At 49.6% G+C, this 119,920-nt stretch overlaps 1 protein-coding gene and 2 long non-coding RNA genes across 7 annotated transcripts; 2 read left to right on the top strand and 1 right to left on the bottom strand.

Annotated features, from left to right (window-relative positions):
- Window positions 1-9,036: 9,036 nt before the first annotated feature.
- Window positions 9,037-53,501, bottom strand: ANXA11 (annexin A11). Of its 3 annotated transcripts, XM_043596708.1 has the most exons (16): window positions 53,257-53,449; window positions 29,511-29,544; window positions 27,280-27,342; window positions 25,220-25,332; window positions 23,905-24,297; window positions 22,521-22,608; window positions 22,217-22,311; window positions 21,393-21,506; window positions 19,541-19,631; window positions 19,088-19,167; window positions 18,895-18,951; window positions 16,509-16,602; window positions 13,203-13,298; window positions 12,182-12,240; window positions 11,894-12,016; window positions 9,037-9,881 (listed from the first exon to the last, which is right to left on the bottom strand). In XM_043596708.1, the coding sequence occupies exons 3-16, from the start codon at window positions 27,332-27,334 to the stop codon at window positions 9,822-9,824; spliced, it is 1,518 nt and encodes a 505-aa protein (XP_043452643.1). In that variant the 5' UTR covers window positions 27,335-27,342; window positions 29,511-29,544; window positions 53,257-53,449; the 3' UTR covers window positions 9,037-9,821. The 3 variants fall into 3 exon arrangements, with proteins under 3 accessions (XP_043452643.1, XP_043452642.1, XP_043452644.1); XM_043596707.1 differs by lacking the exon at window positions 29,511-29,544 and having other exon boundaries at window positions 53,257-53,501; XM_043596709.1 differs by lacking the exons at window positions 29,511-29,544; window positions 53,257-53,449 and adding an exon at window positions 52,877-52,992.
- On the top strand, window positions 51,329-70,484 carry LOC122492909. Of its 3 annotated transcripts, XR_006299789.1 has the most exons (6): window positions 51,329-51,442; window positions 55,879-55,957; window positions 58,475-58,556; window positions 61,166-61,347; window positions 66,349-66,530; window positions 68,962-70,484. It is a non-coding gene; the product is annotated as an uncharacterized LOC122492909 (long non-coding RNA). The 3 variants fall into 3 exon arrangements; XR_006299787.1 differs by lacking the exons at window positions 51,329-51,442; window positions 55,879-55,957 and having other exon boundaries at window positions 58,386-58,556; XR_006299788.1 differs by lacking the exons at window positions 51,329-51,442; window positions 55,879-55,957 and having other exon boundaries at window positions 58,386-58,578.
- A 12,030-nt stretch (window positions 70,485-82,514) lies between these two features.
- LOC122492906 lies at window positions 82,515-87,332 on the top strand. The gene is made up of 2 exons (XR_006299786.1): window positions 82,515-83,048; window positions 87,161-87,332. It is a non-coding gene; the product is annotated as an uncharacterized LOC122492906 (long non-coding RNA).
- The last annotated feature ends 32,588 nt before the right edge of the window (window positions 87,333-119,920 follow it).

Raw genomic sequence — 119,920 nt, 5'->3', positions numbered from 1 at the left:
TTCCTGCCATCCTTCAGAAACCACTAATATTTCTGTCTCCATGGACATTTTATATAAACGGAATCATACAATATGTGGCCTTTGTGTCAAACCTTTTTACCATTGACCATAATGCTTTCAAGTTTCATCCGTGTTGTAGCATGTATCAGTACTTTATTCTCGTATAGCTGAATGATACTATACCATTTTACATTCTCCCCAACAATGTGTATAGAAGGGTTTCGATTTTTCCACATCTTCACTGTGTATCTTTCTAATTATAGCCATCGTATTAGGTATGAAGTGGTAACTCATTGTGGTTTTAGGTTGCATTTGCCTAATGGTGATGACCATCTTTTTTGTGTGTGTTTCTTGGCCATTTGTCTTTCTGCGGAAATATCTATTCACGTCCTTTGCTCATTTAAAAATTTTTGTCTTTTTGTTATTGAGTGGTAAGAGTTCTTTATGTATTGTGGATACTAGGCTTTTTCAGATATATGACTTACAAATATTTTCTCCCGTTCTGTGGGTTTTTACCTTCTTGGGTGCCCCTTGAAATACAAAAGTTTTAATTTTGATGAAGTCCAATTTATCTATTTTTTTGTTGTTTTTGCTTTTGGTATCAGCAAGAATCCATTGCCAAATCCAAGGTCATGGATATTTATTCCTGTTTTCTTCTAAGATTTTTATAGTGTTTGCCGTTACATTTAGTTCTTTGATCTGTTTTGAATTACTTTTTGAATATGGTGTGAGGTTGGGATCCGACTTAATTCTTTTGCTTGTGGATATTCAGTTGCCCCTGCATTATTTGTTAAAGAGAATATTCCTTCCCTATCAAATGGTTCTGGCACCCTTGCCAAAAATCAATTAAACGTAGATGTTTAGGTTTCTGAATTCTATCCCATCTATAGGTCTATCTTTATGCTGGTATCTGACTGTTTGAATTACTGTAGTTTTGAAGTAAGTTTTGAAATTAAGAAGTGTGAGATCCCTGACTTTGTTGTTCTTTTCCAAGACTGTTTTGGTTATTTGGGGACTGGTCCTTTGCAATTTCACATACATTTTAGGATCAGCTTGTCCATGTCTGCAAAAAGGCTGCTGGAATTTTTATAGGGATTAGATTGAATCTGTAGATCAGTTTGCAGAGTATTTGCCTTGTCAATACTGAGTCTTCCAATCTGTGAGCACAGGATGTTTTGTATTTTTGTGTTTTCAGTGTACAAGTCTTACACCAACAAATTTACCCTTATGTATTTTTTGTTATTATTGTAAATGGAATCTTATTTTCAGATGGCTCACTGCTAGTATATAGAAACACAACTGATTTTTGTATTTTGATCATGTATCCTATATCCTGCAGCTTTGCTGAATTCGTTTATTAGCTCTAATAGTTTTTGTGTGGGTAGGATTTATAATTTCCTATATAAGATCATGTCATCTGTGAACAGAAACTTTTACTTCTTACTTCCAATTTGGATGCTTTTTCTTGCCTAATTGCCCCGACTAGAGCTTCCGGTACAATGTGGACTAGTGGTGGCAAGAGCAAACATCTTTGTCTCGTTTCTGATCTTAGGGGAAAGATTTTCTTCTTTCACCATTAAGTATGTCAGCTGTGGGGGCGCCTGGGTGGCGCAGTCGGTTAAGCGTCCGACTTCAGCCAGGTCATGATCTCGCGGTCCGTGAGTTCGAGCCCCGCGTCGGGCTCTGGGCTGACGGCTCAGAGCCTGGAGCCTGTTTCCGATTCTGTGTCTCCCTCTCTCTCTGCCCCTCCCCCGTTCACGCTTTGTCTCTCTCTGTCTCAAAAATAAATAAACGTTAGGGGCGCCTGGGTGGCGCAGTCGGTTAAGCGTCCGACTTCAGCCAGGTCATGATCTCGCGGTCCGTGAGTTCGAGCCCCGCGTCGGGCTCTGGGCTGACAGCTCAGAGCCTGGAGCCTGTTTCCGATTCTGTGTCTCCCTCTCTCTCTGCCCCTCTCCCGTTCATGCTCTGTCTCTCTCTGTCCCAAAAATAAATAAACGTTGAAAAAAAAATTAAAAAAAAAAAAAAGTATGTCAGCTGTGGCTTTTCATAGATACTCTCTATCTCAGGTTGATAAAAACTCCTTTTCTTACAATTTCGTTTTTAACCATCCAAAAGCGTTGGGTTTTTTCAAATGCTTTTTCTGCATCAGTTGGGGTGATGGTGCGGTTTTCATCCCCCTTTATCCTACTAACAATGTGTATTACATGGACTGATTTTTGTATATTGAATGGTTCTTGTATTCCTTTGATAAATCTCACCTGGCCATGGTGGCTAATCCTTTAACTACCCTGCTGGATTCAGCTTGCTGCTATTTCATTGAGGATTTTTGCACTTCCCTTGTGATCTCTTTGTCTGGCTTTGGTATCAGGGTAACATTGGTCTCATATGAGTCAGGAAATGTTCTGTGTTTTGAAGAGTTTGAGCAGGATTGGTGTTGCTTCTTTAAATGTTTGATTGAATTCACCAATAAAGCCTCCTGGTCCTGGCTTTTTCTTTGAGAGGTTTTTATTATCGATTTAATCTCTTCTTATAGGTCTATTCAGATTTTCTATTCTTGAGTCTCATTTGGGAATTTGTATATTTCTAGGAATTATCCCATTTTATGTAGGTTATCTCATATGTTGACCTGAAATTATTAACAGTATTTTTGTATAACTTTATAATCCATTAAAAATAAATAACATTTTATTTCTATAAGTTATCAGTAATGTCCCACTTTCATTTCTGATTTCAGTAACTGAGTCTCCTCTGTCAGTCTAAAAGTTTGTCAATTTTGTTGGTCTTTCCAAAGAATTATTTTTTTGTTTCATTGATCCTATTGTTTATCTATTCTGTTTATCTGTGTTCTAATCTTTATTTCCTTCCTTCTGGTTGCTTTGCATTTAGCTTGTTCTTCTTTTACTAATTCCTTAAAGTGAAAAGTTATTGACTGGAGATCCCTTTTTTCTTTTTTAACGTAGGCATTTGCGACTATATATTTCCTCTGAGCACTTTTTTTTTTTAAGGATGTTTAATTTCCACACATTTTGTAAATTTTCCAGATTCCTTCCTGTTATTTATTTCTAATTTCATTCCACTGTGGTCATAGAAGATATTCTGTGTAGTTTCAATCTTTTAAAATTTGTTTAGGGGCACCTGGGGGGCTGTTGGTTGAGCATCTGACTTCGGCTCAGGTCCTGATCTCATGGCTTGTGGGTTCGAGTCCAGTGTCCCACTCTGTGCTGACAGCTGAGAGCCTGGAGCCTGCTTTAGATTCTGTGTCTCTCCCTCTTTCTACCCCCTCCCGCTCATGCTTTGTCTCTCGCTCTCTCAAAAATAAACAAAAAAAATTTTTTTTATTTCGTTTAGATTGTTTTGTGGTCTATGTGGAGAGTTTTCCATTTGCACTTAAGAATGTGTATTCTGTTGTTGGGTCTACTGTTCTATATGTCTGTTATGTCTAGTTGGTCTACAGTGTCATTCAAGTTTTCTGTTTCCTTGCTATCTCTTGTCTACCTGTTCTATCCACGAGGAAAGTGGGGTGTCGAAGTTTCCGACTATTATTAACTATTTCTCCCTTCAATTCTGTCGGGTGTTGTTTCAAATTTTCTGGGACTGTACAGTTAGGTGCGTACATGTTTATAATTGTTCTCTCTTGATGGATTTAACCCGTTTATCAGGATAAAATGTCCTTTGTCTGCCAATCTGCTTTTTTGAGAGTTTATGCCATTTAAAGCAATTACTAGTAAGTAAAGGCTTATACCATTTTGCTATTTGTTTCCTATGTTATGTATATTTTGGCTCCTTAATTCCTCGATTATTGCCATATTTTGTCTGAGACAGTTTCAAGTGTACCATTTTGATTCCCTTCTCAGTTCTTTTACTATGTTTTAGTTATTTTCAGGGATTAAGTTAACATCTTAATTTGTAATAACCATTTTGAATTAACACCAAGTTTCAACAGTATATAAAAACTGCTCCTACATAGCTTCACCACCTTCCTTTGTGTTGTTATTGTCACAAATTACATCTTTATGCATTTTGTGCCCATCAACAGAGTTGTATTTCTTGATTGGTGTCACTGTCTTTAAATCATGTAGAAAAAAAAAGAGCTACAAACCAAAAAACATATTAATAGTAATGTTTATGTTTACCTAAGTAGTCGCCTTTGCCAAGGTCTTTTGTTGTTCCTCAAGTGGATTTGGGTTACTGCCTGCTGTCTTTCACCTCAGCTTGAAGGACTTTTAGTGTTTCTTATAGGGCAGGTCTACTAGCAGCAAACCATCTCCGTTTTTCTTTATCCAGGAACGTCTTAACGTCTCCTTCATCTTTAAAGAATATTTTGCCAGATATAGGATTCTGGGTTGACATTATTTTTTCTTTCAGCACACTGAATAGGTCATCCCACAACCTTCTGTCCTGCACAGCTTCTGACAAGAAGTCAGATGTTAATCGTACTGGTGATCTCTTGTATGTGACAAGTTGGGTTCTCTGTTGCTCTCAGGATTCCTTGTCTCTTGTGTCTAGTTACGTGTCTCAATGTGGATCATTTTGTGTATCTTGCTTATAGTACGTCGAGCTTCCGAGATGTGTAGACTAACTTGTTCCATCAAATTTGGTCAGTTTTCAGCCACTGTTTCTGCAGATATTTCTGCTTTCTCTCTCCGCTGACTCCCATTACATGCATGTTGCTACACTTGGTGTCTCACAGGTCTCTTAGGTTCTGTTAACTTTTCTTCATTCTCTTTTCATTTTGCTCCTCAGACTGGGAAAGCTCAACTGGCTTATCTTGAAGTTTGTTGATGCTTTCTGCCTTCTCAAATTTCTTCTTAAACCCCTCTAAGTGAGTTTTTCACTTTTACTGTAGTTTTCAACTCTAGACTTTCTACTTGGTTCTTTTTTTGTAGTAACAAATTTTCTCTCTCTTCTATTCTAATATAGATTTTATTTCTATTAGGAAATTACAAAAGGGAGCCCAACAGAAGTTGGCATTTTTAAAGACAGTCGATTTAAAGTCTTTGTTTGGGAAGTCCAATTTCTGGGTTTTCCTCAGTTTCTATTCACAGATTTTCTGGGTTTCCTGCGTACGGCTCATGCTTTCTTGTTTTGCATGCCTCATAATTTTTGTTGAAAATTAGGCATTTTGAACATTATAATGTAACAACTCTGGAAATCAGAGTCTTCCCCTTCCCCAAGATTTATCATTGCCGCCTGCTGTATTAGTTGTTTAGTGAGTTTTCTGAACTGATTTTTTGACGTTTGTATTCTTTGTTAGGTGTCACTATTGAAGTCTCTGAATTCAGTGAGCTTGGTGGTCACTCGTGATTCGACACATTTTCTTAAACTCCTGGAACCAACTCCCCAACCTCCATCCCCAAATCTCCCAGTCTTTGCAGATGTGTTCTGTGTGTGTTGGGGCTTCTGACACTCGGCCAAGTGGTCTAGGACTCGACCTAAGCCTTTATTTCCTGCTTGTGCAGAGACTTAAGATCAGCCAGAGGTGAGCGCTGAGAGCCTTCTCGAGTCTTTCCTAGGCATGCATTCAGCTCTGGGCATATGCGTGCCCTTCCAGATTGCCAGGGACTCATGGTGCTCTTGGAAACCGTTATCCCCCAAAGTATTTCATGCCCAGCCTTTCTTCCCCAAACTCTTCAATTTGTCTCCTATTTGCCCCTACTGTTATCCCTTCCTCCAGGCATCAATGGCTAATACATTTGCCTTCAAATGTCCCCCAGAGTTGCCGCCTCCCCCCCTCCCACCCACCTCCACCAAATTAGGTGAAATAAAAGCAAGTCATTTGAGCCGGTTGCTTTCAGGGAGCAACCAGACGGATCAAAATATCCATAGTTCTTGAGGACAACAAGATCCATTCTGTTCCCCCCAGTGCTAAGAACTTACAAGGACTGTGGGATATTGTTTCTGAGGCTGCTGCTGAGCTAGGGGGGTGTGGGGGATAGGGGCGGGGTAAGTGAACACGCAACAAAACCCTCTAACGGAGCCTTTTTTTCTCAAGCATTTGGTTGCTGCAGACTTTCATTTAGTTTCCAGAGTTTGAATAAAGTTGATTCTGACTGTTCTCATCACCTTATTTGTTGCTTTTGTGGGGGAGGAACACTTCTAGAGGCCCCTACTCTACCATTTTTGCTGACTACATTGAAGTTTAAGAAACTCTGATCTAGTCTTTCATTTTACAAAGGCACAACAAAGGCCCAAAGCAGGGACACATGACTTTTCTAGGATCACAGAGCAAATCAGCAGCTGATCTGAGATCGGGACAAGATACTTGACTCTCAGAGTGGTACTCTTTCTGCTTCAGGATGTCCAACTCTTACTGTTAGAAGGAACGAGGTTCAGAGTGGACACCCGTGTTGGGCCAAGGCTAGCTTTCCAGGGAATGGGGGCTGAGGGTAAGAGCCCCTTGTAAAGCTGAGGGCTTCAGTGATTGAATCTTTTATGGCGAGGGTCCCTGTAAGGGGCCAGGCAGAAGACTGAGCAACATGGCCAGAGAGAGCTTTCAGGTTTGATGGGGTGAAAATTTAAGCTGTTATCTGCCCGGCGAAGACATTGGTGATGATTTAGCTTGGTTTCTTGTTTCCAGGTCTGACTCCACTTCCATCAGCCAGGGCAGGGAGGAACTGGCAGCAGAAATAAGGGGCCAAGTCCTAAGCTAGAGCTGTAGCCCTTTGCCAAAGCAAGAGGAAGGACACAGCACGGTCACCCAGCGGTCACTGCTCGTGGGCATCTGTAGAGGGCCAGCCTGCAGATCCCTCTTGCCCCATCTTCCATCACCTGACTGAACTCCAAACACAGCCTTCCTCGAGCTCACCTGCCCTGTGTGTGACCCAGCACCTCCAGGCTCAGAAGTTCTGTCTCAGCTCAGGAGCGTTTAGATCAGCATCAGAATGACAAGGCAAGCAGGAGGCAGGAGCGGTTTCCTGGCCCCCAGGCCTGCTCAGATCTGTGAGGTTGGGGCCCAGGGACCTGCATTTTGACAAGCGCCTCAGATAATCCTCATATGCGCTGGGGTTTGAGAACCACCACTTTAGGACCATTTCTCCACCCGCAAAGTAAGCTCCTTTATTCAGCCTAATATACAGCAGGGAGGATTTCTTCAATTGTGCACCTAAAACAAGTGACCCCCTTGCCTCACCCTCGCCGTGCTCCTGCCCCCAACCGTGTTCCTTCCGATGCCCCACAGCTGCAGAGAATTCACTCAGGGCTGAAATTCACCGGGTATCTCACCCTCTGGTAGCTCTTCTGGAAGTGACATTAGATGCGTGGCAATGAACTGGCCTCGACCACCATTTCCAGGGGGCAGAAAAAGACCCAGGGTAGCCCTCTCCCAGAAAGATGGCCTGTAAGGTTGAATGTCTCCCTCCCCATCTTCTTTGTCCTGGGCGTAATCAACGCAGTTAATAACCTCCTGTCGACCTTGGAAGGCAGTAAATGCCTTTGCCCCTGAAGCGAGCTCACCGAGGAGGTCATGCAGCCCTCCAGCCCATACTTATTATGGGTTGGGTTCCACGGGCGTGACCAAGAGGGCAGCCTGAGGGACAGGAAGGTAGAGAGAAACCAAGACCAGGATGAAGGCAGGTGGTCCCCAAGTGTGTGGACCAGGGAGGGGTCTCAAACTCCGACACCTACAGGGCCAAACAGGTAACATGCAGTGGGGTGTGGTGGGGCTGGTGGCAAAACAGAGAGCGCTGTGCTCCAAGGGGGCAGCTGCAGCCTGGCTCCAGCAGCTCCTGGTCTGCAGGGTTGCCAGAGCTGGGTTTTTCCAGGGAAGCCAGCATTGTGTATTTTTACAAAACGTAAAACCTCTCGATACCTCAATGTTGGCAATAAATTCGAATGTCTGAAAAGACGCTTTGGGGACCAAAGTAAATGCGTGTACAGTCAGGTACTGCCTGCTGGGCACCAGGCTACAACCTTTGGTGCAGACAACAGGGCAAAGTAATGTCACCGGGACACTTACCGTCACCTTGGAGGGGGCTGGATGCAGGCCCTGGCAGGGCTCAGGAGGCCGCCGGGGTCAGCCTGAGTTCACAGTCATGTCGGGCCAATCAGTCCATCCCACCAGGCAGGGCCCCCCTGGCACCCGAGGGCAAGGGGCCTTCCCTAGGGGGGCAGCACCTGCACCGGGCATGCTGGGCCTTGTTCAAGAGGCCACGGGCATGGAAACAGGGGGAAAGGAGTGAAGAGCAGGACCTAAAATCGATATTCCAGGGCCCACAGGGACTTCTCTGGCTGGGGAGTGGGTCTAGGGGGAACAGGCTGGGATCTAGCTCATGGCTGCCCCATGCCCCTTGGGCCGTCCTCTCCTCTCTTCTATGTCCAGGGGAGACTGAGGGGTCGGGTGGTATTCCCAGGCAGACGTCTACTCCAGGGACAAGGCCTCCCTGGACCCTGCCAGGGCCCAGCTGGCTTGATCTCCCACCTCAGTCCCTGAATTCTCTCCTTTCTAAATTCCAACAGAGGTCAGAAAGGGAGTGAGTGGAGACCCCTGGCAAGGCAAGCTCCAGGCTTCTGGAGAGAACAATGATGTCTAGAAACTGTGACCCTTCTAGACTCACCCTCTAACACTACTGACCAAGGGGCCAAAGGCCCACCAGGACCACAGCCACAAGCACCTCTCAGACCGAAGGGTCCCCGAAGGGAGGCGCCAGTCTTGTGCCTCTCTGGGTTGTCCCTACCCTCCTCTCCGGCGCCTGGCCGTGAGGACTGCCCCAGGAGTCCCACACACACCCTCTTGCCCGTGCTTCTTCCTCAGGACCCGGATGAAGGACCACACTCTTCTACCTTGTCCTCAGTGCACTACACCACACCCGTATTTGACCAAACTCCACACATCACTTCAGCAGCTGGGTCCTGAGCACGGATGTCGGGAACCTCCCTTCTCGTTCCTTACAAGCCGGGGCTCCATAAATTACCCACGCTCAGGATTTCCTGAGCATGTTTCTACTTAAAGTCATATACACTTGCACTGGCTATTAAGGCCGAAACCCAGAGCTGCAGGCAGAATCGGGAGGCAGGAGAAAACAAGCTGGCACCAGGGAAAACATTTCCAAAATGTTCCAGAGCTGGCTGACTTTAATTTAGAAAGTTTTTGGCTATTGACATCCAGGTTTAAGGCACATTCACGTAATTTACACGAAGCCCTGTCACTGGCAGGGAGCTGGCCGTGTCCTCATGGCTTCGCACAGAAGAAGGAACAGATTGAGTTTCTGGCCTTTTTCTTCTTCTTCTTCTTCTTCTTTTTTTTTTTTTTTTCCTTTTCTAAGAAAACTCTAAGGAGTGGGTTTGGCAATGACAAAGCTGATGACACATTCTCACCAGATGCAAAGATTACTGTCAAAGGTCTTCCCTTTTACTCCTTACCGAGGACACGGTGCTCCCCAGCCAGCCTCTCTGACCCGAAACGTGCACGCAGCACAGACCTGTATGCATCTGTCTGGCAGGGACTATTATAAAAAAAGATGCCTCCAAATAAAAATGAAAAATTACAGGACTAATATGAAGCCAAGAGTCTCAGCCACAAGCAAAAGGGGATGACTGCATGAGTCGAGAAATAAAACACGTACTTCAGCAGCAAGCGGCCGTGAGGGCTGGGGAGGGGAAGGCACCCTGAGGGAGGGAGGGACCCAGGTCCTTCAGCTCGAGCATGATATACGGAGCAGGAGAGGTGGCGGAGGATGGGCCAAGGCTCTACGGACGGACGGGCGGCACTGGGGCACCTGGGGGGCTACTCTGTGGATTTGTTAGAAACAGATGGACATTCTCTTGACCTTTTCCTGGCATCGCTGTTGCCCGCAGGCGGACAGAAGGGAGCCACCAGTCACAGCTCAATCGTTGCCGCCACAGATCTTCAGCAGAATCTTCTGGTAATCCCCTGAAGTGTCTCCCTGATCACAGAAACAAGGAAAACATCAGCTGAGGGAGCTGTGGCCCAGTTTCGGCCTCCTATCTTCTGATTTTCTTCTGCCCTGAGCGCTTTTACAGAGAGGCAGGCCCCACGGGGGAAATTCCCCATCACGTGGGTCCCGCGGCGGGAGCGGCTCACTCGTACTCTGCGTCACTGGCGACCCAAACCCAGTGTGGTGCGGTTCGGCTTCCCCAAACCCCCACTGAAAAAAAACCGAGCTGCACTCACCCCAGTGATCAAAGTCGTAATTTGAAAAATAAATACACAAAAATTATAAAAAGCTCCCCCCAAGCCCCTAACTCTGAGCTAACTCGTGGTGGTCTCTCCCCAGTGCAGTGTCATCGTGCTAAATTGAGACTGCCCCTGATGCGGCACTAACTGTGCTCTGGAAGAGTAATCTCCTGTGGCAGGAGCGTCCGCTGCTATTATTCGGGCATCCCAGCTCGGGGGCGCCTGGGTGGCTTAGTCGGTTAAGCGTCCAACAACTCAGGTTATGATCTCACGGTTATAAGCTCAGGTTATGATCTCACGGTTCGTGAGCTCGAGCCCCACATCAGGTTCTCTGCTGTCAGCTCAGAACCCACTCTGGATCCTCTGTCCCCCGTTCTATCTACCCTCCCTCACTCGCATGTGTGCACTCTCTCTCTCTCTCTCTCAAAAATAAATATTAAAGAAAGAAATTAAGAAAATATGCAGAACACAGTTAGCTAACTTCCTTTTTTTTTTTAAAAAGAGTTTTATTGATTTATTTTAAATAATTTTATTTATTTTAAACTAATTTATTTTTTAAGTAAGTTCTATGCCCCAGATGGGGCTTGAACTCACGACCCTAAGATCAAGAGTCGCATGCTCTACTGACTGAGCCAGCCAGGTGCCCTTCACTTAGCTAACTTCTCATCATTTCCTTCTACCGTTTCTTTCCTCAGGGGTGAGGCCTATGGCATCTTCCAGTAGCCCACGGGCACACAAGACCCACTCTGTGAATAATTACTAATCCTCTGCTATCAACATCATCATTTTTATAGCCAGGAAATGGAGATTAGCTGTTCTCCGCGACAGGCCCAACATCAAATTTGAGGGAGTGTGAAATCAGAACCTGGTTGTGGTGACTTTGCTTTCAAGGCTCATGTGAGTTCAGAATTTAATGATCAGACCGCCCCCCCCCAACCCCCGCCCCACCCCCTGCCACCAACAGGAATGCATTTTGTCAGACCAGCCCTGGAACACCGTGACAAGAGTAGCTAGCGTTTCTTAGACATGTCACATGTCATGACGTGCTTTATAGGGGCTGTCTCAATCAAGGCTCCCCGAACTCCTGGGGGGAACTGTAATTATCCCCATCCTGGGGATGATGGAAGTGGGGTTCAAGGAGGGTGAGGAACCTGCTTGAGGTCACACAGTTAGCAAGTGGAAGAGCTGGGCTAGACTCCAGTCTGACGAGGCACCGCGTTCCTGCCCCAGGGCAAGGGGCACCCTCGGGACCGGGACCCTCATGGATGAAGGACGGCTGAGTGGAACGACTGTGACCCCGGGGCCCTGTTCTCAAGTGCCTTCTTATGCTGCCCCTGCCATGAGGCTGGGTGAAGGAAGTACTTGTCAGTGGGCTGAGCTCCAGGGAGCCTCGGGATGGGAGTCCTCACTGACGGGTCAGGGTCACAGGGTCACCAAGCACCCAGGTGGGGAGGCCCTGCGTTTTCTCACACACCGGTGTTTGCGCTCCCCCTCTTTCCACTTACTGAGCAGCCGGTGTGCTGGAGGCTGGGGAGATAGGGACGGGGCGCCACGCAAGGTCAAGGCCCAGCCTGCCCTCGGGAGCTTACAACAGTCTGGGGGCAACCGGACAAAGAAGCAAAAGCTGAAGAGGGCCAAGTACGCAGCCCACAGGCCAGATGCCCGTGCACGGCGGAGGCCAGAGTTCTGAGCGGGGAGGTATAGGAACGATGCGGGTGACCAGGGAGGTCCACAAGCATCCATCCCCCAGAGGGCCCTTACCGCAATGTCGTGGTACAGCGACTTGCCGTACAGCCGTTTATACTCCATTCTGATGTCCAGGAGGTCAATCTCACTGCGAGACACCATGATGCGAATCAGGGTCCGGTCCTTCGTCCCCGCTCCCTGGAAAGAGTCCACCAAAGGCGTGAGCAGTGGGCATCCTTACTGTCCCACGCTCCCGCTGTGGGCCCTCTGTCCTCTTAGCTGAGGGGTGGCTCTCCTCGGGCCCCAGTCATGGGAGGGGCTGAAACTCCCCCACCCAGACCCCTGCATGTGGGAGGCACATACCCTCATGGCCTTGTTGAGCCTTTCAGCAAAGAAGGCTGGGGTATTCTTGAGACATTTCACTAGAAGAGAGAAACAGCATAACTCAATCTGCAGAAAACTCTCAGTCCGAGGGGCCTCAGAGAGAGCGAGTGTCCTTCCAGGAGGCCGCACGTGATGCCCGTCACTGCATCCACCTTCCTCTCCCCATTTCTCCTCCAGGCTCAATTATCTGTGATCTTGGCTCCGGCTCTTTGGGATAGAATCACGCAGGGCCTAGAAACCAACCTCAGCCTCCCTCCTGGCAACCCATGTGGTGAAAGGAGCCATGTAGGGAAGAAACATGGCTGGTGACGGGGAACCGCGTTCCTGCTCCAGTGCGAGGGGCAGCCTTGGGACTGGGACCCTCACGGAGAAAGGACGGCTGAGTGGAATGTCTGTCTCCTTAGAGACCTCAGGCCACGATCCTTACATCAGAGAGGACGTGCCAGGAAACGAGGAGCCAAAGATGGGCAGACTGCTACGTCCCCACAGGGTACAGGGAGGTCACAAGGGCTATGCAGCTGGGGCCCAAGCCCTGACGGTGGGCAGAAGTGAGCCCACCGGGCCCTGCCCTGAGGGGCACGGCCCCGCACTGTTCCGGGAGCTAAGCCAGCTTTCCTTAGCAAGGGCCTGTTTTGCTGTTGCAAGTAAAAATCTTTCCACGTGTTTCCATCACCGACATCTGACAACTGCCTGCAGGGATGTATTTTTAGAGGGAACTTGGCAGGATGTGAGTCATCTTCCTCCGGGAGAGGAGCTGGCTGCCCTCCCGCGAGTGCCCGCGCACCGCGGCTCCCTTCCCCGGAGCTGCGCCCGAGACACAAACAAGGCACCTCGGGGGCAGCGGGAGGGGCGGTGCGGCAGTGAGCGGGGAGCGGTCTCGTTTCCCACCAAGGAGGCCCAGGATTCAGCATCTTGGATCACGTGGTTCGCTAGCTACCCCTCAAGCAGAGAGCGGTGAGCACCCTGAAACCGACAGCGCCGGCGACCCCAAGACACCGACCCACGGCCAGCATGCCCTGCTCCAGGTCCCCGGACATCTCCCGGCAGATGCTCTTCTCAATGTCTCGACCCGTCATCCGCTGATACTCGTTGAAAACTAGCGGAAAGAGAGGGAACAAGTTACGGACTGAATTCTGTCCCCCGAAATCCACATGGTGGAGTCCTAACCGCCGGTGCGCCTCAGAACGTAACTGTATTTGCAATGCAGACTTTAGAGAGGTGGTTGAGTTAAATGAGGCCCTTACCGGGGCGCCTGGGTGGCTCAGTCGGTTAAGCGTCCGACTTTGGCTCAGGTCATGATCTCTCAGTTCAAGGGTTCAAGCCCCGCGTCAGGCTCCGTGCTGACAGCTCGGAGCCTGGAGCCTGCTTCGGATTCTGTGTCTCCCTCTCTTTCTGCCCCTCCCCAGCTTGCACTCTGTCAAGAGTGCACTCTCTCTCTCTCTCAAAAATAAATAACATTAAAACAGAATTAAAAAAAAATTGAGGCCCTTAGTGTGGGCCCTAATCCGATCTGACTGGTGTCCTTATAAGAAGAGATTTGGACACACGAGGAAACACCAGGGACGTCCACACAGAGAAAAGGTCGTTTCAGAACACTCCAAGAAGCTGGCCATCTGCAAGCCAAGGAGAGGCCTCCGAGGCTGACACCTTGATCTTGGACTTCCAGCCTCCAGAACGGTGGGAAAGTAACTACCTGTTGCTTAAGTCACTCGGTCTGTGGTAGTTTGTTGTGGCATCTGGATCAAACTGACACAGGACACACGGTAAGGAGGCCACCCCGCCTCGCCAGAGCCCGCCTTCTCCCCTCTGCCTGCAGCACCCCACGTGGCCCCACTGACCGTGCCCACCCAGCTCTCGAGTTGGGCAGGGTCTTCACCCCACGAGACGTGTGCCCCCAACTCCCGCCTGCTCATGTGATCCCCTCACCAGACTGCTTTCCCAATCACACCTTACTCCCCCACCCAGGACCCCTCCACACACACCAGCAGAATATTTGCTCTCTTCCCAAATCCTTTCCCGTCTCCAGGCGGACTACATGTGCTAACTCCTATCCGGCCCACACAGCCTGCGCTAGGACAGGCCCAGAACCCACGGGAACAGGACCCTAGGTTCCTAGAGAGGCAGATGGCACAGTAGCGACTTAAGTCCTAACTCTGGCTCTGACCCCGGAGATTAATCCTCGCTTCCCCTGCCCGGGTCTCCCTTTCTATCCCTGCTCCCTAACCTTTGGGCATTTGCCCCTCTGTGTCGTGAATTCTGCTGTACCTGTATTGGTCTTCGTTACTTCCTATTTTCTTCAGATCAGCTCCTCTTTTTCCCCTAAGTAATAATATTTTTGAAACCACGGGTTTGATGTACTACTTATGTATTCTATACGCATTGAAATAAATAAAGACCAAGATGGAAATCTGTTCCCTCATGCGCCGTGACAGCGCAGTGGAGGGATTAAGAAGTGCTCTGGAGCCAGGGCCCAAGTTCGGACCTGAGCTCTGCCACGTGACCGGCTGGGTGGCCTAACTTCCCACCGGCCCCGCACCGCCCCGTGGCTTCTCCCCCATCTGTACCAAGGGGAGAACACCAGCACCTGCTGAATGCAGTACAGCCTAGGGCACGTACGGAACGGGTGCCTGCGTTTTCACTCGGGCTCCCACCGTGCCGCTGAGCGTGGCTGTCATTCCCAGTCCTCACCGCCTCACATACTAGCCTTTCCGACACAGCTGGCCTCTGGGACTCCCCTCCCCTGGGTGTTCCTTCATAGCCAGCTGTGATGGCCATGGCCCTGTCCTCCGCTGGTTTCTCTCCAGATCCCCTCCAGAGGGAACCTCTTGCGGTCCCAAAGCCTCAAGCACCGATGACCCACTCAGAGCTCCCAAGCTTCCATCTGGAGTGTAGGCGTCTCCTGACCTCCAGAATCCTAAACCCAGTGGTCCACCTGGAATCTCTGGACAGAGGCTCCTGACTTCTTTCCCTCCTAAAGCCTGTTCCGCCCACAGCTTCCCGATCTCGGGGGAGAGGCAGGCACTCTGCTCCTCCTCCAGCCACCCTCCATGCTTTGCTTCTCTCACACCCCACGTCCAAGCGTCAGCAAACAGGGCCAGAATCTGCCCCTCCCCGCCCCGCCCCTGCCACCCGGTCCGGGCCACCAGCCTCCTGGCTGCTCTGCCACTGAACCCTCCACCCTTGACGACACAACAGCCAGTGAACACGCAAAATCTAAGTTAAATCACCTCCCTCCTCCACTCTGAGCCCTCCAGGCCCTCTGGCTTTACTCAGAATGAAAACCCAAGTCCGTGCAGTTGTCCCCAGGCCTGTCCACCACTCTGATCTCGTCTCCTCTGGCTCTCACTCATGCCACCCGCCCCAGCCTCAATGACCCCCTTTGCTGGGAGCCCCCCTGCTCAGGGCCTTTGCACCTGCAACTCTGTCATGTTTTCATTTTTTAAACAAGCTTTATTTATTTTGAGAGAGAGAGAGAGAGAGAGACGGCAAAAGTGGGGAAGAGGCAGAGAGACAGAAAGAATTTCAAGTAGGCTTCGCAATGTCAGCACATAGCCTGATGTGGGGCTTGAACCCATCAACTGAACTGTGAGATCATGACCTGAGCCGAAACCAAAGTCATTCGCTCAACTGACTGAGCCACCCAGGCGCCCTTGCTCTGTCATGCTTTTAACTCAAATGTCATTACCTCAGCAAGGACCACCCCAAGCACCATCCCTGACCCCTGTACCATTTTCTATCCCCGTTTCCAACTTTATTGTTCATTTCTAAAGGATTTGCCATCTGGCACAGACTTTATTTCATTTTTGTTTACTGCCAGAATGCGAGCCTCAGGACAGCAGAGATTTCATGGTGCTGTTCCCTACCGCTTCCCCACACCTCCTCCTTGGCCTGGTACATGGCAGGAGCTTGGCTTATAAGTGCTGAGTGAAGGAGTAAATAAATGCTACTTTTGTACAATGTACGATTGTTCTGCTTATGTTTTTATGCAGGCGCCGGATAACTTGGAACAGGTGCTCTTGAGGGCTGTCTGAATTCTAATTTCCATGTTCTGGTGTAGAAAGACACCAGCCCACAGGAGGCTGCCATTCCTCTCACCTCTTCCTTTGCTTTCCTCCAGAACCAGATGCACGCAGAAACTCGGGAAACCCACCAATAAGATCTTTTAAATCACCACCAGGGGGCTCCTTTAAGGTGGAGTAAAGCTCCAGGCAGAGTAGGATTGCCCAGTGTTCCTGCAAGCTGTCTCCCTATCACATCTTGTCTGCTCTTATCTATCTGGCCCCAGGGAGGCCTGGGACTGCCTTACCTGCCACCAGGTGGGCCCGGCTCCGGGAGCACAGAATTGCGTTGAACTTGGATTCATCTGTCCCCAGGCGGTTCTCCCCAGCTGCATACAGCTCCTAGACAGATGGGAAAATGGCCAGGCAACGCAGGCCTCACCCCAGAGACCAGGCCCAGGCCACCTAGGACAGCCCTGCAGGCCCAGAGGGGAAAGAAATGGGAGCACACCCTGGCCGTGCTCCCTTCACCGTGTGGAACTAGACACCATTCACACATCCTCTCGCTGGCAACACAGAGGATTCTGAGGCAGGGTAGTGGGAGGGGCGGGGCACAGGAATGGGACACCCTGGACCAGGAGAACCGGGGCCGACTGGGGCCAGGACAGGCAAGGAACAGCTTTAACCCAAGCAAGGGAGTAGCAGCACAGGGGCAAAACAGAATGAGGGCCGGGCTACCAACTTGCGGCGGGACTCTAGGCAGGCCACCGGCCCGCTCAGAGCCTCACTTCCTCATCTTTAAAGTGTGAAGGTCAGATTAGATCCAGGGTCACAAACTTGAAAGCCCAAAGGGGTCAGCTGGGTAATTGAAATGAGAGAAACGGGCCAGTTGTCAGGCTAGGGGGTGGCGGGGACTGAGGCCAACCACGGGGAGGGGCGATCGCTTCTCAGCACCTGCTGTGCACTTTAATAGAGAAGCTAGGCTCAGAGCCGCCAGAAATCCAGATTTCTATGTAAAATTTCCCAGCCTTTATAAGCAGTTTCCCTATCTATAAGGGGGAACACACGAAACAATAAATATTATGACAACTGATAGACTCCAACCGTGGATGTGGGATTTCATGTGATAGGTGTAGGTGCTTTCCCTGCGTTTCACTGTGGGTACCATGATGTTTGCAAACGGGCAGAATTTGCACTTGCCTGTTAAATCCTTGAAAGTTTGAGCCCAAAATATTTGCCAACTTGCAACCCAGTACCAGGTGCCCCCTAGGCCCCAGGTAGTGGCTCTTGGACCTAAAGGCACCGAGAGCCAGGAGAGGAGGGCAGCCACCAGGGGCCTGGAGATCCCATGGGTCAAGGTGAGGCAGGAGCAGGTCTACAACTACGAAGACAGAAAAGCAGGCACAGAACCAAGAAACGGAGGCAACTTCTGCCTCAGCTAGGGAATGGACTATCTAGGAAACAAGAAAACAGGAATAGGAAAATTCCCACTGGGATAAGAGCCAGAGCCTGGGAGCTTGGGGGTGCCCAGCCCTATGTCCAGAAATGGGAACGGATGTCGCAAGCCAAGGAAATGTTAGGGTAGGCCCTGCAGGAGGGCATCTGGGATGCTGTCTGGGCACAGGGAACAAGCCAGGAGTTTGGGCCCTTATCCGGTCTCTGCCTCCGGGTTTCTCTGGGCACAAGGCTCAACCTTTTTGAGGTTCAGTTTCCCTATGTGGAAGGAAATGGGCCAGAGCAGACGAGCAGCTGCCGTCTAGCCCTAAAAAGCGGGCCCTCCACAGAGGTCGCCTTCAATCTGGCAGACAGCAGAGGTGAGGTGACCACTGGCAGCTTCTGGTGGGCGCCGGGCTGGGGGTGGCAGGAGTGATGAAAGGGGAGAGGCGAAGCCAGCTCTGTCTCTCCAGCCAGCACTGCTGTGGTCTGAGCTCATTAGGGGGAAACCCAAACTCCCCTAGAGAGGCACTCAACGCCTGGACAAAGAGGCGCAGCGAGAGACCTTCGCCTTTTGGCCGCAATCATACCAGGCTGGGGAAAAGGGCAGAATTCTCAGGCTGCACAACGAATGTGACAGCTGGCTCCTAGGCTCAGACCTTCAAAAGCATTATGAGGCAAGTGTAAAGTCTGCCCATTTGCAAACATAATGATATATGCAACCAAACACAGGAAGAGGACCAGGTCACATGACATCCTGCACCCATAACTAACCTACCAAGTCTTGCAATACTTACTATCTCTCGGGTTGGCTCTGAGAAGGGATCAGAAAGGGGGGGCGGGTAGAGGGGGAAGGATAAAGATAGAGAGGCGGCTGGAGCCCAAGCCCGGAGTCGCTCAAGGTCACACGGCTGATAAGCAGCAGAGCCCATCTGCCCATCCCAGAGCTCCTCCCTCCAGCAGCAAAAAAGTGGGGGGAAGGGGAGGGCGCCTGTGTGGCTCAGTCGGTTAAGCACCTGGCTCTTGGTTTCTGCTCAGTCATGATCTCACGGTTCGTGAGTACAAGCCCCGCTTCGGGCTCTGTGCTGAGTGCGGAGCCTGCTTGGGATTCCCTATCTCCCCCGCCCCCCTCCCCGCCTGCCCCTCCTGTGTGTTCTCTCTCTCTCAAAATAAATAAACTCAAAAACAAAAAGAAATAAAGTGGGGGGGGGCACACCCCGACGCAGGAAGCCCAGGAGGGGCCCTGGCCAGCACACCCACCTGGGCGTCTCTCTGGACGAGCGACATGTCCACACTGGTGCTTTCATCCCGGTTTCCCTGAAAGGAAGCAGGACGTGTGGTCAAGTCTCCACCCTGCGGTTGTGTACCTGCTCCATCCCCAAGCCCTCTCCTTGCTGCTCACAGGTCCACCCCGCTCCGCTCTGAGCCCCGAGCTCTGTCGCGGGAAAGGTACCTGAGACAGAGAGATGAGGAGCCGCTGGAAGTGCCCTGACGTGTCGCTTCGGATGGCCTCCTCCAGGGTCTTTTTGAATTCTGAAAGGGAGACACAGAGAAGGCCCCCCCCCTGCAGCCGCAGTCGCCAGCCGGCACTGGCAGGAGAAGGGCGCGGGTGCGAGGAGAGAGGTGTCTACACGGCCCTTCAGGGACACAAGGGGCTGTGACCTCCAGGCCCGCCTGGCCTGGCCCAGACCACACCCAAGAAGTTCTCCCCCTCATCCCTCCCCTACCTCAGTCACCTGCCCCGTGAACAGCAGGCAGGGGCGGGTCTTGGATCAAAGCCCCATGTGTTGGGGGAGGCAGAAGATGAGGTGGTAAGAAGGCCAGGAAAGTTTAAGAGGCCACGGGAAAGGGTGTGGCCGGGGCCCAGAGAGCACAGGAGTGTGCGGAGGGCGGGTGCCAGCCTAACCTGTTTTGTAGGCTCTGCTTAATTCCCGGATGTGCTCGTTGTTGCGGGAAGCAAAGATCTCGATCAGACAGGCTTCGTCGGTGCCAGCCCCCTGAGGTGGCAGACAACACAAACCACAGGCTTGTCACCGCTCCCTCACCAGCATCCAGGGAAGGAGCCAGTGCCCTATGCCCCACGGCATGAATCCCAGAAGCAGCGGCCGCCAACACAGCCACACGCCCCTGCTTGGCTGCTGAGGCCCCAGGCCCAGAAAAGTACCACATAGTGACAGCGACATGGTGATGGAGCACAGATCACATGAAGGGCCACCCCACTGCACCACCAGGAAACTGAGCAGAGAGGTGTAGTGACTTCTCCAAGGCCACACGGTGAATGGGTGGGGGGGGGGTTGAGATGCAGACCTAGATCTGTTTTTATTCCAAGTTCAGCCAATGAACGAGACGAGAAAACAACTGAAAAACGGGTATAAAGCAAGAGCAGACATGTGGACAAATGTGAGTCCCAGACTGGACTGTGGAGAATCTAAAGACATCTAGAAGAGGCAGCAACGAGGGCGAGAGAGATGACCAACCACGCCAGGGACAGGGAGAGAGCCGAGGACACGGTCAGCATCCTGGCTCCTAGGCTGGCTTGAATCTTGGTCTGCTGCTTATTAGCTGTGTGACCATGGGCACCTTCCTTAACCTCTCTGGGCCTCAGGTTCCTCACGCATCAAATGGGAACAACGCTAACACCTAACTCCTGGGAAGTCATGGGGATTAAATGAGCTACGCGTGTAAAGCACTTAGAAGGTGCCAGTCACGGGAAGTACACCACAGGGTTAGCTATTTTCATGATTACCACTGCTGTTAGATTACTTGGAGCTTACAAAGAGCTTCGGTTAGCTACCATGCCCGGCCCTCACCACACGCCACAAGAAAGAACATCCACATTCCCGTTTTACAGATGCTCAAAGACACATAGCTTGTCAAGGCCAGACGACCCCAAATCTGTGTTGTTTCCTATACTCAACAATTGCCTCCACCTCACGCAGCTGGCTGGGGGGGCAGGGGCTGGGCTGAGGTCTGGGCTGCCATCCCCAACTGCCTCCCGACACGTCTCTAGAAGCGGGCATGTCTGAGGATTTCGGCAGGGTCCTCTCTCCCTCCGGGCTCCGTCCTGAATTCTCTGCCTCTCCTCTTGGGGGCAGGAAAAGTCTTTCTGCCTATCAGGCCCTCTGAAAAATGATGGATTCCTTCTGGAGCCCCTGTTCAATTCACAAGGGTGTCCTCCTTCTGTGGGAGCCGCCTCCTCCCCATCCACTGGACTGGGGGCAGATATTAACCCTAACTAGGTCAGTCAGAATCTGACTCTATGTGAAATTTGGACCGAGGGACAGCTTGTCTCTTCTGTGGCTGAATCTCATAGGTAAATGGAGTGGGGTCAACAGGGGTCCTCTGCCCCAGCAGATGAAGAAAGAAGAGGACACTCAGGAAGCAGCAAAGACCAGAGAAATCCTGCCTGGGTCCCTGCCCTCTGCTAATAACAGAGTCCTAAATGAATAAGGATGGCACCACCCAGGGCCTCACATCCCTCTTCCTATCACGGTGTCACCAGCTTCCTCTACAACCCAGCTGCCACCATGCTTTTCAGATGGAGAGACCCGGATGCTCCCCGATGATGAATGATACCTGTGCTGCCTCCCGGAGAAGTCACGAGAACTTGGGCTCCAACCTGAGAGGGTCCAGGAGCCACACTCACAACAGCGGCTAATGAACGGGTTAAGCCACACCATGCAGGCCAGGGAAAGGCCTGGCCTTTGCACGTCCATGCGTGCAAGTGGACACACACGTGAACATGCACACGTACATACCTTGATGGCATCCTTGATCTCATAAACGTCAAAGAGGACCGGGGTCTTCATTAGAGCCAAGATTGTCCTCTCGAAGTTTCCTGACAGTTCAGATTTCAGATCTTTGATCAAATCCTGGTCGAATATTCAAACAAACAAACAGACCGATCTTGAGAATCCACAGGTCTGGGGACCAGCGGCATCTGCGTCAGAGAAGCCAAATCTCAGCCAGCCCAGACCTGCGGAGCCGGGGCCTCCACGTGAGCCAGCTTCCCAGGGGACCCAGGCACAGTCAAGCTGCAGAAGCACAGGGCTAGGACACCAGCCTGTTCAATTCAGCCAGTGTTTACCTAAGATTCGAAAGCCCAGAAGTTCAAAGCACGTCCCACTGCATTTGTTCAGAGCTGAAAGCCTTTTCCTTCAAAGCTCGTCTGTCAGCTACACCTCCTGGGGCGGTCGTGATGAGGGCAGGGACTAGCAGCCTGGGTCTCCAGGAGGGAAAACAGGCCAGGTGGGAGCGGAAGGGCAATGACTTGTCCGCAGTCTCTGTGAGTCATGGCAGAGCCAGGGCTAGAACCCGGATCTCCAGGCGCCTCTCATCAAGCCTCACCCTCTGGCCTTTGAGATTTCCCCCTCAGAGTATCCTTCCGCTCTAGAAAATGCCATGAGCCGAGAGGCCACCACTGGGCGGGCAGCAGGAAGCGCCCTAATGGGCCTTACTGCCCATCCAGGAGATCGAGACTCGCTTGGCACCAAGGAAAAGCAAGGGTGAGTAGGGCTGTGCTGGAGGGCACGCCTCAGTCCGGCGGGGAGCAGGCCTCCCTCTGCCCCGAAGTCCCCCTCACCTTCCCGTAAGCGGTCTTGAAGGACAGGAGGATCTGCTGCCGCTGCTTGTTGGAGCGACTCCCCAGGCAGTCGATGATGGCCTGCTCGTCAGTCCCTGGGGGAAGAAGAGGTAGGTGTGGGCAGGGCTGCAGTCGTGGGGCCACCTGGCCTGGGCCCTCCAATTCTCCTGGACGTCGCAACCGCACCCCCGTGTCCTCCTCCTCTCCTGCCACCACTGGGACCAGGTTCCCTCTTCCCGGCAACCCCGCAGGGGGCCCGGCGAGCCAGGGGCCGTGAGGATGTCGCCCACCGGGGGTTTCTCACCGAAGCCTTTCATAGCCTTCCGCAGAACCTCAGCATCTCGCAAGGGGTCAAAGCCAGGAGCATCTGTGATGGTGCCTCGGTTTCCAAACTGCTCGGACAAACAGACTTAGGTAAGATGGCGTATCTCCCAAACGCAAGACTTCCCCAGCCCAGACTCTGGAAGTGCCCTGACCACCACAAGTTGGGGTGCCCGAAGGAGCCTGCGACCAATAATTGCGTGGGCCTACGGCGATCATTTCGTGTCCTCGTGTTCTGGTACTGAGCTTTCTGCCTGGCTCCTGCGGCTAGGAGCCCCGCTCTAGCTGAGTCCTGATGCTGAAAATCTGCCCTCTGCCCAGGTTCTGCAGGACTGGGCCTGGGTTCCCGATGAAGGGGGAGGCCCCGGGAGCAGGGGCCACTGGCCTCTTCTTGATAACTCACTGCCACAGTGCACGTGAGCATATATTTGGGTCTTCCTGACAGGGTCTGGGTGGTCCGTGCAGCACAGCACCTCTGTGCAAATGAGAAAATGCAGGTGCCCAGCCTTCGCGATGGTACACCCAGCCCCGCCACCTCCTGGGCTAGTGCTGATTTCCAGGCTCTGTGACCCGCCTGCCGGACTTCTTCCTCATGCTAACAGCTGTACTCCCGGCAAGCAAATTTTCCTGCCTAAATGGTCTCTTGGTGGACTACCTCCTGTGGCCAGTACAACGCCGGTTTTAACAGAATTAAGGAGAGAAGCTCCGAGAAGGGACGAGGGGGAAGGCACAGGGAGGACAGAGAGTAGGGCGGGAGTAGGGGATTGTGGGGGCAGGGAAGACAGAGACCCTCAGTCTAAAAATAGTAGTCCAGCACTATGCTTGGTTGGTTTGGCCACGTAACCATGACAATGAATTCTAGGCCCTGCAAACATGAAATGCTCTCCAAAATGAGCCCAGAGCAGTCCCGAAGGAACCGCCAACACCCTTCCCTCGCCAAGGGAGGTTTTAAGAATCCTCTAAACCCAGCCTGAGAGGCACCTCAGGGGACTAAAGGCTAAGCGCTGTTGGGCACAAAGCCTTGAGGCCAGTGGCCTGGCAGCTCGTACAAAACACAGAGCCCGGGCAGTAAATGACAAAGGAGTGACGAGAACCCCAGGACATGCAGATCCAACTCGCACATGGAACATCTAACCGAACTGGGAGAAACAGGCCGGCTCCCTCAGGTCTTTTCAGAGCACAAACCAGGGGTGGGGGGTTTGAGAGAACGCAACACCCTGTTAAAACAAGATGTTATGGGTGGAGGACCGAGCCCTTATCTGGCCCCTGCGCCCTCCCTGGCCTTGCCGGTGGAAGACACTATGCCACATGTCGCGGGCCTTTGGGGCCCAGGCCTGGGCAAAGGGCAGTGCAGGGCGGGCACTCACCTGGGCTGGAGGCACGGCAGGGGTGACGGTCCCAGACCCCAGGTATCCTGGGTAGCTTGGCACTGGCTGCTGCTGCTGCCCAGGAGGCGGCATCGGCGGCTGCCCGGGGTAGGTCATTGGTGGCTGTCCAGGGTAGGGCCCTGGGGGCTGCTGTCCAGGGGGCGGCATGGGCTGGCCTGGCACAGGGGCCCCTGGGTAGGGCGGATATGAAGGCATCCCGGAGGGCGCGTTTCCTCCAGGGGGCGGATACATTCCATATGGAGGAACAGGCTGCTGGGCAGACGGGGGCTGCCCGAAACCCCCAGGGGGGATGGGAGGGTAACCACCCCCGGGGGCCCCAGGGTACAGATTTGGCACGTTGGCTCCTCCAAATGTCCCGGACATGTTGGATGCCTGAAAGTCCACAAAGCAAGCCTAAGATCAATGGCCGTCCCTGATGAGCACGGCCACACCCGTGCATCTGTCCTTCCCTGCCCTGAGCTCAGAGTCCGAGCACCAGCGATTTCTTAGCGAGGCCCAACCCGACCACCCAGGTTGAAACTACTGTCCCCCGGCCCCCTATCTGCACTCCTGACCCCTCATCTGCCGTCGTGCCCAAGGCACCCATATTTGCTCTAAAAACACACAGTTTACTTATGGCGACGGTCTTCCCAGTAGGTTCGTACTTCAGGGTCGAGGTTTCTGTTTGTTGTATTCACGTATCCCCAGCGTCTAGAACAAGCCCGGCACAGGTGAGACTGCATGCCGACTGCACTGTTTACGCTGTGCCAGCAGTTGTTTTTAGCTTATAAAATGCATTATTTTACAAGCCAAGTAACAATAAAAGGAGCATGTCCGGGGGCACCTGGGAGGCTCAACCGGTTAAGCATCAGACTCTTGATTTTGGCTCAGGTCATGATCTCATGGTTGAAGCCCCACACACTGACAGCGTGTGCAGCCCGCTTGGGGTTCTCTCTCTGGCCCTCCCCCTATCTCTCTCAAAATAAATAAACTTTAAAGAAAAAAAAAGAGGTGCGCAATACATATTCTATGAAGGCACCACCCCCACCCAGTTCAGAGCGGAAGGGGACTTGAGAGACCATGCGGCCCTTCCCCTCATTTTATGGATGGTAAAATCAAGATGCACAGGGACGGTGAACCGGAGGGAGGCCTCACGGAAACCCTTCGTTCTCAGATGCAGTTCTGGACTCGGTGCCTGCCCATAGGTATGCACACACACAGACACCTCTGAAGCCACCAAAGCCAGCAGTCTTTGTCCCTCCGGCCATGCAGGTGTGGCCCCCAGGGGCAGCCCCAGCAGGAGGGCTGGACTCACCATTCCCGAGAGGTAGTCCTGGTTGAACTGCCCTGCGTAGTTGGCCATGTTATCCAGCCCGATGGGGGGCATGTTGGGCGGGGGGTAGCCAGCACCTCCCCAGGCACCGCCACCTGAAAGCAACACTGAGCCCTTTAGCACCCTGCTGGCACCCCCAACAGGGAAAGGCAAAGCATCAAGCTCTCAGGGGTGGGGGGAGATCAAAGCAGGGCCTTGGGGACAGCACAACAGACCTCACGGAAAACACTCAGGCGAGAGAGTTGAACCCAATCCCACTGCCAGAAGAAGAGAAGAGAGGGACCCCCACCTCCTTCCGAGGAAGGTGGGGTTCAGCAAACACTCCCAGGACCTCTGTGGGATATTATTAAGGAGGTAGGAGAGCCAAGGGCAGACCTGCCCTCCTGGGCTCACCATCATGGAACAGGAATACAGACATAAAAAAAAAAAACACAACAACAGGTCCTTGGGGATGCTGTGCTGAGCCCATGACAGCGGTGAGCTCAGAGAGCACGGAGAATCCACAATGAAGCAACAGCATGGCAGGGAGGGGTGAATGTCCTGCTGACCGGGTTGTTTGCGATCATAAGTCCGTGAAGGGCAGGGAGAGCAGGATGGGAGGGTGGAGGGAGACAGGGTTGGGTCACAGAAAACACAGACACCCATCCCTACAAGGGGGGCCGTTGGGGGAGAGCCGTAAAAACGCCCAGCTCTGAACCCAGAGGGACTGGGTGTGTGCCCTGGGGCAAGGGACTCAGCCCCTCTAGTTCAGCTTCCTCAGCTGACAAGTAGGGATAATAATTCATTTGTGTCACACTGCTGTGAGCAGGACTAAGACCTAAATGCCCATGCAGGGCTCCCATGCTGCAGCAGGTGCCGGGACAAGGGGCGTGGCAGCTAGCATCATGGTGCGGGCCGCTGGCCTGTTATATGCCTTCCTGACTAGGGCTCCGGGACACTGAGGACAGACCCTGCTGGGAATCACCTCCTCTCAGTGCTGCTCAGTGTGGCAGAGGTGGCAGGGGTAAGACACAAGGGCAGGATCCCTACTGGGGAGAGGACCATAAGGCCAGTGCCGGCAGACCCAGGCCGTGTCTCATTCAAGAGGGAAATGGCCCCGCTCAACTCGATATGCCACACAACAGTGGCCAAGCCACCTCCCTGCTCCAGGCCCGTTCTCCACCTGTCAGATGGCAGGGTGGGCTCAGGAGGCCTGCAGGAGCCACAGGTGCTCAGACTCAAGGACCTCGGCTCTGGGGAAATGAATGTGCCTGGTGGTCTTGTGGGGGCGAGGGGCAGTGCAGCTCAGGCAACCTCAGGATGACCAGCCTGGAATGATCCCCTCTCCCCCTCATCTCAGGAGACCTCGTTTCCTCCCCTACCATGGGGCCCAGTCTCATTTCAGGAACCTAGGAGGGGCTGGGGCCAGAGGAGCCAACTTCTAAGTGTGAAGAGAGGTGTTGGAGCTGGGGCCGGGTTCTGACGGCCTGACCACTGGTGCAGCCCCATTGCTATCAGGCTGTGCACAGCATCTGGCAGCTGCAGGAGGCCCATCTGACCCTTAGTGACTGCCTCCTCTTCCTCCCTTGGCAGGAGGGACCCTGCCGCTGCACAACCACGTGTTTGAGCCCGGGGTAGGAGAAGTGACAAGGGGCAATGGTCACCTAACAGTGCTTTGGAGGACACGGTGCCACAGGCTTTACCTGGCTACCTCATTAGTATCTGGGATAGCCCAGTGAGGAGAGATACTTGAAACCACTTGCAAAGGAGAAGACTGAGAAAATGGAGTCTCTGAGAAAAGAAGGCATTTATTTGCCTGCTGTTATCAGCTAATAACGCAAGAAACTGGGTCTCGGCTTTGTCCCGGCTTTCCAGAAGTGCTTCCAATCCAGGCCTTTCGTGGCCCCTGGGTCCAGGATTTTCTCCAACCCCTCCCCACCTGGCTGAGCCCTTGGGGTAGTGAGGAAATGACTGGAAAGCACCATTCCTCTCTCCCTCTCCACTCCTGGACGTTGGGCAGACAGGGCATTCATTCCCTTCCCCGCCGGCCCCGACCCTCTTACCTGGTGCAGCCGGTGGGTAGCCACCTCCGGGCGGGGGATAACCTGGGTAGCTCATGGTTCGATCTGAAGGGGAAGAGGAAGAAACCAGGCTCAGGCTCTGCCGGGAACCGCCACCAGCCTTCCCGACAACGGGGACACCCACAAGCCAGGCCCCTGCAGGAGGAGGGGCCGCCTCGGGCGTGACCTGGGCCAGCCCAGCTCACCTTCTACTTGCTGGGTGGGCCCCCAGCTAGAACAGGGAAGCAAGGGTAGACCCATGCCTGCGCCCACACCCATGACAGGCTTCACCACGCACCAGTGGCTGCATTTCCTGGCAAACCCCTTTCTCCCACGCTTCGCTCCCACCTCGGCCGACACAGGATGCTGCACGTGGGGAGCTGTTCTCTGACCTCAGGGGCGAGCGCGCACTGCCTCGTTCTCAGGGGTCTGGGTCTATTTGTCTTTGTTTTCCAGTGTCTTCATCACCATCCAGCCAGAGGCCCTGTCCCCTGAGCCCGACCGACAGACCCCAAGCTATCCACGGTGGCCTCCGAAGTGCATCTGCCCCAAGCTACATTTTTCATTCTCCAACCTCTGGTTCCTCAGGCACAGGAATGTGGCACGGAATCATCATTTCTAGCAACCAGACACCTCAGGACAGCTCATCTGACCCAGGATCTGGAGTGAGGGCGAGTGAGGCAGTTGGGAGCCCAGAAAGGGTAAGTGTCTTGCAGATCAGGAGTAGGGAAGGGGAAAGGCCGGGGACCCAGGACGCTTGCCTGTTGGTGGCCGGTAGGATACCTGCTCTCACTAAGTCCCTCTATATACAGATCCCTCTGCCTGCGCCACGCCACTTGAACTGCCCAGGAGGGACACAGACCTGCTGTGACCCAGACCACTCAGACTGTCACGCAACCTCCTTCCTCTTGCTCACTGGCGGCTGCCATGGTTTGCAGAGGCACTCAATGACAGGTGGGAGTGGCAGGAAACCCGTAGGCCCCCTCAACAGTCATACCTGCTGACCCCCGGTGACCGCCTTCTCCCTGTACATTGGGCCCCAGCCTAGTTCTCAAACTGCAGCGTGTGAATCCCCGAGGGGCTTTTTAAACACGTTGCGGGGCCCTGCCGCAGTTTGGGTCAGCAGAACCAGAATCTGCATTTCTAACTAATTCCCAGGTGACGCTGCTGGTGCAGGGAGCCCACTCCGAGAACCACTGCTCTAGATGCCATCGTCCACCCACAAGATTCTAGTTGCCCTTCATAGCTCCTTTGGAGATCTGTGCATGTTGTTGTCAAGGAGGCTGACGGGCTTCCTTAAGGTGCCACTCACTGGTCTCCACAGGGCCCACAGGAATGATGGACGTGGGATGTGTCAGCAGGGGCAACTGTAGGCAGAGCAGCAGGAGGCCAGATGATGGCCTGGTGACCTTGGAGAGAGCTAGAATTGGCCACGAGCAGAATGGGCCAAAGACCCTTCCCCTTGCACACTGTGGTGAGGTAGGTGGTTGAGGGTCCCAGTGGTGCTGCCCTTGGTCTGTCTCATCCCCCCCCCGTGGCTGGCTGAGCCGTCAGCATAAAGTCCTCCCAGGTCCTGCCCTAGGCTGACCCTTCTGACAGAATCCCCAGACCCTGCTGATGAGGAGAGCCTGGAAATCTGAATGATGGATGAACCAGGAACCTTCTGATGGGAGGAAGAGGAAGCACCCTGCACGAGGTCAGTGTGAGCTGCAGTTGTGTTCCAGACACCCTTCTCTCTGGAGACCACCATTAAGCAGAAGCTTTGGGCACCAAAGACCCTTCCATGCCCTTCTCGTCTCCTCCCAGAAGACTGAGCCCAAAAGGCCCATCTGTAGCCAGGAAGGGAAAAACAAACAAACAAACAAAACAAAACCACGAACAACTAAAAGCTGGATACTACCCTGTTTCCACACATCAAAATTAATTTCAGCTAGAGATTTCAATATGAGAGGTGGCCCCAAGCCCCAAAGACATAAAAATAAGTTCTGCACAATAAGGAACAAATAAGGAAAACAGCAAAAAGACAAGAGAAATGAAAAATTTAAGAAAATTGTTTTGTGATTTAAAAAAACAAACAAACCCAACAACCACTAGAGGAACTCAAATGATGTGAACAGGCCATTCTAGAAAAGCAACTGAAGGTGCTCACCCATGCTAATACCCTAGGAGAGCTGCCAATTACAAACACAGAGATGTCAGAACATAACACATCGAGTTCTGACCCAGAAACTCACCTTATAGAAATCAATTTCCCAGGCACACAGACACCTGTGTGAAATAACACAGACGTGGATCTCACTGGAGCATTCTGTTGCAACAACAAACCCCTAAATAACCATCTGCAACGGGCTGGTTAAGTTCATCAGAACAGATCCATACAGTAAATACGCTGTAGCTATTTTTAGAATTAGCTAGTCCTACGTGTGGGGATAGGTAATGGTCACCGTTATTAATCAAGGTGAAAATGGTGTATACACTAAGCTAACATCTTTTTTTTATATATATAATTTATTTTCAAACTGGTTTCCATATAACACCCAGTGCTCATCCCAACAGGTGCCCTCCTCAATGCCCATCACCCACTTTCCCCTCCCTCCCACCCCCATCAACCCTCAGTTTATTCTCAGTATTTAAGAGTCTCCTATGGTTTGCCTCCTTCCCTCTCTGTAACTTTTTTCCCCCCTTCCCCTCCCCCATGGTCTTCTGTGAAGTTTCTCAGGACCCACATATGAGTGAAACCATATGGTATCTGTCTTTCTCTGCCTGACTTATTTCACTTAGCATAATACTCCCCAGTTCCATCCACGTTGCTACAAAAGGCCAGATTTCATTCTTTCTCATTGCCAAGTAGTATTCCATTGTATATATAAACCACATCTTATCCATTTGTCAGTTGATGGACATTTAGGCTCTTTCCATCATTTGGCTATTGTAAGCTAACATCTTTAAAAAAAATGTAAACATACAAACTCAGTGGTGTATATGTATACACACACACACACACACACACACACACACACACACACACACCATCCCTGGAATGATAAACAAGAAACTTGGTAACCCCGGTTGCCTTTGGAAGGGAAAACCGGGAATAGAAATGAAGCTTACGGTTTATATTTACACTTTTTTTGCCACATACATGTATTGCCTATTAAAAAAACAGCTTTAAAAAAGGCCTGATTCAGGTGTGGATTTCTGAGCTCACTTGAGGCCATGGCTGTCCTTCCAAGATTTAAATAACTCACACAGGGTCTATTCAGCCCCAGGCAGCCTGGCTCAGAGCCTGGGGTTAGCAGTATTACATAAATGTACCAGGGGACCCAGACCCAGAAGATCCACTAGTGTGTCCCCGCCCAGGGCAGGACCACAGGGCAGCCTCAGGCTGCTCCCAGCGTGATGGCACTCATTCCCAGGAGGGCTTTGCAGACTTCCCAGCAAGAGTCTAAATTTGTCCCCTGTCAGTAAGCCGGGTCTAAACCCATGACCGGGGAGCAGGCTTTCGTCCCTGGGTCTTCCCCTCCCCTTGTGAGTCCACCTCCAGTCCACGCCCTCTCCTGCAAGCAGCCTCATGTCCCCACCACTTCCGGTCTGCAACTCACTCCCTTCTCTGTCGCGGAGCCCTCTTCAGAAGCAAAGGCCCCAGTTGTGGTCCCCCAAGAGTACAGGACAGGACAGGACCACCGCCTCCCTCTTCCCTGCCTCTTTGGGGGGTACATTGAGAGACAGTTCTGGACAAGGAGACCTGATGCGGATTCCTGTTAAACTCCCAATCATTCAGCCTGCTGCTCAGCCTGCTGATGTGCAGACATTCCGATATCAAACATCTTCATGCTCAGTTTTGTTTTATAGCCGCTGATTTGGTAAGCATGACATCTGCTTTCTTCCAAGTAACTGGGAGGAAAGGGCCAAGGACCACATTCTTGAACTGTCACTGCCAACCACACGCCAGCCCCACAACAGCAGGTGCAGCCACTCAGCCGGCTATCCGGCCCCCAACTCTACCACAACACCACACACGAGTCCCCATCAACTTCATGATGGTTTAAAGAGGGCCTGCGTCAAGTGAGGATTCTAACACACGGCCCATGCCTAGAGTCCTCTGGTTTGCCTGCCTAATAATCCCCAGGAGAAGGGCGACGGCAGCTGGATGACCTAGGGCACCCTTGGGGTGCACCATCCCTGCCCCCAGTGCCTACCCAGCCAGGAGGCTGCTGGGATCCAACTCTCTGACTCACAGTGCCCACATGCTTTCCCCTTTGTGAACATTAAGAAATCTGCTCATCGTCCAGTCTTTGTGTAACTTTGAGCCACCACCGGGGGTGCCTGGGTGGCTTGTGGCTCAGTCGGTTAAGCGTCCAGCTTCGGCTCAGGACATGATCTCAGTTCGTAGTTCGAGCCCCGCATTGGGCTGTCTGCTGTCAGTGCAGAGCCTGCTTCGGATCCTTTGTCTCACTCTCTCTCTCAAAAATAAGTAAACATTTTTTTTTTTTTTTTTTTTAAAGAGGCCACCACCAGGGCCTGCTGTACTCGGTGGAGGTGCTCCCGGCACCCCGGGGCTGCCATATCCCCGCTCGGAGGTGAGCTCAGGCAGGGCTGCTAGGGGCTCCTCACCGTCCTCTCCCAGTGCCTGACTAGCCCTCGTTCTCCACCGCAGAGGCGAACACAGTGAGCTACAACCTAGCAGATCTGCTTTCTCTTTGGCATCCACAAGTATGGCATCTTCCGCACTTCCTACTTCTGTCCTTCAGCAAAGGAGAAAGGTGCCCGGGGAGGAATGCTTCACATTGCTGATGCAAGTCTCACAGACTGGGGCATATCCCCCATCCTACGGTGGCTCTGGTCAGGACGCTGACCCGGGGACTCACTGGAGAGAGCTTATTCCACAAGGCAGGCAGCTGGCCTCTTTCAGGATTGCTCCAATTCTCAGACACCAGTCTCTGGGGAACGTCCAGCCTCCAGTCCTGCCACTTTTGGGCCCATGTGAAACAAACACCACCCCTGCTTCCTCACTGGGGCCATCCGCCTGCCACCCACCTGCCACTGGACACTTGATTTCATCCAGCTGTGGCCTGTCTCTGGCTAAATTGTGCTTCTCCAACTTCAGTCTGCAAAACAATCCCCCATCGGACTTGTTAAAACCCAGACTGCTGGGTCCCTTCCCCACAGTCTCTGAATCGGTAGGTCTAGGACAGGCCTCCAACTCTGTATTTTCCACATGGAAGCTTCCAGGTGGTGCCGATGCTGCTTGACTGTGGACCACACTTTGGGTAGCACTGCTTCATCACGCACGAGAATCGTCCGGACTGCTCGCTGAAAATGCCTGTGCCGTGGCCCCAGTCATTCTGGGCCCTTCAACCTTGGAAGGACCGAGGAATCTGCAATTTAAACAATCACCCTATCCCCATCCCCAGTGATTCTGATGTAACTGATTCCGCACTCCACACTCCAGGAAACACTCTTTCCTTTCAGGTACTGGGACACCTTCTAGCTTATACTGCCTAGCCTTTCTTCCCAATAGCAAGCCCTGAAGACGAGCACCTAGACCTGGGCATCCCAGGATCGCATCAGAACTGAGCCTCATAGTGCCAGGATGATGAGGAAACAAAAGCAAGAGAAATGTAGCTTGAATTACATCTCCTTACAACCTGAAGCCCACCGATACACATCTGATATACGCAGAGCGTGACCTTGCTCAAGGAGCTCATGGCTGCCTTCCTGCCTTCATGCTTTTTATTACAAACCACAAGTAACCTTATCTCAACAGCAGCTAGCCCCTCAAAACCCTGAAAGCCTTGCTTCCAAATTCCTTTAAAACATACTTTATCTTGGGGCGCCTGGGTGGCTCAGTCGGTTAAGCGGCCGACTTCGGCTCAGGTCATGATCTCGCAGTCCGTGAGTTCGAGCCCCGCGTCAGGCTCTGTGCTGACAGCTCAGAGCCTGGAGCCTGTTTCAGATTCTGTGTCTCCCTCTCTCTGACCCTCCCCCGTTCATGCTTTGTCTCTCTCTGTGTCAAAAATAAATAAACGTTAAAAAAAAAATTAAAAAAAAACAAACACACTTTATCTCTATCCCCCTCCCTCCACAAACTTAAAAGTATATCATCAGTCACTCCCCACAACCCCAGTGCAGCTCTTCCTGCCCACGGGTTCTGTCCCTGTGCTATAATACAATCACCTTTTTGCACCAACAACGTCTCAAGAATTCTTCCTTAGCCGTTTGCTCACGAACCCCACTTCATAATTCCATCAAAGCGAATGCTGAAAGTATACAGCAGGCACACACTATATACTCTACAGTCTCAAGGACTGTAAAAGGGCCTGTTTCCTAAAGCTGTGTATACGTATGCAAGCATATGGTTACATTTCAAGGGCTCCACAAGGGCAGGAGCCAGAGTCCTCAAACGCAGGAATCTAGAAATGCTGTGTTGGCAGAAGAGGCAAAATCATCCAGAACGAGAACCTTACTCCTCCCGCTCACTCGCCCCCCTCCCGTAACAGAGAGCCTAGTCGTTTCCTCACCTCATCAAGGGGAGAGGGAGACAGGAGCCTCCAGCAAGGCTGGGCTATGCACACCTCCTGGTGTCCAGGCTGACTTTTCCGGGACATGGAAGAGAAAGGGAGGGTTGGATGGTGGCAGTGCCATGCCGGGCACAAGGACACGGAAGTATCTTCCCCAGAAGGCCAGCACGGGACTCAGGGGGGGACAGAGCTTGCAGCAGGCTAATGCTGAACAGAAGGGGAGGCCTGAAAGCATCATCCCTGAGACCTCCCGCCCCTCTGTGCCCTGCAGCAAGCCAGGCAGGCCTGGACCAGAGTGGAAGCTTTTGGGGGATGACCTCTCTATTGGCCTTCCCCAGCCTGGGGGCTGGAGTATTCATTTGTGTATTCATCTTTTAATATTAAATCCTCAATCTGGTTGTATGCAAGAATTTAAATATAGAGTTTAAGTCATGCAGCTCAGATGATTCTCGGCTGATATATTTTTAAAAACAAAAAGAAGAGAAGACAAGCCACCAACTGGGAGAAAAAGTTTATGCAAGACACATCTGATAAAGGGCTGTATCCAAAATATAGAAAAGAACCCTTAAAAACTCAACAGTAAGAAAACAACCTGATTTTTTAAAATGGGCCAAAGGCCTGGACACCTCACCAAAGAAGACCCACAGACGGCATTTGAGCAGATGAAAAGACGCTCCCCATCAGACATTAGGGAATTGCAAATTAAACAACGATATACCATTACACACTTATCAGAATGCCCCAAATCCCACACAGTGACAACACCAAATGCTGGTGAGGCCGGGGAGCAACCAGAGCTCCTGCTCACTGCTGGTGGGAGTGCAACAGGGGACAGACCCCTTGGAAGAGTCTGGCAGCTTCTTATCTTATCCTATAATCCAGCAATTCTTGGTACTAACCCCAGTGAGTTGCAAACCCGTCCACGTAGAAACCTGCACACAGATGTTTACAGCACCTCTATTCAAAATGGTCAACATTTGAAAGCAACCAAGAAGTCCTTAAGTAGGTGAATGGATGAATACCCAGAGGATGGAATATTATTCAGTGCTAGAAAGAAATGAGCTGTCAATCCACGAAAAGACATGCAGTGCATAAGAGAAAAGGCTACATATTGCAGGATTCCAACTCTTGACAGACTGGAAAAGGCAAAACTCATCAGGGGTAAAAAAAAAAAAAAAAAAAAAAATCAGTGGTTTCCAGGAATTATGGAGTAGGGAGGGATGAACAGGCAAAGCACAGAGGACTTTTTAGGCCGGTGAAACTATTCTGGATGATACTAAAACGGTGGGTATATTCGTTAAAATTCAGGGAATGTCCAACACTAGAAGTGAACCCTAAGGTAAACTATGGACTCTGGACGATTACGATGTGTCCACGTAGGTTCATCAATTGTAACAAATGTACTTGTCTGGTAGGGGTGTTGATAACAGGTGTTGATAGTAATGTACTTTCCACTCAATTTTGCTGTGACTCTAAAACTGCTCTGAAATATAAATTACACTTAAAAAAATAGAAAATAGAATTTAAAAAGAACAGGGGTGCCTGGGTGGTTCTGTTAGTTGAGTGTCCGACTCTTGGTTTCGGCTCAGGTCATAATCTCAAGGTTTGTTGAGTTCGAGCCCCACATCAGGCCCTGTGCTGACAGCTCGGAGCCTGGAGCCTGCTTCAGATTCTGTGTCTCCCTCTTTCTCTGCCCCTCCCCTGCTCATGCTCACGTGCTCTCTCTCTCTCTCTCAAAATAAATAAACATTAAAAATAAATAAATAAATAAATAAATAAATAAATAAATAAATAAAACTAAAATAAAAGAATAAAATAAAAAGATTAGAACATATTGTAGGGAAATTCAAACACAGCCAGAAAGACACAAAGTGAAAACAAAAGGTCTCTCTACCCAAGGTTGCCGCTGAGCAGTTTCTCATGTATAATTCAAGACCCCCTCCCCCAAAACATACACAAAAATGCATGTGTATGCACGCGCGCGTGGTTTATGTATGCTCCTATGTATATACAATTGTTTTAAAGCAAGAGATGTATTTGCTTATCTGTAAACTCTCCTCGCTCCAGTGCAAGGCTAGGTTTGGGCAGACTCGGGTGTAATTAATGGTGCACATTCTTACCTGGCACTGTTTGCAGAGATAAAGTTAGTTCGCCCCCAGCCAGTCTGAGCAACTTCTGGCCTCCATACACTGCCCCAGGAGTGGTGGGCCATTCTCCCTGGGTCAGTGGGCAGGACAACAGGAGACAATGACCCAGACAGGATGCGAATGAAGCCCAAAGCAAGCAGAAACACCTACCCGAAGTAATCCACTTCCAAGAATCTTACATGGAAAAGGATCCCAAATGTGACCAGGAACCAGCTCCATCCAGATCTCCGCAGGCCTCACTAACCCATGGGCGTGAAGTGGGATTGGGAGGGGGGTTGCGGGGAGGGCTTTACCTCTCAGGGCTCATCCTTCCTTTTGCATTCTAGGACTCCTAAAGGGGTCTTTAGGTTTTTACTCCAGTCCTAGGTCTATAGACTCCCAAATGTTCACACTGGAAGCGACCCTGAAGAATATCTAATTTCCAACCCCTTTGGTTTTGCAGCTAAAATACACCAGGGGCACTGTTTACTCAAGCCACTAACACACTAGGGAGAGGGTCCGTGGTAGAACTCTGCTTGCTGCCTGCTCTCTCCTAACACAGCCACGCTGCAAAACCTGTGGCCACTTCTTCCTGAGCTAGGCTGGCTTGTTTGGTGGTCCCAGTCGGTCCTGCCACTGGAGACCTACTTTCAGGCCCCTCTTCCCAGGGCAGAAGGAAATGCAGTAAATATGCTCTGAATCAGGGTTTGCCAAGGCCATTCCTTATGGCCAGAAGGCTCCAGAGATCCTCAGGTGCCTAGGCTCACACCACTTCCCTCTCCCCACACCTACAGGGTAGGAGGGAAGCCAGGTACAGGCTAGAGCTATGCCACATACAGTCCTTCAGAGCTGGCTCAGCACTGACCTGGACCCCCCACCCGCAGCTCAGCCTTAGCAAGCAGAAACAGGCAGCTTGATGTACAGTTCAGTGTTTCCTGAACTGTGTTCTTGGACACCAGCTTAATATCTTGCGAGTTGAGAATTTAGACGGATGCAAAGAGAGAGAGATCAGTTGTCCAAAAACTTTGGAAAATGCTGCCTACCACATCCCCTCCCCAAAGTGCCAATTCATAATAGCATAATACAGGCTCTGAGAAATCCTGTAACAAAGGAGCCTACTTAACTTTATCCCCAAATTTCCCAAACTTATTAGGCAATGATGACAACAGTTACCATTTATTGAATAATTATGTGCTAGGCACTGTGTTAAGTGCTTTATGTGGAATTCAACTTTACAACAATTCTACAAAACACTAAAATAATGATGCCCTATTAGAGATAAGGAAACTGAGGTATGGAGAGGTTAGGAAACTTGCCCAATGTTACAGCTAGCAAATGACTGAGCCAAGATTCACACCCAAGCAGTCAGACTTCAAAGCCCAGGCCTTTTACTGCCCTCCCCGCCCCCGTCTATACTATACTTCCTCCAGCCCCAGAAACTAGTATCTCAAAAACTAAAACACACCAGTTGATGGAAGAGTATGGGATTAGGAATTGGGACCATCAAGCCTCACTGTGATCCCAGGTGCTCCATCAAAGGCAGGATAGGGTGGTGGGAAGAAATGAACTCTGATGCCAGACTACACGGGTTCAAATTCCAGTCCTGATCTCTACTAGGTGTGTGGCCTTGGGCAGGTTACCTAACCTTTCTGAGCCTCACTTTTCCACATCTGTAAACTGGGGACAGTAACAGTTTAATATCAGATATGTTCTCCTTGTATCACTTAACCTTTCATTATATCTCTTTCCCCGGTATAAAACAGCAAACAGAGTTAGAGGGTCCCAGAGACCCCCAGACCATTTGATAACACTCATGATGAGAAGTGTGCGGGCAGAGGGGACAGGGTGTAGAGTTGGGGAGTAAAACTAGGGGTGGGGGCAGAGGACGTGAAGAGTAGAATCCAGTCCACCAGTCCCTTCTCTCACACCAAGCCCAGCCCTGGGAGCAGCAGGTCCTGGGAACGGCTGTGTTGGATGTTCTCATCTCTCCAGGGAAAAATCACCAACATGAAACCGGCAAAGTTTTCTTTCTTTTCCTTCTGCACACCTGGGTGCTCTGGGGGGCCTGGTGCAAGCCCCAGGAATGACAAGGGCTGGGGAAACAGAGGCAAGAAGCTGATGGGGGGGGGGGAGAAGGGGGGAGAGGAGCATCTCTGAAAAGGCCTCTTGGAGATGAAACCTGCTCAGGAGGAGGGCGCTGGGGAAGAGCCCCCGCGCCCCTGCACAAAGCTCCAGCCCTGCAGGCACCCAGGAACTGGCGTCGACACTTCCACCTGGGCCCCGCACTGACGGAAACCATTTTCTCTCATCTCAGCTGGGATGAGAGAGAGCACAGCACAGCTCTCCGACAAACCTGGCTCGCTCCTGTTCACGGGACGGTTGCCTCTGACACCGCACCGAACGGGCTTCGGGAAGAGCCGACGCTTAGTCAAAGGCCGATCCCCGATTCGGGATTTCTGAGCGATGGAAAATGAAGGTGAACCCAGATATGGTGTCACCGTCTGGCTCACACCCAAAGCCCAGAACGTGACAAGGGCTCAGGCCTCGGTCCTTGCCGATGCCAAGGGTCTTGTGACAGACGCAGTGGCAGTGAAAAGTCCAAGTCATGGTCAGGACCTGAGGAAACCCACCCCAAAAAAGGGAAACTGTGGGCTGTGTTTCCAAGTGCAGTTCAGGCTGAGAGCCAGGTCTGTGTCTGCCTCACCACTTCCGCCTGGGGAGGCGCCTCCTGGTTACGCCACCTGAGCAAGAGGGGCTGCTCCTGGAACCACCTGAGAAACAAGGAGGAGGGGCCCGCACACGTTAATCAGGCACGAGTGCCAGGGATGCCTGGGCCCTCCTGGCTGCCCCCTTCGCTCTCAAGTCCCTCGCCCTTTCCTGCAAAGTCCAACCCAAGGCCGTTTCCCCAGGATCACCTGGGCCCCCAGGGGTGCAGCGCATCCACACCCCAGAGCGGTTACTGTCTGTGCAACACAGCCTTTCAGTGGCTCGCAGGAAGGCAACTTGGGGAGTTCCTTCCCTGGACCCCGCCTCTGAGTGGGGAAAGAGGAAGCCGAGTGACTCATCCCACGTCTTGTAGCCTAAGCATCACCAGCGTCCATCCCCAGATACTCTGTAGGTCCTGCTACCACCAACTGCTCTCCCTCCCGGACCCTAAACCAGTTCCCCATCTTCACACAACCCACGCTCCCCCATCAAGAGCCACAAATATCACAGGGCAGTCACAAGAAACATCTCGGCTCTGCCGTATGAGTTTTGCCCACAGCCCACACAGATCTGATATCATCTTCTAACACTGCTGCAGAGGAACCAGGGTGATACACGGGGTTTCGAGCCCGACGACAATGATTCCAAGTCTAGCTCTACCACTTGCTGGCTGGGTGACCTTGGGCATCTTGCTTGACACCTTCGAGACTTTTTCTTTACCGGGAAAATTGGGGAAGAAACATCTATCCAACTATGTGGCTGGAAGGATTCGATACACTGATACCCATATACAAAGCTACCCACCGTGCAGCTTATTAGCATATAGTAGGCACTCAGATAATTCCAACTTTCTCCCTAAAAAGCATTAGCCTGGAAGCTAGGATCTGGGTCCTGGCTCCACCACTTGCTGTGTGACCTTCTTGGAGCAGCTCTACCTCTCTCAATTTCGATGCTGTCTGCAAAGATATGACCTGCCCACCTACTTTGGAGTTGCCGTGAGTACTGAAGGAAGCAATAAAAGAAAAAAAAACTTTGTCAAGTATGGGACAGCTCTCTTAACTCTGTGACCAACTCACACAGTGCTGGTCTCTCCCAAGAGGCCAAGAGGACAGGCTGCGATGTTCGGAAAGGGGGAAAAGGGTCATCGAAGATCCTGGACATACACTCCAACTTGGTCAGTGTCTGGTACTCACCTACCACGTGTCCAGCCCACACAGGAGGGGCGTGCCTAACCAACTATACAACCATGGGGTGTCCCAGGACAATGTTGGTAAGGAGGAGGGCTTTTCCAAGCCCGAGATCAAGGCACCATCACGTTCCTTAATTAGGTCCTTCAAAAATATCCCAGACAGTCCACACCCTGATCCCCCAGAACGTGTGAACATGTTACCTTACATGGCAAAAGGGGCTTTGTAGATATGATCAAGGTTACCAATTATGAGATGGGGAGGTTGGCCTAGACCATCCAGGTGGGCCTGATCTAATTACATGAGTCCTTTCCTGAGCGGAGGCCCCTGCCTGGCTGGGTTAAGGATGAAAAGGAAGAACACAGAGGACGGATTTGAAGCACCGTGGAGGAAGGGGCCATGAGCCAAGGAATGCAGACGGCCTCTAGAACCTCACGAGACAGGGGTGCGTTCTCCTCTAGAGCCTCCAGAAAAGACACAATCCTGCCCAACAAACACCACGAGGCCTGTGAGACAAAAGCGTAAGACAGAAAGGTTGAGCGGTAAATGGTGCAGCCGCTGTGGCAGACAGTAGGGTAATTCCACTTTGGGGTCACAGACCCCGAAGACCAGAAAGCAGGGACCCAAACACATGAGCACACCACTGTCCACGGCACTTTACAAGCGCCAAAAGGTGGAAACAACCCAAATGCCCATGAGAAGGAATGAATGAACAAAATGCTGTGCACAACACATGACAGAATAGTACTCGGCCTTAAAAGGGAAGGAGATTTGGAGATTCGGACGTGTACTACAACAGGGATGAACGTTGAGGACGTGATGCTCAGTGAAATATGCCCATCACGAAAAGACCGATACTGTGTGATCCCACTTCCAGGAAAGAGGTGCCAGAGTGGCCAAATTCAAGAACTGTGGGTGCCAGGGGCTGGGAGGAGCGGGGACTGGGGAGTTTCTGTTTAATGGACAGAGTTTCAGTTTGGGAAGATGAAAGAGTTCTGCAGATGGGCGGTGGTGATGGTCACACAACAATGTGAATGAACATAATGCAGTGGAGCCACACACCTTTTAAAAGTGCTTAAAATGGTGAATTTTATGTTTTTTAAAAAACGTATATATATATATTTTAAATGCTTATTTATTTTTGAGAGAGAGAGAGACAGAGTGCAATCAGGGGAGGGGCAGACAGAGAGGGAGACACAGAATCTGAAGCAGGCTCCAGGCTCTGAGCCATCAGCACAGAGCCCGATGCAGGGCTCAAAGCCATGAACTGTGAGATCATGACCTGAGCCGAAGTCGGACACGTAACTGACTTGAGTCATACAGGCACCCCAGTACATTTTATCTTTTATATATTTTACCACCAAAAAACTGTGTGTGGTTTTAAGCCACTAAGTTTGTGGCAATTTGTTATGGCAACAATAGAAAACTAATGCATACAATGATCTCCTTCTTTCCAGATCCTCCCATCGTGTTCTCTTTGAAAAGGTCCCTGCCCTCCGTGTGTAAAAGATTCGTGAACAAGTCTATGTAACTTGGCAAGCTTTCTTTGACATGGGAAGCAATAAACCACCAAGACCAGAGAAAAACCATTCCCACCGAGAAAGGGAGGAGCAGGTGCTCGCCTCTCCTGTGTGTCTGGGAATAAGAGCTCAATAAAGCTTTGCTCCCTTGTATTATCAGTCAACATGAATCACCATGGTGAGACTTGGGGCTCCGAGCGGGTTCTGTATGGCCAGGCCAGACACACCCAGCCAGGAATGCAAATGCTCTGGGGAGGAAAAAGCTCTGCACAGGCAGGCAATCACACTCCAACAGGCCAGGACCCCACCAACTAGGGCACCAGAGCTCACTCCCCCCTAGCGATGACTCAGTTCATTCCTACCCACCCCACCTCAGCCCTCATTTCACAAATGGGGACACTGACAACCGGAAGGGAAGAAGGGACATGCCTAGGTGACATAACAAGATCTCAAGAGGGCCGATCCAGGACCCCCACCTCCTGCCTCCAAAACAAGAGCTCACTGTCCAAAAGGTAGGACGCCAGTCAGCCGCTGCATCTACAGGAGTCGGTCCTGGTTTGCGGAGGTCTGGAACTTATATAATTTTAGGGGCCCTCTTTAAGCAATGACACGATGTCAGGGTGTCTGGGTTAAGCATCTGACTTCAGCTCAGGTCATGATCTCACAGCTCATGAGTTCAAGCCCAAAGTCAGGCTCTGTGCTGGCGGCTCAGAGCCTGGCGCCTGCTTCGGATTCTGCGTGTCTCTCTCTCTGCCCCTCCCCTGCTCACATCCTGTCTCTCTCTCTCTCTCTCAAAAATAAACATTAAAAAAAAAAAAAAAAAGAAATGATAAAATGTTTTGCAGATTTTACAAAATGATAGGACTTTGTGAATCCACTGTCAGGGCCCCTCTCATGGAAGGGCCAAGGCAAGTGAGGTGGGGGTAGGGGTGTCCCCCGAAGCCAAAGCTTAAATTCCATTAGCTTCAAGGTAATGCCATTCCTGGGCTCGGAGAGGTGCCGGGGCTGGGCTAGACCATCGGGGGGAAAGAAGAGGAGAACACAAAGTCCTGGCCTGTGCCGGGGTTCCTTCTGGCTGCGGACACACACAATAAAGCAGTTGCAGGAAGTTACCCACAAGCGCTTTAGGAGCCATTCCTAGTAAGAATGGAGATTCCGGCTGAGAATCAGGAAATGCATTCTTTGGGAGAGGAAGGTGGGAGAAGAGTCTAGACAACCAGCTTCCCTCTGAAGGGCCTTGGTCAACCTAAGGCTCTCCTGGGCCTCTCCCTCCCTCACCTATTAAATGGGTGAGCCTGCGAGGGATCCATGGTCGTGGACGTGTGCTACTCAGAACCTGGGGCTCCAGGAAGGTTTTGTAGCTCACACTTATTTCCTGGTGGGGAGGGGGAAGAGCATAAAAGAGACTCTGGGCCTGACTTAAAGGTTTTTTTAATGTTTATTTATGTTGAGACAGAGACAGCACAAGCGGGGGAGAGGCAGAGAGGGAGAGAGAGAATCCCAAGGAGGCTCCACGCTGTCACCGCAGAGCCCCACACGGGGCTCAAACTCACAAACCATGAGATCATGACCTGAGCCAAAACCAAGAGTCGAATGCTTAACCGACTGAGCCACCCAGCCATCCCTGTTTTTTTGTTTTGTTTTGTTTTAACGGAAAAATAGCAGATCTGGTGACACGGGTCCTAAACTTCCTGATGGGAGCACACAGCTAGGGAGGCAGCAGCTACCCCTTCAGCCAGGTGTGCCTGCTTCAGCTGCTCACTGTTCCAGGCACCTGCACACATAGTCAAAGGGACAGGTGTCACCCAGGGCCCTGCCAGTTAAGATACAACGAGCCATATGAAAGCCCAAGGCCTATCACAGATCCTCTCTCACAGTGAAGTAGGGGAAGAGGGGTAGCGGACAAGACTGAAGGCGGTGGCTGTTCAAATGGCTTTGGAGAGGCTCAGTCCCTTCAAGCCTAGGGGACAGGAGACAGTATCTATCCCAGGTCCAAACGGCTGAGGCATTCCCCACTCAAGCCCCAGGAAACCTCTCCTTCAAATTTTACTTACCAGAGGCTTAAAGGTGACAAAGTCCCGGCCAACCTTCTTACTGCTGAAGTGGAAAGAAATCCCCACCAGAGCCTATAGATCAGAGATCTATAAAGATCCGTGAAGATTCTCTTTTAGAGCTCAAGTATGGGCTGACCCCTGTGTAGCTGGGATCCTAAGGTTTGCCAAAGGGCCCTGGGCCAAGGGATACACTGTGCCATGGCAGGAAAATGGCAGGCTCCTGGAGGTCTATGGGCGATGGAAAGACTCACAGGAAATGGCATGTCCGTGGCTCAGCCAGGGCATTTTCTTGGCACTTCTCATCTTCAGGACTTCTGTTCAGACAGTTCCTTCTACCTGGTCTGTCCTCCTTGTCTCCTTTATCCCTTCCTTAAGGCTGGGTCAGTCTTAGCCTTCCTTTAGCCAAGATAGAGCCCCCCCCCCCACCTTCAGGAAGCCCACCCGAATCTCTCCATGCATAATGACTGCTCTTCCTGGAACTTATCAGCACTTGGCCTAAAACGTTTTCTATGTTCTCCAGTGCTCTAACAATACTCCCCCTTTTCCAGTACCTATGATAGGCACACATATTAGCTCAAAATAGATCACCTCATTAATCGTCACAATGCTCCCACAAGATCGGTAGTGTCACCTTAAGGGAGCTAAGGCTTAGAGACGACTGACAGGCAAGGGTCACACACCCAAGTAGTGCCAGGGCCAGAATTACTTTTTCCTAGGGGAAGAGCGAGTGCCCAGGCTGTAGGATAGGCCCCTCCTCCTCCTGCCACTGGCTAGCATAGGGCTGGGCACAGCGAGGGCCTCACACGTTGACAGGATACGAGTGGACCCTGATTCATCGCTTCCACATCCTGGGTGGCACCTGCTCTGATGGCCTCTTTGGTCAAAGCTTCTGGTGCACGGGCTTCAGGAATTCCGGGGGCAGAGAGGACTCATCAAGGACATTCCCTTCTCTCCCTCCCACACCAAGGCAGGACCTCAAGCGTTTTGAGAGGGTGTATGAACATCCCTAACTCTGCTGGAGAAAGGGGGTAAGTGGCCTTACCCTCTGCAGGGACCGCAGAGCCTCAGTGCCCTGCCCTCATGGGGAAGCTGCCTCTCCTCTCAGGTGTGAGCACAGTGCCATTAAGTCACAGAAACAAGCCAGAAAGCCACCGGGCAGCACTCCACAGATCCTGACCACATTTTCCCAGGCACTGAACAAAAAAGCCTCCGAGGGGTGCGGTTAAACATTCAACTCCCCACCCACAGGCCATGAATTAAGACTAGATGGAGCCTATGTCAATCATTATCCAGGCAGTGCCTCAGGCTGTCCTCTGAGGCCTGGCACCCGGGGCTGACCAGCCTGGAGAGGTTCTGGGCAAAGCAGGCTGGCAGAGTGGCAATGGGACGGTGTACAGGCCTTACCGGGGCTGAACTTGAGCAAGCCAGTTCTGAAAGACACCTCTTAGAAATAAAAAGTCAATTCCCGGGGTGCTAGCATTGGATGACGCAGGAATCCTAGAATACTGAAATTGGAAGCGGGCTTCATGAAATCATTTGCTTCAACCGGCCTATTTTACTACAGTGGGGAACCAAGACCCAGAGAGAAGAAGAGGTCTGCCTGATGTCTCAGGATTGACTAGGGGCAGGACACAGACTAGAACCATGTCTTTTGACTTCCAGGCCGATGCATTAATGGCCCACGGGGGCTCCCCTCCACTCAGCACACTTCTGGGCTCCAACCCACTTTCCCGGGCTGGAGAATGGGCTGGGGAAATGTACAGGCTGTCAATAAGGAAGTGACTCTGCGGCCTCCCAAATAAATTCCCGTAAAATCGAGCAGCACAGAAGACAACCTTTGCTCCACGGAAGCCTCTGGGACATTGTTTCCCTCCCTATGAATTAACAACAGCAGAGAGTGGGGGTTGGCCCACTGGGGCCCGTTCTGACCTCTCTGGGGTCCGTTCGGAGTTTGAATGGCCTCTTCCCCCAAGCTCTCCTGGAAATAGTCACCTCCGCCTAATGCCTGGAGTTGAGAAAGGTGAGCCAGGAGGAGGAAGCACAGCAAGATACTCTCCATCCCAAAGCTGGGTCTTGGAGGGGCCATCCAAATCCCTGCGCGGCCTGCAAGGTCAGGAGGTGGCTCCAAGCGACAGGATGTGCGGCTGCCAGACCTGACTCCTGGGGGCAGCCCAGAAGGAGCGATGATTCTCAGAGCATCAGCAAAGTGGGGGCAGCAGCTGCTTGCCTGTTCATTCTCGAGCCCACGGGTGGGAGGCTGCCACGCCCAGCACCGAGAGCTGGCCTGCCACTGTAGCGACAGACCATTCCTACTTCCTAACCTGAGGGATAGGGGCTTAGCCAATGGCAAGACTGATAAGCACAGCAGGAGTTCAAATTATAGACAGCAGTGGGCGGTGTCCCAGGAACTTCTGGTTGTCCCCCTCAACCATCTGCCCTCTCTTACTTCCGTAACAGAGCACAAACTGTTGCCTGGCACACGGTGGCTTCAAACAAGAACTGGGTTTCCAAGCCTCCCTTGGCAACTTAAGCAGGGCCCTGCCATGAAAGTCTGCTGTCCCGGGCCATGCACGCAGGGGAAGCTCCTGGAGCAGGGCTACCCAGGGTGGCCCCCAGACCGACGCATCAACACAGCCCGGGTGGCTGTCACAAATGACAATTCCCAGTCCTCACCCCAGACTTCCTAAGTCGCAACTAGGGTGGGGCCCAGAAACCTGTGTTTTAACAAACTTTCCAGATTATTCTTATATATGTTCACATTTGAAAACCACAGCCCTGGAGAATGCTGGAAGCAACTTTACAGAAGGAGCCTGGTGCCTGCACCATCTCATGGAGCAGACATTGACTCGGGCCTCCAATTTCTGAAGAGAGGAGCTCCTCTCTCAATCCATGACCACACCCGAATCCTAATGCAGGTAGGTTAGGGAAGCAGGATGATGAGAAACCGAAGCAAGTCAGCAGAAATCAGAAAAGCGATAACATCCAAGTATAATAAATAATGAACAGCAAACAAGATGCAAGGAATAAAATCAAGAATAGCTGGTATGTGGGGTGGGGGTGGGGGGGCCTGGCTGGCTCAGTTGGTGGAGCGGGTAACGCCTGATCTTGGGATTATGAGTTCCAGCCCCATATTGGGTGTGGAAATTACTAAAAAAATTAAAAACAAAAATAAAATTTTATGTTTATTTTTGAAAGAGAGAGGGAGAGTGCATGCACATGAGGGGGAAGGGCAGAGAGCGGGGGACACAGGATCCCAAGTAGGCTTCACGCTGACAGCAGCCCACATTGGGCTCAAATTCATGAACTGTCAGATCATGACCTGAGCCAAAGTCAGACGCTCAACGGCTGAGCCACCCAGGAGCCCCTTAGAAAAATAAAATCTAAAAACAAAAAAAATAAAATAAAATAAAAAAGTAAAAAAATATATACGTCTCTCTCTCTCTATATATAGACAGATAGATAAATAGATAGATATAGTATGTAAACAGTATTAGGTAAACAGAAAGAAAAACTATTAGTGGAAATACTTATATTAAAAATATGTTGAAGACTGTTCAACATATTTTTAATATAAGTATTTCCACTAATAGTTTAGTGGAGGGTTTATTTCCACTAATAGTTTAGGCTGAGGGTTTTTTCCAGCCCGTTTTTCAGCCTTTTGCCTTTACCTGCAAATACAGGACTTGGAAAACTACTCACTAGGATTTCCCCTGAAATCGCTGATGTGACTTAAAACACAAAGATGCAAAAGGGTGTAAGATTTGGGGGCCCACGTCTTTGTATCTGACATTGGGCCCTCGGACATTTTTGTGTACTGACTATTTTGTCACATACCTTGAGGAATCGAGAAGGGTCACGTGCTGTCCCAAACGAGGAAGGAACAGTGTAATTGCCAGTCAGAGCTGACTGTGACTTTGGACCTAAAGGAAGGGGCAGATATGGAGAGATGCGGCACCTGGGCCTGTCCTTGGGGCTTGCAGGCAAATCTTACTTTACCCATCCCTCCTAAGAAGTTGGGACTGGATTATTTCATGATTATCAGGGAGCTGAGAAACAGGTGGGGGAGACCTGAGTACCACCTACTCCACACAAACCTGAAAGAAAACTAAACAGACCACGTTGTAAAACGTGTAAAACATTGGAAACCCCCTAGCTGATGCCTCCCTCTACATGTCTGAGCCTTTCACTTACTGTCTTAAAAAATGCACATACTGGGGCGCCTGGGTGGCTCTACACCCAACATGGGGCTTGAACTCACAACCCTGAGATCAAGAGTCACATGCTCTTCCAGGTGAGCCAGCCAGACGCCCCCACCATGTAGATCAGTTTTGATCCAAGGATGTTTTAGAAGACAGCATCCTGGATTTCTGAGTATTTTTGTGGAGCAGTATGATCATATTTTAATGTTGACTGGGGCTTTTATTGGGTTATAATTACTAAATGTGATCAGCAAAATTTCTTCTCATTGGGCTGTATTAAGATTTTCTTTGTGGCAACTATATGACCCATACCAGAAGGTTTCACGGACAGGGAAGGCTGTGTATTCTCTGTGGGACACATACTCTAGATGTATCTGTTAACTTGAGCTTATCTGCATTTCTTTGAGTATCTATCAATTATGAGAGGTGCTCCAAAAATTTCTCATTATGATCTTTATTTAAGTCAAGCTGTACTTATATTTATTCTAGATGTATTAATCTGGCATCCATGTTTGGTGTGTACACGTTCATCACGCTTATCTTTGCGGATTGTAAGGGCGTCTGCATGGCTCAGTTGGTTGAGTGTCTGACTTCGGCTCCGGTCATGATCTCAGGGTTCATGGGTTCAAGCCCCGCGTTGAGCTCTGTGCTGAGAGCTGGGAGCCTGGAGCCTGCTTTGGTTTCGGTGTCTCCCTCTTTCTCTGTCCCTCCCTCACTCATGCTCTGTCTCTCTCTCTCAAAGATAAATAATAAAACATTAAAAAAAAAAAGACATTAAAAAAATTAATTAAAAGACTAAAAATAAATGAACCAATTTAGATATTAAAAGTAGAGCAACAAAATAACCAAAAGAAGGAATGAATAATGATAAAGGCCGAAATTAAGGACCAACAAACAGAAAAAAGTGGAAAGGACACACAAAAATAATTATCCAGTTAGCATATCCAGTTGGATTCCCATTCATAATATCTCGCAAAGATGTATTACAAGGCCTGTGATCTGTCCCTGATTTGGAAAACTTAATGTCATAAAAATGTCAACTCTTCCTTATACATAAATACATTCAATGACATTCCAATTCCGATTTCAAATTACAAAAACAGTCAACAGTCTCAGTGCCCATCGATAAGGGAAACGTTATATAAATTATGGTCCATCTGCACTATAGAACATTCCACAGCTGCTACTGACCTGGAGGAATGCAAACCCAGAGTTACTGCCTGTGATAAACTAACAAAAACACAAGCTACAGAGTAAGGTGTGCAGTACGAATCCATTCTGTGAAAGAAGCAAACATTTACAGGTGCCTTTGTCTACATGACACAGAGGGACACAGGGAGAGACCCTTGGCTGCAGGCCACCCACTGTGCTAACTTCCTGGGTGGAATGGGAATAAAAGAATGAATTGAGAAACAGAAACAAATATCCCCTCAGTGAAGGCCTCCTGCAGCACCACCCAATCCCTCTTCTTCCTTTCAAAGCCAACATTTTCAAAGCCTGTCTACACTCAGTATCCCCAGATCCCCACCTCCTACAGCTCGTGTACCCATTCATTCCAGTCTGGCTTCTGCTCCAACATCCCACCAAAACTGCCCTGGCTAAATAAAGTGCCGAATATCCTCCTTGTCACTTCCCACAGCAACAATGGACACCGCTGGCCATTCCTCCTACTGACGTGGACTCACCCTGGCCTCTGGGATCTGACACTGTCCTGTTTTTCCTTCCCCCTCATGGACTGCTCTTTTTCTGGCTCCTTTATAGGCTCATCTTCCTTTACTCAGCTTTCAAGGTGAGTTCCTCAATCTCATCATGCCTTAAATCAGACACAATCCGGACAAAAAAATGTCCCTCTAGCCCAGACCCCTCCAAAGCCCCCCACATACCTGCCTACTTGGTACCTCAGAGGCACCTCAAACGCTACATGTCCAAGACTGAACTCATGATCATGCCCACTCTCCAGACCTGGTTCTCATCCAGTGTTCCAGGTCTCAGGGGAATCCAGGGGGGACAACCTAGGGTGGGTGGGGTGGCCTTTGCTTTTATGCACACAGCACAAGGCTAGGCAGACAGTGGGTGCTCACTAATGTTGAGTTCAACAGAAACACGCCTTGTCACCCACTTCCTAAAAATAGCCATGACCTTTTAGGTGGACACAGCACGCTCACATCTGCTATCACCAGCCCCCCCACAAAAACAACCTCTCCTGCCACCCCCCCCCCAAGATGCCACTCGCGGGCTTAACCTGCCACATGCTCCCCCCACCCTGCTACCCTCCTCTGGGTTTCTCCTCTCCACCTTCGCTCAGATTCCTCTCATCTCACTGTCCTCCTGGCCAGCCTCTCCCCAGGCTGTAGGTGTCAAAGGCTGGCGCCACGGGACTTCCCTCTCAATTTCAGGAGCAATTCTTCCCTTCTTTTCTGCTAAGGCGTGGCACTTTCAGGAGCACAAGCCCATGGAAGACCAGACACTAAGGGATCACAGAAGCAGGACTCAACCACCTGTACACTCCAATCCCGTTTCAAGTCTCATTACAGTAACACCCTCAGGGGTATCAACATTGTCATCACTACATCCTAACTGATCTTAAACTCCCTTTGCAAACAGTTTCTGCAATCAACCATCTGAGGTAGGCATTTTTACCATTCAGAACACTGGGACCCCGTGTGGCTCCATGGCTTGTCCCAAGTGACCCACAACGGATGAGAACTCTGTCTATCGACTCCTTTTTTGCCCTCACCCCGTTACTTTCTCCCATCAGTGTATCTGAGTCACTGTTCAGGCGGTACTGTTAGGATCCTCCCAAATACAAGCCACCGGTGACATCAGACGGTTATTTTGTGGGGCAAAGGGGCCAGAGTCAGTAGGCCTACGGTGGTACGGGTTCCGGTAGTTATTAGAAAGTTCCACTGAGTTTCAACAACTCCCTTCAACAATGCAAATTTCCAACAAAGAAACTTCAGTTTTTTTCATTTCCCCTAAGGACTTTCCTATCTAGGATCATTCAAACTCCCAATGCTCCAGGAGACAATAGCGTCAAGAAGGTGCTGTAGAGAAAAATCCGGGGAAACCTGTCGGCTTGCCTGGTGGTGATTGTGTAGCACACCCGCACACAGACTCCTCCCTGAGTGCTCCCCATGGGACCAAGTGCCCGGAGCTGCTCAGGCTTAAGGGGGAAAGACAGAAGCTAAGGAGAGAGAGAAGGAGGTAAATGCAAGAGGAAGGAGGGGGAGTTCCAGAAAGGCTCTGGGTCCTCTGAACATCCAGCACTCAGCACAGATTTTGTTTCTACATTTACCTCCTGCCTACACTGGCTTCCCCGCCCCCCCCCGCCTCCCCCTTACCCCCCACCCCCACCCCCCCTGTTCTGCAGTGAACAGCAAATTGCCAAGAACCCACACTAACCTATTCTGGCTAGATTCTTACTGCTGTCACCAGGAACTACCCATCCTCCCCTGAATCACAAGACCAAGGCATCACTAATCGATCTTGGCCTTCTAGGTACAGCAATCCAGGATGGGCTCTGTCACCCTTGCCCTGGCTACATAAGGGAATCAAAGAGGACTCTCGGCCATCTCCTACTCTCACCTCTCAGTCTGAACTTATTTCTATTTCATTCTCCTTTTTTTTTTTTTTTTAAACTGATCCAAACCCAGCCTTCAAGGTCTAATATCAAAGAAAACCTTGCTTCTCTGGCCTGCCTCTTTCAAGCAGCTAACATCTGCTGAGCACATACATTAGGCAAGGCCCATCCTGGGTATTGTGAGACCAGAGATGGATAAGAAACAGACCCTACCCTCCAAAGAGGAAGGACAGGGCAGAAACAAGACATGTGGTCATACAAATACCAAGCAAGGTGAGTACTGAACAGTGGTGCCAAAGGAGTGGAGGAGGAGGACTTTGTGGGCTCAGGGGATGTCGTGTCCCTTTCTGCTAGGAGGAGGCACCCGGATGGCTCTCGGGAGGGTGGTGAATAATGGGCAGAAATGGGGAAGGAGGGCATTCCAGGAGGACAGAACGACATGAACTGAAACAAAGGAACTGGCAGAAGGGCAGTTCAATCTGAACCTTCAGCTGCACGAAAGAAACAACAGCTATTATTATTGTATTATTATTATGGCTGACACCGATTATGACTTATGAACCAGGCCCTGCTGTAAGCTTTATCTACTGTGGGTGCTATCCACCTGGAGCACAGGGGTATGGTGTACCAGTCACCAGTTCAGGTCAACGCCTGGGTTGTATGGTTGCAACATAATAACTCACTGAATTCTCAGTGACCCTGTAAGGTAGGTACTATTATTACCTTCACTTCAACGATGAGGAAACCAAGGCACGGAGACTAGTAAGAGACAAGATTAGGGAGGGATGCAGGACTCCAGATGCAGGACCCCAGGGACTGAGCACCCAATGCCAAAGCAACAAATTTCCCTGGCACCTCACTTGGCCAGTCTTGTCAGGGACCACCTAGAAGCACAGAGAGTGCCTTTGAGGGAAGGAGCACTGTCAATCCTCCTGGAATCCCCAACAATTGACTTTAGCAAGGAAGGAATGAAGGAACATAATGAGAGCCATTTAGGAGTGAGCAAGAGAACACACCCTGCCGGTCCAGCTCCTGGACTCAGCCCTGCCCTCCCCTGCAAGTTTTGTTCCTTGTTGCGTGAACAGGGAAGAGGCTCACCCCCACAGCACCAGTCCATGCCTAGGTCAGGGCAGCCAGGAGCAAAGCGGGGGCTCAGGAGAGAGAGCAGAGGGTCTGGCTACCTAGGATACCCAGAGTGCCTTAAAACACCCAATCTCCATAGCAAGGTCACTGATGGGGAGAGGGGAGGGGGGGACATAAATGCTCCCGGGGCCAACTGTAACCATCTTGGGCTAGAATTGGCTAGCTTAACTCCCCTCCTCGGAAGGGGAACTTCACAACTGTCCTGTAAGCCAGTAGACTTGGTTCCTGCCTATTTAAGCCTTCAAAGGGCTGGGTAGGGCCCAGGGGGAGAGAAAAGTTCAAGAACCCCTCCCTGAAACTGTGCTCGAGGGGAAAGGCAGAGAAGGTAAATACACTGGTGAACACAGTACCCCGGACGGTTCCGCATTCTCTCAAAGTGCCTTACAAACACTCTCCAACAGCGGCAGCTCCCAGGATTTGCGTCCTCCCAGGTTCAGAAGGAAAGTTCCTGAAGCCAGCCTCCCCTACTAGCTCTCCTTAGCACAAGCCTTTCCGGGAAGGGCACATACACTCTCGAGAACTCAGCTAGGTCAGAGGGGCCCGGGCCATAGGCCATCCCCATACCAGCCAGTCGCCTTCTGGTCACAGATTCACCCGGTCGCAAGTTCACCCAGTCGTCTCACGCCGACCCTGAACCTGCAGAGCCCCAGACCCCCTCCGAGCAACACAATCACGTGGTCCTGGCGACGGGGGCCCGGCCTAGGCACCTCCCACCCCACAAGGAGGGCAGCCATCTACTGACAGCCAGGCCGACGCAGCCCGTCCGGAACCGACAGCCCGACACCATCATCCCCCCCACTACCATGCCTTGCAACCAGGAAGCCGCAGGGCGGGGGCGAGAGCGAGCGCGGGGTAGTCCCGGGCCTCACCGGGCGGGCCACCACGCACTGCAGCCGCCCGGTCTCTGCCGCCGCCCCGCCGCGGGTCGGGCAGCCCTCACTTACCCGGCCACTGACCACAGGGGTGGGGGCCGCGAGGGACAAAGGGGGCCGCAGGGAGCGGCGTCTCTCTCCGCGGGCGTCCGGCCGCGGCGCCTTGGTCGGCCTGGAGCTCTGTCCCACTCCGGCTTTCTGGGCACTCGGGGCACTTCAGGCACTTGGGCTCCGCAACACCCAGGGCGGGGCGGGAGGAGGAGCCCCGCGGGCGGAAAACTCCGCTGGGCCCCAGCGCGCCCCGGGGCGGAGCCGCTCGCACTGGGGGCGGGGCGGGGCTGGGGGCGGGGCCGATGTGCGGCCCCGCCCCTAGGTCCTGGCCCAGAGGGCTGAAGAGCTGAGAGCTGCTTCCTGAGGCCGGGGAAGAAACACTCCGGCTTGCCGGCTCTCTTTAACTGTCAGGGGATCCCGCGGGCTCTCGGAGGTCGGCGAGAAGTAGCAGCTCCGCCCGCCTCCTCCGACGGTCTCGCTCTCCGCGGGCACGCCCTGCGCCGCGATCTCGGGGCGGGCGTTCCCCAAGCCCCCTCTAGCCTGTGTACCGTTGTTAGCGACTCTCCTTAAGGTAAAGAACACTTTGCACGCTAAAATGGCCACGCAACCGTATGGAAATGGTGGGGGTAGGGCGAGTGGCTGTACAGTGGAGAAACCCAGCAAACTACCTTAGCCAGGTGATCAAGGTCAACATCAAGAGAGAGAAATCAGCAGTGAGAGTAGGTGCCGATTGTGGTCTTCCTCCCAAGAATACATATTCCCAGTCTATGGGAAAAACACCAGCCAAACCCTGGTTGAGGGATGTTCTACAAACTACTTGGCCAATACTCCTCTAAATTGTCAAGGTCATCAAAACCAAGGAAAGTCTGCAAACACGTTGTTACAGCCAAGAAAGCCTACGGAGATAGGAAAATAATGTAGTGTGGTATCCTGGATGGGATCCTGGTAAAAGGACATTAGGTAAGAACTAAGGAAATCTGAATAAAGTATGGACGTCAGTTAATAAGGCATCAGTATTGGCTCATTCATTGTAGCAAAAGCACCATACTAATAGAAGTTGCTAATAATAGAAGAAACCAAGTATTAACTTCTCATTTTTTTCTGTAAATAGAAAACTATTTTTTTTAATGTTTATTTTTGAGACAGAGCACGAGCAGGGGACAGACAGAAAGAGGGAGACTCAGAATCCGAAGCATGCTTGGGGGTTGGGGGAGAGCTCGAGCTCACCAACTGTGAGAACATGACCTGAGCCCACGTCAGACGTTTAACCGATTGGGCCACCCAGGTGCCCCAATATAAAAACCATTCTTAAAAAGAATAGTTAAAATTATTAAAAATTTTTTTAAAGTTTATTTTTGAAAAAAATGTTACACAGGTAATAAATGAACAAATGGTAATTTAAAAGCAGTTTTTAGAAACTAAAATTCTTTACTCTCCCAAGACTTTTAGGCGTGCCCTTCCAGATCCTTCTCTCTGCAACACTCTACTTCTACTCTAGGTGAATATATTCACCTAGATGTACTGTTTAAAATGATAATTGCAGTAATTTTTTTTTTCAATGTGTTTTACTCATTGCATCTTGCAGGGTCTTTCCCCGCAAGCGTCCCTTGATCTACTTGATTCTTCCTAAGGATTGCATGGTGCGCGCCATCGTGCGTGTCACCTAGCTCCTTAGGGAAGGACATTTAGGTTGCTGCAGGTTTGGCACTATTGCAAACAGCGCTGCTGGTCCTGTTTCCATTTTTCAGAGCGCACGGAGTGGGAAAGACTGGGCGCAGTAGGCCAAAGGGGAGACTCTGGCCTCGGCTCTGCAGGGGGCAGGGGTGCGGGTGCCTTGCGGCAGCCGCGCCCTCCGGCAGCCTGCTGCCTCCAGACTCCGAACCCCGGGGACCCAGTCATTTTCCACGGCCTCTGCAACACCCCTCCCAGCAAGGCGCGGCCCTTTTTCGGAGCTGGACTGCATTTTTTAGAGATGAGTGGCCGGGTGAGCCTGAAACCCTGGCCAAAGGCTCCAGTGCGACACGGAGGAAATGCCCCGCCCCCACCCCCAGCAGAAGAGAGGCCGAGGTCAGTGGCACCTGGAGACTCTGCCAAGGTTGGGAATTACTGCGGTGGGGGCGTCCGCGGCGACACAGGAACGGGCGTCGGGGTGAAGCTCCCACAGAGCCCGCGGGGTTCCGAGGAAGCTTCCGTCGCCCGGCGCGCTCTGGGCCGGGGGTTTTGTCGGGGAAGGTCACCTGGCGCCCACCAGGCCTCTGCCTGGGCACCCTGCCCCGGCGCCGCGCGTCCCGGCGGCCTCAAAGGCAAGCTTCTTCGAATGGCTCACTTTTTTCGTAGATGAGCGACTGCCTCTTTAAATACTCCCTTAAAAAAAAAAAATAAACAAATCAGGGTTGGAATTCCTTCTGCACGTAGCACACACTTTCTGGCATCGGAACTGAGCTCTTCAAGGCCAAGATGGTGAATAGCTACCACTGTGCTCCCCTTACTGTGACTCAACCGTTTACTTTCAACAAACGTGTGTGGAGCTCCGACTCGGTGGGAACACTCGGGTGGGGGAAACGCCTCTAGGTTTGGTGTGCAAGCACCTGGGTTCTGTCACTTGAAGTTACATGTTCTTTGAGCCTTGGTTTTCTCGCCTAGAAAATCTTCAAAATGATCTATGAAAACTTGTAATCACTGCTTCATCGCTGAAAGGAGCTGCTAACAAGCATCAAATGAGGTAAGGGAGAGTAAGTGCCTTATGATAAGTCCGGGGCTGCACAGCCCGGAATAATAGTAGGAGACTCTTCTGATCGTTCTTACATTGAGTCATTCGACAATGATTGAGTATGGCCAATGTGACAAGCCCTCTGCTGGGTGCCACAGAGAGGGACAAAAGGAAATTCTCTTCCTCTAGACTCCCATCTCTTCTCGTGTGGGGAAACAAATCGTAAATACCTCACAAAATACAGGCTTGTAAAAAGCATCGTTCTGGGTGGATGAGCAGCCAGTGTAGAGGATGGGATGCTGATCTGTTTGGCCAGACTTTTCAATCGACTTTTAATTTTCAAAATCATGTTTATTCTCCCCCCCCCCCCCCCCCCCCCCCAGTATCTATTGCTTTCATTTCTGCTTTTATCTTTGTGGGTTTGTTCCTTCTTTCTTTGGATTTGCCCTAGTGCTCTTTCTCTGGTTTCTAGAGTTGAACTTCAGGGCCATTTATTTTCCAAATCTTTCTGTTGTTGCTTTGTAATAAATATATATAAGACTATAAATCTCCCTCTACATCCTGCTTTAACTACATATCACAAGTTTTTAATATGCCATGCTTTTGTTATCTCTCAGTTATAAATATTTTGGTGGTTTTTTTTTTTTCCATTAGGATTTTATCCCTAATTCATGGATTATTTAGAAGTGTGTTTCCATTTTTGTTTCACAGTCATGGCTTTTTAAGAAAACATTTGGTCGTAGGTTTCTAATTTTAATGCTTGGAGATGAGAAAATGTGCTCTTTTTAGAATTTGTTGAGACTTCTTTGTGACCTGAGAGACAGACTTTTTTTTTTTTTTAATGTCCCAGTTTTTGTAAAGGCACAAGATTCTAGTATTTCTCCATCCAGTTTGCTAATCTAGTTATTTATTTAGCTTGTTTATACCCCAGGCTTTTTTCCGTTCAATCTGCTGATTTCTGAGAGAGTCGATTTAATGTTTTCTACTTTTATTGTACTTTACCAATGTTCTTTATAATTTGGTCTCATTTTGCACTATAATTTTGAGAACAAATTATTAGGTTCATGTAAGTTCATAATTGCTTTATCTTTTGATGACTTATCTTCTTTTATTGCTTTTCTCCTTGAAAAATTATGATGCCTGATATCAGTATTGCTATCTAAGATAGTATTTGTCTCGTATGTTTTTCCTCTCTTTTTTCAGGCTTTACTCTTCTTTAGGTTCGTCTCCTGGAAATGACATACAATTTTTTGTACCAATCTTAAAAAAAAAATCCATCTGGGTATCTGCTCTTTTTTAAGTTTATTTGTTTTGCGGAGAGAGAGAGGGAGGGGAGGAGAGAGAGAGGGAGACAGAGAATCCCAAGCAGGCCCCACATTGTCAGCGCAGAGCCTAACCCAGGGTTCAACTCACTAACAGTGAAATCATGACCTAAGCTGAAATCAAGAGTCAGATGCTTAACTGACTGGGCTACCCAGGTGCCCTCTGAGTATCTGCTTTTAATTGGCGAGTTTAGTTTATATGAATAATGATTACAGAAATATTTGGACTTATTTCTGCCCCTTGTTTTGGTTACACACACACACACACACACACACACACACACACACTCAGGGCTGATATTCACCTAAAACACATTAATAAAATGCTGTAAATTGTAAAAAAATTGAAATTCTTCCATCCTGCTTGGTAAATAGCTGTTGCCTTGAGACCTCACAGGGCCCCCACCCCTGACATTCCCCTGACCTAGCAACAAAAGGGGCAATGCTTATCAGAGGGGACCTACAGCACCTTTTCCAACTCTCTATTTAGTCAGCAAACGGGCCATGCAGGTGGCTTAATATTTTGAATATCATGTGAATTATACTTTCTCCTTGTTTCCTTTTTTTTTTTTTTTCCTTTCCTACTTCCCTTTGAAGTGTTTGAATTTTCTTTGGTTAAACAGAGAGGTGATACTAGAATTAAAAATGTATGAATAAATAACTACTTACAAGACACCCTTCCCAGGATATCCCTCAAAAAATTCAAGTTTATAATGTCAAAAAATGAACCATCTTCTCCCCTCAACCTGCTTTTCTTCTTGGGTTCTGTATCTCTGGTGAGATACCACAGTAGTGTCCCTCACGTCTGTGGGCTCCTCATGGGAGAGGCTTAGCAAACTTTTCTGTGGTCCAATGTTCTTGTAGAGTTTGCAAAGGTAAGCTATTTTAAGTACAAACAGTTAAGACATCTGGCTCTTTCTACCCTGAGTTCTCCAAAACCCTCTCGTGTTGGAGGGGCCATAGGCATTTTGGGGATTTAACTAAAAAAAATAAAAATAAAAAAATAAAAAAATAAAGTGAGCTGGAGATACACTTAGTTAGGGCTTAGTAGGAAATGTTTATGCCGTGTGCAATCACTTCTGTGTGTACTTAACATTATTGCTAATCTTCCCATGTAGAAAATGGTTTCTATGGATGTGGCTCTGATTCAGCCAGCAGAACCAGAGGTGGCTCAATAACAAACATGTCCTGTAACACCTGTTTTCAGAAATATGTAGGCAGTGAAGGAGAAACAAGATTTGACATCTTCGGAACCAGAAACTAGTCTATGGAAAACTCTTCCAACCATCGTACGTATGGAATTTTAAGCATGTAAGTCTATTCTACTCCCCGCCCGTTTAAAATGGAAGCTCTCTCTTATAGGGAATATACTCAATAAGGCAACGTGGACAATAGTAATATACAAACAGATATAAATACATCTTTTTAAAAAATGGTCTCAAGAAATATATTTTAGGGGCGCCTGGGTGGCGCAGTCGGTTAAGCGTCCGACTTCAGCCAGGTCACGATCTCGCGGTCCGTGAGTTCGAGCCCCGCGTCAGGCTCTGGGCTGATGGCTCGGAGCCTGGAGCCTGTTTCCGATTCTGTGTCTCCCTCTCTCTCTACCCCTCCCCCGTTCATGCTCTGTCTCTCTCTGTCCCAAAATAAATAAAAAACGTTGAAAAAAAATTAAAATATATATATATATTTTACTAGAATTCTGTGTAATAAGGCACAAACTGTAGGAGTGCAGTGTGTGAATTAAATGCTTTCTGCACCTCACTGTGTCACATCTCAACTTATGCCATGTGTTTTATACTGATGGAGTCTGTAAATTCTAGATGCGCACACCAAGAGAGACAAAATTTTAGCATGACTTTTTTTTCTTAATGTTTATTCATTTTTTTTTTTTAACGTTTATTTATTTTTGGGACAGAGAGAGACAGAGCATGAACAGGGGAGGGGCAGAGAGAGAGGGAGACACAGAATCGGAAACAGGCTCCAGGCTCTGAGCCATCAGCCCAGAACCTGACGCGGGGCTTGAACTCACGGACCGTGAGATCGTGACCTGAGCTGAAGTCGGACGCTTAACCGACTGCGCCACCCAGGTGCCCCTATTCATTTTTGAAAGAAAGAGCGCAAGTGGGGGAGGGGCAGAGAGAGAGGGAGACAGAGGATCCAAAGCAGGCTCTTCACTGACAGCACAGAGCCCGATGTGGGGCTTCAATCCACAAACCAAGAGATCATGACCTGAGCCGAAGTCAGACGCTCAACCAACTGAGCCACCCAAGTGCCCCTAGGGTGACTTTTATATGAACTACATCAGATGATACAAAACTCAATTTACCACTACAATAAGAACATCCATGACAAGCTGGAAAATACGGTATCGATTCAAGAAATATTTAAGATTAGACATTGCACAAGAAAACTTAAAATGCCTAGAAATCTCCTGGCCCAGGACACCTGGCTGGCTCAGTCAGTAGAGCATATGACTCTTGATCACAGTGTTGTGAGTTCGAGCACCACATTGGGCGTGGAGCCTACTAAAAAAAAAATAAAAATAAAGAAGTAACAAGGTTTGTTTCTATAGCCTTCTTGGCTTTAAAGTTCCTATCTGGTGATAAGGATGTCTTTTTACTTCTTAGCACAGGGAGGGTACCTTTTGTATGGGAGATTTGTTTCCTGCTCTCCGGGGGACGGAGGAGGGTCTAAGTGTCTTGCACCTGCTGCTTCCCAAGTAGCTTCAGCTCAAAATAATCTATATTCCATTGGGGTACCTTTTGGGCAGCCTGCCCCCTCACCCCTACAACATGACTTTACCAGCAGTATTAATTGTTTGCAACTCAAGTAGCTTACTTGTGCAAATTCCACACAACCATATGACCATACTAGAAGATTGGCATCCCTTTCTATTCTACGGAAGAAGACACACTATCAGAAAAGCCTCCCTATAGATAGATTTCTCTGCATTTTTTTGCGTCTGACCCATACTCTCCGCCCCTTAAGCACCGCTGTTGTAGTTTCCAGGCCCTTGTGGTTTCCCACCTGGACTCCTGCAGGGCCTTTCTAACTGCTCTTACTGGCCCCCGTCTCATTCTCCTCAGATCTGTCCTCCAGGGCGGTATAAGATGCACATGTGACTGTGTCACTCTTTTAGGCCCATCGTGAGCTCTCCAGGATGAGGTTAAGCTCTTACCCTGCCCCATCAGCCCATGCCCCGCCTCTCCTTTTGCAATGCATGCAAGTCTTGCCTCTCTCAAAGTGTCGACTTGCTTACAATCCATCCTCCCTGTCCTACCCTGTCATGTCCCCATACCTTTGCTCATGCTGTCCCCTCAGCCTGCAGAAGCCTTCTCTCCACTTTTCACCTTGGTTGCTCCTACTCATCCTCCAAGACTCTGCTTAACTGTCATCTTTTCTAGAAGCTCTCTGACCTCCTCTTTCATCCTAGTGGACTGAACACCTGCTCTCGTCTCTCTCTGCAGCCCCAAACTCCAAAAATGAGGGGAAAGGACAAAAATTGGTATTTTTAAAAAAGAGGACAAGGAATGTTCAGAGGAGCAGAAGCACTGAGCAATTTCTGAGAGACTGAAAGTAGACAGGATGAGATATAACATTTCAGCCGAGCACATGAGCAAACGGTGCTTATATTCTGGAGTGTGTATCCCATACTGTACATTACACCTCATATTCTGGAATGTGTATACTGCACTATATATTACAGAAGCAGGAGCAGCAACAAGGACACTCCATGGCTGAGGTGGGGGAGGCCTGGGACAAGAAGGAGCTAACGGGCTATTGATTGGCAGGTGAGATAAGCACCCCCTTGGGAGCAGCTAGATGAGTGGACTCCTCAACATCTCCTTAAATCCAACCTTGGAGACAAGATGGCCGTGACAGGAGTATCTGTCTCTAGGTATGAAGGAGTGAAGATAGGACGAGGCCCAGATGGATGGCAAAGCCAAGGAAGAAAGGGTAGCAGCTAAGCTCCAAAGACCAAGTATGAGAGCATCCACCCAAGGATCCATCCTGCCCATCCTGTACATTCTGAATGTGTGGTGCACACATTTGCAAAGTGGCTTTCACCCCTTCATCACAGTAAGTTACGCAAACAGATCTTTTTTGCAGGAAATCTCAGGGCCAAACATGAGTTCACTACCAAAAAATTAAATACCCTTTGAGAAGCACCAACACCATGAAAGGAAGATTTATAACTGAAGAAACATAATCATTGCTAATGTTTACTGAGCATTTATATGCCAGGCACTATTCTAAACATATTGAATATATTTATTTAAAAAAATTTTTAAGCTTATTTGTTTTGGGAGGGGGGAACAGAGAGAGAGAGAGGGAGAGAGAGAATCCCAAGCAGGCTCTGCACCATCAGAACAGAGCCTGACGTGGGGCTCAAACTCATGAACCGTGAGATCATGACCTGAGCCGAAATCAAGAGTCAGATGCTTAACCGACTAAGCCAGCCACAGTGCCCCGTATTACATGTATTTAAACTTTAGGGACACCTGGATGGTTCAGTCAGTGAAGCGTCTGACTTCGGCTCAGGTCATGATCTCACAGTCGGTGAGTTCGAGCCCGCATAGGGCTCTTTGGTGACAGCTCAGAGCCTGGAGCCTGCTTCAGATTCTGGGTCTCCCTCTCTCCCTGGCCCTTCCCCTCTCGCGCTCTGTCTCTCTCTCTCTCAAAAATAAATAAACATTGAAAAAAATGTAAAAACTTCAACCCTACCAGAAATCTTTTAGGGTAAGACTATTTTTATCCCATTTTACAAAGGGGTAAGCTAAGGTGTAAGTGATTAAGTAACTTCCTGCAAAGCCGTACAGCGTTACAGCCATACAGCCATACAATTCTTCCTGCCTCCAGAGTCAAAGATTAAAAAAAGCAAGTAGGACAACTGTTACTGAGCTTTGAAGTAAGTATAACTAATTTTCTCAAATAAGAGAAGATGAAAAAGAACCAATTAGAGATGTTGGAAATGAAAAATATATGTCTTTAAAAATTTTTTTTTAATGTTTATTTATTTTTGAGAAGGAGAGAGAGACAACGTGAGTGGGGGAGGGGCAGAGAGAGAGGGAGACCCAGGATCTGAAGCAGGCTCCAGGCTCTGAGCTTTCGGCACAGAGTCCAACATGGGGCTCAAACCCATGAACCGTGAGATCATGACCTGAGCCGAAGTTGGACATTTAACTGACTGAACCACCCAGGCGTCTCCAAAAATATATTTATAATTAAAGAAAGAAAACCACGCCAAGTGGATGAGCTAAGTAGTAGAACATATGCAGCTGAAAAACGAATGAACTAGCAGATTGAACGAAGCAATTTTCCCTGAAAACAGAAAGGGATTAATAAATAGAATGGAGAAAAGGTAACAGACATGGAAGATAGTTCCAGAAGGGCCATGATCCATCCATTAGGTGTTGCGGAAAGAGACTAGAGCAATGGATGTCCAGTGAAATGTGGTTGATTGGCAACACAAGTTTATCTCCTCTCCCCCCCCAAATCCCAACACCACGGCAGTAGAGGAAACCTGCAAAAACAAAAGGGACAAGAGAGAAGAAAATGGTAGACAAATTTTCATCACACTTTTTGAAGACAGAAATTATATGGAGGAGTGGTCACTGATTCGTAGAATGGAGGATGCTTTAACTTGGGTGCACTAGAGGGAGAAATCAAGAAGTCAGCTGATTCTCCCCACCCACCCCCAGAATCTCAGCCAGGCTTAGCCTTACAGATGTAAGCTAGAGTATGAGGCTGCAATGAGTATGGGAACATACTTAATAATCTGCAAGCCTGGCCCACTTGCCCAGCTCACAGCCTGTGAGCACAGTCATCTGCTATAATTTGTAGGGTGTGGTGGCAAAATCTGCCAAAAGTTATATTAAATGGTTCGTGACTTTTGCTGATCCTTTTCCAGCCTTTGACAGGATATGTAGGGGAAAATAGGGACTACGCTATTTGTAATTGCCAGGTGGGTAAAACAAAGCTGGATCAAAGATGGCTTCTTTAACTTTTAACTTTACCGTTAACCACCTGACACCACTTTTGGATGGGTTAGAGGTATGTTTTCCTACCGAGCTCGGTGCAGCCCGCCTGCCAGTGTGGGTTCCGAAGGGTCGGCATCCGTGCCATACAGGTTGTTAAATGTGGTAGTACTGTGCCATCGTGCTCTGTACTTGACAACAGAAAGCTAAGCGTTCTCTGGGATGCAAATTATCTGCTTTTGACATCATGAACTCGGAATGGTCTTAATAGGCAATCGATACTGCTATCTTATTACCTCCAAATACAAGGGCTACTGATTTTGGATCTGAAACAAACATTTTAATAGATACCCGCCAACCGTAGGGGATTTATAGAAAAGAATTATTAATAGTAAGTTACCTCGTTTAGTTACCTTGGGAGTGCATTTCACAACTAGTTTAACTAGCAGGGTCTGTTGTTCAAAATGAAATGTGCTGCAGGTTTTTATATGTGTTGCCAAATAGGGTGTATGGTTACCCATCTCCTGTACAGTTTCTCCAGGCTGAGTTTTATTGCCAACACACGTTATGATGTGGAACTGCAGGGCCTCAATTGCTCACTTGTTGCATTGTTAGGGAACTCTCAGTTTCTCCTAAAGCAGCTCGTGGCTCTGCCAGCAAGGACTCCCTTGAGGACACACTTTGGAGGGGATGTGTGTTGGCCTTTGCTTGAGGAACACGTTCTTGTTGGCACCTGAGTTTTCATAAGAGGCTTGAATCGAAGTTCCAGCTCCATTTATTATGAAGGCATGTGGCTCATGTCTTAAATGGCAATGGAAAGTACCAACATTCCAAGTAGAATCTCAACCTCATGGCCACAATGGACTTTTTTAAAAAGCTTGGTTAGGGGCGCCTGGGTGGCGCAGTCGGTTAAGCGTCCGACTTCAGCCAGGTCACGATCTCGCGGTCTGTGAGTTCGAGCCCCGCGTCGGGCTCTGGGCTGATGGCTCGGAGCCTGGAGCCTGTTTCTGATTCTGTGTCTCCCTCTCTCTCTGCCCCTCCCCCGTTCACGCTCTGTCTCTCTCTGTCCCAAAAGTAAATAAAAAAACGTTGAAAAAAAAAAATAAAAAGCTTGGTTAAAAGAAATGCTGTTTGTGGATGAGTGCCTACAAAATATGTATTTTATTCAGTCTCTAGACACATGTTCTTAAATATATCACCAATTCAGCCAGAGCATCAGACTTGTGTGCTTGACTGCCTCTCATGGCTTCTTGACAACCGACTTTTAGTGGATTGTGTTTGGGTCAATGTCCCTCAACCTCTACTGAGGGACATTATGCAAAATATGGCTTTGAACATTGATCCGTTGTCTGTTGTAGGGATGCTGTTGAGCACATTGCTTCTCATGCCCACAGTGGCCTCTCCATGAGGACCATTTGTAGAAGTGAATGCACTAATTGGTCTCATGTATCTGGAATTATGGGATAGTTGCATTTTTTTTTTTTAGCAACTTGCAAATACTCTGGATCTTATAATAGGTCATATTTCCCTCCCCTCATAATAGGTCACATCTCCCTCTGCTGCTAGGTCTTAGAGCTAGGTTGATAAACAAGCGTGAGACTGTACAAAGGGGACTAATCACTCACATTGGCATAGTTGGTGAAATGGAATCAGAGCACGGGTGTTGGCAAGGTTCTCTGGAGGATGTGCCTGCCATGTTGAGTGTCAGGGAATCCCCTCCCTGGACAAGGGTTGGAGACCAACATAGGTCTCTCCAAACCAGTCTTATAGAAGTACCTGCAGATTATCCCTCTCATGTAGGGTTGGGGTTAGGATCAGGTATAGTGGGGCGATGACATGGGGAGAGAGGCCCATCTAGCTCTCTACCCTCTTCCCTCACCAGCTTTCTATCTTTTATCACACAGGGCATGGTTGGAAACAAATGGGCACCATATGGGAAGTTAGGGGCCAATTGCTTTCCAATGCTTCACCCACCTCAGTCTCCAGATCTAGATTCCAGTGTTCACTTCTGTTATGGGAGCCAGGGAACCGTAGATGTTGAAAGTATAGCTCTGGGAGTCAGAGGGCCAATTTCAAATTCTGCCTCCATGCTCAATAGCTGAGTGGCCATGGGTAAGAAATCTAGTCTCGTCATCTGTAAGGTAGGAACGAAAACACTGCTTGCCAAACACAGTTGTTACGGAGACACATTATGTAACTACTGTGAATCATCTGCCACAGAGCTTGACGCAGCAGTAGATGTTTGCTATGAAAAAATGCATCATGGTGGTTAAGAGTTTGGGCTTTGGAATAGGATATACTGGGGTTCAAATTCCAGCTCTTCCTGAGCCAGCTATGAAACTTTGGGCAACTTTCTAACTTCTTTAGTCCTTAATCTTTTTCTGTCTCCAAATGGGACAAATAATACATATAAAACTCTTTTTTTTTAATTTTTAAATATTGATTTATTTTTGAGAGAGAGAGAGAGAGAGAGAGAGAGAGAGAGAGAGCAAGCAGGGGAGGGGCAGAGAGAGAGGGAGACACAGAATCCAAAGCAGGCTCTATGCTCTGAGCTATCAGCACAGAGGCTCGAACTCAACAACCGTGAGATCATGACCTGAGGCGAAGTTGGATGCTTAACCAACTGAGCCACCCAGGTGCGCCCCTGTACCTATCAAACTCTTAACACACCATTTAATATGAAGTGTGTGGTCTATAAATGATTGCTCTAATTTCTTACTTTACTGCCGCCCCGGGAGAGAATGTTGCTCAAGTCAAGCAGGCAGGAGGAAATGCCTAAGAGAGAGTCCCCAGAGCTGCCAGCACTTTGGTAACAGGGGAACTGATATCCATCTCTACCGTACTTTGGTAACATAGCCACTTAGATTTATTATTTTCTCTGTGCTCAACAATGAGCTAAGAGTTCTATATTTTTGTTTTACCTGGGACTAGGTGTGGTGGATCTTTTGGGAGCCACCAGTGCTGTATCAGTCTGGGTCCAGTCAGGAGACAGAAACCACATAGGGGTTTAAGCAACGGACGTGTAATATAAAGAATATTACGCGATGATGAAAGAGTAACTATGGGATGTAAAGAGAGCCTTACAGGGCTACTCTCCCTACAGTTGAGGAAGGCTTCCCAAGGAAGGACAACCTCGGAAGGGGTCCACCTCTCCAAACTGTGGATCAGGCCTTATTGGGGAAGGATTCGTGGCAGCCCCTGGGACGGCGGAGAAATTTCCCGGTGCATTGGCCGCAACTGCTCTTTGGTTGCCAGATAAGGATGAAGCAATCTGCGGGAGCCCAGGTGAGTCACAACCTGGAAGGTGGGGCTACGGACATGTAGAAGGAGTCAGGCAGCAGTGTTAGATGGGCAGCACGGAACACACAGTGTCAGTGTCGGGAGGGCCATGGGAAGGTGATCACCAGGCTGGACAGGACTCTAAGGTCTCTGGGGGACCTCCTGGGCACGTAGCCGGGGAAGGGCACCATAGGATGCCACCTACACTTGCCAAAACCAGCAGCAGAAGCCCCTTCTCCTGCAGAGTTCTCCCAGCATAATGTTTTATGCTCACTGTAAAGGAAAGATGCTTATGGGGATTCTGCCCGTTATCACACAGCACATATTCTTGGGTGAATTTGGAGCTGAAAAGTAGTAAGTTGATAACCAGCGGCATTTGAAGAAACTTGGAAACACATATGTGTGGATACATATGTTCATGCATGTGCATATATGTGTACTAATCCACCCTGCTTGGTGGGGTGGGGGTGGGGGGCGGATACTTCTAGAACGTTCACAGACCCTAAGTGAAGAACACCACTCATGGTTCCCCACAGCCACAAGAAAGCCTCCATAAAGCACTGAACTAACTCTCCGGGGGAGGTGGGGCAAGGTGGCATGAAAGAATCGACCAAGAGACTTCCAAAACCCTGTCCTAGTTATGGAGGGTGACATTTCTTCCTCCTTCTCCATTCCCTTCTGTATTGATCATGCACCCAAGGGAGACCTGAAGACTCCAGCAGGGCAAGGCCTTTTTTAAAAATTTGCATATTCATTTCCCCCAACCCCTAGCTAATCTGTCAGCTTGGGCACACAGGGGGCATTGTGCTCTGAACATCAGGCTTCCTGGGTTACTACACAGACTCAAGGCCAGTCATTTTCCTCCACCAACTAAACACCAAGCTACTTGTTGGGAGTGACAGACGCCAGTTTCCATACTTTCTACTGTTCGTGGCACGCTAAGTTCCCACTCATGGCCCTGCTGAGAGTAAGGGCCCAGAGGCTGAAAATTCATCTCTCGCCCTGCTCCAACCTCATCGAAAGGGCCGGCTGTTGGCAGTGGTCAGAGATGTCCGAATAATGAAATCGATTCCATTAGGTGCTCAAATGTATGACGCATGAATGGAACCCTGTCTCCATCCCACATCTACCAGAGCCAGAAGGGGGCCCAGGAGCCTGTGTGTTCTGAATAAGACTGCCCTTCCCCCAGCCACATCACCTTTGGTAGAGTGAAGAAGGCCTTAGGAGCTCCACATGTTGCTGGAAGGCCCTCATCTCTCCTCCCCACACTTACTCTTCACCACCATTATTTGCCTAGAGAGCATCAGGATCCATCTTATCTTTGAGGCTTTATTTTGATTTGCCTCAGTCGCTCCAAACAGTTCAGGCCCCCAGGCCATCCCTTATCTCCCAGACTGGAAAGCCCTTATAGCTCTTTATGGCCCTCTCCACCCTTTATTTTTCCCCACAGCACCTGACAAATAGTAAGGCCGACTCACTCATTTGTTAGACTTCCCCAACTGAGGGTGAGGTGTCTTGTTACATTTGTTAACCACTCTGCTCCCAGCATAGAAGATATCTGGCATATAGTAGGTGCTTAATAAATACATGTCCCAGGAATGCATGAACAAACAAAGCATCTCCGATGCCCTGTGTTTCGTGGGACTCAGTGTCCACTGCAGACCAGTTAGTCTTGTCACTACCTTCCCATCAAGGGCCTCAATTACAGCCCCCCTGCAACCCCCCCTCCCCCCCCCCCCCCCCCCAGTGGCTTATCACAACTCTCTGGCACTTTCAGAGCATGGGCTTTGGAGACACACAGGCTCGGGGGTGCATCCTGGTGCTGCCACCTGGAGGTTTTTAGCACCTCTATACCTCAGTTTTGCCTATTTGTAAAACTGGGACTTTGTGGTCAAGTGGATTAAATGGAAGGCTTGTGTAAAGGACTCCGCACAGCTCCAGGCACCCAGTTAAGTGCTCAGTAAAGGATAGTGGGCAAGCAGGGAGGCCACAGAGCAGGGTGGGGAGGCACAAAGAGGCTTCATCTGCCTTCCGTCTGCTGTGGGTTGGTAGCGGATGCCTGGAGCCCTGTGCTAAAATGGATTCTGGGCAGGCACTGAGCTCAGGGGGGAGTCCCGCAATTGATTAATGATGTCTGCCATGGGCATGGGTGCTGGAGGGCGTGGAAGAACAGGGAGAGTAGCAGACCCAGGCCACACATTTGCCATCCTGATCTACAACTTGCGCCACGGCTCCTTTCCTTTTGTACGTCTTGACTGCTTTCAAGAGTAAGAGCTCCTCTCTTTCCAGGAGCTCTTCCCTGACCTCACAGTTCTTCACACGCCCCCCCCCCCCCCGAAAAGGGTAAGGTTTGCTCCTCTGAGCCCCCACACCTTTTCTGTGCTGTTCCTTTGTTAGTCACCATATAGCATTTTGGATGATTTTTTTTAACTTTCAGATCTCCTGTCTGTATATATGAGCTGAAAAATGCCTTCAGGGAAGGTTTTGCCTTTGAGAACGGATGTGGTAAAATGAACGTGGTGCGCTGGAGTAGGAATCAGAAAATTTGACCTTGCTGTGTGAATTTGAGCCCATTGGCTTGCCTCTCTGAGCCTCAGTTTCCCCGAATGAAAATGGGAACCTTGAGTAAGCTGCCTTCCCCGCCCGCTGTATCGCAGCATTTCATAAGGCTCCGTAGAGAGTAAAAGCGTTCGTGTTGTGGTTGCATACCCCTTGTGCTCTCTTTCTGCGGCTAAAACTGGAGCTTCTGCAGATATATGTTGATTTCAGCAAAGGAGTAGAAGAGAGCCTCAAATGGGAGCAATAGGCACTCTGGACGCAGAGTCTGGAGAACGGAAAAGCCAACTTTTCTCCCCTTGTGCTTGCAATTGGGGAAGAGTGAGGAGCCGGGAAAGGTAAATGCTGTCATCTGCTGGTCATTTCCTGTGTAGCAGCATCAAATTAATAGTTTTGCAAAGCTCTCGTTCAGAGTTAGCTAAGGACCTGGAGGGAGGAGGAGGCACTTGCTGAGCACCTACTGGTTATAAGGGACTATCTTCAAGGATGCTTGATATGATATCAATAGATATGACCTAGCCCTGGATGCTGCCAATAAGGAGGACACGGACCCCAGGGAGCCAGGGGCGCCTCCCTGTGCCTGTGTGCCTCCAGCACACCCTTTGACCTCTCTGAGCTTCAGGTTTCTCATCAGGTGCGTGGACTAGGATGGTCTCCAAGGATCTTGAAAGATGAAGAGAATATTACAGATGGGCACTGGGAAGGAAAGGAGGAGGGCATCAAGAGAAGGCCTTGGAAAGTCTGACAGATGTCCTCTTCCCTGGTGCCCGTGTTTGTGACACCGTGGGCTAGGCTCCAGATCGCTAAGCACCTGCCCTCTGACTTCTGTTCAGGGGAAGGGACAGTGGAGTCGGAAAGACTTCTTGAAGGAAGACTGGAACCAACGCCTGCGTTGTCCCCACCAGTTTTAAGAAATGAAACCATATAGTTGCCTCTGAAGTCATCCATTATATGAATATATTATCATTTCTTTATACATTCTGCTGTGGATGGCATTTGAATTGTTTCCTATTGTTCCCAGGCTTTTACTGCTTTGGACATCCATGCACATATATTTCTGTCAAGTATGACCCAGGGGGTGGAATTGTTGGGTTGGAGACCATGTGCATTTTCAACTTTACGGTTAATTACAATTCATTATCCCAAGAGATCGCAGCGATGGGAACTCACATTGGAAGTGTGTGTAAGTTCCCATTACTCCAAATTCACTGCAAGTACTTGATGCTATCAGCTTTTCTACAGTTTTGCTGATTTGGTGGGGGCAAAATGGTGTATTACTGGGTTTTTTCATTTATTTCTCCCCAATTAATAATGAGCATGTTTTCTTACATTTGTTCTTTTGCATTCCTTCTCTGAAATGCTTATTTCTGTTTTTCTGTTTTGTCCTATTAATCTGTAGGAGTTTAAAAATATATTTGAGGGGCGCCTGGGTGGCGCAGTCGGTTAAGCGTCCGACTTCAGCCAGGTCACGATCTCGCGGTCCGGGAGTTCGAGCCCCGCGTCAGGCTCTGGGCTGATGGCTCAGAGCCTGGAGCCTGTTTCCGATTCTGTGTCTCCCTCTCTCTCTGCCCCTCCCCCGTTCATGCTCTGTCTCTCTCTGTCCCCCCAAAAATAAATAAACGTTGAAAAAAAAATTAAAAAATAAATAAATAAATAAATAAAATATATTTGAGATACAACTCTTTTATCACCTATGTATATTGGAAAATGTTTATCCCACTCTGTAGCTTGCCTTTCCACCTTCTTATAAATTTCTTTTGCAGGAGAGAAGTTATTAATGGTAATGCAGTTGTAGCAGGCAGGCTTCTAAGATAACCGCCACGCCCATCACCCTGGTATAATGTCCCCCCACTGAAGTTATGGAATATGATAGGTATCATTGGGGATCATGTTCTAGTCTGTGGGAAAAGGAATTTTGCAGATATGGCTGTGATTACTACTCAGCTGAGTATGAGTTAACCAAGTGGGATGTTATCCAGTTGGGCCTGACCAAGTCACATGGACCCTTCAAGCCTGAGTCTAGAGATCAGAAACGGAAAAGGTCAGAGATTCAAAGCATGAGAGATTTGATGTACCATTGCTGGCTTTGAAGATGGAGGGGCTCCATGGCAATGCAGGTGGTCTCCAGGAAACTAATAGATCTTGATGGACAGCCACCGAGGACCCAAGGACCTCAGTCTTACAACCTCAAGGAGCTAAATCTGCCACAACTCCATGAGCTCGGAAGAGGACCCAGAGTGCCAGAGGTCCCAGAGACCACAGCCCAGTCCATTCCTTGCTTTCGGCCTGTGAAACCCTGAGCAGGGAACCCAGCCATGCCGTGCGTGGGTTTCTGGGCAACTCATCTGTGAGCCAACAAATGGGCGTGCTTTTAAGCTCTGCTGAATTTACTGTGCAGCAATAGAAAACAAACACAGTGGTTGTATTTATCAGCATTTTCCTACATTTATCTCACTTTCTGAGTTAAAAAAATCATTCTCTACACCGAGGTCGTGAAGATACTCTTCTAAAATTGTTACAGTTTTGCTTTTTCACATGTAAGTATTCCAACTTCCTAAAATTGATTTCTCCCCTTGCTGTGAAGTAGAGCTCGGACTCCATTATTCCCCACTTTGGATAAAAATTTGTCCTGAGACTACTTATTGACTAGTCCATTATTTCCTCATAGATCTGCAAGTGCCGTCTGGTCATGAAGGCGATTTCCGAACAAACGAAGGTCTGTGTCTGGCCTCTTTATTTTGTGTCATTGTTAATTTGTCTGTCTTTGCAACAGAGCCACACTGTGTTAATTGCTATAGCTTTCTAGTAATTCTAGATGTCTGGCGAAGTAACGTGCCCATCTTGTTCTTCAAGAGTGTCTTGGCTTTTGGCTCTTGCAAATAGATTTGAGACGGTTTATCAAATTTCATAGGAAAACCCGTTAGGATTTATATCGGAATCATAATATTATATCTCTAAATCAGTTGGAGGAGAGATTGGCATCTTTAAGATACTGAATATTACAATCTATGCCTATGGTCTATGCTTCCTTTACTTGTCTTCCTATCTTTCCTAAAGACTTACAATTTTTCCAGTTACACATCTTTCCCAAAATTTGTTTCTAGGTACCTTCTATCTCTTATTTCAACTATGAATGGCATCTCCTAAAAATACATCTTTTCTCTTTGTGACTGGTGAATGGAAATGCAAGCCATTTTTATATTCTCAATTTGTAGCCCACAACCTTGATAAATATTCTTATTCATTCAAATAACTCAGTTGTAGATTCTCTTTGGTTTGATTTCTTGAATGGATATAAGACAATTCGGATTTGGTAATTTGTGTCTTTCAAGGAAATTCATTTCATCTACGTTGTCAAGTTTGTTGACATCAAGTTGTTTATAATATTCCTTTATTATCTTTTTAAAAATGTTTAATGTTTATTTAATTTAATTTTGAGAGAGAGAGAGAGAGAGAGAGAGAGAGCAAGCGGGGGAGGGGCAGAGAGAGGGAGACACAGCCTCCGAAGCAGGCTCCAGACTCCCAGCTGACAGCACAGAGCCTGATGCGGGGCTCGAACTCACAAACCATGAGATCATGACCCAAGCCAAAGTGGGATGCTCAACCGACTGAGCCACCCAGGCGCCCCCCCCCCCTTTTTTTGTGAGAGAGCGAGCGAGAGTGAGCATGTCAGCAGGGGAGAGGGGCAGAGGGAGAGAGAGAGGATCTTAATCATGTCCTACACTCAGTGCAGAGCCTGACACAGGACTTAATCCCACGACCCTGAGATCATGACCTGAGCCGTAATCGAGAGTTGGAAGCTCAACCGACTGAGCCACCCAGGTGCCCCCTTTATTATCTTTTTAGTATCTGTAGGGTTTAACTGCTATCTTCTTTTTATTCCCAATATTGGTAATTTTGATCTCTTCTTGATCAGTCTTGCCAGAATTTTTTGGTTTTGTCTTTGCTAGAGTTTTATCATCTATTTTCGCTGTGTTGTCCGTGAGTTTTTGGTTTTGCTATCTGGTTGCTCTGTTTACCTGTGATGATTAGGGGAGATTTTTTTACTTTCAACACTTTAAATTTTTTTTTTTTTAACGTTTATTTATTTTTGAGACAGAGAGAGACAGAGCATGAACGGGGGAGGGGCAGAGAGAGAGGGAGACACAGAATCGGAAACAGGCTCCGGGCTCTGAGCTGTCAGCACAGAGCCCGACACGGGGCTCGAACCCACGGACCGCGAGATCGTGACCTGAGCCGAAGTCAGATGCTTAACCGACTGAGCCACCCCAGGCGCCCCTACTTTCAACACTTTAAAAGTGTCATTCCATGGGCTCCTGGGGATGAAAATTTCTAAGTATGTATAAAATATGGTAAATCAATAAAGAAGAAATTATTGACTCCAAGGAAATTTTTTATATGTACAAATTAGGTAAAATAATCATGGTATACTTCAAGATATATTATAATATATATTATATCCACAACCTAGTGATCCTTTTTTTTATACAAATGCTTGTTCTGTTTTTGGTTACCTCTCGGAGGACTGAAACACTACCTCTCTCCACAGTGTTGTGGGAAATTAATTATGTAGAATAATTTTCAAAAATTTGGAAGGAGGGACTATGTAACACTTATTATCGTATCTTATTGTTCATTTGCTTATTTATGTCTTATTTTAAGCTCTCTGTTGGTAGGGAACATATCTTTTTAATTTTTTTTCTTTTGGTGAAGCCTTAATATATTTAAAAAAAATCTTTGTGTCTTCTGGAACTAGAATGTACTGGAAGCATGTTATTTCTTATTTTTTTTTTTTAATTTTTTTTTTGTTTGTTTAACGTTTATTTATTTTTGGGACAGAGAGAGACAGAGCATGAACTGGGGAGGGGCAGAGAGAGAGGGAGACACAGAATCGGAAGCAGGCTCCAGGCTCTGAGCCATCAGCCCAGAGCCTGATGCGGGGCTCGAACTCACGGACCGTGAGATCGTGACCTGAGCTGAAGTCGGACGCTTAACCGACTGAGCCACCCAGGTGCCCCTGTTATTTCTTTGAATTAACGATGACACGTAGGTATTGAGATCATGTAAGGTGAAAGGAAACTAACGTTTCTTGAGCACCTACTGTGTGTCCAAGATTATGGGAGAGTGTCTTGGAATTTGGTTGAGGTTGAGGATAGAGACAGGTGACAGAAATGTTCAGAGCGGGCCTTCAAAGGAGGGGAATTTGCTGTGTTTCGCTGGCCATGGAGTGTGTTTTCTCCACCTAGGAGTCACAGGGGAAGATGTAGCCTTCACTGGTCAGATGTGGGGCTTAGTGACCAAAACCCTTGTGAATTGTGCTGGTGCGCAAAATCAAGATCCGCACGGAGGGTGGATTAGACACGAAGTGCCTGGAGAAAAGAAGGTTCAGGAGGACACGGTTTTTACTGAAGTCTTTGAAAGGCTGCTGTGCTGTGTGGAAGATGGCGCAGACTTGTGGGAAGGTCACGGCTGTGTCCTGTGGGCAGAAATATGAGGGAGACAGATTTTGCCTCGAGCTTGTCATTACGGCACGCCATTTGTAAATAGAGTGGACTGCGTCGAGAAGGACCGAGCTCCCCGTCTCTGGAAGTACACAAGCAGAACTCGGCTGGCCATCATGACATGACTCTTGCATTAAGAAGGATGTTGACAGCTGACTCTGGGGTCCCTACACTTTTGACTGAGGCTGAGAAAGGCAGTCTCGTCGCCTCAGGTTCTCAGCCAATTCATTCAGGCGCCGAGATAGCCGTTTTCGATTTAATAGAAGGTGTTCAGACCAACACTTGGGTGTCACACGGCACATCTAGAAAGAGAGACAGTAGGAGAGAAGAGGGAGAGGGATTGCTGCTGATGATCCAGAGCTCAGACACCAAGAGTCAGTAACACTCCATCTGGACCAGCTGTTTATACATCACTCTCCCTTAAGGGCTGTATCCAGTAGGGTCTCTACAGGACACAGGGTCACCTCGGGTGACACCCGTGAAGATGCTATAATAGATTACTGACAGAGATGTGGGTCGGGGAGGGAAACAGGCAGGAAATGGAGAGGCTCCAGAGACTAGCCACAGTGGGAAGCCTTTACTACCCCCAGGCTGCTGGGATCAGAAGAGGAAACTGTGTTCTGGACCCCTTGAGAGCCGGAGTCATGGAGGAGGATGTCTCCTGAGGGAACTGCCACCATGGAGGTCACATCTGCCAATGGAGACATGTTTGTGAGGAAGGAGAGGAGCCAGGGAGGAATACCCCTGGGGCTTGCTCCTCTTGTCCTCCAGAACCCCCCCCCCCCCCGGGCCTCCTTTTGGTCAAGCTGATCAGAAACCAGAGGCAGAGGAGCCAGGAAGACTCAGTCTACAAGGATGAGCCTCCCCAAGTTCATAGCAGAAAGGGGAAGAGAGACGTGGGGGGAGGGGTGACAAACAGAATGGCCAGCGAGAGGGCTCCTTTCCCCACCCTTTGGGGCAGAGGCTACGGGCTGCCCCACGATCTCCTGGACCAGAATGCAGACACATCAGAAGATGAGGGCAGGACCTCAACAAGACAGAGAAACTAGAATGAGTGAGCCTGGTCCCCAAAACCCCCCAGGACTGCTGCCCTCTCTCCAGAGGGTACCATTAGGATTGTTACAGGAGAGAGACCCAAACAAAACAGTGCTGGCTCAGAGCTGCCAACCTGGGCCCCCCACCCAGACTATTACAACCTTTTGTGGCTTTTGAGAAGGACAGAGTCCCCATTTTCCAGGAAGCTTTAAGAGCCTCCTGCATGTTTTTACAGCGTGCCACAGGGATCTAGTCACCTTCTTGCCTAGGACCCTCCAGCCCCGAGACCGCTCAGAGCAACTGCAACCTTGCACTAAGAAGCTCTCTTCCAGCGCCGGCGTCCTTCCAGTGCTTTCTGCAGAGTGCTGGTGTCAGCCCCGAGCAGGGTGGGCAGGCCGCGCCTTGGTGATGCTGTAGCTCTCTGTCTCTCCTCCTCAGCGGGGCTCTCTGCCCTGCCTTGGCGTCCTCGCCATCCCCAACCTCTCTGCCCTGCACAGCCCACGGGAGAATGACTGCTGGCAAGAATCACTTCCTGCCGGGTGCCGAGATGAGAAGAGATGGCCCGCGTTGCAAGCACCATCTCAATTTCTCTGTGACTCCAGTGAGCCTCCCCCTAGAAGCAGCAGGGGAGACAGAAGAAAAGAAGATAGGTTCCCCCCACCCACCCCCCAAGCCTCCTGCCTTGGTTAGGCAACAAAGCCTGTACAATTTGCCCAAATTACTGGCAATCCTATTTTGTACTGGTATTTCTTCAAGTTGCAAAGCAACTTCACACGGAATTTCACCCCGGCGGAGAAGTTTGGCAGAAGCAGATTCCATTCCCGTTTTGCAGGTGGAGAAACTAAGGTTTAGAGGAGGACGGTATCTTACCCAGTGACACACACATGTACCCAGTAGCCAACAGGCTAGGAGTGAAACCTGATTTCTGGTATTTATGCCAGACGACCTTCCCCTTGTCCCAGAGAGCCCCACGTGATGAAAGAAAAGGTCCCTCATGAGTGGGCATTTTATGAAGTGACACATAGAAAATTCTGACCTTCTCCCTCTGTGCTGCCTTGGAACAGAGAGACAGTGGGTGCCCGATGGATACCTCATCGGGGCCAGTCGGGAGGTCAGAACCCGCCCGGCTCCGTAAGTGACAGAGAAAGTTTTGGACAGCTAGTTTAGATGCTCTCGGCCTGTGCCTTATGTACGACAAAGTGTTTTGAGGGGCCGGGGGTGGCCTGTGTGTTTGTGGCAGTGGGTGGGTCTGCGATGTGCAGTTATGCGTGTGTTTGTGTAGGCCTGTGCGTGTGTGCGTGTGTGTGTGTGCGTGTGTGTGTGTGTGATGGGTCTGTGGCGTATTGTGCGTGGGTATACGGCACGTGTATATGTGCTGTGGGTCTCCGCTGCGTGGCATTTGTCTGTGTGAGTGTGCACAGGGGGTCCTTCGGAGTCTGGTGGTGCGGTACGCGTGGGCATGTGTGTGGTGGGCGTGTTCTCATCGTGTGGATGGGTGTGTGTTGTGCCACGTGTGTGAGCCTGTGCGGTACAGTGTGTGGGAGCGCATGTACAAGGGGAGGGCAGGTCTGGGACAAACACCATGCCTCTCGCAGCACCCGTGTTGTGGCTGCCCCGCCCCCCCCCCCCCCCCCCCCCCCCCCGCCACGTGGCTCGGCGTGCCCAGCGAAGGCCTGTGTCAGCGTGTGTCCACTGGGGCTTCTTTTGTTTTAAATAAGGCCCAAATGCTTGGCACGGGCGGGGGCTTCACGCTGGCCTCATCCCGACCGCGGGTCTCCCTCTGGGCCCCCCCGAGCTCCAGGGGCTCTTACACCCGCAGGAGAGCCTCCTCCCTGCCCAGGACAGGGAGAAGCTGTTCCCCTAGCTTGACCCAGAATAGCCATGTCAACAACTCTATGTCCCTCCCACCCCTGCAAAAAGTCAGAACGACCGCCAGATGCCGGCCATCTCCAACCTTAACCCTGCTTGTGGGGGCTCGGGGGAGGGGGTCCGGAGGCCTCCTCAGCTGTTTTCCTCCCCGGGAAGCCTGTCCACACCTCCCTCATTCAGCCTGCAGTGCTTGCCCCCTCCGCCCCACCGCAATCCTGACCCCTTCACGGATGTTTCCTTTTTCTCTTCTGTCGGGGTAACACTCGCACCTTCTAATGCTGCTTACTTTATAGCCAGTGTGCTCCCTCTTGGTCCCCCTCAGGGGAACATAAGCTCCGTGAGGGCAGGGATCCGTTTTGTCTTTCACGTGCCTGGAGGAGCCTGGAGGGGCTGGAAAAGTATGTGTGGAAGGAAGAGGGGAAGGCGGGTGGGCGGGGCTTAGCCTCAACATTCCACCTGGGCTTGGGCTGTGGTGAGGGTCTGGGGGTAGCTCCCTTCCTCTTGCTGTCCCCCCACTCACCACCCAGGGACAGCCAGGGGCCAGAGGACAGCCTCCGGGGCCGCGGCTGGGAGGCCTGTCAACTTGGCAGCCACCTGGCCTGATGGAAGGGACAGCTGTGCGTGGGGGGAGGGGGGGAGGGAAGAAGAGCGTGTTCGGTTTCTAGGGACGGAACTACTGCCTGGGATGCACTTAATTTAGCCCAAGTCCGGGGAGGTGGGCAGATTAAGGCACGTTGCGTGTAGTTCTTTCCCGAAGCTGGGGGCCGAGGCCAGGAGCTGGGGTTTGGTTTAAGTGTGTTACTGGGGCCCAAAGCCAACCGCAGAGACGGGTGAGGTAAACACGCACTTGGGTCAGTCCTTCCTCCAGCAGAACAGGACAGCCTGACCTCGCCTTCCCCAGGGCCACGTTGAGCCAGAGGAGGCAGCATGCCTGTCTCCCCTCGGCGTCACAGCCTGCAACTCCCTTCCGTAGGTATGGTTGGTCTCATTGGGTTCCACAACCACCTGCCAGGGAGATAAAGTTTCCATTTTAAGGATGGAGAGGGAAGCTGCTAGGGCAGAATAAGCTTGCAGGGGCCGTAGGGGGCAGCTGGAACAAGGGCCCCAGCTCCAGCTCTCGCTCTTCCGTCCCCTGCCCATTTGATGGAAGGAGACCGACCCACTCATCTCCTTCCCCAACTGTAGAATGGGCCCACAGGGGAGGCAGAACATCCCCTCCAAGCCTGCACTCAGGCGCCACGCTGATGTCGAGAAGGCAGAGCGAGCCCAAACTGGGAATCACAAGATCTGGGTTTGATCCCTGGTGCGGCTGCAGATTGGGCAAGCCACTGCTGATCCCTGGGACTCAGTTTCCCCACCTAAACAGGCCAAGCCCTGTCCAGTTGATGGTGTTCAGGAGGGCTTTTGTGGGGGCTCAGGCACACTAGGCTTCATACATCACAGTATGTGATGGAGCTTCAGAGGCTCCCACGGGAGCTTGTTCTCACCCTTTTCCTCCTTCCCACTTTCCTTCTCTTCCCATCTCCTTGTCCCTCAGCCCCGGGGCCATGGGATCTGAATAAAGGCCAAAGCAAGTCAGACTCTCCAGGACGCACTGCCCAGCCGCTGCCCCGGCAAGCAGGTGATGTGCTCCTTGGCAATCATAGTCCCCATGAGAGGACTAACACTTTATGGGGAGGACTCTGGTTGGGACTCTGCTCACCCCAAGGGTTGATTGATGATGGAGGGGCTTTTGGCTTTTGCTGCTGTGCACTCTGACTTACTTCACTTAGCATAATACCCTCTAGCTCCATCCACATTGATGCAAGTGGCAAGGACTCATTATTTTTTACAGCTGAGTAATATTACAGTGTGTGTGTGTGTGTGTGTGTGTGTGTGCGTGCGCGTGTGTGTGTATATACACACACAACTTCTTTATCCATTCTTTTACGGATGCATAGTTGGGTTACTTCCATATCTTGGCTCTTGTAAATAATGTTGTGATAAACATAGGGGTGCATGTATCTTTTTAAATTAGTATTTTTATATTCAATGGGTAAATACCCAGTGGTGGATAATATAGTAATTCTATTTTTAATTTTTTTTAATTTTTAATTTTTGGAGGAAACCCCTACTGTTTTCCATAGTGGCTGTACCCCACCAGCAGTGGACAAGGGTTCCTTTTTCTCCACATGCTCACCGACACTTGGTTATTTCTTGTTGCTTTGATTCTGGCCCTTCTGACAGGTGTGAGGTGACATCTCATTGTGGTCAATTGATTTACATTTCCCTGATGATGAGTGATGTTGAGTATCCTTTCATGTGTCTGCTGGTCATCTCTGTGTCTTCTTTGGAAAAATGTCTATGCAGGTCCTCTGATTGTTTTTTAATCAGATTTTTTTTTAATGTGTATTTACTGTGAGGGGGGAAGGGGCAGAAAGAGAGGGAGAGAGAGAATCTCAAGCAGGCTCCATGCTGTCAGCACAGAGCCCAAATTGGGGTTCGATCTCACATCATGACCTAAGCCAAAATCAAGAGTTGGGTGCTTAACCGAAGGTGCCCTCAAACTGTTTGTGTTTTGGTGTTGAGTTGTATGTAAAGACTTGATTTTCAGCCTGGTTCATGATAAGCACCCAACATGAGGTCACTGCTGGAATTACTATTATTATTAGAGCCCCTATCTCAAGATGTCAAAGCTGAGGCTCAGAGTTGAGGTGACTTTTCCAAGGTGACCCAGTTGGTATTGAAGGATAATTGGGGTCATGACTATTTCAAGCCAAAATGTAGACTTTGAAAGAGAGGAAGAGGGCAGAGGGCAGTTCTTTGAGGAAATGGGGGTGCCTAGTTGGTTATGGGGGGTCCTGCGGGCACTTGGACCTGAGGCTCTGCAGAAGGGCAGTCCTGGCTAGGACACGAGACACAGGACACGGGGACATCACAACAGAGGGACAGAGGGAGGATGGAGGTGTTGGGAAGGGGAAGGCCCCAGAGGCAACACAGGTGTTTTTCTCACCTGGAAAATGAAGTGATGACACCGTCGCTGGAAGCAGGTCTAGCAGCTGGCCCCGAACCAGAAGCAAGCACCAGTAGTGGGCACAGGCTTCTGGGAGCCTCAGGCAAGACACAGTGGTCTTAGAGTCAGTGCTGCCCCCTAGGCTGGGGTTCAGGGCCCTGCCCATCCCAGAAGGAGCCCCCAGGGGCCCCAGCATCTCAGCAGGATTACTCGTCCAACAGCCTTGTCTGTCCAATGGGGAAGCTGGGGCCCAGATGGACGATAAGTGACCTGCTCAGGGTCCCTCTGCAGAGCCACGTTGGAGCCCAGATCCCGTTCTTTGTCCAACGCTCCCACATTGCCCCACACCAAAAACCTAGATGGGGAGAAGCAACAGGGAGCTCTGGGGACCCGGTTCTCTAAAGACCCCAGGTCTCCAGTCCTTCCTAGGACTTCTCCCCTGTCCTGGGATCCCACCATTAGAGACAAGTTCCCTGGGAGGAAAGGACAGCTCTTCATATTTGGACTTAGTTTGTAATTACAGGCAGAGATTGCATAGAGTCAAAATTACCCTTGAAAACAGCTTAGGAGACACCTGGTGGACCCCTCCACGTAGTCCTTCAACAAACCCGTGACGGCAGGCGTTCCCCCGCCTTGGCTCAGAACCCAGTTTCTTTGGTGGACACCAGCTTCGGTGGATGAGGTCACTCATGAAAAGTCCCCTTATGTTCATTTGGAATCACTCCCAGCACAAAAAGGGACAGTCCTGTGCCAGGGACTGGGGACCTGGCCGAGAACGACAGATTCTGCCACCCCATCACATGTTCCATCCCGGCACACTGGGATGGTGGGGTCCCCCCCACTAGCTCAATCAGGATCTCCTCGAACTCAACCCTGAAAGGGCATACACACATCTGTGGCTGATGTGGGCTCAGTATCCGGATGGGGATAAATCACGCAGCTGCCCTGCATGCTCCCGGGCAGGTGACTGATCTGGTCCTTACCAGGCCCCATGGTTGGCTGGAGAAAGGGCATAGTGGGCTCAGAGGTCATCAGAACATCAAAACTGGGATCAAACCCTGCCTTTGTCATTTCCTACTTCCATGAATAAGTCAAGATTCTCACCCTCTCTTCTCCATTTCCGTATTTGTCAGAGAGAAAAAGTGAGATGACGGAGGATAAAATAAAGCAAGCTTTTCATGTAACAAGCATCCAGAAAATGGTAGTGAGCACACACACGAGCACGTGCACCCACATGCACACCCCTCTGCTGGGGGTGGTGATGATGGGGTGATGATGGGGAAGAGAGGTCAAAAGGCCAGCACCCCAGGAGGCAGTTGGAAGAGGCAAGCAGAGACTTGGGGGGAGGAGGAAGCTGGGGAGGCTTAGAGGTAGGGTTGCTGTTGAACTAAGAGGCCCCAGTTCCAAGCCTCGTTCCGCTCCCCCACACTGGCTAGAGTTTATCTTGAAAAGCCCACCCAGCCAGGGAGCAGAGGGGCAGACAAAAATCCGAGCATCAAAGCTGGGCCCGAGGTTTTCCGCCAAACGAAGAGCAGCAGGAAATGTGTCCCCCAGTTGAAAGGCCCCCAAAACCTCGTGGGTCTGAGCTCCTAAAGGCTTCAGAGAACTGGGTCGAGTGGCTGGGAGACGTCTGGATTCCATCCAGACCCCTGGCTAGCGCTGCTCCGCTGTCCATTTGACTCATGTCGGGGGAAGAGAGAAGAGAAAACGGAGGCAGGGAGGGGAAGCCACGCAGCTGTTCCTGAGCTGGGGGCCTCGGAAATTTGAGCCGAGCCACAGGCAGCCGGCAGGCAGGAGAGGGCCTCTTGGAAGCCTACTTCTGAGGCTCTGGCCCAGCCTTGCCAGCAGCCTCGGGATTAGCTCAGCAGCCTTCTCTGAGCTCTGAACATCTGCAGCCTAGAGTCCACTTCCTTCTTTCCCAGCCCCATGGGGCAGCCCCCTGGAATGGGGACTGGGGGGGGGGCAGACAGCTGCGACCTGGAAAAGGGAGGGTGGGGCGGGGGGGCCCTGGCTGGCCTAAGACTTGGTTTAGGGCACAGCAGCGGTATAGGAATCACCCGGGGCCTCATTCCAGAAATGCTTTCCCCTTTCCCCATCTTGGGAGCCTGAAGGAGAAGGAGGTGAGGGGGAAAGGAAGGGAAATAGTATCTGCACAGACCCACTGGACACCAGGGGGATTCTGGGTACTTTACCTGATACTTAAAACTATGTCAAGATCGGTCTTGTTATTTCTGTCCTTCGTTTGAGAAAAAGGCTCAGAGAGGTTAAGTAACTTGCCCACAGTAACCCAGTTAAGTTAGTAGCAAAGTCCAGATTAAAAGCCAGGTCAGTCTAATTCTAAATCCTGAGCCTTCTCTTTATCCAGGGCCCAAAGAATTAGGACCAGGCAGGTGGGAACAGAATCGGCGGCTGGGACTACCTTATCTACCTGATGAAGGCCCAGTGGAACCATTGGCTGCATCACTAGGGGAGGGCACTGAGGACGAGGGAGGAGGCAACAGGCTTTGTCAATTGCTCCTGGACTATTGTGCCCAGTTCTCACATCGCGATGTGTCCAGAGGAAAAGAGCAGGTAGGTAAGAAGTCAGCTCACCAAGTCATGGGAGGCTCAGCTGAAAAAACTGGGGCTACATAACTTAGCGAAGACTTGGGGGAGGCTGGGTTGTTGCTGGCCCCGAGCAGATTGACTTGCTCTGTGGGACCCAGCCAGCCAGGATAGGCGAGGCATTGCTGCTGTAACGAACAATCCCCAATCTCAGGCTTACCCAGCTAAGACTTATTTCTTGCACCCAGCACAGATCAGGGCAGTTTTGAGAGGGGGGGGCTCTGCTCATCCTGGTCACTTGGAGGGGAGTCCAAGCCAAGTGGGTTTTCCTCCAGACAGACATGAGTCCCCCAAACCCTGCAGCATAGGAATGTGGTGAACTTTACACTGGCTTTTAAAGTGTCTGTTCACATTTCCTTGGTTAGAGGAAGTCATGTGGGAATACCTAATTTCAGGAGGCTAGGAAGTACAATCCTACCCAGTGCCCAAGAGCAGGTGGAAATGTTTGACGGGCAGCACCAACAACTATCTCAGGCCCCAAAGGGGTGACTGAGTGTGGGTGGATGTACTCAGAAGTCAACTTTAAGTTCATTTAAGCATGATCTTCCTGGGAAAATAGTGAGTACCTGCCAATAGATGTGTGCAAACCAAGGCAGGATAGGGGCCCTGCAGGAAGGCGGAGGAAGAGACTCCCCTGTCACTGGGGTGATGGGAGGTGGCCTGTGTGGCAGTAAAGAGCAGTAGTGGTTGAGGCCTAGGGCTCTGAAACCAGAGGTTCCTGATTTCAAGTCCCGTTCTGTGTTACTAGCTGTGTCACTTTGTGCAGATCACCTAACATCTCTGGACTCCAGTCCACTCCTCTGTTGCGTGGGGGCATAATGACTCCATAGATTGTTGTGAAGGTTAAATGAGATAATATATGTAAACCCTGTAGCACACCACACCTGGCACATGGGAAGCTCTAATCAAGTCAGCTGCTTTTACTGTTAAGTTCATTTTCCCCCCTGAGATCCTATGACCCACTGCTCAAGGAATCTTTGGCAGTGTACTTTCTGGGCCTGTCACGTCCCTAAGACATTAGTCAGTGGCCAGGGCAGGGTTGGGAGAGTTCTGTGTGCTGGCTGAGCAGGCTGATCTTTCTCCACTACTGTCATGTGGTCTACGGAGGTAGGGTGCTTTCTGGAGCCTTCTCTAACCCACCCCTCCTCCTGCCTCCAAGCCTGACTGCAAAGCATTTACTCTCTTCAGTTCATCCCCCAATCTGCCCTGATAACCATTGAGCTAATGTATGTCTCCATGAGTTTGCCTTTTCCACAATGTCATATAAATGAGCCTGACAGTAGGTAGCCTTTCTGCTGTCTCTTTAAAAAAATTTTTTTTTCATGTTTACTTATTTTGAGAGAGAGAGAGAGAGAGAGAGAGAGAGAGAGAATGTGTGCACATGAGCGGAGGAGGGGCAGAGAGAGAGGGAGAGAGAATCCCAAGCAGGTTCTGTGCTGTCAGAGCAAGCCCCCTGTGGGGCTGAAACCCACAAATTGGGAGGTCATGACCTGAGCCCAAACCAAGAGTTTGAGGCTTAACTGACTGAGTCACCCAGGCGCCCCTCTGCTGTCTCTTGATTAATCTACTTTATTGAAGTTGAGTCCTAATGGATGGGAGATTTCTGACTCCCCTCCCCCTTCTCCCTGGCCAGCTATATCGCTGGTATTTGTCCCTCGGTTGCTGTCTTTGTACCTCTAACTGCAGTCCATAGACCTTCAGCTGTCGACAGTATCCCTAAGGCGCCCCGCTTCATGAGACAAAGCTATCAGTGTTTGCATAAGCTTGAAAACGACCGTTGTAGAGACATCAGGAAGAGGTGTAGCCAAGGGAGATCGTGCGTTTCAGAAATGAGCACTGCAGGAGCGTAGAAAGGAGGAGGAAGTCAGGAGAGGCTTCCTGGAAGAAGCAAGGTTTGAGGGGAGCCTTGTCCGCTTACTTTTCCTGGGGCTGCTGCGGGTGCTCTCTGGGTCTGTGAGCCCTGACCTGCAGTACCTGATCACAGACACCAGGGGGGAGACGAGTGGCTTTGCTGGGACCTCCTCTGCTCTAGGGAAGGTAGGCAGCTCAGCTCTCCCCACCCCCATCCCTTAAAGCAGGGGGAGGTGGAGTGACCACAGGCTCTCAGCTCTCAGCCCTTTACCCCGACAGAGGCTTGAATCCGTGACTGCCGTCTGAGCTGTAGTTTCCAGGCCCTCTGAGCATTGATACTGTCTCATCTGTACTCCCAGTTCTCCAAGTGTGGTCACTAGAACCCTCACGTGGGCATCAGCCTTGTTAGACGTAGATTCCTGGGCCCTGCTCCCCAGCTCTCATCAGGAGATGGGGCCCGGGAATCTGCATGTTTAGTATTCAGCCCACCTTCCTCGCACACAGGAAAGACCGAGCACCTCAGTCAGGCTTGTCGTGATCTTAACCCGTCAAGCCTCTTCGTGTTTTCTCCCTAGTTTCCGCAGCAGTTTCTAAATAAAGGGTCCACGACTGCGGGAACATGGAATATTTGAAACCTGGAGATTCACAGGTCATACCACCATGTTAAAAGCTCTGTGGTAAAGAAGACTGTGTGACTTTGTTAAACGTAGCATTCCCCAAATTAACCTACCCTCAGGCCAGACCCGACTCTTGCCTCCGTAGTCCCTGTGGACATCATGCACTTTGCCACTTCTATACCTCCTCTTAACTCTCACCTGGACACACAGGCTTCAACTGACTCCTCCTTCCCCAGGAAGGCCTCCCAGATCTCTAACATTGCCCACACCCACCCCCAGGGCTGGGGCGTCTCAGAGCTCTGGCAAATAACTCCACTTTATATCTTCTCTTTTGTCACTTCCTGGATGCTCTGCTGTGCCTATCTTAGTATAACAAAACTTATCCCCTCCCTTCATTCTTGGGGAGAAGTACAGGCACAGGACCTCCTGGAGGACATCTTCCAAGAGAGGAAAAGACCAGGCTCATTCCAGTCCTGCACAAGACGAGCCCATTCTGTAGCCAAAGCCCCAGCATGCTGGCCCCCGGTCCCTTCCCAGTTCACCATCTCAACAATCAAGGCTGCCCTGCCTCACTCCCCCCTGCCCCGGGCTGGCCTCCAGAGCAGCGAAGGTAACCGCTCGGAGAGGACCTAAGGGCATTGCCCCGGAAGTCGGAGACCGCCAGGATTCCCATTCTCCACCCATTTATTTAGCCCGGTGGCTCCTGGCTTTTGGATTTCAAGGGCCTACAAGCAAACCCACCCCCACATTCCCAATCTAGAAGACTATATGAGGTTCCTAACTGTTAATATTTCCAAGAAACCCATTAAAATATTATCTGATCTGCACTTCGGTTTTCTCAAAAATGTTCCTGGAGCCTTGACATGGGAATCACTCATCATTTAAAAAAACACATTTTTTAATGCTTATTTATTTTTGAGAGAGAGAGACAGAGCACAAGCGGGGAAGTGGCGGGGGGGCGGGTGGGACACAGAATCTGAAACAGGTGTCAGCACAGCCCGATGCAGGGCTCGAACCCACGAGCTGTGAGGTCATGACCTGTTGCTTAAGTCGGATGCTTAACTGAGCCATCCAGGTGCCCCGGGAATCACTCATCATTTAATAAAATGATCAAATACAAATTTTAAGGGGGCAACTGGGTGGCTCAGTCCATTAAGTGTTTGACTTCGGCTCAGTCACATGTTTACTGTAAATGTTGAAATGGGCCTTGAGCCTGTGGGCAGTTGGAGACACCGCCCTTTGGGCCGCATGGTTAGATGCTGAAGGTTGGGAACCTGCATGGTGGGTGGAAGGAAGGGAGGAGTTGTAGTAAAATGCTTTCTTAGAGATAAGCCCAAAGAAGGTCATGATACAGGGATCCTATTTCTTTTTTTTTAATTTTTTTTTCAACGTTTATTTATTTTTGGAACAGAGAGAGACAGAGCATGAGCGGGGGAGGGGCAGAGAGAGATGGAGACACAGAATTGGAAACAGGCTCCAGGCTCTGAGCCATCAGCCCAGAGCCTGACGCGGGGCTCGAACTCCCGGACCGCGAGATCGTGACCTGGCTGAAGTCGGACGCTTAACCGACTGCGCCACCCAGGCGCCCCCAGGGATCCTATTTCTGAACAGCTGACCCAGGAAGCAACAGGCTGCCTGACAATCAGAGACCTTGGAAAGAAGAGCGCGTGGAAAGAAGAGTGGCAAGAAATTACGGAGAGATCCTTTTAAACTGGACAGAGGAAAGATGTTCTCGGAATCAGAGATGCCCAAATATAGAAAGTGAGCTTCTCATTACTGCACACAGATGTTGAATCATCATTAGCCTGGGAGGTGATGGAGAGGATTACTACATTTGAGTAAAAATAAGGAAATTAAGTAGAAATAACGAAAGTCATTTTACGTTTATAGTACTTGACATTTATTAAGTTGTTTTGAAGGGGCCCCTGGGTGGCTCAGTCAAAAGGCCGTGCAATGCTTGATCTTGGGGGTGTGAGTTTGAGCTCCATGTTGGGTGTGGAGCCTACAAAAAAAAATAATAAAATTTAAAAAATAAAATTAAAACATAATAAGTTTATTGGGGCGCCTGGCTGGCTCAGTCAGAAGAGCGTGAGAATCTTGATTTCCGGGTCATGAGTTTGAGCCGCATGTTGGGTGTAGAGATTGCTTACACTTAAAGAAAAAAATCAAGTTAAAAAAAAAAAGTTGTTTTGGTACAACTGAATTAAAAAAAAATTTTTAATGTTTTATTTATTTTTGAGAGAGAGAGAGAGAGAGAGAGAGAGAGACAGAGCATGAGTGGGGGAGGGGCAGAGAAAGAGGGAGACACACAGAATCTGAAACAGGCTCCAGGCTCTGAGTTGTCAGCACAGAGCCCAATGCGGGGCTCGAACTTGGAAACAACGAGATCGTGATATGAGCCAAAGTCAGACGCTCAACCAACTGAGCCACCCAGGTGCCCCGGTACAACTGAACTTTTAAATAGTTTTGGGAGGTAGATAAAAATCATTCTGATTTCAGGTTCAAGAGAGAAGATTGAGGACACACAGCACTGACCAAAACAGATAAAAATGCCTGCCTGGTGGAGCTTACAATCTAGAAATTCCATAGATTTTATATTATCCTTGGGATAGAACTTAGGGATAGGACAAAATAAGATAATGCAAGGGAGGGGGCACCTGGGTGGCTCAGTGGGTTAAGTATCTGACTCTTGATTTCAACTCGGGTCATGATCTTGTGGTTTGTGGGATCGCGCCTCACGTCTGGCTCTGCGCGGACAGTGTGGCACCTGCCTGGGATTCTTTCTCTCCCTCTCTCCATCTCTGCTCCTCCCCCACTCACACTCTCTCCCTCTCTCTCTCAAAATAAATACATAAACACTAAAAAAAAAAAAAAAAAAAAGGCAATGCAAGGAAGAAAGGCAGTTATCAACTCCAGGGAAAAAAGGCAAGAAAAACAATAGAGGCAATGTAATTATAGCATACTTTTGATTCCATAATAAATGATATTAATACAGTCATAACAATATAAATGCTATTTTTGATTTTTTAAAACAACTTGTAGACGATGCATAGAAACTTAGTGATGATTAAAGACAGATACCAGTGTTAATCATCTTGACAATATAAAAAAATACATGTAGAGTCCATGAAAGACTGGAGTTGTGGGGGACAACGAAATAAAAATCAGAGGAGTTAATAGTCAAATTCTCCGAGTTGTTGAGCTACTGAATAAAGTTGAGAAACAAGACATAGAAGTATAGGTACAATGTTTCAATGTTCAAATGTAACCACTAGAAGACAGAATTAGATGATGATGATAGATAAATAGATGAGAGATGGATAGGTAGATAGATAGATAGATAGATAGATAGAATGAACAGAGAAGAAGAGACAAAGGAGGGAGTTTCTGTGAACCAAATTCTTTTTTATCACACCATGAAGTCAATAGACTACCTAAAGTTGGCAAATCAAGGAACAGATCCATAAACATTTGATTTAGATTTTTAGAGGCTAACCACCTAAATAAACAAAAACATAAATGATTAAAAGAGTTTGCCTTGGGGAGGTAAGTCAGAGGGAGGCAGGACTGGACCAAGAGACTTGTTTTTTATCACACACATGTATGTAACATATCTTTTTTTTTTTTAAAACACAATGTAATATATTCTTTTCATATTGTTTTTTAAAATTCAAAACTACCCTCGTCATTAAAAAGGTGAAGAAACTGAGGTTCTGAAGAGGAGGTGACTTTCCTTAGGTGATAACACGAGGAAGGACCAGGAATGGAGGCCATATTTCATGACACCCGGTCCTCTGAGCTCTATGGGGCTGTTCCAAGCAAGAGTTCTTTCTCACCCTGCCTCTATGATTCACCATCCATGCAGGCCACTATGCCTTTGCACCTGCTCTTTTCTCTGCCTGGGGTGTGCCTTCCAACTTCTTGCCTTGGCATGTGCCTGTTCATATTCCATAACCCAGCTCCATGTCAATTCCTTCGAGACTATGACTCTCTCTTTTCCTGTACTGTCCCTGACTCTACTATAATGTTTATTTCTGATCCCACTGGATCATAAATATTTGGTTACCCATATGTCTGCCCATCTTACCGTCTCATTTGCTAGACCGTGGATCCCTCAAGGCAGAGGTTTGTGTCTGATTCAACGCTGCACCCCGAGCTCCCACCCCAGTGCCTGCCACAGGGCATTCAAAAGTGTTTGGGGAATTTGTGAATGGGTGGAGCACACGAGTCTCTGCTTTGAAGATTCTGGGCTGGTGGCCCAAGGCCCAAAGCCTGGCCACAGGCCTGACAGCTGTGCAGGAGTCTCCTCCTTCAGGTTCAAACTCATCCCTAAATGACTCCCCCCACCCCCAACCATCATATGCTGTCACCCTCCTGTTTTCTTGTTCTTCTCTGACATGGCAAGGTTTATCTGCAAATCTCAGCACTCCCCAAAGGCATGCTTGAAGAGCCAAGTGGAGCCCTCCATCTGGATTGAATTAAATCACTGACAGAGTTATGTTCCCAAGTCAGCAGGGGCTGGAGGAAGGCTTTGGGGAAGGGACCAGACCTTGACTCCTTAGAGGAACTACCTCAGAAGAAAAATAACATGCTGGTAAGAGCTGCCCAAAGGGGTGGGAACAGGGAGATGCACGGACTGAGTTTCTCTCACTAGACGTGTATCTCCAGGCAGGATCTCGGTGCCTCTGGGCTGCTCATGTATCACCTATATCCTACAAGACGTGATGCATGCTTTGTGGTTGGGGCATGTGGTGTGGTGCGGGGAGATTCACTGAGGAAAAGCACGAGGAGGTGTCTGGAACCGTGCTGGGTCAGCGGTGCTCAGTCTACGTATGAGCTTTCTCCTCCCTCTCCAGTTCTTTTTCTATTTTTCTCTTTTTTCCTGTTTTTATTTTTTATCACCGTTATCCATGGACATAGTCAAGGAAGCCAATTGTTCTTTTGCTGCGACAAAAACAGCTTTCCCACCCTGCCCTCACTATTTATTTTTCTCCCAAAGCAATGACTTCCAACTCTTTTTAACAGTTCTTTCCCGTTCTTCTTAACAATATGGTATTTACTTCCATATTTCAACATAACTTGCTCGCATTGATACTTCCTAAATGCACCTGCTGAAGGACATCTTGGTTGCTTCTAGTTTGGGGCAATTATGAATAAAGTTGCTGTAAACATTCACGTGTAGGTTTTTGTGTGGACACAGGTGTTCAACCTATTCGGGTGAATACAAGGAGCACGATTTCTGGATTGTGTGGTTGGCGGTGGTTGGCTTTGTTAAGAAACTTCCAGACTGCGTTCCAAAGTGGCTGCGTCGCTTCTCATTCGCACCAGCAATGAACGAGCGTTCCTGTTGCTCCCCAGGCTCGCCAGCACTTGGTGTTGTCAGTGTTTTGGATTTTAGCCATTCTAATAACCGAGTAGTGGCGTCTCGTTATTTTTATTTATAATTCCTAATGGCACGTGATGTGGAGTATCCTCTCTTATGCTTACTCGACCTCTGTATATCTTCTTTGAGAAGGAATCTGTTCAGATATTTTGCCTATTTTTTTTAAAATTTTTTTTCAACGTTTTTTATTTATTTTTGGGACAGAGAGAGACAGAGCATGAACGGGGGAGGGGCAGAGAGAGAGGGGGACACAGAATCGGAAACAGGCTCCAGGCTCTGAGCCATCAGCCCAGAGCCCGACGCAGGGCTCGAACTCACGGACCGCGAGATCGTGACCTGGCTGAAGTCGGACGCTTAACCGACTGCGCCACCCAGGCACCCCTATTTTGCCTATTTTTTAATTGGGTTGTTCGTTTTCTTACTGTTCAGTTTTAAGACTTCTTTGTAGACTTCTTGGTATATATATATATATTTTAATTTTTTAATGTTTATTTATTTTTGAGAGAGAGAGACAGACAGACAGAGTGTGAGTGGGGGAGGGGAAGAGAGAGAGGGAGACACAGAATCGGAAGCAGGCTCCAGGCTCCGAGCTGTCGGAAGCACAGAGCCCTACGGGTGGCTCGAACTCACGAACTGCAAGATCATGACCTAAGTCGAGGTTGGTCACTCAACCGACTGAGCCACCCAGGCGCCCCAAGACTCCTTTGTGTATTTTAGATACAAGGCTTTAGCACATGTGTGTTTTGGAAATATTTTCTCTCATCTTGGGCATGTCTTTTCATTCTCCTTGTGTACCGAACTTTTGTTCTGACTCCAGCTTTAATTTCTAAGGGCTCATTTTTGTTCTCTGGGTATTTTTCTTATGGGTCCTCTTTTTTTTTTTTTTTTTTAATTTTTTTTTTTCAACGTTTATTTATTTTTGGGACGGAGAGAGACAGAGCATGAACGGGGGAGGGGCAGAGAGAGAGGGAGACACAGAATCGGAAACAGGCTCCAGGCTCTGAGCCATCAGCCCAGAGCCCGACGCGGGGCTCAAACTCACGGACCGCGAGATTGTGACCTGAGCCGAAGTCGGACGCTTAACCGACTGCGCCACCCAGGCGCCCCAATGGGTCCTCTTTTTGTTTCATGTATGCCATACTCCTTCCCATCTCTCTGAAGATAGTCAGGGCCATTTTTCCTGATGCTCTCCTCTCCCTACACAGCCTCTGTATCTTCCAGGTTGCGTTTGCTTCTTTGGAGAGGCTTTCCTCAAAAGATAAGAGATTCTTGGCTGTCTTCTTGTCTGAGGAGGACCCCCACATCTTCACTGGATGCTGTGCGCTTGTATACGTGTGTGCACGTGTGTGCGGGCATGTGTGTGCGGGTGTCTTTGGGGAGTGCTGCTTGGTGACTATGAACTTCTCTCTAGGCAATCGGGCCAGACATTTTGTCAGGGAGTGTCTATACCATCTGGGTCTGGGTCTGATAAGCCTCGCTGCTGATGCCTTGAGATCTGAGTTGGGGAAGAAGACTGGAGGTTTCAACATCTATTAAGTAAACTTACCTTGAATTCCATTGTGATACTCCATACCCATCCATGCTGCTGTCCTCTTGTCTGGATGTTCTCGTTTTATTGTCTCCAGAAAATGAAGCCTCAGGCTTCTGCTGAGGTGGAGAACAGACCATCCCCAACCTGTGTAGTGAGGGAGGGAATGTATCTTGGGGTTAAACTTCTTAGAGATTGTGTGTGTGTGTGTGTGTGTGTGTGTGTGTGTAATAGAGTTCGTTCCAAAGGGAAAATTTCATTTCAATGTTTCCTTTAAAATTTTTTTTCTTTTTTATTCATTTTAGAGAGACAGCACGTTGAGTGGGGGAGAGGGGCAGAGGAAGAGAGAGAGAGAGAGAGAGAGAGAGAGAATCTTTTTTTAAAAAAATTTTTTTTCAATGTTTATTTATTTTTGGGACAGAGAGAGACAGAGCTTGAACGGGGGAGGGGCAGAGAGAGAGGGAGACACAGAATTGGAAACAGGCTCCAGGCTCTGAGCCATCAGCCCAGAGCCCGACGCGGGGCTCGAACTCCCGGACCGCGAGATCGTGACCTGGCTGAAGTCGGACGCTTAACCGACTGCGCCACCCAGACGCCCCTTTAAAAAATTTTTTTTTTAATTTTTTTTTCAACGTTTATTTATTTTTGGGACAGAGAGGAGAGAGAGAGAATCTTAAGCAGGATCCATGCTCAGCGTGGAGACCGTCACAGGGATCGATCCCAGGACCCTGGGATCATGACCTGAGCCAAAATCAAGAGCTGGATGTTCAACCGACTGAGCCACCCAAGTGCCCCTTCCCCCAGTGTTTTCTATTCTACAAGAATAGCATCTAACATCTTTTTATAGTGTTTGTGGACTTAAATTTTATAAAATTTTTAAAAAATGTTTATTTAATTTTGACAGAAAGAGAGACAGAACATAAGTGGGGAAGGAGCAGAGAGAAAGGGAGACACAGAATCCGAAGCAGGCTCCAGGCTCTGAGCTGTCAGCATAGAGCCTGATGTGGGGCAGGAACTCACAGACCACGAGACCATGCCCTGAGCCGAAGTTGGACGCTCAACCGACTGAGCCACCCAGGCGCCCCATGTGGACTTAAATTTTAAAATCAGAAGTGATGATAAAGGAGTATATGTACTTGACATTAATTTTTAATAACTCCTTTAAAATTTTTTTTAACATTTACTCATTTTTGAGAGACAGAGTGGGACAGAGCACAAGTAGAGGAGGGGCAGAGAGAGAGAGAGGGAGACATAGAATCCAAAGCCAGCACAGAGCCCCATGTGGGGCTCGAACTCTTGAACCGCGAGATCATGAGCTGATTCGAAGTCTGATGTTAACTGACTGAGCCACCCAGGTGCCCCTAATAAGTCCCTTTTAATAACAATATGATGGAATTATTTCTGTCATTCCAAGATAAGACTTTACTAAAACTGTATGCTTTTCTGTCATATGTTCATCCAAAAATCCAGTTTGTGTTACCCTTGGTCTGTACTTACAATGAATGAACTTGAACAAAACGCTCCTATCAGAAAACATTTCTATGGTTTTTCGTTGAGTCGATTCTTGGAGTATTCTGGGTTCTAGCTAACATTATCTAGCATTTGTTGTTTCCGTGGATTTTAAAAAAAGAAACTTTCTGTTTAGCAGTCGTTTTGCCTTGGTCTCCTTTTGGCTATAACCGTTCTCAGACTTTCCTTGGTTTTGATTATCTTGACAATTTTGAGGCGTACTGGTCAGGTATTTTGTAGACTGTCCTTCAACTGGGATTCTCCTGCTGTCTCTCTAGTGACTAGAAAGGAATTATGTGTTCTTGAGAGAAAGACCACAGAAACACAGCGCCATTTTCATCATGTTTTATCCAGATCACATAGTATCAACACGGCTTATCACTGATGGTCTTAACTTTGCTCACCTGGCTGAGGTGCTCTTGGTCAGGTTTCTCCACCCTAAAGTGGCTCTTTCCACCTTCTCCCATCCCCCATGCTGTGATCTTCGGAAGGAAGTCACCGTGCACAACCCGTATTTAAGAACTGGGGAGTTATTGTCCACCTCCGCGAGGGCAGATTTCGACATCAACTGTTTGGAACTCTTCGGTACAGGAGATTTGACTATTCTGTTTATTTAGCCATTTATAGCAGTATGGACCCATGGGCTTTTATTTTATGCCTTGAGTTGTAATCCAGTACTGCTTTATTTAGTTGGACAAATCGTTCCAGCTTTGGCTATTAGGAGCTCTTTCACCTGGTTCCTGTGTCCCCATCACTGCGTGTGTGTGTGTGTGTGTGTGTGAGAGAGAGAGAGAGAGAGAGAGAGAGAGAGGGAGAGGGAACACTTACTTTTTAGCACTACAAGATGCTCCTGGCTCATCTGTGTTATTTCCTGCCCCAGTTGTAGAATCAGCCATTTCTCTGAAAAGTCCTTGTTCCTTTTACTGGACAGTGTTAGAGACCAGGATCTGGGCACTGGGTGTGTGCATGGATGTTGGGATGTTGTTGCTCCCAGGTCTGCTCCGCTGATAGAGTAGCAAAACCCATCCGCATGTATACGATGCCATGTGTAGATACATACCTATAAAATATTTCTCTAGGTAGCCCTCTGTATGATATCTACAGAAGCTAAATATCCATTCACACTGCTGTTTCCCACTCAGATCCATTAAGAAATGGATCATTCTAAATACTTTTTAAACATGTATTTATTTTTGAGAGACAGAGAGAGCATGAGCGGGGGAGGGGCAGAGAGAGAGAGGGAGGCACAGAATCCGAAGCAGGCTCCGGGCTCTGAGCTGTCAGCATAGAGCCCAATGCGGGGCTTGAACCCATGAACTGTGAGATCATGACCTGAGCTGAAGTTGGACCCTTAACCGACTGATCCACCCAGGCGCCCGAAGAAATGGATCATTCTAGACTCTTCTCCCTGCGTATTTGTAACCTCCTCCTCCGGCAGCGAGAAGCCAGTCTCCATCCATCTACCTCAGCACTCAAGTCCGTGTAAGGAGCTGTGAGAATGTTTGCCTGTGCTCCAGTGGGGAGGGCTTCGGGCACGACTAGAGCACAGTGATTACATATGGCTCCTTTTGTCTTTATGTTCTGTCATTTCCAGAATTACTTAGGTCAGCACCTTTGGCCCAACCCCTTCAGTCAGGTTCGTTCATGCATGTGTAATGCAGTGAGATCGTTTCGTCACATTCTGCGTTCCGTCCCGGGATCTGATGACCTCCTAGATGATTTTTTTAAAAATCTGCATATGTTAACGTTCATTCCTCGTGTGAATGAGTTTCACGGGTTTTGACAAATCCACCACTACAGGATCATACCGACTAGTTTCACTAGTTTTGCAGCCCTAGGAGCCCCCCTCCCCTCACCTCCCCCCGCCCACTTTACCTATTGAGCCCTCCCCAACTCTCTGCAATCACTGGCCTTTTTACTTCTTCTAGAGTTGTGTTTTTTTTCCAAGATGCCATCTATTTGGAATCACACAGTATGAGGCCTTTTCAGACTGGCTTCTTGCCCTTGGCAGTGTGCGTTTAAGTTTCCACATGTCCTTTCCGAGCTTCATAGCTCCTTTCTTTTCATCACTGAATAATATTCAATCATGTGGATACACCATTTTGTTTGCTTGGTTATCCATTCACCTATGGGAGGGCATCTCGGTGGCTTCCGGTCCAGGACAATTAGGAGCAAAGCTGCTGTAGACGTTTGCACGCAGGGTTTTGTGTGGGCATCTGATTTTCAAATCGGCTGGGTCATTCAACAGACCCGTGACCAATCATTCTTCCTTTTGGCTCCACCTTCACACCCACTTCCAGAGGAAAGGGAAGCTGCCTGTTCTCAAGCTTCTGGGGGTTCCGCGGTATAAACCCACTTGCTTTGGGGCTCTCTACCTGCCCATGTTATCACTCAGCTTTTCGCTGGTGTCCTAAGCCTGTGACACTCTTCCATCAGCTTTCCAGCCCGCACTATGATGTTGCTTCATCCCCTCTACTTCCCCCATCATTTTCGTGGGTTTCTACCTTCTCGCGATCCGATCGCTGTCATTTTAGTGCGAGGGAGTGAAAGCTAGTGTCAGCGTCCAGCGCACCACCTACAACCGGCAGCGTTCCCCTCTTCTCTCCAAGCCTCCGATTGGATCTCCCTGGGCGTGGAGTGGGTGGAACCCATATTTGTCAAGTCATGGCTGCTACCAACTCAGTTACCGGAGAAGACCCCTCTGCTCCAAATCTGTCTCCCAGGGCCTGTCCCCCTGAGGGCCTCAGTCCCAGCCGCCACCCTGGCTGATCTCTGCCTTGGGGCTTTGAAGGCCCTCACGTGTGGAGAAGGGCGGTGGCTGGCTTAGCATTCTGAGCCGGAGGCCTCAGAGCAAGGTCACGTCTGGAGAAATGACACCAGTGTGGGACAGCAGGGAAGGGACAAAGAAAGCAAGAGCCCCCATGGACACTAAACATCTTGTGCTCTCTGTTTGGCACATCCTCCCTCCTCTCCACAACAAGCAGTGTCTTGCAGTAAGCCTTCTGGGGATGTGATCGAAGTGGTGAGGTTCAGGGTTATGGTCAACAAATTGAATGGTCATTGAATGGAATCACCTCCCTCTGCCCATCCTCTAGTAACCTTGTCCTTATCTCTTTTCGCTCTACCTGGAGTACCTTCTCCCTGGAGAGTCCTTCTACTCCGTGTCCTCATTCACAGCCCGCACTGTTTCCTGAGGTCACCCCCGAGTGGTATCTCCAGCCACAGTCCCCTTCCTACAGTCTAGCCGAGCGGCGATGGCTTGCCCTGGGTGTGCCACAGGTATCGTAGGTGCGTGTGCTCTGCGCCATACTGTCCCTTTTCAGATCTGAGCCCATCATCTGTTTGCGTTTCTGAAGGATCCCTCCAAGTTTCTGGTTCGCTTGTATATTGTCCTTTTGTTTCTGAGAACTGGTTGGTATTTCTTTGTTAGCTTTGAAACGTCTTTGCTATGATTTTTTAGGTCTTTGGTGGGGCAAGACAGCTGTGTGACTTGAAATTGAAAGAACACATTCCTTCTTTCCTGGAGACACCTTCATTTTGGAAGGGGCTCGTGTGTTCCTCCAACCCCTCAGCCGTCATAAGACGAGTGAAAGTCCGCCTTCTTTGGAAAAGGAGGTTTCCCGGCCTCTTACGGCAGCGCAGTTCAGGGTCTCACAAACACGTACGAGTTTTTCCCGGAGCTTGGTTTAACTTCCACTTTTTCTCCTGCACCATTAGCTCATCTCTCAGTGGGGTTAAATACAGTTTCCCGGCTCTCTGGTTTCCCCTTTGGAAAATACACAGGAGGTTCTGTTCCCATGGGAAGATATGGGATGAAAATCTGGTTCCTGGGATGACTCCACAGCTATTTCACCAATGACCAGGGGCTTATGCAATGTTCTCACTGTCCCCAGGCCTGTGCCAGTAAATCTGCAGTGTCTGTGGGATAGAAACTCCCAGTCCTGTCATGAAAGCCACTCAGTGTGACCCTTATTTGGGGGCTGCAGTTGGTGGAGCACCGAGGTGAGGAGCGGAGGCTCTGAAGCCAGAGTGCCTGTGTTCCCGTCCGACTCTGCCAGTGCACTTGCTGTGAGACTTCGGGCAAGTTACCCAACCTCTCTGTGCCTCTGTTTCCTTCTCTGGAGAATGGTAAGTGGTGGTCATCATGGCGTGTGCCTCTTGGGTTTTCATGACGATTAACCTAATTAGTAAGTGACAAGGGCTTAGAATAGTGCTCAGAAAGTGGTCTGCAGCTGTCCCCTACTCTCCTTACCTGCTGTGTGTCCCAAGATAGAGCCTTCTCTCCAGTCAGACCGGACCACTCCCGGTTTCCGTCCCAACCCTGACCTTCTGTGCGTGCCGTAGAGTCTTCAAGGGCTTTAAGATTAAATCCTACTCTTCCTTCTCCTTTCTCTCTTTCTCCTTCTCCTGTTATCAGTGATACCTACTGTTCATTGAATATTTGCTACATATTGGCTACTTTTCAGGTGTTATTTTTTTTTTTTCAAAACTCACCATAATCCTGAAAGGCTGGTAACACCCTCCTATTTTAAGCAATTAATTTATTGATTTACTGGTTTATTTTTTGATGCGCTCACTTACTTTAATAATACTACATTTACCGGGTGAGCAACATGGAATGTAAATTCAGGTTAGATAAGAAAATGTCACAAGTGCAATAAAGCATTTTAGAGCACACCAAAATTTGTGTATAATATCTGACCAAACCACCTTGCTGATAAATCGCTAATCACTTCAGTTATAGGTAATTTGCTAACATTTATGATTCTTACGAAGAAAAATAAACAAAGTTCATACATTTAAAAAGCGTTTTTCAGGGTGCCTGTGGCTCAGTGGGTTAAGCGTCTGACTTCAGCTTAGGTCATGATCTAACAGTTTGTGGGTTCAAGCCCCAAGTTGGGCTGTATGTGGACAGCTCGGAGCCTGCTTCGGGTTCTGTGTCTCCCTCGCTCTCTGCCTCTCCCCCGTTTACGCTCCCTCCCTCCCTCCCTCTCTCTATCAAAAATGAATAAAAAGGAATTTAAAAAGTGTTTTTCATTTACCTTTGCCTTAGTACTTAAAATACACATTTCTATTTCAAGGTGATATTGAAATTTTTTTCTTTTTTTTCTTTTTTTTTTTTTTAATTTTTTTTTCAACGTTTATTTATTTTTGGGACAGAGAGAGACAGAGCATGAACGGGGGAGGGGCAGAGAGAGAGGGAGACACAGAATCGGAAACAGGCTCCAGGCTCTGAGCCATCAGCCCAGAGCCTGACGCGGGGCTCGAACTCCCGGACCGCGAGATCGTGACCTGGCTGAAGTCGGACGCCTAACCGACTGCGCCACCCAGGCGCCCCGAAATTTTTTTCTAATACAACAGCAGCATAAATACAATTGTGCAATTACATAAAAAAACTAAACTAGGACCCATACTTAAGTTATTCTCACGTTTACGCATGATTCTGAAATAAATACTACTTCTAAGCAGCTGTTATCAGCTTTTGAGGTTTGGTTTAAACACAAACACACACACACACACACACACACACACACACATTTTCGGTTGTGGAGAAGCTTATAATGTTATATTCCAAGCACTGCTCTGAAAGGATTCTTTAAGAGCCAACCAGCCCTAAAAACTGAAGTACTTGGTCAGTCTGCAAAACAGGCAGAAAAATGTTAAATTAAACAGGATTCCGACATAACCTCAAAAGCATGTGATGATTTGCAGCAACTGGGAGGACTTTAAGATTGGCGATTGTCCTCTTTACACTTAATTTTAGCAGGAGAGTTTAAGAAAGTGCATGTGTTACTACTGTCACGTATATTTGAAAGCAACATGTTTCTTTTGCGCTAGTTTGACTCGCCTGAATGACCTACCTAGTTAACTAGTCACTAGTAAGTTGGTCACCAAGCAAATCAAGCCTGCAAGAAAGGAAGCCAATATTTAAATTATCATGTTATTGTCTGACCCGTTCAAATGATTTACGTTTTTAATTTTTATTTTTTTTAAATGTTTTAATGTTTATTTATTTCTGAGACAGAGAGAGACAGAGCATGAGTTGGGGAGGGGCAGAGAGAGAGGGAGACACAGAATCAGAAGCAGGTTCCAGGCTCTGAGCTGTCGGCACGGAGCCTGATGCGGGGCTCAAACTCGCAAACCGTGAGATCATGACCTGAGCTGAAGTCGGTTGCTCAACCAACTGAGCCACCCAGGCGCCCCAATGTTTTAATGTTTATTTATTTTTGAGAGAGAGAGATCGGGGGAGGGGCAGAGAGAGAGGGAGACACAGAATCTGAAGCAGGCTCCAGGCTCTGAGCTGTCAGCACAGAGCCTGACGCGGGGCTCAAACCCACCAACCAGGAGACCATGATTCGAGCCGAAGTTGGACGCCCAGCCGACTGGGCCACCCAGGCGCCCCTCAAATGAGTTATTTTCAACATAAACATATAAATGCCACATGAGATGTCTCAAGCAAGCGCCACCAATGAAATCAAGACAGAGTCTCTTCTTCTAAGGCTTAGGCTTTGCCCAGAATTCCTTATACATGGAATAGCCCGTCCCAAGAGTCACTACACTGCAACCAAGCCTTGGACTGCCACATGCATGTGCATCAGATGAACAGACGTTTTAGTATTTCCCCTGCTCTTAAATTTATATAGCCCATAGCAACAACTTTAGCAACCCCGCCATTCCAGTGGGACAAACAGTGCCTTTCTAGCTTTCTCGGAGAAGTTTAGATTTTAGGTCCCTGATCTTCATCATATGAAGAAAGAGAAACATCTGTGCGGGTTGACGAGGTGACTGAAGAATCTTCCTAGAATGACAGGACCTCTCAGAGCTCCAACCGGTTTCTGACTCTTGCCCGCGCACGGCCTCCAAGCCTGCTTCTCCTCCAGCACCTTCCTGTTTTATAGACGAAGAAGCAAGCCTTGCAGAGGACAAGGGAGTGGCTGTGCTATGTGGCCGAGCTGAGAGGCCCATGTGGCTCTGTCCTCCACGGCACGCTCTCTCTGTCTCATCCGGCATTCCCTATCCGCCATCCCCACCTGCGAGGCCGTGCCTGGGGCTCTCCATGTTGTGAATTATGTAGGTCACGACGCTCTTGGGTGCAAACGACAGAAACCCCAACTCCAGCCGGTTTAAACTAGAAAGAAAATGTGCAGGTCACAGAAATGAAATGTCTAGAGGAAAGGCAGACTTCCCTCAAGGATGAATCCCACAGCTCACTGATGCCCGCAGGGACCCACTTTTCTTCGTTCTCCTGCCCCTCCTTCTTCATGGTCCTGCTCTCAAACTACCACTGGCTCTCATGAGGTCTCAGGAGGGCCGTCAGCAGCAGTCCAGGTACTTATGAGGTAGATTTCCCCCGGATCCTGAGAAGAGGGTGTAAGAGGAGGTAGTTTATTTGGGAAGTGATTCCAGGAAACTGGAGCAGGAAGATGGCAAAACTAAGATAGGGAAGGGAAAGAACCCATAAAGGGTTTTCTAGAAAAGTAACTTTAGAGGGCTGGAGTGCAGGCCCACGGAGGAATTTGGGGGAACGGTGAAGAACCATGTACAGAGTTATCCCCGAGTGGCCCTGGTACTCCCGGCCTGCCCCGGGAGCAGGCAGAGTAGGCTCCGGCAGCCAAAAAAAGAAGCCTCAGACCAAAACCAAACCAGACCGAAACAAGCAAGAGCTGGCAACTGGGAATGGGACAGGGAGGGGACACGGGGAGGGCGCTGAGTGTATCTGTCACCCCAAGAGTGTGCTTCCTCAGTCATGTCCCTGGGAGGGAGCGGTCCTTTCCACAGCTGGCACGCCGTGGTCCTGGGGTGCACTCGGGTTTGTCCTACTGGGCCCCCATGCCCACACCTGAACCTGAACCTGCGCCCGGGAGAATACTCCATCCTGATGGCCTTTGTCTTCACTTACTGCCCACCCGGCAACCTATCATTGTGGCAAGAGGTAGAGTAACGCTGATTGGCTGGGGGGAACCCGGGTCTCTCCCCCCTCAGGGCTGGGGAGGGGCCAGTTCCACCAGAACAGAATGGCAGCTGTTCTGGAAAGCTGGGAGGGAGGGAGGATGCTGGGGAGCAAACGACAAAGTTTATCACATGAGTATTCTCTAGAACAAAAGGAATGGAACGGAAATCAAGCTTGGAAGGGGAGGAGTAAAGAAACTTGCAAGCAAGCTCAGGGCGGGGAGAGGACTTTGAATGTCACACAGAATATTCCACCGGTGCTGCTCCTTGTCTGTCCTCCAAGGTGATATTCCATCTCAGCCCATACACTTCCAGCGATAGGGAGCCCGCTACTCACCCAGCACCCCACGTTTGTCCTAGAGACATCTCTAACCACTAGAAGACTCTCATCGTGCCAGGTTGGAATCTTCCTTTCTGTGTTTTCTCTAGGGTTTCTAGGACACATCTGCTTCGTTTGCCCTAAATCTGAGTCCCACGGGGATGTGTAAACAGTTATGACGTTTCCCGCAGGACTTCTCTAGAACAAGCTGACCACGGCCAGGCCTGTCACCTCCAAGGTGGTGGCCACAGAAGAGCCCCAACATCTGGAGTGGGGGGTTGGGGGAGGTCGCCAGGCAGGCATCTTGGAGACGGTTGAGCATCAGATGGGTTTCTTCTCCAGAAGTATCAACCAGTCTGCAAGTCAGCCACAGTTTACTGCTCAGAGGCAAATCAAATGGTCTCAGTCACAGGGAGGAGCCCGGGTTCCCTCATGGATGTGTTTACTCAGAGGATATGACCTCGCAGACACACAAACACTCTGCCAGCCTCCCACCCGAGCAGCTCCCGCGGGAGCTCTAAAGTGCCCAGTAATGGCCACGTGCCCTGTGGCTATAGCCCCTGAGGTCTAGGCCTGTCCCATCAGGCCACATTCAGCAAGGCCCCACACCCTGCCCTTGTCCTGACCTCTCCTCACCTCAGGGGTCTGCAAAGAGAGAAGAACCACACAGCAATGGAAAGAATCCAAGCCCGACTCAGGAGTCCTTCAAAAGATCGTGCTCCACTGGGGACGAGTGATTTTGCCCCTCAGAACCTCAGTTTCCCTTATCTGAAAAACAGGGAAGGAACTCATTTGTGGAGGTGCTTTGGGGATGTAAATGTACCCAGACTACACTGGGTTCTTAATATATGTGTGTATTATGGAGTTTCATTGGTGAAAGCTTCCCTTGACCCTCCCCAGATTGTCAGAATCTGTGGAGATGCTTACTAATCTTTTGTTCTAGTAACACTGCAACTTTGAAGGCACCAGATGGTAACTCTTTTATCATGGAAGCATTCCTTTTGCCTTCCTCCAAGACGCCCTCACATACTGATCAGATAGGGTAGTGGTCTTATCTACTCCCAGCCTCTAACTTTTATAGACCCCATAGAAGACATCTGGGTTCTGACTTCCCGCTCTCTTCTTGGGAACTGTCCCGACCCCTTTCACGTGTGTATAGAGGGAGCACCTTGCCCGATGACTACTCATCCCCTGGGTTTCCGTTGACCTCCATGACCTCCTTCTCATGGAGAAGGTCATGGCCTTCTCCATGACCTAAGCTGGGCTAACCAGGCTTCTTCCCTGGGGTTTATCATGTTGGAAGTGGAAGAATCTTCCTTCCTCCAACGTGTGTAGATCTGGAGGTGCTGGAAGCCACGTGGAAAGTGCCAGCCTGCAGTGAGAGAACAAAGCTGACACACAGAAGCAGAGATAAAAGACACAGCATGATTGGGTCCCTGGATCAGGTGCCCTTTAGCCCTGCCTGTCCCACCCCTTAGTGGCGGAAATCATCCTCAGAATGCCAAAGGAGCAGCCCGTGTTTCCCAGCCTCTTCTGAGGTCCAACTGATTGGACTGTGGGTGGGCATTTGACCCCTGGGGGAATCAATCCAGAAACTGGATCGGTCCAATCTAATCGTGTCTCCTAGAATTGGAGTATAGATGGTCAGTGTCAAGATATTAGCCAGTGCTGAGCCCTGGAGGTAAATAGAGCCTTTGAGGGCAGTCGTGAGGATTCTTACGTAAGCGGAGGTGAAGCTTGGGGCAGTGCTCCCAGGGAGGCTGGGAGGCAGCCTGTCTTGGTTCCCCACAGCTTTCCCTTCCTGTTTTCACTCCTCCAGAGTCCTGCACTGCCTGCTCTCAGGTAGCATCTCCCTGGAATATTTTCCCTTTTGTTCAAGCTGCTTTGATAGGGTCCCCATTCCTCCACTGTCCTGTTCTGTCAACGCAGCCCAGGTTCACCCAACGCAGGGGAGAAGGTGTCCCTACGGGACCTGGGAGTTTACACTCAGCCTTTTTAAAGTTTATTTATTTTGAGAGAGGGAGAGAGACAGAGAGAGAGCGGGGGGGGGGGGGTGGTGGAGAATGAGCTGAGGAGGGGCAGAGAGAGAGAGAGAGAAGAAGAGATAGAGAATCCCAAGCTGTCAACACAGAGCCTGACGTGAGGCTTGATCCCACGAACTGCGAGATCACGACCTGAGCCGTAATCAAGAGTCGGACACCTAACTGACCGAGGCACCCGGGCGCCCCACACTCAGCCTTTTAAAAAAATTGAGATACAATTCACAAACGTAAATTCATCTCTTTAAGGTCTACCATTCAGTGGTTTCTTAGTATAGTCACATGTTTGTGTAACCGTCACCGCTGGCCAGTTCATGGCATTGTCATCACTGGAAAAGAAACCCCGTACCCGTTAGTGATCATCCTCCCTCCTCGCCCCTGCTCTCCCCAGCTCCTGGCTACCCCTAAACTGCTTTCTCAATATCTGTCCATGTGCCTCTTCTGGACATTCCGTATAAATGGAATTATACAAAGTGAGGTCTTCTGTGTATGGCCTTTTCACTCAGAGACACGTTTCAGGGTTTACATCGTAGTACGTATCGTCACTTCGTTCCTTTCGATGGCCCAGTACTATTCACATTTTGCTTATCCATCCATCAGCCGGTGAACATTTGGGCTGTTTGCACCTTTGGGCTACTGGGAATAGTGCTGCTATGAACACGCACGTGCAAGTATTTGTTGGAGTCCCTGTTTTCGGTTGTCCCGGGGTACACCTGGGAGTGGAATTGCTGGGTCATACGGTAATTCTGTGTTTACGCCTTTGAGGAACCACCAAACTGTTTCCTCCTCCAGCAGCCGCACCATTTTCCATTTCCACCCCCGATTTCCCCACGCCCCCACCAACACTTTTTATTTTCCTTGTTTATAAAACAGCCATTCTGGTGGGTGGCATCTCACGGTGGTTTTGATTTGCCTTTCCCCGGTGGCTAATGATGTGGAGCATCTTCTCATGTGCTCCCTGGCCATTAGTATCTCTTCTTTGGAGAAATGTCTACTCAGATCCTTTGCCTATTTTTTTTTTAATGGCATCTGTCTTTTTATTAATAGGTTGCAATAATTCTTTGCATATTCTGCATACGGATTCCTCATCGGATGTATGACTTGCCAGTGTTTCTCTCCCATGCTGTTGGTTGCCTTTTTACTTTCTCGATCGTGCCCTCTAAAGCACAAACATTTTTAATTTTGATGAAGTCCAACTTATCTATTTTTTTTTTCTTTTATTACTTATGCCTTTGGTGGCATATCAAAGATAAACTCAGTCTTTAACCTTAAGTTGAGAGTCTGGAAAGTTCTGACTTCTGTCTGAGGTTTGTAAATGTCTTTTCTATTGCTTGCATCTTGAACAAGCCTGTCTCAGATTACAAATTCCCAGGGCAGTGACCAATTCTGAAAAACAAGTTTACACTGTGCAATTAATTAAAGCTTCAATGACGGTGATGATAATGATCCAGGGGCCAGTAAGTCTTCCCTTGGGTCTAACCTGATTTTGACATGAAGGCCCCAGAGAAGGGGCAGACCCTTGGACACGATGGAGGGGGTCAGGAGTGGCTGACCTGCTTGGAACATGCCCACCAGTAGAAAGAATTTCCACTAAGCCTGGCTTTGCACCAGGCCAAGGGCAGCGGTTTGTGCTGGGAAGAAGATGGGGGCTTGAGAGTTGGCCTCTCCTACTCCAAGAGGGTAAACTGTGCTCCTTGGGCAAGAGCAAGACTCTAGCGCCCTCAGCTCAGGCTAAGGGCCGTAACATGGTTGAGTCAGGCAGACAAGAGAACGGAAGAGGGTTCCCTGTTCAGCTCCCTGCTCGGCTCCTGGTCTCTAGAGACCCTCTGTGGCCATAGCTCTTTCTGGTCAGCTGACTTAGAGCTGACCCCCGTGGGACTCTTGTCTCTGGGGATCTTCCTAAGCCATGCCAGGGCAAACCAGCTCTGAGCCAGTGGATGGGGACCACGGCTGACCAGCCTCAGATTCCAAGCTGCCCACACCCATGCATTTTGGCAAGACTCACTAGCACATTCCAGTCTGGCATCATTTAGAAAGCTCCTACCATGCTCTTGTGCCAGGCCACACAGGGCTCTCTGTCCTGGACCTCAGCTCTTGGCCCGGAACACTGTGAGTGTTTGGGTTCGTGTTTGGATCAAGGGTCCCATGTCCCTACTAAACTCAGAGGCAATGGAAAGAGCCTGGGTTTTGGTGTCAGAACAGTTTGCATGTTGGATGACCACTTGATCCAAGTCTGATTTGGGGTAAGTCGTTTAACGCCTTTGCATGTCTCCCCTGCATCTGGGAAAATGATGTCACTGATGTCATAGGGTGGCCGTGCGAGCAAAGGAAGTGTGGTCTCTGAATGTCTAACATCTGATGGGATGGGCTTGATAAATGGAAGGTATCGTAATCATTTACTGCAGAGCCAACTTTCAGTCCAGTCTTGCTCTAATCTGTTCTTGAATCTCCCACATTGGCACCTCAGCCCAGATGTCTCTCCTGAAGATTTGGCTAGCCAATCAGCCCCAGGTCTGTCCACCCATTCACCTGGGGCCTTAGGGTGCCCCAAACTCAGCCTGCCCGTGCTGGGTTCCTCATCCCCCCGCTTGAAAACTTGCTTCCCTTCTCTCCCCATATTTGCAGTCTCAGTAAGGCCTGACCATCCAGCCAGTGACCCAAGCCAGAAAGCTGGGTGTTTCCCTAGAGCTTTGCTCTTGCAAATGCCCTGTATCCTGCCAAACCCTCCTTGACAACTCGTGACTGCATCCTCCCCTCTTGGTCCCATGGCCCTTGCAATTAATGAAAGCTTTAATGATGATCACGATAATGACCCAAAGCAGGTACTTAGTAAAGTCTTGGTGAATGAGTAACTCCTCTCTGGTTTCCTGCTTGCTAGGGCCCTCCTCTCCAGTCTATGCTCTGCATTGTAGCCAGGGCGTCCCTCCAGAAGCACATCCTGCCATTTCCAAGACCAAGAATTCAGTGGCTTCAGACTGTGCGATCATGTGACGTTCTCCAGCATCCCTTGTCAGCCCAGGCCAGTCCAGAGAAGGCTGATGACGGATGGATCCGTACTGGAAATTTCTCACCCAGGTGAGATGGCAGGCCAATGGGACGAGAGGGATGTTTACCGGAGTGATTGACAAGATGTGCCAAGGCATGGAAAGAAGATGAGGAAGAAGGGAAAAAAGGGGAGTAAGAGAAGCTGAGTTATCACCCAGTCGGAAGGAGATAGTGGTGACGCAACTTTGCTGGTTATGAGTCCTTTCCCCATGCTGGCCACCGAGTTGTGGTCAAAGAGAGATGTTTGTGTTTTCAATGTCAGAGGCCACGTGGTCCCGGGTGACATGGCCAGAGTGTGGGGACCGGAGGGCAGTGGAAGTAACTGGAAGTGGAAGTGACCAGTCCCTGGAGATTAAACAGTTAAGGAACTGAGAGGGTGGGATGGTGATGGGGCAGCAGGTACTTTACTGTGTACTTTTGCAAGGTAAAGGAGGCTTTCTTTGGGCAAACCGAGACATGTGATCATTCTTTTTTTTAATTTTTTTTAATTTTTGAGACAGAGAGAGACAGAGCATGAACGGGGAAGGGTCAGAGAGAGAGGGAGACACAGAATCCAAAGCAGGCTCCAGGCTCCGGGCTGTCAGCACAGAGCCCGATGTGGGGCTCAAACTCACGGACTGTGAGATCATGACCTGAGCTGAAGGTGGACGCTCAACCGACTGAGCCACCCAGGCGCCCCGACATGTGATCATTCTAATGCTCAGCCACTCCTGGCAGGTCTCAGGATGGAGTGGAAGTGCCTAGTGTAAAGCCATTAGGGACTGATGGGGCACGCAGGCAGCTGAACACAGAGTGGGGCGAGGTGGCATGACCAATGCCAAGAAGCTCACCGGGCAGGCGCTTTAAAGACAGAGAAGTCTGCATGGGAAGCTTGTCTGGGGACAGTGGAAGATCAGGCGATACCTCCAGACCTGGTGGAGAATGAGATTTGCTCAGCCTCCTCCATGAGTCGTACTTTTTAGGCTTTCTCAAGCATTTCTTTTTCAGCCTCATAACTTTCTTCAGAGTTATCTATTGTGTTTCCCTTTCAGAAAATGAAACCAAGACAGGGTGTGACTTAGTTGATTGACCCCACTGCAAATTCAGGAAAGCCCTGAAGTAGGGTTGCAGATAAGATACAGGACACCCAGTTAAACTCGAATTTCAAATAAACAAGAAGTAGTTATTGCATAGGATACACTTACACTAAAAAAAATTTTTTTTCATTGTTCATGTGAATTCAAATGAGCTGGGCAGCCTCTTTTTTTTTTTTTTTTCATTTGTTTGTTTATTTGTTTTGTTTTGCTGAACCTGGTGATCCAGAAGGCAGGTGAGTAGCCGTATGAATCAGAGAGCCTGGCTAAGGACCTGGGAGGCAGCGAGGGCGGGGCCAGGTCTGAGCCAGGCAGAGAGAAGAGTATCCACCCAAGGAGAGTGGCCAGCATGGGGAAAGGGCTCAAAACCAGCAAAGTCGCACTATCAACCATGGCCAAATTATGGAAAGAGCCCAAATGTCCATTGACTGATGAATGGATAAAGGTGTGGTATATACATACAATGGAATATTACTCGGCGATCAAAAAAGAAAAAAATCACTTTTTGCAATGACTCGGATGGACCTAGAGTGTATGATGCTAAGCGAAATAAGTCAGAGAAAGATAAGTATCATATGATTTCACTCATATGTGGAATTTAAGAAACACAACAGATGAACATAGGGGAAGGGAAAGAAAAATAAGGTAGAAACAGAGAGGGAGACAACCCATAAGAGACTCTTAAGTACAGAGAACAAACTGAAGGTAGCTGGAGAGGTGTTGGATGGGGGACGGGCTAAATGGGTGAGGGGCATTACGGAGGGCATGCGTTGGGATGAGCACTGGGTGTTGTATGTAAGTGGTGAATCACTAAATTCTACTCCGGAAACCATTTATTACACTCTATGTTAACTAACTTGGATTTAAATAAATTTTAAAAAAAGCAGCAGAGTCAGCTTCTGGACAGGAGCATCAGGGGGGTAAGCAAGAATGCTTTCTGCTCATGACTGTTCACACTTGCTCACAAACAGCTGGAGCCTCAGTCCACAAATGGTGCTCACACCTGTCATTTTCACTGGATCCTCTCAGCCCGAGGAAGTAGCACAGCACAGGTCCCAATACCCGAAGTGCCGAGGAGAAAGCTGAAGTTCGGGGAGGCTTTGTGCGGCTCTGGAGTTGGGGCCCACAAATGGGGGTCTCTGGGGAGGGCATCGGCTCTTGCAAGGTGGGGGCGGGGGAGCAGTGGCAAGCCCCGAATCGCACCCCGCAGGCCCGGGGGGCGGGGGGGAGCATGGTGCCTACTTCCCAAGCAGGCGGGATGCAGGGGGAGGGGAATCCGCCCAGAGAGAGCCTTCACTGGGGAGGGAGGGAGATGCAGGGAGTAGAGAAATGACCAAAGCTCAGGATCTGCTAGTAAATCATTTGCCTTCGCCAGGACACACGAGCTGTGGATTGTTATTATAAAATGCTGAAGTGAAATGAAATACAGACAAAATAAAATACAATACAGCAAAATAAAATACCAGCGCCAAAAGGAATAAAGGTGCCAAACCACCCGATAAAGGTTCAGGGGAGCCGGAACTCCCACAGGGCTGGGGCCCGAAGTAGGCTCGAGAACAAAGCCGTTGGCTCCAGGCCGGGGAGCCCGGGGGCAGCAGGGGACAGTGTCATGCTCTCGTCATTCTGTACACTCCCTCAGTGACCTTATGGCACCTGTTATCACTCTGAGGGGGTGAGTTAGGTAAAGGTTCACAAGGACGGTTCTGAGGAGGGGCTCAGGGAGAGCTTCTAGCTCATCTCCGGTTGTAAGGAGACCGCGAGGGCTGCCCTAGGTGCTGGGGTCAGTTCATTGACTCACCAACATGAAGTGATGCCCCACTATGTGCCAGGCAGCATGCCGTGTGCTGGGCAAGGTGTCTGTCTTCATGGGGCTTACATCCTGGTTTGTAGGTGGGTGGAGTGGGGAGAGACAGACAACAAATAAGTGAACAAATACATGAGTGGGGAGGCAATGTTTGAGTTGAAGCCCAAGTGAATTGGGCAGCCAGGCACGTATTTGGGGCTGAGAGGTCCAGGCAGTGGAGGCGGCTAGTACAGCAACCCTAAGGGGCAGACAAGCTGAATGTGTTAGAAGAACAAAACGAAGACCGGTGTCTGAAAGAGGGAGGGCGGTCCTTAAGAGCCTGTGGAAAGGGTTAGGAATCTGGGCTTTGTTCTAGTGGGCTGGAAACTATTGAAGGATTTTGAATGGCACTGTACTAGCATCTGATAGGTGTTTTAAAACAGTGGCTTCAGAAATACATGTTGCGGACATTGTGCTAAATGCAGTCAACCAGGCTCGGAAAGACAAATACTGCTTATCCCACTTACGTGAGGAACCTAATATAGTCAAACTCATAGAAGCAGAGAAGATCATGGTTGCCAGGGGCTGAGAGGAGGGGGACATGGGCACAAAGTTTCAGGTATAGGAGATGACTAAGTCCTAGAGATCTACCAGACAGCAGAGTGCCTGCAGTTAACTATACTGTATACTTAAAAATTTGCTAAGAGGGTAGATCTTATGTTAAGTGTTCCTATCACAAAAAAAGAAAAGGAAAGAATAGAAAATAAAAGGAGTACATGTTACATAATGAGCAGGTACACCAGGTGTGTATACAAACATATGTGTTTTAAGCTTGTTAAAATAAAACAAAAGTATCACAAAACAATAGATATCTTGCGCAACGTGTTCTGATAGTCCCAATTCTTCTATTTCATTAAAACGAAAATCAGGTCATGACCCACTAGATTGATGTCATGCCCACTAATTGGTTGTGTCCTATAGATTACCCTGCTTTTAGACTATTACTCGGGCCCTTGGGTATAAAATACATTGTCAGGGGAGGGGGGAAGCAAGAGGAGCAGCCCGAAGACCAGTGAGGAGGGTGTTGCACAAATCTGGAGACAAAAGGGTAGAGGATTGGACTGGGATGTTGGCGGTGAAGACAGAGGCAGATGGGCAGACATGGGATATATTTTAGAAGCAGCATGGACAGGACTTATTAATGAATTCGATGTAAAAGGAGAGAGGGGGAGGAATTAGTAATGACTTAGTTTTTGGCTTGGATTGCTGGGGAACAGCAGTGCTGATTACTGACAGGGGTTACCATGGGGAGGCAGCAGATTTGCAGGTAATCAAGAGTTCTGTTGGGGCGATGTTAATTTCAGCACGCTTTCACTCCTCTTAATTGTTCCTGCTCCAGGCTTAGCATCAGCTCCAAAGAAAGGACACAACAGGTAGAAAGCAACCCATGGTGAAACATTAAGGTTAAAAAAACCCAGAAACCAAAAAACAAAAACAAAAAAAATAGCTACTCAGAGCTTACTCTGTGCCAGGCAGTGTTAAGAGCATTACACATATTCATTTCACTCGCAGGACAATGCAACGGAATAGGTGTTACTATTGTCTTCATTTTATAGAAGAGGCACAGAGAGGTTACTTTCCTCATCCTTAGTCACATAGCAAATACCTGCCGGAGCTGAGATTTAAAGCAAGTCTGCCTGAGCAAAATGTACCTCTGTTTAAGGAAAGAGGTACTCCGTCTTTTGGAGAAGGATGAATCTTGACTTGAAGAGATGTCCACATTATATTGCGGAGTTGAAACACAAAGGCAGAATTCAGACAGTAAATAGTAGATGCCGGTTTTGATCTGCTTTTTTGGTAAAAATTATGTGTGTGTGTGTGTGTGTGTGTGTGTGTACACACACATAATTTTTATTGCTGTACTCTATATATTGTATATGTATATATGTATATGTATATTATGTATATGACTCACTGTGTGGCCTTAGGCAGATCTCAAGCCCTCTCTGGACCATAAGGGCCTCAGAGGGAGGTCTGAGGGAATGCCTAGGAGCAGCGGCATCCTGGTTAATGTTTAACAACTGGCTCTAGGAAGGGGAGAGATCCTCGATTTGTAGCCTTCACTGATTTCCAGGGTATAAATACTGCCCGCAGTTTCAAGGTCGTACGTACGTGACAGACGTACGCTGGGAAGAGAGGCGCAGCAGCACAGTATCATGTAGCATTTCCGCCATGAAAATACTACACATAAGTCGCCTCAAGAGCATGGATAACAGTAAAATGTCACAAAATAATTAGGACTCGGTGAGTTTTGAGCATTTATTACCTTTTTTCCAAAGTAAGTTAATTATAATTGGATATAATCTAACATTTAATAATGCTGTGTTTAACCACTGGCTTACAGAGCCTGTAAACATGTAGCAGTCAGCTCTAGCCAGTCTGTGTGAGTTGGCTCTAGGACACCACTGTCCTGGAGCCTTTTGAGCTCTGACAGGCTGAAGGTCCAAGGTAAGAAGGGGCGGCAGCAAACCCACTGAGGTCATGAAGGTGGGATCAGACCTCCCCCTCTGCCCCTTGGTTCCCGGCCGCCCCCCCCACCATGGTGTCTGCACCCAAATCACAGTCTCTGGAAGGAGAGGGAGGAAAGAGCACAGGAGAGAAGGACTCCAACCAGGAAGGCAAGTGGCAGGAAGGGCTGGCGGCATCAGTGTTATTGTTGGAGCTGTTTTCCTCTGTCTTATCAATGGCAGAGACCAGGGAAAACAATCCCCTTGACTTAATATCACCGCATGAGCCAACAGGAAACCGCCACCCCCCCACCCCCCGCCAGGCACGGGTCTCTGAGGAGCTGGCCACTCTGGAGGGCCTGAATCTTTCCCAGCCCTGACCGCTCATGTTCTGCCTGCTTCTGCTTCCCATATTTCAGCACGTTGATGACATAGCTCTGAGTCTCAGTTGTTCTTTCTCTGAAATGGCCTATCCTGCCAGGTCCTGCAGCATCAGAAGGAGTAGCTGTCTGCTGTGAAGCAAGGCCAACTTTCTACTCCCTGGCTTCATGTCTCGTGCACGAACATCACCCTGTCTCCATATCATCTTCAGTTTGGGAGCTTTGTGGGCACTCTGAGTATCACTTCCCTTCAGCAGATTTGGAAACTGAGGTCCGGGGAATTCAGGGAGCCTGCCACAGTGTCCAGAGAACCACCTGCATACACATTGGGCAAAATAAAAAAGTTTGGAATCGAATTTGGGGAGGGTGTTATGCTGGATAACATTTATAGTATCTGGTAAAGGTGAACACCTATGTATCCTACAATGCAGCAAATGCATATACTCAAGAGATGACTCTTATGAATGTATGTCAGGAAGAGTCCTAACTGCACTGTTGCAAGAACCATTATAAGAGAGTGGCTGATTAAACCGTGCCATAGTTACACAATGGGATAGAGTACAGCAATCCGAATGAACAAATTTACAGTGGTAGCGTAACTTCAGCATGATTAAAGTTGAGCAGTACTATGGTAAGCGGAATAAGTAAGTCACAAAGATTTCAAACTGCATGATGCCCTTTTAATAATGTTAAACAACAAATCAAAGATACGTTTTTAGAATACACATATATGAGACAAAACTATCCAATTAGGAAAGCAGGGAAATGATTCCAGAAGGTGATTATGTCATGTTGGGGGTCCTGGGGGGGATTGGCTAGGGGTAGACCTCATAGGTGTGTGTGTGTGTGTGTGTGTGTGTGTATACACACACACACACACACACATTTGTATATATATATATATATATATACACACACACGCACACACACCTATATATATATATATACATACACACACATATACCTATATATATATATATACACACATACATATATATATATATATAGGTATGTGTATATATATACATATGTTATTGCCAAGGTTTTAATTTTTTTACGTTAGCTGGCTTGTTCACAGGAGCTTATTATATTCATAAATATTCAATCACAAAATAATGTTACAAAGTGAGGATTACGGTCAAAGCCCTTCAATGCACCTGGGCTGGGGGAGAGGGACAAAGTTGGCATTGGGCATCAGAAGACTTGACTGCTGCCACCAGCTAATTTTTCAGGGGGCCAGCTCAAAACCCCAGAACCAGAAGCTATGCGATTTTTCTCTTCCTAATACTAGTTTTCAAATGGGTGAGATGAGGTTTGGGGACTAGATCATCTTTGAGCCCCTCTACTAGCTGAGCTAGATTGGGATCCACTACTGTAGCAAATAAGTCCCTAATCTCGTGGCTGAACACCAGAAGGCTTGTCTGTAGTGCACATCACAGTCTGGAAGGTTCTCTGCCGCAGATCTCCTGCAGTGCTGATTGAGCGATCTGGCCTCTTCTGCCTTGGAGTCTTTCACGTCCCACCTCAAGAATGGGGGAGAGAAAACACGGAGAACCCACACCTACTCTTTCTGCCTCATCAGAGACACACTGCTTCTACTCACGGTCCCATTGTTGAGAACAAGTCCCATGCCGTCCCCAGCTGCAAAGGAGGCTGGGAAATGGAGGGAGGACATGGATGCTTAGTGACCAGTGACCCTCCTTGCCAGAGCCCCCCTGCGTTTCGGCCATCCTCGAGGCTCTGAGTTGTTCCAGACCAGATTCGACAGTCTCCTGTCTCTGAGTCCACAAACCACAAAGGCTTTCTGAGTGTATTCACTCATTCCTTAAGTAAATAGGCAGCCTGCTCTGCTCCAGGGCTGGGTCAGCCAAAGGAGCACATAGCCCAGTGGTGTTGCTGGCTGGAAGGGGGTGGGAGGGGAGGACTGACCATTTTACGAATATCATAAGGCCATGTGAACACCCCCTAAAAAAGAATATTGAATGGATGGGTATGAGGGTGGGAGTGGGGTTATGATTACAAAAGGTGGCTTTGAGAAAGTCATTTTTTTCCGTGAGGTTTTGAAAGGTGAGAGAAAACTGACTGCCAGGGAGGCAAAAGAGGAGGCTCTTCCTGGCAGGGAACAGCATGTGTGAAGCCGTGAAGCAAGGAAGGCCTTGCATGAGAAGGAAAGGCCAGTTGTTTCACTTGGCTGGAGGGTGGGGTACACATGTGGTACAGGAGCGGGAACGTAGCTTGTACTTGCAATTAGCACAGAAAGGTGGTCAGCAGTCAGAGGTCAAAAGGGCCTTGAATGTCATGTGTCACGCTCAAGTGTTTGGACTGTATTCAGTGGGCAGCCATGGAAAGATTCTCTTAGTAGGCAAGAAAGGCCACGGGGTGACTGGGAAGGCAGTTTTGGCCCCTCCCAAAGTCTCCGTCAGCAAGCTTTCTTCCATTCTTCGATGTAGACAGGACTTTTCCCCAAAACGACGTAGAGAGCTCTGTGCACTCCGCTTTAGGTGGAGTGTTTTAATTCCCGTTTTTTTCAAACAGATGCTTCATAAGCCTAAATACATGGGAACTCCAGGGCCACACCCCTCCCTCCCCTCTCTGCCACGTGCTCCACAATGAGACATGACCACATTTCGATCACTGGTCCAGAGTGACCAGGCATCTTCTTTCCAGCCCTGGAGACCTGGGGTATCTCCACGTGGTTGAGGTTTGCTGGGGGGCTATTGATAAAATGTGTATGGATTGTTTTTTAAAGTGGAGGTGAAATTGGAAGGAGAGGAGGCAAGTCATGGTTTAGCTCATAGCTGCTGCGTGAGGAAGGGCCCATCTCTGCCCCAGCACTTTTCTGAGGGTCATTCCTCAGTGAGTAGGTGCCTGCTCGGCCTGCTCCCTATGACTTCTGGGAATGAGAGGTCCAGAGCCTTCTGCAAGCTTGCCCCAGGCCGTGCACAAGGGTAGGGCAGAGAACTCTAGGCTTCTGACATCCAGGCCGTTGCCCCTCATGCCCATGCACAGTGTCCAGCTTTGAAATCAAGCAAGCACTCTCTGAGGGCCTTCTAGAGGCCAAGGTCATTGGAGGGTCCAATGCCTTCCTGTGTCCTGAGATTCAAGCAACAGTGGGAAGATGTGACACATGAGCAAACTGTCTAGCAGAGGATAATCAACTCACCGAAGTCACGGCTAGGAAAGGGACAGTCTCCAAAGGCCCAGACACTTTGCACCACTCAGGACCTACAGGGAGTGGCTGGCTGAGTTTAAGGTTCAGGGATCTCCCCACTTCTTGTGGTTCTCTTATGGTCAAGAGTCTGTGGGTGGGGCCTGGAGTGGTCAGGCTGCCCCTATGGTTTTACCATCAGAGCACTGCACAAAGATGCTGAAATCCAGCTGGCAGTCGCTGAGTCCTCTGCCCGGGGCCACAAGGACGCTACGTCCCCAGGAAGAGGAGATGGCAAATAGTCTTCATCTTCTGAGTCAACTCCACCCTTCGTGGTGACGCCGAGCACTGTGTTGAGAAGGAATCTGAAGTCATGTCTGGGGAAGAGTTCTGCACTCAGGGATTTCTGTCCTGGATGGGGGATGGGGCAGTGGCGCCCGCAGGGAGAGTATTTGCCATTTTGCTATCACTGCTGTAAGCTGACACCTTCTGTGTCAACACACAGCCCAAAGGAACCCAATGCCTAGCCTTGGCCCAGAGGAGAGGCCAAACTCAGCCTTCCCAGGGTTCACTTTGCTGTTTATTCCTGAGGCATGGAGTGTGGGCAGGTTCAAGAGGGTTAGGGATTCTTTCACGTTGTAAGTCACGATGTAATGCATTTTGAAGAAAGCAGCAGCATCAATGAGCACAGCATCGTGAAGCCCCCTCTTCTTCCTCTGCTCGTGTCTGGTGTCTTTCAAGCCCAAACCGAAGGCTGATTCCCCCATGAAGACCTCTGCTTGCTCTTCCTTCCAAAGTTTCTCTTGTTTCTCTGAGCTCAAAGCTCTTGGTTTGCCACTTCCCCAAACATCTATCAGACTGTTGTCTGGGACTTAAGGAATAGACACTTCCCTACATGGGCCCTTTTCCTCTCGACCACCACTCCAGGTAAATTGGGTATTTGTCTTGTTGAAATTGCCAAAACCACACTTCCCTTTCAAATGACTGCTTATTCACAGTTAGCAAAGCACCTCCCTCCTGTTCACACCCTCACTTGACCATGTCAGTCGGTAATTGAGAAAATGGAGGTTTACAGAGAGGGCAGAGACTTGCCCAAGGCCACTTGGCCAGCTCTCTTTTCTCCAAATCCTGTCTTCTCATCATTGTCCCATTCTGGAGACCATGAGGTAACAGAGTTGCCAGAAAGGGAAGGGGGCAGGGACCCAAGCCTCACCTGGAAGTCCTGTCTTCCCTGTGTTTCTGGGGCCAGGGCCGCCACACCAGAAGACTGCCAGAAGAGGACCAATGAGGGGAGAGGGAGGATGTGGAGCAGATTACGAGCAGGTGGCTTAGCCATTAGGCTTCCTGGGTGATCTTGGGCAAGTCCCTTTCCTTCTCTGGGCCATGGGACCTCCTCCTCTGGGAAGTGAAGGTTTGGGCCAGGACCTCTGACATTTTAAATGCAAGGTTTCTTGATGTGCACATGATGGGGACAGGGGAGACACAGAGTTTAGGCCTGGGTGTGTCTTCTGAGCTGCTCTCCAGGCCCCCCATACCCATCTGGTGATCCTCACCCATCACCTCCCATCCCACAGGAAGTGCTGTTTCAGGGAATCTTGAGGGACTGGCTGAAGGGCTGACCTCAGATCAATCAGCTGCTACCCCGGCAAACTGCCCGTCAGTTGCTCAAATTTATTGATTACTTACTGGGTATAGAGTCCACGTGTTGGGCACGTGTGCTGTAGGCAAGAGGAGGAAGCAAAGTGTAAAGCCAGAGAAGCCATGCAGGCTCCAAAGGGGAGCGTAATCTGGCCACCTCTCCAACCCTCCATCCAGCCATCCATGTAGCAAACAGTTCTGGATCATCTACTTTTTAATGCAGCAGGCCCTGTGTAGGAACTATGGGACAGGGGTGGGGAGGCAGGGGGTAAAGGAGGCAGAGGCCACCAGCATGGTTGCCAGGTATGACAAGAACCCTCACAGCATCAAATCACTAAGAGACAGGGGACCCCAGAGCAGACGTCTCTCAGGCAGGTGACAGAGATAGTTTCAGGCCTAGTGACAGAAAGGTTTTGTGTAGCTAGCACCGAGGTTCTCTGCAGGCCCCACTGCTTCCCATTTATTGCCTTATACCTGGTGGGACCTGCCTGACCCCTTGAGCCATGTGAATTTGCCATCCACACTAGGGGAAAATGCCAGCACCGCAACATAACAGGGCTACTTTCACCAAAGAGGAGAGTTGGGGGAGGGGGGCAGAGACAGAGAGCTCTGGGCTGGGCCTAGGTAGGCTCATCTGGGTTCCCCAACTGCTTGCTTGTGCAATTGAACATGTCCCCTCTCTGAACAGCAGCTTTCTCTAAAATGTCCAGGGAAAATCAAAACCAGTGGTTTCAAATCCTATTCTTCCTCCTCCCATCTCAGAACCTCAAAGACAGCAGCAGGGTTCCAGAGATGACCCCAATTATTTCCAGTAGTAAACTGGTTATCACACTTACTTCTAACAAATGTGTACCCCCTGTTTAAACAAATAGATTTAACAAATCTTTAAACAAATAGATTTAATACTTATTTGAAATATAATACCCCTGTCTAAACAAATAGATTTAATACTTATTTGAAATATAAAGGGTATTGTATACGTAGGTCTCTGACGAATAAAAATACATTGAGATGTGACTGGCATATGCACTATCATTTGTGTTAATAATTGCAAATTGTTTGATCGACAGAACCTTTGAAAACATCATCAAGTGATCTGAGACAAAAACTTGGAAGGGGTTCTTGGTTGGTGGGAAAGGGGGGCACATCCCTGAAGGCCTTTCAGGTCCAAGCACCCACCCACGGATGTTGTCTGCGCAGTAGTGGGAGAAATCCTGGAGGAGGGGAGTGCTGGAGAGCTTTTATGGAATGTCTTCTGCTTAGCAAACGCACACTAATCAGGTTACAAACAGCTCACAAACCCAGAGGTAGGACGGTTACGGTCCTCACTTTACAGAAGAGAAAATAGGCTTGCTCGCAGAGGTTAGGTGCCATACCGAGGTTACTGAGCTGGAGGGTGGCCAACCTGACACTTGAACGCCGGGGCGGAACGGCTCCAGAGCTAAGGGGTGAGGTGGGAGAGGTGACTCGGTCCCCTCCAGGCGCCTAGCCGCCAGGTTCTTGGCGAAGGCACAGCGCAGGCGCCGGATGACTACCCCCGACTGAGAGGGTGAAGGCCCCGGGGCTTTGGGGTGTGTCAGGCGGAGGATCCCCCAGGCATACTCGGAATAGTTGGGTCACCCTGGACCGTGGGTGACAGTCGTCTTCCCGAGCTCCCCCAGCCCCATCTGGGGTCCTGGCGGCCCGCCGAAGCAACGGGTTGGGCTGGGGCCGGGGGTCGGGGCGGAGGAAAAGGCCGGCCCAGAGCAGAAATAGGAGAAGGGAGAGGGGGAGGGGGGAACGCGAGGGAAGGAGGCGGGGAGTCCTTCCTGGGGCAGGAACCCGGGCCCCCCTAGGCGGAGCTGGCCCGCAAAGCGATTCCGCAGATGGAAGGAATTAAGTGGGAGGGGGAGGGTCCTACGGTGATAGCGAGGGGAGGGGGGGCGGGAGCCGTGTGTGTGTGTGTGTGTGTGTGTGTGTGTGCGCGCGCGCGCGCGCGCTCGCGCGCGTGTCTGGGAGGGGAGGGGGAGAAGACAAACACATCAGACTAGACGGAAATAGAAAAGACGACACACACACCACACACACAC

Source organism: Prionailurus bengalensis, chromosome D2 (assembly GCF_016509475.1).
Source record: "Prionailurus bengalensis isolate Pbe53 chromosome D2, Fcat_Pben_1.1_paternal_pri, whole genome shotgun sequence".
Taxonomy (NCBI): Eukaryota; Metazoa; Chordata; class Mammalia; order Carnivora; family Felidae; genus Prionailurus; species Prionailurus bengalensis.
Note: the sequence above shows the minus strand (reverse complement) of the source record. Positions and strands in the feature narration are given on the sequence as shown.

Excerpts from the sequence above, each read along its gene's own strand:
- ANXA11 (XM_043596707.1), bottom strand. The coding sequence starts at position 27,334 with ATGAGCTACCCAGGTTATCCCCCGCCCGGAGGTGGCTACCCACCGGCT. Across the intron at positions 19,632-21,392 it reads AGATCAAGGATGCCATCAAG|GGGGCTGGCACCGACGAAGC; the intron begins GTATGTACGTGT and ends CTGCCACCTCAG. Across the intron at positions 12,017-12,181 it reads GGCTCAACAAGGCCATGAGG|GGAGCGGGGACGAAGGACCG; the intron begins GTATGTGCCTCC and ends GACTCTTTCCAG.